Source organism: Balaenoptera physalus (genome assembly GCF_965194825.1).
Source record: "Balaenoptera physalus genome assembly, chromosome: 9".
Taxonomy (NCBI): Eukaryota; Metazoa; Chordata; class Mammalia; order Artiodactyla; family Balaenopteridae; genus Balaenoptera; species Balaenoptera physalus.
The window spans coordinates 4,183,189-4,327,367 of NC_138888.1; the positions used below are offsets into that span (position 1 = coordinate 4,183,189).

Genomic DNA, 144,179 nt, shown 5'->3' on the forward strand with positions numbered 1-144,179 from the left:
TGATTCCAGGAATCAATTTAAAATAGAGTTCACTCTTTATTCTGTTATATTGTGGTTTCTTAACCTATAGATTTTGTATTTGAATTCATTTCTGAAGAAAATTCCAGTCCAGGATATTACAAATCAAAGGATCTTGATATGTAATATACAAAATTGGTGCAGATTTGAGGTTGCAAAAAAACAAAAGGACACTTTTGACATTTTTCTTGAAGTGATAAGGACAAAAGTAAATAGAGTTCTACAAGTTTAAATGAAAATAGATGGCAGTTCTCTCTCTCTAGTGCTCTCTCATTCTCTCTCTTCTCCCTCTCCTCCTTTTCTTCTTTTTTTTTTTAATTAATTTTTATTGGAGTAGATTTGCTTTACAATGTTGTGTTAGTTTCTACTGTACAGCAAAATGAATCAGTTATACATATATATATATATATCCCCTCTTTTTTGGCTTTCCTTCCCATTTAGGTCACCACAGTGCATTAAGTAGAGTTCCCTGTGCTATACAGTATGTTCTCATTAGTTACCTATTTTATACATAGTCTTCTTTTCTTCTCTTTTAAGTGTGTTTAGAGGCTGAGAAGTTAAGCAGGAATGGCTATCACAAATATATTGCCAGATACACGCAAAGGAACGAGAAGCTCCTGCTGATTCAAAAAGAAAGATGGAAGAAGAGACAAGTGGATACTTCCTTTGGATGAGATGAAGGTCTCAACAGATAGACACAATTTCTTAGTGATGAGAGACAGGGACCCAAACAACTGTGCCCAGGATGGAGGCTACAGGCATTAAGATAACATTATGATTGAGTCATAAAATCTACTGAAGAATTTAGTGGGAAAAATGTATGTAGATTTTGGACTTTCCTGGTGGTGCAGTAGTTAAGAATCCGCCTGCCAATTCAGGGGACACGGTTCAATCCCTGGTCCTGGAAGATCCCACATGCCACCGATCAACTAACCCCTTGCACCACAACTACTGAGCCTGTGCTCTACAGCCCGCGAGCCACAACTACTGAAGCCCGCGTGCCTAGAACCTGTCTCCACAACGAGAAGCCACCTCAATGAGAAGCCCGCGCACCGCAACGAAGCGTAGCCACTGCTCGCCGCAACTAGAGAAAGCCTGCATGCAGCAACGAAGTCCCAACACAGCCAAAAATAAATAAATAAATATTAAAAAAAAATAATACTGGTTTACATCTATTATTATGTAGTACTTACTATCTAGAAGGCTTTGTGCTAAGTACCTTACAAGCATGGTCTCACTTAATCCTTTTAAAAAAAAATGTATGTAGATTTACTAGGATTTCCCTCAAATCTGAGAAGTCAAACTCAGGAAGTACCAAGTAGTAAAAAGGAAATTGAAATAGGTTTCAGGTTAATTAAAAGAAAAACTTCGAAACAATCAAAACTGTTCTAAAAATGTAATATACTGCCCCAGCAATTACACACTTTTCATGAATTGAGATGTTCAAATACACTTTATCATCATTTGCTGGTTTCATTTCAGATCAGACTGAGACATTAGCTATGTGATTACACCAAATTACCTAACAGTTCTATTTTAATAATTCATCAATGGTTCTAAGCTTTCTTCTTTTTTTGTTTACTTTTTAGCTGTTAAGGTAAACAGATACTATCTTTGCAAGTTTTATAAGAAACATGAAAGAATGGTGCCTGATTTCACTTCAGTGAAGCTCTTTGTAGCTTGCAACATGACAGATTTGGTGATGCTCGTCTGACTCAATAAAAAAGTAAAGGGACCTCTTCTGAAACTTGCATTTAGACCCATAAGTATTGAAAGTGCAGATATGACAAATTTGTCAACATTTAATTTCCAAACTTGAGTAGATAATATTAGCATATTTGTAATAGCTACAGTGAGTATATTCTGGTATGCTGGTAAAAATAGGGGAAAGGGGGCCTAAAATCAAGACAGGATCAAAATAGGCATAAAAAGTAACTGAGGCAATTAAATGAGAGAGGTACATAAAATCCTGGTGCAATGACTAATATCTCGTTATTATTTTTACATTAATTTGACTGTGACCTCTCAAGTGGACAATCTCAAACTTCCTAATGTAAAGAAAAAGGAAAAATTCCAATTCACATACTGTTGTATTTTCATTTCTATTCAGTTGTGCATACTGTTTTATTTTTTTCCCTGAGGCTTTCCCTTTGACCCAATGGCTTATTTAGAAGTGTGTGTTTAATTTCCAAGTGTCTGGAGATTTTCAGGTTGTCTTTTTATTATTGATTTCTAGTTTGAGTACGTTGTGGTAGGAGAGCATACTCTATGTGCCTTAATTGCTTTGAAATGTGTTGATGTTTGTTTTATAAACCAGAATATGATCTATCTTGGTAAATGTTCCAGGGGTGCTTGAAAAGAATGTGTTTTCTGCTGTTGTTGGGTGCAGTATGTTAGAAAGGTCAATTAAAACCTACTGATTGATGGTCATTCATAGACTATTGAAAACGTCCTCTTTAGACCTTTTATTATGCTTTGTATCTTAGGCAGATATTTTAAATACACATTATTTAACTTTCCTTTAAAAATGCAAGATACATTGCATTCTATATATACGTTTAATATAGTCTTAATTACAGTGTAGATTCTCACACAGGTCTCCCTCGGGTTTTTTCAAAGGATTTTAATAGTTGCTTAAATGATTCCATTGCTGTGAACAAAGGATTTCATTATAAAATGGTAAAATAAATGTAGAATTAGGAGATGCTAACACATTTCTTTATAACTTTTCCAACCCATTAACATGCTAATATTCACATTAATATGAAGAGGTCCACCAAGGCTGTGTGTGTCCTTTTGTGGTGGTCACTGTAGGGTCAGTAACCTAGATCTCAGTTTGGAGGGGATATTCCCTATGTCCAGTCCAATAGGTACCTAGAAATGGCCTTAATGGTCAGGCTCCTTGTTTTTTATGGGGGGAGATGGGGAGAGATCTGGAAGAGCAAACAGATGATGGTGTGTCCATGCCAGGTGAAGGATGCGGTCAACTTATGCCTAGTACTGCTCCTTGATAAGAAAAGCTACTGTAGTAAACTGGTGTGGATGCCACCTCGTGTCGGGTCACCTCTAGGAGCCATGGTGCCACCCAGGGTCTCTGGAATATGTCTTGTTCTTATCAGCCTATAACCTCCAGATGACCTTCTCCTGTCTTTGCATCCAGAGGGCTTTCCTTCCTTTGTCAATTGCAGTAGGCCAAGAGCCAAACAGAAAGTTATAAGTTCTTTTTCCTTTCTTTTCTTTTCTGCTTCAGGTGTGAGAAATGGGACATTAGAAAAACATCACTGAGGTCTCTCATTTAGGACTGTGAGAGTGCCTGCTGCCTTCCATAGACCTGTACTGTGTAAATCTTTTGACATTTTGAATGCTTTTGATGCGTTTCACAATGTAAATGCCAGCAATTACCACAGAAGTACCTCATAACACAGCAGTCTCCACACTCAATGACGTATAAATTAATCACTAATTCTCATGTTCATGAATATGCAGGTCGTTTGGCTGATCTCGGAAGTGCTCGCCCAGCTACGCCCTACTTCAGGTTATTGGTTTCCTACACTTGGTTCCAGCATTAACTAGCTCAGGTATGTTATCCAGGTGTTTGTTACTGGGCCTACATTAAAAATGCATCAGCTGGGGCTTTCCTGGTGGCGCAGTGGTTGAGAATCTGCCTGCGAATGCAGGGAACACGGGTTCGAGCCCTGGTCTGGGAAGATCCCACATGCCGCGAAGCGACTGGGCCCGTGGGCCACAGTTGCTGAGCCTGCGCGTCTGGAGCCTGTGCTCCGCAATGGGAGAGGCCGCGATAGTGAGAGGCCCGCGCACCGCGATGAAGAGTGGCCCCCACTTGCCGCAACTGGAGAAAGCCCTCGCACAGAAACGAAGACCCAACACAGCCATAAATAAATTAATTAATAAAATTAAAAAAAAAAAAAAAAAAGCATCAGCTCCCTGGGATATATTTTCTCATCTTAAATCACTGTAGTACAAGAGCAAAGCCACACTGCATGGCATCTTAAGGCCTCTGCTCACATCACATCCACTAACATTTCAATGACCAAAGCAAGTGACATGGCCAAGGACCATGTCACATGATTAAGAAGCATGATAGGTGGGGGAGAAGGGAGTGACCATCTGCTGAGCAATAATCCAAATTATTACATAAATTCAGAAGCCCCCTCTCTTTTCAATATATTTCTAAGATCTAACTTTTCTTATCAGATACAAACAATTTATTTAAGGGGGACCAAAGGGAAGGAGATCTTACACTTAAATACAGAGAGAAAAGGAGTAACATAAGGTTTCCTTATGATGGATATTGATTTAAAGGAGAGACGATGAATTCAAGATAAATGATAGATGAAATAAGAACAATAGTTGGGTAGAGAATTAGGACAAAGATAATGTTATGCAAAAATAAGTAAACAAGAGAGAGCGGTTAATCTGTTTTTCCTTTGGTTTAACTTGTCTTTTGACTAGATTAGCTTAGTTGACAATAGGGAAGCATAATGACATAGCAGTAAAAACACCTCTTATGTAAAACTCATGTATGCCTATCTTGGTCTCCTCTGGAGTGTAATTTGATTTATTTTTTTAAAGTGCCTTTAGTTTATTTCTTAAACTGAAATTTGTTCCTTGTGTGTTCAATATTTGATTGGATTTACTGCCTGAGGAAAAATAGATTATAAAAGGAACGTCTAGGTTGTAACATTTTTAAATTGTGGAAAGCAGTTAATTTCTTCCGTAAGAAGTAATATATGGATTGATCAGACGGATGACTGAGCCCCTGAATCTACAAGTCTCTCCCAGATATAATTTCTAGTGGGGGTGGAGGGATATTTTTAGAAAGAAATAACAGGGAAAATAAACTGACGTTAGTAGGCCCCAAATTATAAGTAATTTGTGAAAGATAAGAGGGAGGTATAGAGGGTTGGAGGAGAAAGCTGGCACAGAGTAGGGACATTCATGATCTGTGAGGCTGCTAGGTGGAGTTGCAGGAAACAGCAGTGCTCCCCTAGGTGGGAACCAGGTAATGGACCAAAGGAAAGTAAAGATGTGTGTGCATAAAACAATAGCTAATAAACACATTAATGATATATGTGATTTTTGGTTTCATAACTTTACATATACACTCAGATGAACGTGTCTAAGAAATTACGTGGAGACATGCAACTCAAATTTTAGAACCATAAATGTAGTAGGAACGCCTTTAGTTTTTTTTTTTTTTAACATGGGATTAAACACTTTCATTTGAATATAAAATTGAAGATAGATACATGGAGAAAATGTCTGGAACAAAACGTTCTGTGAATGAGTGGACACAGACTTGAGACGTCTAGATTCAGGTAATAATTTCAGTTTATCTATATCTTATGACTTGTTAACAATGAGATTGTCCTTGTATATATTTCATGTTATTAAGTACACATATAAAAGAGTGAAAACTAATACAAATACAAATCAATAGAAACATATTTAGCAAATATAGAAAAAAGAAAATGAGCTTCTAAATATCTCTACTGCTGGAAAAGGATACCATAAATATTTTGGTATGATTCTTTGATTATTTGCAGATTTTACACTGTTTGGTTTGATATAAAGCAGAGGGTTGGTTTTTCTTCGTTCTTTTTTTCTTTTTTTCCAATTTCCTCAACCTACCATGCTCATTACTATTTTTTGCACCTATCTGTTATTTACTCAACACTTTCTGTTTGGCATGCCATTTCCTGAAATTTATGCCTAATTCTAAATTTTACCTATTAAAATTTTTCATTTAAAACTTAATCCAGTCTTTCTTGCAAACCAACCTATAATATATGAATTTGTATGTAATACAAATATATGGCTTGTCAAAAATTAATTCATGTACCAATTAACTTGTCATTTAATTCCATTCCCCTTGTTAAGTTTTGTGTATGTGGAGTGTGTGTGTGTGTGTGTGTGTGTGCGTGTATGTGCACTCTCTTCACATGGAGGGCGGGTACTCTTCTCAGGACTATTTTTAAAGTTGTAGTACCCAGGAAGTACAGAGTAGACCATTCTTGATGAAAACATGGAAGGAAGGGAGCAGTAAATAAAGGAAAGAGAAATGGAGGGAGAGAGGTTATTTTAATTAAAAAAAAAGTAGGTCCACATGGCTGTTCATGAAGGTCTGAGGACAGTGGGATCAAAATTACCTGCAGGATATTTTCAAGATGAGCCCTCCACACCTATTAACTGGGGAATCAAGGCCAAGGTAAACTTGCACATTTGAAAAAAGCTCCAGAGGTTATTCCCACAGACACTCTCACTCCTCTTTCCACCTTCCCTACACTGATGACCACTAATATAGAGAGGTAGTCAAGCAAAGGTAGGCCAGACATAAAGGAGCTGAAAGGGCACTCTCAAGAGACAGGGTTGCCTTATTCCTTTCCTTTTCCTCTAGGACAAAAACCAAACACCTCCCCAGCGAGCTAATTGCCTGCAGGAATATTATCAACCAACTTAATATTCTAAGAATGTATAAAGTATGATTTTTCTGCCCAACATGAAATTACATGAAAAATCAATAATAAAAAGATAGCTAGATAATCTCTAAATACTTGGAAACTGTACTACTCAATTCTAAGTAGCTAAGAGGTCAAATGAAACATTACAAAGAAAAAATTTTAAATATTTTGAATGAAAGTGAAAACATCACCTATCAAAAACATTAGGAAAGAGGGGATAAGATGGCAGATATTACAGAAATTAAAAGGATGACATGGGGAATTTGTAAACAACCTTATGTAAATTAATTGAACACATACTTTAAAGGGACAAATTCTTTGAAAGACACACACTTCTAGACTTTAAGTAATTTATATATGGAGAGATAACCAGAACACCCCATACCTATTACAAATTAAAACTGTAATTAAAAACCTTCAATAGGGCAAACTCAAGGCCCAGATGACTGACTGGTAAATTTTGCTAAACATTTAAGAAAGAAATAACAAAAATTATAAACAAAGTCTTTAAGAAAATATAAGAGAAAGAAACACATTGCAACTCATCTTTTAGGCCAATATTACAGCAAGAGCAAATGAAGGACACTATAAGAAAGAAAACAAACAAACAAACTACAGACCAAGTTTTAGAACGTTTTATTTATGAACCTGGTAAAATACCACAATAAGATTAATCAAGAATTAATTTCATGCTTTTAACTTCTGTACTTAGATTTCTAATAAATTTTTGTGAATGGTGAAAGTAAGGCTTGAATTTTTATTTTTTTCATATAGATATCCAGTTGTTTCAGAATCATTTCTTGAAAAACTACCTTTTCTATTTAAGATTGATTTGATGCCTTCTCAATATCAAAGGACTGTATAAATGTTGGTCTGTTTTTGGACTCACTATCCTATTCCTTTCACCAGATTGTTTTGATTAATTTAGCTTTAGAGGAAGTCTTAAGGACAGGTATGCAAGTCTTCTGAGTTTATTCTTTTTTAAGATTGTTTTGGAAGTTCTGAGTCTCTGGAATTTCAGTAGAAATTTTAGAATCAGCCTGTATATTTAAAGAAAAAGCCTGGTGGGATTATTGTTGGGTTTATGTTGAATCTATAGGTCAATCTGAAGTAAAACGGTATCTTAAAAATATTGAGTTTTCCAATCCATGAACATGGTTCTTCTGGTCATTAATTTTTCTTAGTTTATATTTTATAATTTTCAAGACTTGAATGTCTTTAAAAATTTTATTCATAAGTATTGAATGTTTTTGATAATATTGTAATAAAATATTTTGAAAATATTATTTTTAGTTGTGTGCTATTTGTATACAGAGTGCAATTGATTTCTGAGTTTTAATCTTATGCTTTGTAATGCAATTAAATTTAGTTACTGATTTTTGTTACTATTTTATTGATTCCTCAGGAAGTTTTATGTAAAATTATATATATATATTAATTACATTTTAGTGGGAGAACATACTCTGTATAACAGACATCTATAAAATTTATTGAGACATACTTTATGGCCAAGAATATGATCTGTCTTCGTGAAAATACCACATGCATTTGAAAATAATATGTATTCTGTAGTTGTTGGGCATTGGTGTTCTAACAATTAGGTCATGTGTTTGACAGTATTGCTACAATAATATATGCCTTTCTTTTTATTTTGTCTAGTTTTCTATTAATATCTGAGAGAAGGAAAAGATTAACTTTTCACTGAAGAACGTCTGCAATCTGTGACTATGTAACTATACTTACATCTTATTACATATTTTATCTCTCTCTCTAAATATATATATACATATAAACACATATGTATATATTTAAGAGACTATATATATATAAAACAATATATATAACACACACTTTATATATTTATTTAGTATATGTAATTTAGGTAATGTTAATGACAGAATTATTAAAAATACTTGTGCTTATTTTTTTCTTTCTCAGTTACATATTCTTCTGGAAAATATAGCTGGTTAGTCATGTGACCAGGGATCCCAGCTAACTAGGTGGTAATCTCCTAAATTCCAGCCTCTCTCTACTAAGAACTGATCAACTTATGTAAGATCAACAGAGCAAAACCAAATCCAAGCAATGCTAACAAAAGGCATTCTTTATTAAATTTTCTCTCAAATAGATAAGTTTACATGCTTTTTAACAAACAACTATCCCATACTGAAGGTCTCCATTGTGGCTCAAATGTAATTGTCGATATGTGTATTACTCAGGAACTTTTTAAAATTGGTTTTAACAACTCAAGTCAGAACACTCTGGATATACTTTATGTGAGCTGATAGTTGCTATGCAGTTTAAAATGTTATATTTTATTATTAACACATGCTAGAAAATAAATTTAATGTTCTTATGACAACATAACATGACATGTCATCTCCTTTCAGATATTTATTTATATCGATTAAATAAATAATTTATAAAAATGATAATTTAGGAGATCATTCTAATGCACTTGTTTCTTTCTCTTTTACTTTTGATGCTGGAGGTAAAAGGATAGCTTTGAAATTCTGCCTGAAATCTGCTTTTGTTTTAGCCTTATTACAACATTGTTATATATTAGGTGTGCTTGTTTTGTGTCTCTCTGGCAGTGAAGTAGCTCGGCAGTGCTTGGCCTCTGGGTAAAAAGAGACTATTGAGTTAGCTTTGGCTATAAATTGGTACCACTGGGATGGACAACTACTTGTATTATTGTATTATTTTTCACAAGATGCCATATTCTGAAATACTTCCCATTCATCAACCTAATAGCTCAGCAAGTATCTTCTGTAGACTTTATTGTCCGGGTCAGTTAGCTCTGGAGGTTAGAGTGGTGATTATGAGGCCAGGGTTGTGTTTTTAATCCCTATTAGGTTCTCAGTTAGAAAAAAACCTCTGTACACAGCTACCACCTGCACTTCTCACCTTGCTGGCTTGTAGTTGCACATTAAGGGTTATAAAAGTGATATATCACAGGAATGTAGATGACACAGTGCAATTCATCATTACTATTAGGAAAAAAAATTCAAGGTAAATATTCCCTTGACTAGGATTTTACTTCATTCTTAAACAGAGAAGCACATAAATTGAATTGAAGCTATATATACTTGCATTTAAGTAAATTTTCTTGTGTGAAACTAAATATAAAGTCAATAACTTTTTTGTAATTTGGAATATTGAAGGATAAAGCAGATTAATGCTCGAACTTTGGAATCTTTTTAAAGCTCACCATATGCCATGTGTAAAGCACCCATAAATGCATGAGCCCAGAGGCTCAGAAATTCCTTTAGACTAATTTGAAACTATTATTTTTCCAGTCTTCCACAATTATATTTGGCCTTTTTCACCTAGGTGCATTTATTATCTTTTTTTTTTTTCTCTATCTAGGTGACTGAGACCTGGTGTATCCTAGTGTTAATCTTCCATCTTTCTAGTAATTGCACTTTTGCTATGATGCTCCATGCTTTTAGAACACTGCCTTTGCCAGCGCTACCTTCTGACTCCATTAATAAGGGAAACAGATTAAGCTCTTAACAACATCTTTCTCCATCTTTTCAGTCAAAAATATTTGCTGACCATCTGCTTTCTTCTGGATGCCTTTTATTTCTTTTCTTGTCTGCTTCTTCTGGCTAGAACCTACAGTGCAATGTGGAATAGGAGTGATGACAGTAAGCATCTCTGTCTTGTTCCTGATGTGAGGAAAGGTTTTCAGACTTTTATCATTAAGTATGATGTCAGCTGTGGGCTTGTAGTATATGGCCTTTATTACGTTGAGAGGACTGAAGTTAGGAATGACCTCTGTCATTATCTTGATGGCATCACGCCCCATAATTTGTTTTTATCATTTGCTGAAGTCCTCTGATATTTTTCTCCATGCATAAAAAATCTATTTTTTCTTTCTTTTTGTTAAAAATAATAAGATGGAATCTGTTTTCCTTTCATCTTATTTTCCTGCTACAATAATATATTTCAATTTATTTTAAAAATACATATTTCCAAGTATATTTGTGGTGTAAGCAGTTAAAAGTTTTAAAGAATAGCTGTTTGTTTTGACAGTTTTCCTCAAGACATTTTGAACAGTTAAATTTGGGTCATAAAGATAATTTAAAATGCCATTTTAGGAAGACAATCATGTGGCAGATGCAGTGTTTTCACTTTATTTATCCAACACATTAACGTGCATAAAAGAGCATCAGATTACTGCACAATGTGGAGGGATTGAGGAAGAGCGATCTCATCATACTCAATGTGAGCTGTGCCTCTCCATCCCTGTGTGCTTTTCTGAATACCACTCAGGACTATTTGGTTCCTTTAAGAGGGAAAAATCTATCCATTTTGTTCACTTTTCTCTTCCTCTTCTATGTCATTTTGATTTATGCTGAGACCCACCTGCATGTTTACTCTCTGTCACAGTCACTATACTTGGTTTTGTAACTGTTAAGGGCACAGCTTTGGACATTTTTCTATGAAAAAGGAGTGTATATTAATTCACTCAGAGAAAGAAAATAAAACTATCTGTGATCCTGTGGGGTGTAATATAGTTTTTATTGCCTGGAATTGGGAATAATCACATTACTCTTCTGTGTCGCAGATATGAGTCAGCTATCAAATAGCTGTGAAAGTTATCCCACCCCATCTCAATTTTTATTTATGACAATTGTTAACTCCAGTTTGTTTTGGATTTCCTTTTTATTCTTCCCTTTTTAAAGTTGGTGAATATTAGAATACATATGCCTTCTCTTGATAATGTGATAAGAGTATATAATTAATTTGGAAGCCCAATACTTTGAGGTTGTTTCCTATGGTAAGAGCTTGCATAATATGATGGGAAATATGGGGGAGAAGTAGGAATCTTTAAGGCGACAAGGATTGCCTGAATAATGGTCTTTTTATGATGATTAAGACATACCTGAAAGCACTGTAAATCCAACTAAATTTCCAAATTCAGTACTATCGATTAGCATCCTATGGAGAGTGTGTGTTTTTGTTGGGTTAAAAAGGGTATGAGGTCAGAAATGAATTCTTGACAGGATGATTCTGAATCCTCAGGAAAGATGTGTAGGCAATAGAGAATTTTTTAAAAAAAATAAAGATTAATGGAAAATAATGCTCTGATTCTACCAGATAGAGAAAATATGACAAAGTTAAAATGATTAAGAGAAGAATGCCATAAATTTTACTTCAGGTCATGACACAGTATCAGGGATTGGATTTAGACTCCTGTCTTAAACAAGTAAGATATCAAAAAATATATATATTAAAATTGTTTTCAGATATTGGAAATAGACCTCATAAGACAGTGATTGCTAAATGAAGGGAAATGAATGGGGTCAGCCCTAGAGTTGATTCAGCTCACTCTCTGCAGAGAACTTCCAGGCTGTAATACAGGGAAAGGGAATCCATGCATGACCTAGTTGTCTCTGTGACTTGAGGAACCAGAATTTATAATTCAGGGAGGTCAGGCAGCTACAAATCATGAAGCAAAGTACTACAGAAGGGGTAGCCATATAGAGAGATCTGGAGGTTTGAGGACGTGTTTTCTTGAGACTACCTAGGTACTGAAGAGTACTCAGGGTTGGGAAAACACAACTAGAAATGAGCAGGAAGAACTATCCCCAGATCTCACACTGGGGTAAGAATAGTGTGTTTTCTCATCAGGCAGAGTAAGAAGATGTATGCTAATGAATGGTACATTGAATAGAGTGCTCATAGGGTATTGCTTTAGTACTCTGGCCAAATTAGCTCTAGATTAGACACTGCTTTGCTCACAACTAAGAATGTTTAAAAACAAGCCTAGAAAGGATCAGCCTATTTCAAGAAAGTTAACTGAATCCTAGAACACAGCTCAAATATAGCAAAATATATTTGGGGGGAATGTACTACCCAACAAAGTAAAATTCACAATGTACGTTGGACATCTAATAAAAAATCAGGCATGCAATGAAGCAAGAAAAATGAGCCATAATGAGGAGAATAATCAATCAATAGAAGCAGACTGTGAAATGGCACAGAAAATGCAATTTGTAGGCAAAGACATTGAAGAAGTTATTTTGAATATATTCTACATATTGAAGAAAGTAGAGGAAATTATGAGCATGGTGAAGATAGATACGCATGCCAAAAATACTCAAATCAAAATTCTGGAGATTAAATACATAATGTATCATATAAAATATATATTGAGTGGGATTAACAGCATATTAAACATTGAAGACAAAAAAGACAAATGAACTTAGGATGTAGCAGAAAAAAAAATCAAAAAAAAAAAAGTGAGAAAAAAATGTATAGAGAATCAGTAAGATATGAGGCATCAAGAGGCCAAATACATGTATAATTGGAATCTTAGTAAAGGGCGATGCAGAGAAATACATGGAGAAATAAAGCCAATTTTCCCCAAAATTTAATAAAAGCTATAAATACACAGATCCAAAAAGTTCAATGAACCATAAGCAGCTGAAATATGAAGAAAAATACAAGGCTGATCATAATAAAATTGTTTAAAGCCTGGGAAAAATTATTTTTAAAAAATCGTCCAAAAAGACCTATGTACAGAAGAAAAAGGAAAGTACTACAGGAGAATTCTCATCAAAAACAATCTTTGTTAGAAAACTGTGGATGAGCACGTTCATAGTAAAATAAGAAGAAAACCAGAATTCTATACCCAGTTAATTTTTTTAATCAGGGTGAAATTATTTTTTTGATATACAAAGGATGAACAAATTCATCACCAGCCATCAAAGAAATATTAAAGGAAGTCATTCAGTAAAAAGAAAGTTACACCAGATAGAAATGTGGATCTATACAAAGCATTGAAGAGCACTAGAATTGGTAAGTGTGGGCAATAAAAAAGACATATCTTCTTATTTTAAAATTCATTTAAAAGACAATGGAAATGCTTCAAATTAATAATCTCAGCTTTCACTTCAAGAAACCAGAAAGTGGATAACAAAATAAACCTAAAACAAATAGAAGAAAGGAAATAATTAAGATAGAGCAGAAATCAATGAACTTAAAAACAAAAATAATAGAAAAATCAATCATACCAAAAGCTGCATTTTTGCAAATATCAATAAAATGGTAAACTTGTATCAAAACTGACAAGAAAAAAAAGAGGAGACACAAATGGCTAATATCAGGAGTCATGTAGAAGGGTTATCACAAGAGACCCCAGAGACTTTAGAAGAATCACAGAGGAATACTGCAAATACCTATCAGCACATGAATTTGACAACTTGGATAAAATGGATCAATTCCTTGACAACTACACATCACCAAACTCCCTCAAGAAGGTTTAATCCTACCAAACATAAAAGAGGTTATAACAATTCTTTTACACAGTCTGTAGCAGAGATAGAATAGGAATGAACATTTCTCAATGATAGAATAGGAATGAACATTTCTCAACTAATTTTATGACACCGGCTTTGCCCTGATTTAAAAATAGACAAAGAAAGTACAAAAAAGAAAACTACAGAATATTATCCTGCAAGAGCTTAGACATAAAAATCCTCAGCAAAACATTAGCAAATCAAATCCAGTTATATATGTATAGATAGACTGATACAGATTTATATTGGTATAAATTTAGATAGATAGATGGATAGATAGATAGATACCTAGAGAATAATATGCCACTAAAAAGTCAGGTTTCTTTCCAAAGTGCTAAACTTTTCAACATTCAAAAATCAATTATATAACACATTATATTACCAGTCTAAGGAATAAAAACCCACATGATTGTATCAATAAATATAGAGAAAACATTTGACAAATTATGCCCATTCTTAAAACTTTTCCATGGCTCCTGACTGCTCTTAGACTAAAGAATGAATTCTCCCAAGTGTCCTGCAACTCTGCGTCTGAATTGGCCTCTGTGATCTCTCTGGTGCTACCCTCCCCAGCTCATTTTACCAGCCCTGCTCACCATCTCAGGTACATGCAGTATGCTTAGCTCTTTTGTTCTCAACCAAAATTGTCTTGGCTTTGAAAGGTCTTCCCTATGTATAAAGGTAGACTCTAGATTTAAGTCTGTGTATAGTTTAATCAGGCAGACTTTCCTGGAAAGGCCAATTTAAATGAATTCTCACTCTGTTACAAATTTTTATCCCGAATTACATTTAGGATTGTATTCATATAATGTAAAGTTCATATACACATTTGTGTGTGCCTACCACTTTATTTCGTTCCTCTAACTCATGCTAGGTGTTAGTAAATATTTATCGACTGAGTGAAAGACTCACTTCATAATGATTTCAGCATTAAAAATATTTCATTAATGGGTATATTGTCACTTCTTATCAGGCAGAGTAAACATTTGGAAGAAAATACATGCTAAAAGTAAGTATAATTTAATCTGTTTATTTCACATTTAAATAGACCTGTTATTTTAACTTCAATGTCATATTAAATATACTTATTCATTTTTGTTGTTTATTTATGAAGTGAACAATTATTGAGTTCCTAATATATACCAGGCACAAAGGACAGTGAATAAGACAGACAGAACCTTCCAAATCTATGAAGCAAACAGGCTTGTTGGTCTTATTGTTTATTTGTTTTAAGAAAGAGAATACAATGAATGAATAGAAGTCCATAGATAACACTAGTTAACATAAAAGAGTACTACTCATATACAGTTAAAATATTTAAACCACTTACAAAGGAATGAAATTCAATGTGAAAGAAATAACCTTACCCCAACTCCCAGTTTATTTCCCTAAAGATGATCACTGTTTTCATTTTCTTATGACTTTTCCCGGAAAAAAATGAAAAAGAAAGAAGCCCTTATATTTTCTTGCTTACTTAGGGAAGAGGGATGATAGTTATTTATCTCTGCTTTTTCTGAAATCATGGCATGGAAATTTTCCATATTAGCACATGGATATTTACCTCATTTTTAGGGCAATGCAATATTATGGATACAATATAATTAGTATAACGGGTCTCCTATTGAGTAGTTCCAATTTTTTAATTTTTTCTATTATAAAAAGCATTTTGATAACTATGTAATATGCTGTAATAAATAACTGGTCAGTGAAAAATGTCATAGAATATTTAATTTATTCCAAAAATTTTAATATTAAATATCATTCTGATCCTGTGATACCATGAAGCAGAGTCTAGTAGTTCAGTAAATATTACTTCTCTCTGTATTGAAGGACCAGAAAGTCAGTCAAAACAGGGAGTGAGGTAAGTATTCACAAAATCACACTTGGAAAGTAGTCAGTTTTTACTTATGTTCTCCTTTTTTTGGAGCAGACATAAGACCTCTTCTGTAACAATGCACCTGTAAAAAAAGAGACAATATTCCAAGAAATATGTGTGTAGGGAAAAAGTCCTTCTGCCTGTTTTGCTAAACTGGCATAGGAGCAATGGAAATTTCTTTTGACCATCAGTTTAGGCTAAAACCCAGAATTTTCCATTGTCACATCTCTGATGATCACATTTCCTATGGAAGGCAGCTGATATAAACCAGAGCAGTGGCTTTGCTAAAGGTACCATCCCCTGTTTCCCCTGTTTCTCACAGGAGCTGTGAGAAACCAAGACAGTCCACGAAATGCATCACACATAGGAACATTGACAAGGAAATGAGAGCGCTCATCTGAAACAACCCACCAGATGCTTCCATGATATCCTGTCAATGTGGGTCACTTAATTCCGTCAAAGTCTTTCTGACAGCGGGGCTGTTTTGTCTTGTAGCTGTCAAAGATGCTTTTGCATTGGCAGGCTCAGCAGGTATCTCTTTTGAGTCTCTTTTTTTTTTTTTCCTTAAAATTCACATGATCACACAGATGCAGTGAAGGACTAATCAATCAATCAGCATAAAGTTCTAATGAGGAAAATGCATGTGTGAGCTGACCAATTTCTTTGTTTTAAAATATATCCTGGGGGGACAATACACAAGAAATGCTCTATTGCGGAAACCCTGTTGCTCAGGCCACTTAATCTCTCCTTTTTTTATGGGGTTAAGAGTAGGAGTTACATATTTTCCTTTTTATTAATTTACTTTAAACTAAAGATTGTGTGACTAAATATGTTGCATTCTTTCCTTAAACCTGCAGGATTTCTGACTGAATATTTCTCTAAATGTTGAAAGCAATGTTCTCTGAAGCTGAAAACTTTAAAGCTCAAACAGATCAACGTGTGGACAGAACTGAACCAACCACAAGACTTAAGTTGTGAAAGAAAAGAACAGACTGAAATATCAGTAATATAATTGTTCAACTGGATTTTGATTTAAAACAATTTTGGCACAGAATACGTCTGAAAGTTTCTTTCTCAAAAATAAGATTCTCTTTCTTAAAGACTTAGCTTTTTAGAAACTTTAAAATTTGAAATAGTTTACATTCAAGAGAAGTTGTAAAAAGAGTAGCATTCCCATATACCTTTGACCAAGCTTCCTTGAATGATAACATTGTACAAAACCACTGTCCATTATCAAAAACAGCAATTTGACATTGGTACAACACTAATATATTGTCTCTCCTCCCAATCCTACACCCTGGCAACTATGGAATTTTCTCCATCATTATGATTTTTTCATTTACAGAATGTTATAAAAATTAAATGATAAAGTATATAAAGTGTTTTAAATGGCTTTACAGAGATAGAATTGACATGTCTTCAAGTTCGTCTGGAGTATATCATTCAGTGTATTTTAGAATATTCACAGAATTGTGTAACCATCACCACAATCTAATTTTAAAACATTTTCACCCCAAAAAGAAATCCCATACCCATCATAGTTATTCCCCATTTCCCCACCCAAAAAGCTCACACAGAATCAGACAATCAAGAATCTACTTCCTACATTCTGTCTCTCTAGATTTTTCTCTTCTATATATTTCATATAAATGGAATCACACGATATATGATCTTCTGGTGCTGGTTTCTTTCACTTAAAAAATAATGGCATCAAAGTTCATATTTTAGCATCCCACAGAATTTCATTCCTTTTTTATTTCTGAATAATATTCTGTTATATTTATATACCATATTTTATTTATTTGTTCATCATTCAGTGGAAATTCGGGTTTAGTTTTTGACTGTTATGAATAATACTACCTTGAACAATTGTTTTCACATTTGTGTGTCCATAACCTACTTGTTGAGTCAGATTGTAACTGTATATTATATAGGAAGATCACACCTTGCTCAGCTTTGTGCTGCAAGTGTTAAGTAGAGATATTTTCATTTTTCTATTATAAATTCCCAGGAATGTAATTGCTGGATCATATAGTACCTATTTAACTCAGTAGGAAGTTGCCAAACTGTTTCCAGAGGAGGTGCAATGATTTCACATTCTCCCAAGCAACGCATTGAGATCTAGTTACTCCACAGCCTCATCAGAACTTTGTATTGTGTGGTACCTCGTCATGGTTTTAATTTGCATTTCCCTGATGCACAATGATGTCAGCAACTTTCATGTGAACATTTGCTATCCGTATCCTCTTCCCTGATGTCTTTCAGGTGTTTTGCTCATGTTCTAACTGAATTGTTTTCTTACCGTATCATTTAGAAAATACTTTATAATTACGGAAACAAGTCTTTTGTCAGTTATGCGATTTGCTGATATTTTTCTCCCAGTCTGTGGCTTGCCTTTTCATCCTCTTAACAAGGTCTTTCACAAAACAAATGATTTTAATTTTGGTGAAAGTACAACTTTTGATTATGTTTTTTTTTTTTTTTAAAGATTTATTTATTGATTGATTGCTGTGTTGGGTCTTCGTTTCTGTGCGAGGGCTTTCCCTAGTTGTGGCAAGCAGGGACCACTCTTCATCGCGGTGCGCGGGCCTCTCACCATCACGGTCTCTCTTGCTGTGGAGCACAGGCTCCAGACGCGCAGGCTCAGTAGTTGTGGCTCACGGGCCTAGTTGCTCCGCGGCATGTGGGATCTTCCCAGACCAGGGCTCGAACCCATGTCCCCTGCATTGGCAGGCAGATTCTCAACCACTGCGCCCCCAGGGAAGCCCTATTGATTATGTTTTTAATGGACTGTGCTCTTTGGTGTTCATATCTAAGAACCCTGCTGAATCTTAGGTCACAATGGTCTTCTCCAATGTTTTCCAAAATTATAATTATGCCTTTTACATTTGGATCTATGGGTCAATGTTTTAAATAAAGTGTAATATTTAATTAAGATTGTTGTTTATTTTGCCTACGGATGTCCATTTTCCCCAGTATGATTTGTTTAAGAGACTATAGTTCTCCTTTAAATTGCTTCTGCCACTTGGTTTAAAAATCACTTGGGTGTATTGTGCTCAACTATTTCTAACTCTTGACAATGTTGAATTTTACCTGAGCCTTGTGATCCTGGAAAAGAGAAAAGGTTAAGAAATTCCCTCAACTTCTGTGTTCTGGGAAGATGGATGTTTTACTGAGGTCAGCCTATTTTCCTGGAGGACACCTCAGGAGGGGTATTATGCTGGCTTGGGCTGAGTCAGCCAAAGTTCAAGGAAATCTTAATGAAAGTTTGTTCAAAGCTTTTTGTGCCCATTGATCAGTGGGGACAGACAGTTCGGCTAATCATTTCTAAGGAAAAGAATGGAAATTTGGAGTGTGTTTCTGGCCTTGTCAAAGGTAAACAGGGTGGCGTCCCTGAGGTTTACCTAAGTCATAGGGCAGAGGATGTTACCTTTAGCAAAGCCACTGCTATGCTTTATATCAACTGCTTTCCATAAGAAAAGCAGATATCATCAGAGATGTGAGAATGGAAAATTCTGAGTTTTAGCCCAAATTATTGATTAAAAGAAATTGTCATTGTTCCTATACCAGTTTAAAAAAACACATAGAAGGAATTTTCCCCTATACACATGTATATTATTGGAATATTACCTCTGTTTTTGAAGGGGCATTCTTATGGGAAAGCTCCAAAGAAGGAGGAAATACCTCCTCTCCAAAAAAAGAGAACATAGTTAAAAACTGACTGCTTTCCAAGTGTGATTCAGTAATGATTCACTCCCTTTTTATGACTTCAGGTCCTTTAATACATAGGGAAGTAAGTTATTGAACTACTGAACTCTGCTTATGGAATAGTCTTAGGATCAAAATAATATTAATAATAGAATATCTATGATTTTTCTTTTGTAATGAACTCAATATCCTTCCATGATATTACTCACTGATAAAATATTTATTGCTGCATAGTACATGTTTATCAAAATGCTGTTAAAATAGAAAAAATAGAAAATTGGAGCTACTCAATAGGAGGCTAGTCGTATTTATTATGGTGTTTTTGTTGAGTCATCATACCTTACCCTTTCAGCCTACAGATAACACCAACAAAATTGTCCCTAACAGCAAATGCCATATATGCACAAAGGAGAAGTCCTTGTCTTCTCTGGTCTACAGCTTTTCCTGACACTAGTATGGAGAAATAATTGTGCCCTTATTTGAGCTTCCATATACTTTATAAATCCCACTATTATAAAATTTTCATAATGTACAATAGTTATTAATTTACATTGTTTATTACCTAGAAGATGAAGCAAAGAAAGGAATATTGCATAATTAATTTTTGTAATTCTAGCTCTAAGCACAATTACTGATATAAAATAGGCACATAATAGAATATCAAACTGAATATAAAGCAGTGTTTGCACATTTGAGCTGTAACTTGATCTGAATAGAATCTCTGAAGTTATGACAATGGAAAACACATGAAAGCTGTCATATTGGCAACATCTGTGTAGCTTTGGTCAAGTTATTGTCTATCTTTGACTCGGTTTTTATACCTGTAAGAGGAAGGTAATAGTAGTACCTACCTTGTGTGGTCATTTTGAATATTATAGAAAACATTGCATATAAAACTCTTAGCACAGTGTCTAACATAGTTTGCCTTCAGAAAAAGTTAGCCAAAATCATAATCATCCTGCAAAATCATAATCTAATAGCTAATGAATGTTGATATTATTCTACATGATTTTCTCAAATGAAATACTAAAGAACAAAGTAAGCGGTATTACCTATCACTTTTTATATGAGATATTTGATTGAAGGCAACAAATGAAGCATGAATAATTTAACCTGAAGAGGAATGTATTAAAAGGATATTAAGTGATTCACAAATCCTCTTGGAAATCTAATGAACAGAATTTGGAGGCTACAAAGGGAGAAATAATACTCAAAACCAAGTGAGTGAAATACTGGCTGCAGACATAACTTTCTTCTAAATGCACCCCACCAACAGTGGACAACACAATATAGATCTATCCTCTCGTTACTTCTAGTATCTGGAGGAAACTGCTGCTGCCGTTACCACCCATAGCAAGAATGGGTTCTGCTTAGTTTACGTTGCTTATGATTGAAAGTATGGGGTCAGCATGTCCAGTTGAGGAATTCCAGGTCATGTGCCCTGCTTGCCTGCAAGAGAGCCTGAGAAATGAAACCTGGCATTTGTGGTTTTTATGGGGGGAGATGAAGTTCTGTTTCCTACAGTGTAATTCCCCAGTCATTGAAAGGCATATCCTAAGCTGAACAGCAAAAGTAAATGTAAAAGTCCTCTATCTCTTAGCAGGTGTTAACATGTAGAATTCATGGTATTTCAAAGAAAGGACAATTACATTTAAAAATATACTATCGTGAGTTTAGTCATATATCAGATATAACACCTTTCAAGATCTTTTCATCAGTAGACTAGCCCTCACCTTCCTGAAAAACCAAAGTGGTTTTTCCCCCCTTTCTCCATGTTCCAAATGTTTAGAGTCCTGTTTTTCCCCTGCTCATGGGATGGACGTGTGACGTGGCATCGTGAGTGATGGCTGAGACAAGTGTTTGGTGACTGCCACGCTGCTGTGGCGGGTGAGTGGCTTAGACACGCACTTCAACTCAGACGGATTCTAAAATCCCAGAAGGAAATCTTAAAACCAATTCTGCATTTGGATTGTGGTTATTATATTCTCTCCTTTGTTCTATACTCAAATTATCCGCAGATTTCACTCAGAACGGAAACAAATCCTACCTGAGCCTCCTACAGAAAATGCATGGAGCCTCCAGAAACTCTCGGCAATTGAACAAAGCCCTCACTTGTACAACTTTTTAAAGCAATTCGTTAAAATTTATCACTTGCCATTTGTATTTCCCAGGGGCATCTTCTCGAATGTTGTTCCAAAGAAATAATGTTTCTGGGTTGAACGTGGTGAATGTGTAACTAGAATGGATGTCAAATTCTTGACAAAAAGGTTTTCTCATGAGTGTTTCGCAAGTAATATAATGAATTCTCACTATAGTCTCCATAAAGAGTCAAGTTCCTTATTATGGTAAGGTATTCTAATTCACTCAGAGTCAGAATAATCAGAGGAAGCACCACATTTAAATATGTATGATTATGTGTGTATATAAATATTCATATTATACAGATTATTAGTTACACCCTATGTCACTAAGCCCAGGGGGAGAGTAACATAATTTAAAATACACATTCCACATTTCAATGTTTAAAACATTCTAAGTCATTATGAAATATATGTTAACTAGTAATGTTAATATAACTTTCTCTTGCAATAGTCGTGTGTGGGTACATACATATATAATATAAAAATTATCTTGTTAAATAAATTAAATATATTCTTATATGAGATAAAACTGCTTTCTAGTCCATAAATATCAAGAACATATTAGCTGTCAATGAATGGTAGATTAAATTCATTTCTAATGAGTTAAAATTTGAAGCAAAGATTTAAAGATTCTTGCATATAATATTCTGGTCAGAAAAAAAAAATGTCATGAATCTACAGAGCAAAAATCCCTGGAGTCAACATTTCTCCAAGAGTATATGGTAATTTCTGATGGCTTAAAACACAAATTTAAGGAGCCATTGCAGGAGGCAGATCCAAGTCCCTGAGTAGGGAGAGAAATTGCATTGAAGGAAATCTTGTCCACGTAAGGGCCTCTGACAGGTAGCTCATTCAGAAGATAAAACAGGAAAAATCTAGAATTCGCATGAGAACTACACATTAAGTATATGTCAATTTTGGATGTAGTAGTGCCTCCTAGCTCCCTGAAGAAGGAAAAAAAAAGGTGAAAGAGATTGTGTGCACATACAGTGCAAGGAGAGAGAAACACACACACATTCAGAAGAAACACATTTTACATCCAGGGCTCAAAGTTTCTTACTGGTAAGAATAAAATGCTCTCAAACCAAATCTTTTAGATACAAAATGAAAGAAGCCACAATTATTTTGATTTATCAGGAAAAATCACAGATATAGACATAATGACTATCAATATTAGAACTAGCATATTTAGTATATAAAATAAACCGATTTGATATACTTAAAGAAACAAAATTGACTAAAAATATAATGAAGGAAAAGAGAATATAATACAACAATAAATTTAAATATGAAATAAACAAAAACTCTAGAATGGAAATTATAATAGAAATTAAGTGGCTATGCACCAAAATAAACATAACTTAAGACAGAATTAGAGATAGATCTGAAAAAATTATATAGATAGTTTGAAGAAATTATACAGGAAATGCTCTGTAGAAGAGAGGGGCTACATTTTTTTTCTTTTGACCATGCCACGAGGCTTGCAAGATCTTCGTTCTCCCACCAGGGATCAAACCCGGGCCCATGGCAATGAAAGCTCCAAGCCCTAACCACTGGACAGCCAGGGAATTCCCTACCTTTTAAAGAGTTAAAAAGATACATAGGATAGTGTGAGACCTACTAGCACCATATCAGAACTCCAGTTAGAATAAAAGAGAGAAGGGAGGAGGACAAATAGGAAGTTGTGATTCCCACCTTTCCAGATTTGTTTAAATATACCAATTTACATATTTAGGAAATTCAGTGAGACCCAGCCAGAATAACTGTATATATATACATATATTATATACACACACATACATATATATATATACACACAAATTATGCATTATATATATACATACATATGTATTATACACTATGCATTTTATTTATTTATATATATATATATATATATATATATATATATATATATACACACACACACACACACACATAATTAAAAAACAAACTTGGCTCACATGATTATGAGGGCTAGCAAGTCTGTAACCTGCAGGGGGGCCCACGGGCTGGAAGTTTAGGCAGAAGTTGGTGCTTCAGTCTTGAGGCAGAATTTCTTCTCAGGGAAACCTCAGCTGTTGTTCTTAGGGCCTCCAACTGATTGGATGAGGCCTACCCACCTTATTGAGGATAATCTCCTTTATTTAAGGCCAACTCATTGTAGATATAAACCATATCTACAAAATAGTAAAAACAATACAGAAAATTAAGAAAACTAAAATTTTAAAATACCAAAAAAATTGATGTCTTTAGCAAGAGTGACCAAGAGAAAAAGATGGAAGATTCAAATTATTAAAATCAGGAATGAAAAAGGGAAAATTACAACTGGCTTTACAGATATAAAGATCATAAGGAGCTACTCTGAACAAATGTATATCAACAAATTATATAACACAGATGAAGTGGGTAAATTCCTAAAAAGATACCAAAACTGACTCAGAAGACAGAGAAAAACTGAGTAGATCCATAACAAGTATACAGATTGAGTATTCAAGACAATTTTCCCACAAAGAAAAATCCAAATCCACATGACTTTGCTGGTGAAGTATAATGATTATTTAAAGAATTAACACTAATCCAAGAGGAAAAAAACACTTTCTAACTCATTTTATGAGACCAGTTTTATTGGACAGCAAAATATTACAAGAATATTGATGCAAAATACCTCAACAGATTTCTAGAGAAGTGAATCTAGCATATGAAAAGGATTATGCATCATGACCAAATGGAATTTACCACAGGATTCTAAGGATGGCTTAATATGAAAGACTTAATCAATATAATATACCATATTAGTAAAAAAGAAACATAACACACAATCATAACAGACACAGAAAAGTCATTTGACAAAATCCAACACTTTTATTAAAAAAGTGCTAAAAAAGCTAGGAGTAGAAGCAAACATCCTCAACTCAATGAAAGGATCTACCAAAACAAAACAAAACAAAGCAAAACAAAAATTAATTAGCATTATACTTAAGGATGAAACTCTGAAAGCTTTTCTTCTATGACCAGAAATCAGAGAAGGATGCTGTCTTGGTCCATCCAGGACATTATAATAAACTACCATAGACTGAGTGGCTTATAAACAATAGAAATTTGTTTATCACAGTTCTAGGGTCAGCGGAAGTCTGAGATGAATATGCTGGCAGATTCAGTGTCTGGTGAGAGCCGGCTTCCTGGTCGAGACAGCTGTCTTCTTGCTGTGTCTTCACAAAGCAGAAGAGTGAGGGATCTCCCTGGGGTCTCTTTTATAAGGGCACTAATCCCACTCATGAGGGCTCTGCCAGCATGACTTAAACACCTCTCAAGGGCCACACGTCCAAAACCCACCACATTAGGGGTTAGAATTTCAAAATATGAGGTTTGAAGGGACACAGATATTCAGTCTATAGCAAGTTCGAGAGAATTCCTGTCTTTAAAGTAGGTAAAAAATAAAAATAAGAAAAATGTTGATTGAATCTATAAGGATTTTACATTACTTCTCCCACAAAGGGAAAGGAGAGAGAAGATCTGGTTTACTGGTGAAGGGCTTAGAACTTGGAATTTAAGAGATTTTGGTTTGAAGCCTGGTTCTTCCACAAAGTCCCACCCCTACCATTTCTGAGGCTCCAAAAGTCCATGTGTAATATATCTAAGTATTGCAGATAAAGCTATCAGGATGTTAAATAAAATATATTCTCTCCTCCTACCTTGACAAATATATTTTTATAACAATCTGGAAGGCTAGAACCACATTGAGACTCAGAGTTCTCCCCAAGTTTCTGACCTAACACTCCCTCCTCTTGCTTCCAACTCTAGGCAGCATCATGAGGAGTCTGATCTACATCGACACGGACACACCACCTGCACAACCAAGCTGAGTCCTTTTGAACCTGGGGTAAAAATCCTGAGTGGTATGGCTTACCCTTGGGAGGAGAAAACATCCATACTGGCGATGGATGTAAGCTGGGGCCATTTGGGTAGGGATTCAGGAGTCCAGGTTCCTTGAGCATGGTCTACAGAGGGGCGTAATAGCTCTCGTGGGCATGTCCCTTTGCTGCTCAGGACTCCCTGCCTGTGCACAGAGATGTGGTCAGAGAAGGACCACAGTGGAGCCTTCTGAGGCACTGGTTCCTCTTTGTCTCCAAGGACAGTACTGTTTCCACCAATTACTTGTGTGGTGTTTGGCAAGTCTTGTTATCCTCAGGTGGAGAATGGAGGTAATACCTCATTGGATTATGAGAGTTAAAGAAAATCAAAATTAAAGAAAAAATATTCTACATTGCCTAATACATGGAATAATGAGTGAGTTATCTTTCTCTCTTCCTCCTTTCATTGTTGCTTTAATTTCTCCCAGATTACTCATTTATATAATAAAGCTAATATTAGTGCTTAATTCTCAGGATTGACATCATGAATACATCACATAATATGTGTCAATGAAAAAATAAGAGGTCAATAAGTGGCATATGTGATCGTCTATAGATAAGGCACTGAATTGAAGAAGAAAATCTCCACTTGGGAAAACATAAGTGGAATACATAACTATGTGGGAGTTTCTGGTAGGACCATCTTGATACGTTTTCATACGAATTTTTTTCTGTTAGTTGACCTAGAAACTAATTCTTGCTTTAGTTTTAGCCAAATCTGATAATATACAAACCCAATTTGGGAAACACACCAAAGACTTATCACATAATCTCCAATAATATGTGTCACGGAGATTTCTGTTGGTGCCAGTCTTCAGATGTTCTGCTTTCCCCTTGGCCAGCATCAGCAGATGGCATCTTTCAGAGAAGTTGGCCTGGAGATGTAATTGGGGAAGAAACTCTACGTGCATGTAATCTGAAAACTGTCTAGATCCTGATAAAACAGGAGTCATGGTGGGATTTTGAAAGTTAGCAGGAATCATCAACAGAGTAAAATATTCTCCTTACATGAGTCCTGAATCGTCTTTCTTACCCAGTCAGGTTCTCTATCTACATGCATGTAAAACATTATGAAACCCTCTGATTTTTTCTTTTCTTACAGCAGCTTTATTCAACCACCACTTCTGCTGCTGTACTCACCACACACTCCCGACAGCCTCAATGCAGGTACAAATTTATCAATAAGCAGTGTATCCTCTAGAATAGTCTAGAAAGTTTAATGAACTCTGATTCATGGAAACCTCTCAGATACTGATGTTTTAACTGACATTTGGCATGAAGTAAAATAGAGTTACAGGATTTTGCATTGTTAATTTAAGGCATCATATTAGCTTTTGGAAAAGTCAGTGAATCTCATATAAAACTCATTTAGTTGAATCAATAAATTTTAATGAAGATCTTTCTGGATACAAATAGGAAGGGAATAAACTCAACAAAATTTTTAATCTGTCACCAGCCCAGCTTTCTCCAATCAATACACTTTTTGTCCTGATTCCTTTTTAATGAGAAAAGTTGATTTTCCACTGCCCCCGAGTTCCTTTATCGTGAGAATATATTCTAAAATAGTAAGAATATATGGCCATAGCCTACTTATTTTAAAAGGAATATGTTTAACATGTAATCCATTATTTTGTCTATGTGAGAAATTCCACTGAGAGATAATTCAGTGTGTAATATTTTTTAATATTTCAAAAGAATAATCGCTTAAATTGTAATGTAATGTTAAATTTAATAGACAAATGTACAGAGGTCTGTGTGAAAAAGTTATTTTACTTTCTCCATATAATATTCTTAAAACACATTAAAATTCAATTAATTCAGGAGAATCAATCAAAGCCCTCTGTTTTACAATGCATTGTGCCATATGCATGTGTATGTACATGTTTGTGTATGTGTAGAGAAATAGGGCTAGAGAGAGGGCTAGAGAGAGAGAGAGGGCTAGAGAGAGAGAGAGAGAGAGACAGACAGACATACAAATAGAAGGAAACATAAAAATAGAAGTGAAAAGAAAACGTTTTTTCTATAGTTTCAAACTTCAGGAAAGTTACTTAAGTCTTTCTTTTTCCACAAGGCAAAGGAAAGATACATATTAAGAATCCAACAGTACTCTTCTTCTTTTCAATCAATAAAGCAAAGTAGGTAAGTATAGTCAGAGATGAATGCAGAAACTAGAGCCAAGGAATGATAAATTAGAAATGGAGGTTACCTGATAATATTTTACACAAAATACCTGAGAAATTGACACATGTTTTTCTCCTTCTATTTTAAATGATCCTCACCCTTTCTATGTCAAGAATTCCCAGTTAGGGTTTAGGAAGAGAAGGAACTGAGGAAGCCAATAGTTGGTTGCATTTGCTTTTCTATTTCAAGCTGTCGCAGCTGCAAAATCTCTCAATGTAACTCCACAGGGAGTGCTACCCAGCTATGCAAATGAATTCCAAATGTGACAAGTGCCAGCATGGGCGGTGGTGACTGTGGAGGCTGAGTGACTGCCACCAGTCTGTCTGATGGATTGACTCAGACCACCAAGGAGCCAGCGTCATTGATTTCTGCTCATCCATCTCATCTCTGTGACCTCTCCCTGGAAGGAAGGAAAGGAAGAGAGAAAGAGAGGTACAAAGAAAAAATAAAATTAAAATGTTTCTTTATCTACTTGTCCCTGCTACTCCTAATTACTTTCATCATCATGGCATTTCCCTTCACCACATACTTTACTCATACCAGAGCCAGATTAATAACTAGCTTTTATTTCTCCTCTATTCTAATTATGTGATTTGGTTTAGTGTTGCTTAATTGATATTTGTGTCATATTCTTTAGAATTTACTAATTGAAGCATAGAGATAATGTAGAGTTGTTCTGGTATGATATAAACTCTAAACTATGTAGGCAGAAAATATAAAATATTGTTAGTACTCTTTCACAAAGAAGCTCCAGTGTTATGTTATTTTCCATTTCGGCAGGAGTCCCTGGCTTTGGTGAAATAATCCCTTGTTCCTGCATTGAAACATTTTGGTGGATGAGAGGTTACAGGAGAGAGGAGAGATGTAGAGTGAGAACGTCAAAAAAGAAGATAGAATTAAGAAACCAAAATGTCCCAAAGAGGTTCATGGAACCTCTAGAATGCAGTCTAGAATGTATTTATTTCAAAGTGTTTTTGTTCTCTTAATCTTCTTCATCTGAACTGTTGTAAGTCATTCTCTTTTATGAAAGCAGATTTTTCACGGAGAAGAATTGTACCTTCTGTTTAAGAGTTTAAGAGCTATCCCTCTTGTTTAAAGAGTTACAGCGAAGGCAACAATGGGATGGTAAAAGCAGGGCAGATGTACAGACAAGTTTCTGCTTATTTTTTCCTTGGGGATTCACACTTCAATTCCCATGACCTCTCTGAAATTCCTAACTGTGTTTGTTTTAAAAATTCCTTTATTCACTTGTGTTCAGTTTGTAAGCAGAATTTAGTGGCAATATAAAAGACAGGGTATATGGTTGAAGAATTATTATTTTTTTAATGGGGTTTCATCCTTAAGAGAGTCTTTAAGCAATAAAAGACATCAGAGGATAGATGACATCAAGATGTGGCTATAAGATCCACTTTCAAGGATTCAGAGACATTTAAGGAAGTGGATAATAGGATCAGCTAAGATTGACAAAGTGCTTCTAAGAATCATCAGTGCTCTGTGCTACAACTGTCTCACACAAGGACCAACATATAAAAGGACGTGACTCAAAAAGATTTATGGATGGTCCTTTTGGAGCATGGTATAAGTCCCTATTACATTCATAGGAAACCCAGAAAGGATTTAAGAAGCTGGTATGAAAGAAAACTCCACAAGTAGCTTGGACTAAAAGGACCAGAAAGTTTGTAATAAAAGGAAGGGTCTGAGCTTCTTAATTTCTAGGATAAGGAAGCAGAATAATAGCTATTCAACAGCAAAGTTAAATTATATTTTTCATTCTTATTTTTAATCAACTTTATATAAAACCTATATATGTATAGTGATTATATAGTTCATTGAATTTTGAAAAATACGTGTACCTATGTAACTGCCACCATGATCAAGATACAAAACATTTCCATTTTCCTAAAAAGTTTATTTTGCCAGTTAATCTCCATCCACTCCTGTGCTCCGTGCAACTACTGTCTCTTTTATATCACTATTGATATAAAAACATAAGCTATCCAATAGCCTATTAAAGTCTGATATCTATTAATATGTAGCCCTATTTCTATTAAAATTGTATAAGTAATTTTTTTTCCTACAAAATAAATTTCAGCCTAAGATGTCAGTGCTGGTGAATTATATCAAACACTTAGGGAGAAAAAATTGTCAGTCTATACAATCATTTTTTCAGAAAATGGAAGCAGAAGGGACACTTCTCAATACATTTTATAAGACAAGTATAACCTTGCTTCCAAAACCAGATAAAGGTATTGCAAAAAAAATTTAAACCAACATCACTAATTATATAAAAGCAAAACTCCTTAACAAAATGTTAGAAAATAAAAACCGGTGATATATAAAATGGACAATATGTTATAATTAAGGAAGTTTATCATAGGAATGCAAGGTTTGTTCAATATATTTTTAAAAAAACTCAATAAAGACAATTCACCAAATTAAGAGCATATAGGAGAAAAAAATAATGAGTGAATAGATTAAAAAAACACATCTGACAAAATTTTAAATGAATTCATCATAAAAATTCTGAAAAAAAGTCATAATATAAAGAAACACCCTTAAACTGATAAAAGCTATCTACCAAAATCCTATAACAACATTATACTTATGAGTGAAAGAATGTTTTTGTCTATATTAAGACAAGACATCTCTCTTCACTACTTCTATTCATATTGTATTGAATTGTATTGTATTGAACTTGAGTTCTCAGTGCAATATGAGAAGAAAAATACCTCAAACATTACCAAATACAAAGAAAGAAATCAGTTTCTTTATTCACTGGTGATACATACATATGTGTAGAATATCCTAACAAATCCAGAAAACAGCTACCAGAACTAAAAATGTATATCTAGCAGAATCAGATGTTACAAGTTCATTATATAAAAATCAATGTATTTTAGTATACTAACAATAAACAGTGGGAAATATATCTCCCTTTATACTTCTAAGAATAATTCCATGCCAATTTTTCTCTCCTCTTTTTCTGTTCCTTTAATTATATGTATTATCAATAATCTGACATTTTTATATACTTCTGTACTCTGATTATGTTTTTTAAATGTTACCTATGGGTTTCAATTTTGATAATTTCCATTTACTTGTCTTCAGATTTACTAATCCTATCTTCTGTTGCATTAATTAAATCTATTTCATGATCATTTACTTTCTGATATTGTATTAATTATGGAATATCTGCTTTTTGTTTAAGAGATTGTAATTATCTGTTAACATTCTGCACTTTTTAAGATCCATGACTTCACTGTCCTCTTCTTATTAAAAAATATGTATTTGAAGTAAAGATATCATCTATTAATTTCAGCAGTTAGACTGTCTGTGTATCTACTTCTATTTTACTCTTTTCCTCTTGACTATAGGTTTTATTTTCTTGCTGTTTTCTTTGTCTCAAAAGTTCTTCTTTTGTCTCATAATATCTAGTAATTGACATTGTCATTATTCTTCCCCAGATAGTGTGTATTTATTTTCTGTTAGGCAGATAGGATGAGGAGCTGAATCTGTGAACAATTAGTAATATATCTTGTCTGCAATTAGGGTGAAGCTTTGCTTAAACTTGGTCTACCTCTAGTTTCAAGTGTCCTACAGGAAAGAACTGTAGAATGTTTATGGCAAACCACTTCACATAATGGAGTTTTTGTCTTCTAAGCACCCAAAGCGTATGAGAGATTAGCTTGCTTTTCACCTCTGCCTTATTCACAGGCATGGGACACTCTGGTTTTTAGCAAAGAGCCTAGCAGGGCTCTGACTTTTCTATCCTGAAAGTTCTTTCCTTCAGAGTTTTTGAAGTTTGCTTTTTCTTCCTGCACCACACAAGTTCAAAATTTTAGGATTGTGTTAAAAGGGAGAATTTTTATGTCTATAATATGGGAGTCTTCTAGTTTGTCTCTGACTCCTCAGTTTCAGTAGGAAGTAGAATATGTTGCTCTGAGTTTCTGGTCCAGCTTCCAGATTCTTTATAGCCCCATCCTTCATCTACCCATCCTTCAGATAAAGTTCCTTTGAGATAAATGATGATGGCTTTGGGGATTCTCTAGATTTGAATCTGTCATTCCACTCATCCAGCCATCAAATACTATTATTGTTAATATAATATGAATGCTATTGTTTTGTTTAATTACTGTTTTTAATAATTGCATATATTGTTTTGGCATAAAACAATACATAATACAGTGGAAAAGGAAAAAGTGGAATTCAGACATGGATTATTTGAAGGATGACTTAGCCAGGATTCTAAATTTTGCTAAATTTTGTATTCCATAAAAGCTCCCACATTTATTAAAAGGATACAGTCATCAATCTTGCCTATTCAAAATGCAGCGTTCATTGGAACCATGACCACTGAGCCACAAAATAAATTTCACAGTGTCCATTCCCTGGAAGATTTGCTTGTATTTTTCTTCAGGTTTTTTCACAGAATTCTACTGGGTTTGCACATCTGTTTGAAAGCTCAGAGTACAACTGAAGTAATAATTTAAATGTAGCTAATGCCCATAGCAAGAATTGTAATAAGAACTACTAAATATTGTGCACCTACTGTGTACTAAGCTCACTACTTGTATTACTATCATCTAATTCTCTCCTGGAGTTTATGAAGTAGGAATATTGGAAAATGCAAAACTGAAACCTAGATGAGAAATAACTTGCCCAAGGATACATAATGATAGCTCTATGATCCTGACAGTAAAAGAAGGAACTGTGATCACGGGCACAAAGCAAAGTGCCTTCAATAATAAATAGAGCAGCAACTTAAGGTCATTTGTTGTGACATAATAACTCCCTCCAACTCTGTTGGGGTCCTGAATATCATAGCACAATAATTGTTGTTCATAACAATGCTCCTTACAATATCAAATGAAAAGATAAAATAATAGTTATTGTTTAATAAATCAGGGAACAATGAAATGCACTTTAGAAATATGTAGCTATTTTCAGAGTAGTCAGTTATCATTATGTAGTAGTTAATAACTATTTTAACTTATATGTGAAAAATGAAAATAAAAAGCAAATTCTATAAGAAAACATACCAAAATATGTAGACATCAATAGGATGAATATGGCTTTTTTTTTACATTTGTGTATTTTTTTCAAATTTTCTATTTGAAGGCAGGAAATAAAACCCATAAAATAATGTTTTTTTCAGTTAAAAAATAAATGATGCATTTATGGACATTGTGGACATCTCAGTCTATCACTAGGACACTTCTGGTAATACCCTCATGCTTTTCAAAACCTGTTATTTTGTCACAGGTAATTACAGCATGACTTTTCAAACACATAATTATTTCGTCATTATGGATTGTAAATAAAAGTAATGAGATTCCTAATTGTGTTTTCAGACTCTGTAAGGATAGGCCAGGTTAAGCTACAGTAACAACACCTATATAATCTCAGTTAACTAAGAGAAAATGTACTTCTCACCACCACAGTCTGTGCAAGTTGGCTACTCTCCATCCATTTGTTAGCTCAGCCTTGCAGACTGCTTTGATGTTATGGTACCTCAGGACCAATACCTGCTCCCACATACAAAGGTAAGAATGTTCCGGAGAGTCCAGAACTAGCAGTTCAGTGACATGTCAGTTCTGCCCACTTTTCCTTGACCAGTGAAGTCACTTGGCCATGCCTAATCTTGAAATGGTGGTGAATTTCCACAACCTTGTGCTTGAAAGGAGAGGAACAGGAAATGCTGTTGAGCAACCTTAACATCTACCACCAAAACACATACATGAAAAACAAAATACAATATCTTGATGCTTAGTCAGCAATTATTTTAATCTGATGAAATGGATTATGCTATGCCAAGAACAACTAAATTTTCCTCCAAAAAATAAGATGTTACAAAGACCCTCAGAAATTTGTTATAGAGCTAAAGGTCTGAAAATTAAGAAATTAAATGTCAAATTTAATTTAGTATAGATGATATATTAGCATAATATTTAAAATTTTTTTATTGAAGTATAATTGATTTATAATATCATGTTAGTTTTAGGTGTACAGCATGGCAATTCAGTTATATATATATATTCTTTTTCATATTGTTTTTCCCTATAAGTTATTGTATTAATATAATATTAATCACTAAAATTAAAATAATGACTAATTTGATTCTTAATAGACTAAAATTTGTATAACTTTTTTGGATTAGGTTAGAATTAAGAGACATTTTCTCTCATCTGAATATTATAAAATATTCAGTAGCAAAGAATCTTTTAATAACATGCTGACTGCTAATGTGATGGAGAGAAATAGTTATAGAACCCATTTCTATAACTAGAGAAATAGTTATATAAACTATTTCTATAACTAGAGAAATAGTTATAGTTTAGCAAGGCAATTTGTCCCCATTTTTACGTGCATGCAATATTGGGAAATATTGCTCTAGTCATTTAAAGACATAATAAGAATGGCAATGTAATAATAATAAGCAGCAGTATGCACTACTTTAGGTAATAGTTCATTTCTTTTAACTATAGTAACATAATTGATATGTTTCAAAATACTGTAAGAACCATAGATTACACAAGCATACTAAAATTTTGGAAATCTTTATTTAACTTCAGATAAACATTCCCTGAAATGTAGAATAAATTTCAATTTGATGATATTTTAAATTCATTAAAATATTCATTTCAATGAATTTAATGAAAGGTCATTACTAAATTAAATGAGAGGTTATTCTCCATTTTTAGCTTATCAGAGAATTTTTAAAAGCAAAGCTTGCTGCAGAGGTTGGGGAAAAAATGTTTACAATACATATATCTTTTAAAGAACTTACATTTAGAATACATAAACAACCCTCACTGCTCAATAACAGAAATAAAAATTTAATCAAAAATGGCAACAAATAGAAACTTCACAAAGATGATATAGGAATAACCAATGAGCATATCAAAAGCTGCTCAATATCACTGGTCATCGGGAAAGAGAAAATAAAACTATCATGAGATGCAATTTTCCAATCCAAAAGAATGTCAAAATTAAAATTAATGACTAAACAAAACGTTGGCAACAATGTGGAGCAACTACAACCTGTATACATTACCGATGGGAGTGCAAAATGATGCAGCAATCTGAAAAATTCTTACCAAGCTAAATATACACTGAGGTTATGACTCAACAATTTTAATTTTAAGTACTATCTGTCCAAGAGAATGAAAAATGCTTACCTAAAGACTCATGTAAAATTTTTCATAACAACGCTATTTTAACAACCCCGAACTGGAAAAAAAAACAAATTTTCATCAACAAGAAAATGATTTTTAAAAAGTCAAACATACAATGGAATGCCTACTCAGTAATTTTATTTTAAATGAGCTATTGGCATATGCAATAACATGGAGGAATCTAAAAAAATGTTAAATAAAAAAGTTAAATATTTACATAAAGTTGTAGAACAAACAAGATTAATTTATAGTAATAAAAATCTGAACAATGAGTAGAAAAGTACTGAAGAGGAGCACAAAGAAAACTTCTAAGGGGATGGACATATTCTCTATCTTGATTTGGTGATGCTAATATGTATTTGTCAAAATTAATTAAATTGTACACTTAAGGTGTGTGCATTGCACTATTTATAAACTTTACCTCAATTAAAAAATTTGAAAAAGTCCAGAATTACTGTTTACTTATATTTATTTTTCTGTCTTTATATCTCTGGTAGTTATTGGTTTATCTAATGTGTTCTCCATTTCTGCAATTTAACATTACAGTGATAACAAAATGTTGAGGCCTGAGCATTTCAGCTATCAGAAACAGCAAGTCAGAAACTCAAGGGACTGGCAAAGGCCATATCCAGAACATTAGAGAACACTGGGGTGAGTGGACCATGATGAGTAAGGGGAAGAGGAGAGGATGAGGATGTGGGGCGGGCAGGCAGAGCCAGATATGCAAGGACCTTTAGGTTTAACAGCACATGTAAACATGTCCCGATGAGATCCATTATTTTGCTTTGCCTTGCCTTAACTTTAAACAAAAGGCTGCATAAAATGAGTTGGAAATTATAATTACTATTTTGACACAGCTGGAAAAAGTCCCTGAAAGTAAAGGCTTGCTTCTAATATTCCCTGGCACAAGCCAACATAAACAGTACATTACCTTGTGTTCGAAACCCCAATGCCACATTAAAGGAGAGTCCTTTGAGGGATGCCATATGGTTTGTAAAAGTTTGATTACAGCAGCTATTTCTGAAGATTAAAGTAAGATCTTCCTTTTTCAAAAGTTCATGCGTGAACACATACAACCCCCCACCAAATAGACACACTTATATACCACACTAAATCCTTGGTAGACATCCAACTATCACAAGTTAAATAATGTTGTCAGCTTTGCTTGGAGAGTGGAGGAGAAATTAAGGATGTATGTTTGTGTGTTTTAAATAATACATTTTATATTTATATAAAGGTAAATATATTTCTTTGCATGTGTGTGCCTCTCTGAGTCTATCTATGTAATGACAGTTAGCATTTACATTAGTGATTTCTTTGTGCCGGGAACTCTTCTATGCATTAACTAAAGCACACCACGGCCTTATGAAGTAAATATACTATAATGATTTCCAGTTTATCGTTGCAGGATGTCTGGTTTTAATGTTTTTTTGATCTTAGTAGTGTTGCTCCTTAATTTCTATATCCTCAATTTATTGGGGATTGCAAAATAATTATTATTTATAAATTTATTATACTTTTTGTTAAGTAATTTTCTAATGAGACTCTTTCCTTCATCTTTCTGGTTGCCCATTGGTACACTTCATATAGGAAAGTCAAGATAAATGCCCAATTTTAATGCAAATGAACTGTTCCTCTAGCATCTTCAGAAGGTAATGAATTCATTTTACTATATAATTTATTTAAATATATTTAATGAGATAAAATCCTTTACACATATAATCATTATTACATTTATGATAGTCCCATATTTTTGGCAGTAAGTGCTTTTTTCAAGCTGGCTCCTTTCTCCTTTTGACATAAACCCAATAATCTTTGATAATTTCCTTGTTTCATGTTCTTGCACATTTCTTTCTCAAGATTTAAGTTAATCTGTTTCTTCAAGAAGCTCTGGTTTCTTTAAACAGAAAATTGTATTTAAAGACTCAAATCTAAAATCTCTGGGCATGAGATATGCCTGTGTCTTTGGACTTTCATTAGTTTTAGGCTCTTGGACTGAGCTTCAGGGCAAAGCTTAGCTGGGTCTTCTATATAGGGTCTTACAAGGTGCAGTTGAGGGTCACCTGGGCTGCATTCTCATCTGGAGGCTCAAATGTGAGAGCATCTGCTTCCAAGAGCTCCAGGTTGTCAGCACCATTCAGTTCCTTGAGTTGTAGGACTGACATCCTTGACCTCTTGCTGGCTCTTGGATGAAGACTGCCCTCAGGTACAAGATATGCTCAAAGTCCCCTGCCCTTGAGCTTCCTTATCTTGGCTGCTTACTTGAAGACACCAAGGACAGTTCTTAGAGCAAATCTACTGGCAAGAAGGAGTCTTACACAGTGCAATTTGAATTCTGGATGTGACCTCCAATCTCATTTGTCATACTCTGATGGTCAAGAGCGTAACATAGCTTCAATCCAAAATCAAATAGTGGAAATTATACTAGGATGTGAACTCCAGGAGGTGGGGATCATCAGGAGTATTCTAGAGTCTGATCATCACATATTTTAATTCATTTATACACACAAAAATTTATTTGCTTAATACCTATTCCATATCTTGTCTGTTTATGCTTATACATCTAATTCCCAGGACAACACAGTTTCTATTTTATTCCTTCTACATCTGTGTCTCCTTTCATTTACACAGAGATTTCTAGTTGTCAGTGTCACAGATGATAGAACTGGAATATCTCATCATTGCACATACAAATGTCTCAGAATAATGATACCAATACTAATAACTGAAGTAGGTTATTTTTTATACTCTATCTTCATTCTCTCCCCAGTTTTATATTTGTACTCTATACTTTCAGATCAGAGAGTTTTACATACTATGATCTCCCACTTTTTCCTCCATTTAATCTTAGTTCTGTAAGTAATTCTCTATTTAATGCTATCCACAAGTCCTTATGTAGGTGACTCTTCAGCCACTTTACTTTCCTGATGCTCATTCTTCAGTAGACTGATTCCTCATGCAGAGTCTGATGTTGTATCTTTCACAGGAAACATGAAATTTATCTGGAAAATTGGCATATTTTTTTAACCAGGATGAGCCTAAGTGTGCATTTTTCTTATCAATTCAGTTTAGATTTAGGTGGGTACTTTAAATTTAAGGATGTAGATATTTCCTCAACTCATGGGCATTTTCCTCTGTTCTTTGTATAATTCTTGTTTGTCTTCCACATATGTATTTTTATCTTCCTGGAACCTCAACTACTTACAATCCTTTACATCTCTAAGAATCTTACGATTTTCATCACTTTATATTTTCACTCTGTACAATGAAATATTAATTTCATGTGATTATTCTAGAGGCTACTAACACAGGTATAAACAATGACCATCCCTGTCTATATTTCTTCTGTTGAATTTTAACTGATAAGTCATGTTTGTTTTTATCTCCATTTTTTATGATCCTCCTGAATCTCCTTTTTCTTTTTTCATCTGCTGAATGCATTGTTTCTGTTTTCGTTTATTTTATATGTCAACTCAGCTGAACCATGGTGCCCAGATATGTAGTCAAACATTATTCTGAATGTTTCTGTGAGGATATTTTGGATGAGATTAACATTTTAATTGGTGGACTTTTAGTAAGGCAGATTGTTCTTTATAACATGTGTGGTCTCATCCAATAGCTTGAAGCCTTGGCTACAAAAAAAGACTGATGTCCCCCAAGCAAGAGGGAATTCTGCCAGCCTAATGGCCTCCAGACTAGAACCACAATATCAGCTCTCCCCTGTGTCTCCAGCTATGGATTCTGTTTCTCTGGAGAACCCTAACTTATATATACACTTTCCTCTAACAGCCATACTTTGCTGACTGTTGTGTTTGTTCCAATCTTTTTCTCTCTTGCTGCTATTGTATGCTCTTGGATGTATTGTCATTTTTCCTGGATGGTTCACTGGGGCTCACATCTGTTTGCTGGACTAATCGACTCACCTTAAGAGTGGAAGTCTCACAAGTGGTGAAAGACAAAGAGAAAGACCATTTTAGCTTGAAAGGGTGAAACGGGCAGGATGACAAACACTGCCGAGGCGTTTGGAGAAAGTTTCACTCATTCCCCTCTTCTTTTCTTCTCTTGGTCTTACAATGTCCAGCCCAGTTGATCTGGAACTTCTTGGCTTTCCAAGGGCAATGTTTGGTCAGATTCAGGTGGTACCAATATAGACTCTGCACAGGGATTTTCACATTTCAGTCACTGGTTTTGCACACCACATCTCAAGTCTGCCTTTGGTGTTATCCAAGTTCTGTAGATCCTAACATTCCTCAGAATCAGGATAAGTATACAGTTCAAATTTGACAGAAGACAGGGAGGAAGCTTGTTCAAAATTTAACTTCGAAAGTATTTCTTACATTCTTTGAGGACATCCTTTGTTTTTTCCCCTCAAATTTTCTATTATAATAAAAGTATGTTCTAAAAATAGGATACATTTTAGCATTATTCATTCATCTTTCATTCCACTATTAAGCAGCCATATGGGAATACTATGATTAACTAGATACTGCAGGAACACACAGCACAGAGTAAGAAACAAGTAAGTTAACTAAGAATTTTAAAACAGTGTCATAAATCCTCTCAGAGCTGCAAGCTCACATTTCTAAGGAGAACCAAATGATCTTTCTAAAACTGATTTTTTTAAAAAAAATTAATTAATTAATTAATTAACTAATTAATTAATTTATGGCTGTGTTGGGTCTTCGTTTCTGTGCGAGGACTTTCTCCAGTTGTGGCAAGCAGGGGCCACTCTCTTCATCGCGGTGCGCGGGCCTCTCACTATCGCGGCCTCTCTTGTTGCAGAGCACAGGCTCCAGACGCGCAGGCTCAGTAGTTGTGGCTCACGGGCCCAGTTGCTCCGCGGCATGTGGGATCTTCCCAGACCAGGGCTTGAACCCGTGTCCCCTGCATTAGCAGGCAGATTCTCAACCACTGCGCCACCAGGGAAGCCCCTAAAACTGATTTTTTTAATCTTTCAATTTTGTATTTGTATCTTAGTTTGATTTATAAAAATTGCTTTAAGTCATTTTGTTATTAAAGACAGCAATATTTTTTTTATTTGGAAAATAGGAACAGAATATTTTTTAAGAGAAGCTACACAAAACACTGAAATTTAGACTAAATGTTAGTTTTGTTTTCTGGAAATGTCTGAAAAATAACATTAAGGAATGATAAGGGTCTTTTTAGCAGATCAGCACATGTCTAATATATTAACCATGAAATATCCCTTTCAGGTGAGGGTAAAATATGGAGCTATAATCCAGAGTGTTGGCTGAGAGAGTTGTGTTTGCTAAATTTCCTAAGGAAGTAGAGTAGAAATAATTGGAACTATATGGGAATTGATCTGGAATACATTAAATCCAGGAGGAGGAGATGGGAGCAAGAAAGACTTAATACCTCACTGGAGAGAAGCTTTCTAATTACGTAAAATGTTTCTGTGGAAAATTTATCCCTTAAGGAAGTAGCATGAGTTCTGAAACTGTGTTCCTGACACAGGCAAGTAAGTTTCTATCAAAAATTCTATAACTAAAAGGGAACTAGTTTCTCAGGAGAACGTATTTACTAAACTAGGAAGCTGTACTACAATAAACAATATATTTAAGTAGATATTCTTTAGTTGGTTTTTTCAGATAGAAATTACGAAGAGGTATCTTTATCTATAAGGATGGCACAGAGACTCAAGGAGAAACCTGGATTTCTGTCTGCTGTAGTTCTGAACCAAACCATTTTCAATACATTAATATATTACTTATAATATAATAAAAATAGAGTTGTCAGAAGCTAAACATGATTGTTAAAAGTATATTTATAAGAAAACTAAATTTATATGAGGGCTTCTTATCAGTAATCAAGATGTTTGATGAGGTGGAAAATTGGAAAACTACTTTTCAGAACAAAATAGATTTTTCTCAAAATAATTTCATGAAAGGATACAGAATTCAAAGATATTTTAAAAATTCTTAAGATTTTGTAAGCGATAAAACATTGTTTATGATAAATGAGAAATAATACATAGACAAACATTTAAAACATGTTTCTAGCACTTTTGAAGGAAAATGTAGTGTATAGTTGAGTTTTTGGTCTCCATTTAATTCAGTCCTCATCTGATCCGTCACATCCTGATTTTCTGACTCCAGTGACTATAATAATCTCTGCTGGTAAAGGGCTGTGAAAACCCAATAATGACACAGAGCAGGACCTCAATAGATTAAAATACTCTCTCTCATGCTCTGAGTCTTTTGAGAAAGAGACTTAATGAAAATAGAGTTTTCTCCCTTTCTTTTCTCCACTATGGTAAAAATATCACAATTATTTTTTCTCATTTCACCAATATATTTAAATATGAACCACAAAACCGCTTTTTTCTAGCTTTGTCTTGGTTAAGTCATCTGCCCAGTGATTTTCCTCAATATCACAGGTATAAAAATCGCAAAAATGTTTCCTGATTTTGCTACTGATTATGTAGATAGAGAACTAATAGACTGAAAATAAGGCAAAATGCATGTTGTGTGTGGTGTGTGAAGTGGCCTGCATGACACAGTCTGTTATTCAATTAAACCTCTGGACAGCCTAGTGAAGATGGAAAATGTGTTTAATCTGAAAATGCCTATAATCCAGGAACAAAAGCAGAGTCCAGAGGGAAATGTGTTCAACTTTTCAGTAGAGAGCAATCATAATCATTTCTTCTGTAAGAGATCAAGATTGACCAGCTTGGAAAAGTTGAAGTACTTCCATTTATAAAAGACTGCTTTTTATTTTTATTATAGACCACGAGAAAATGCACACATAGTATATTTAAAGGTTTACATTTGTTCGATAATTTTGTTAATTTAAGTTTCTAGTTCTAAATTCTATGCTCTATCATATGAAAAAAAGTAATGGATTCTTTTTTAAAATGTAAAAGCAAACAGTCATTTTGAGAAACTTTTCCTGTAACATTGCTATATGAGGTCTACTCTTTTAATTTCCATATTTTCAAGAAACATGAGAATGTCTCTCCTTACCTGAACTGGCCTGTGAGCCTTTTATTATAAATAGGGACATTAGCCTATATATCTGAGGAAGCAGGTTACACAGGATCACCTTAATCATGAACTATATCAGGACTTGTTTGTAAGGACATTTTTAGGTGCCAGATGATCAGAAAATTGAACTACTTTTACTAATCCTTCCTTCCAGATTAGTAAATGTCAGTTAAAATGTGGAAATACCTTTAACGTACTGGATGACTCATTTCAGCTGCACGGTTACTGTCGATGTTCTAGAATTTCATTGGCTTCTAAAGTACTGCTGAGGAGGAAGTGAAAATCTGGGGGACTTCTTTTTAATTTATAGCTGGGGATTTTCTTAACTCAAGGGGAAACATTGGGAGGCCATGTTTGTGCTCAGTTTGGTGCACACACACACACATGCACACACACACACGCAGCTTTGATTGCCTTGCACACTGAGCTGGGATCTTTCATTTCATTCTCATGCATCATTTACAAATTGCTGCCATGATTCCACCAAGTCAGCATATCTCACCGAGTTAACACAAAGTGAATTCGAAGGGACGAAATATGTTCTGTGGTATCTACGCATGTTTGCTTCCGTCCATTGATTGCGTTTAAAACACAAGTCAATCAGGAAGAAAGATGAATACCCTGGTTAGGTGTTGGAAAGTGCGCAGGTCTACACTCAGAGGGGATATTCACCGAGATCAGGTTACAGCAACAATGAAGCAGGAGGTGCTTTGTATTCTAAACTTGGAACATCAGGAAGCAGATTTTACAATCTTTACGTAAACACCTGTGAGTAAGAGCGTACCTATGAAACAATTAGGTATAAAGAACTTTCATGAGTAAATATTAAGGGGAAAAAAGGGAAAAGAAAGACATTAAAATTGTCAAAGAATTTGAACAAACACTTCATGAAGGAAAGAAACAAATGGCAAAGTAGTGCATGAAGTATATATCATTAGTGATTAAAGAAATACAAATTTAAAATTACATTTATCATAATATTTAAAAAAATCTGACAATACCAGTTACTGGAGAGGATGTGGAACAACTAGGACTGGTCTACATTTTGTATGGGATGCAAAACGATACAATCTTATTGGAAAACAATCTGGCAGGTTTTTATAAAGTTAAGCATGACATTAACCCATGACTCACTCCTAGGTATTTATCCAAGATAAATATAAGCATATATCCACACAAAGATCTGTGTGCAAATCTTTATAAAATCTTTATTCATGGTCGACAGAAACCATAAACAACCCAAATTTTCATGGTGAATCAGTGACTAGGTAAGCCAACTGCAAAGGATTCATACAATGGAACACTACTCAGCAATAAAACAGAAGAAATTGCTCATACATATGACCATATAAATGAATCAGATTCATTTGTATAGGGCTAAGTGAAAAAGCCTTATACAAAGCTGTACACAAAGCCCTATAGAAAAATGTCATTTATGTATGACATTTAGGAAAAGCAAAAGGAACAAAACCAGATTTGCTGGTTGCCAGGGCCTGGGGATGGGAGGAGATTAACTACAGAGGAGCATGGGAAAACTTTGCAAGGTAAAGGAAATATTCTGTTTCTCTAATATATTGGTGTTTACTTGACTGTGTCACGTTTGTCATCTCACAGAACTGTAAACCTAATAAGAGTAAATTTTATTGTGTGTGAAATGTGCCTCAATGAACCTAATGTAAATACACACACACACTAAGTCAGTGTTTCTCAAATGTGCATACAAATCTCCAAGGTTCTTATCAGAAATGCAGATTCTGAAGCAGTAGTTCTGGAATGTGGCCTGAGAGTCACATTTCTAACAAGTCCCTTGGTGATACACATGGTGCTGGTCCAAGGACTACTCAGATAACAAGAGATTGGGCTACACCCTGGTACAAACCAGATTGGACCATATCTACGGAGTTCAAGAAAATTAAAAGATAATTGTCATAAATTGTAGCCCATGATTTGGAAAATACCTTGACATTTTTGGAGGTTGAAAATCTTCTTCATGGGCCCTATTTAGATTAAACCTTTTAATGAAATATAGTCTGTGAGGGAAGACTTCTAGGCTCAGCCAGACAAAGGCTCAGGGAATTTGAACCATCTGATCATGATTTATATACGCTTTCTCAACGTCGACAGGATCTGAATTTCCAAGATTTCATTCACAAAATTCTTGTGAAATTTTGGGCATGAGTCTATTCTCATTACATGATATAATAGATGCAGGATTTATTTTTTTAGTACCTGAACTTTTGGAAGCTATGTGATATGTTTAGTAAGAGTTGAATTTGGAATTGGCGAAGAATGTCACTAAGCTGGTTAGTGATTACAATTCAGCCCTTGCTCTATAGTAATACTCCAAGGAAAGTTTATATATAGTGCTTCCTTCTAAATTAGGCTACAGGATGTTTCTTTTTATCCATTAATGGAGCAAAGCTTTTACAGTGCAAAATCATATCCCAGTATAAAGTTTCCTTGTTTACTTGATTGCAAAATGATCCCTTTGCAAATTAACATACTAGACAACAGGATGTGCATGGCTTAGCATAATTTGTACCATAATTTTAATTTTACCTAATTTTTAAAAAATGTACAAGGTTGTACTTTATTCAGTTAGGCACAATGTTCTATATATTTCCCAGTTTATGAAATTTGTTAATCCTGTGGTTCAATTCTTTGATGTCATTTTAAATTTTGTGTCTGCTTGATTTTTCAGTTTTGACAGAGGTGTTTTAAAGTTCCAGCTTTGTAGGCATATCCATTTCTCCTTCCAATTCTGAAAGTTTTTACTTACTTACTTACGTTATTTATTTATTTTTTGGAAGCGCCACACAGCTTGAGGGATATTACTTCCCCCAACAGGGATGGAACCCAGGCTCCCTGCAGCGGAAGTGTGGAGTCCTAACAACTGGACCACCAGGAAATTCCCAATTTTACCTAATATTTAAAAAAAACTAATAAAGATATAGTCAAAGTGTTTGCATAATTTTGGAAAGATATTTTCTTTCTAGAAGGATAGTTATGAATGCATCATATCTTAAATACTTTATTTTCATGGTTGTGATACTGCGGTGCACAGGCTTCTCATTGTTGTGGTTTCTCTTGTTGGGGAGCACGGGCTCTAGGTGTGCGGGCTTCAGTAGTTGTGGCATGGGGGCTCAGTAGTTGTGGCGCACGGGCTTAGTTGCTCCACGGCATGCAGGATCTTCCTGGACCAGGGATTGAACCCGTGTCCCCTGCACTGGCAGGCAGGTTCTTAACCACTGTGCCACCAGGGAAGTACCAAGAGATATTTTTAAATACTCCTTATTTTGTCCTTTTATCAATGGTAAAGATGGAAGTGAGGAATCCATATAAACAAAAACGCCACCAAAATAGTTTCCTAATACCTTGATGGCATTTACACTTAACACACACTAAAAGTTACCTTAATCATTTCTGTTTATTCTTTAATCTTATCTCAGAATTTATTTTTTCCCAGTATCCAATTTTTTTTCTCAGATCATCTTCCCACAATATAATATATAAACCTAGGTTTTAAAATCCAAAACCATATGTGGAGGAGGTGAGTGTCCACACTAATGACCTTGACCAGCTGGAGGGATGTTGTCAGACTTTGCCATTCAGGCCAGATCATTTTTAGTAAATTTTTTAAACACAAAAATCTATTAAAACCAATCAATGCTTTACATCGTTAAATGGAAAAAAAAATATTATCCTTCTCAAATAGTGTCTTTGTAACTGTTCTGTGCTCAATTGATTAAAATATTGAAATGCTCTAATGGATATTTTATAGAATATCTCATTGGAGAAAATTAGATTGGCACTTAATTTTTGTTCAACAGTAAATGAGCAACTATATTACATATTGTAGAAGAAGTACCGTATATTGACTTTGCTTTCTGTCTACAGTATAATTGTTAACTGAATCTTTATTGGGTTTGTGTTTGTATTTGTTTTATTTACGTGAGTCACTGACAATCCCACAAAAATTTAAAAATCCATCTTAAATGGTCTTTGGCCCTCAGCATCTTAGCTGGTTACTACAAATGCCTAGACAAGGCAGATCTGATATCTCTGCAAGATGCACAACTGAAATAGAGTTTTATAATAGATACTTATGGCCTGGCTAGCCAGTGGAGATACTTAGACCAGAGGCCAGGCTGCTCAGCAGGAAGCCACAGCACTGAGCTTAACTGCTGTCGGTCTCATCCGTGAAACAGGGTGTTTGTCTCTAAAGAAAATCAGAAGAACAACTGTTGGTGGAACCGTGGATGGCACTATTTCCTCTGAGATCTTTTTAACTAACACCATTTACGGTGGGTAACCACTTCTAGAATATGGAACATAGAAGCCACCAGGTGGAATAATCAACGCTGCCTCATTTCATTAGATTTTTCCAATTGAGTGAAGGTCTCAGAGTTGCATCCTTTTCACCACTTAGGAAAAATACAAGAAAGCTCTCTCATAATACCCCTCCCTTCAAAAACAAAACAAAAAGAAGCATCAAACACACACACACACACACACACACACACACACACACACACACACCCAGACGCATCTACTAACCAGGGCCTGGTAGAGAAGCACATAGCCTTGAGAATTTAGCTGCAGGGAGTGGTCTTTTCACCTCTTTTCCTTACTGACTTTTTCTTTAATAGATGTGTTTCATTAATAATTCCATGGAGTGAGTGCTGGAATATTAAAAAAACACATCTTTTTATCATGAATCATAGATCCACAGAATTATTAGGTTGGAAATAATCCTAAAACTACACTTGTTCAGCTTGGATTTCTTCCACCATGAGTGTCTCATCTACATTTAATACCAGGAGTACTGGAAACAACACATTTTCTCATGAAATTCAGTCAGAGTGCATCTTCCTATATGTAAATCCTAACCTGCAGTTAACGGCCCTACCTATTAGGACAATGCAAAAGACTAATTCCCTTTTATGTGACAGTCTTTCATATTTCATATTCCCCCAAAGTGATCTTTTTTACAAACAAAACTTATTTCAACAGCTTCCTGTAGGACGAATGTGTTGCTTCATCATTCTGGTATTGGTATTTAAAATATGTTCCAATTTTCCTATCTTCATCTTCAAGTGTGTCTGTAACAACAGTCATTGGGGATGCCAGAATTTCTAGGAAAATATTCACAAGTTCTGTTTTAAATCTCCTCAATGATCTGATAATTGGTGATTCATCTCCTAAGCTGCATTCCTGTATAGAAAAAACAGAACTGAGATAAAGATTTTATTTTACAGAATAAGACATTGCATTCCTTTGGTGTATGTAACATTCTTGTGACTCCTTCACTCCTTTATAAGTTTATTTACTCATCAATGTATTCATTCATTATAAATGTACAGGACTATATGCTAGGTTTATAAGCTATATAAGAAAGAATCAGTCATCGATCCTGGTACCAAGAGATCACATCATTAAAAAACATAAAATGCATTATGGAAATAAGAAATATGGTATAGAATGTAATTTGTGTAACCTTATTCCCTTAAGGTTGAGTGTCATGATGATTCAGATATTGGGAGATTATTTTTAGGTGGGAGTCAATTTTATTATTTTATGTTAAGATTGTTGTCCAATTTAATATTTGAACCATTATATATATGTATGTATGTGGATATATATGTTTTTTTAAGTATTTAGCTGTCTTTGCTTTGGTAGTAAATTACTAAAGCTAGAAATTTTGTTGTAAAGGGGAAAACATATTTTAAAGTGTATTGTAGTGTACTGTGTATTGGCATTTTTATAATCATGATCTCCAAATATATATAAATCTAAATATAGAAAATTTATGAAACGAAATATTAAATTATACTCTGTATAATACTTTCACTTCATCATTAATGAGATGTTATCAATGCTGGTATTTGTACTGGTCCTAACAAACCCTTGAAATTTATGCTCTACAATCCAAGCAAACAAAACCAAATTGTATCGAGGAGTTATCTGTGTATCCAGGCATCAAGATAGGTAGATTTACATTTATTCTTCTCAAAAAACTTGCAAAGTAGATGTTATTAGTTCCAATATTCCAGAAAAAGTAGTCAAATTTTAGATGTGTTGAATCATTGACATTGACATACAGCTAGTAAATTTCAGGTCCTTTTCTGATGTGACTTCATACGGACATGGGTTAAATGTTTTACATTTTTCAGATAGTATTTTCATTTTCATGCTTACCAGAATTGCTCATTTTGCCAAAATTACTAGAGAATTGTAGGATATGTGATCAGAGAAGGGACCATTTACAGGTGCTTCTCTATCACAGTGATTATGATATCAGCATCTGTAATTATAGCTAAGAAGCTTAGAGAAGGCACAAGGAATGGGCATTCCTCATTCTCTGGAGTTTCTGTTGAGGGCATCATCAAAATTAGGCCTTTTTTTTAAAGACATAAATCTGAAATTCACATATCCATCAAAGTACATTGGATCAAAGTAAATTGGGGGACTTGATTCAGATTCTATCCTAAAGCAGTTCCAATGAAAAATTACTGTAAAACATCTAACATCCAGATTTTTTTTAATGTTAGTTGTGAAAATAGAAGTATGAGTTTGATATAGCATCAGTCGCTGCTTTCTTTAATGTATCAGGATAACGAGGTTAGTGTCTATGTCTCTGGGAAGTGGATGACGACAGTCCGTATTGATCTCTGGATAGCTTGAGAACAATATTATAATAATCCATACCAGTCAGCTTGACCTTTTACTGATTTGACCTTTACCTTGAGTGGGAGGAAAAGGAAGGATAAAATAAAGGTGTCTCCATGAGTGAAGTATAACATAGGACTTGTCACATCCCTGGACTTTATTCTTATTTATCATTAAAGCACAGTGATCCATCAAGCCATTAATCTCATTAGAGACCTGTAAATCCGGAGGACAGACCGTGATGAAGTTTCAGAGGATCTGCTCAGCAATAAACTATAAACATTTTTCAAGGTCTTTATAAGAAAATGAACCTTAAAAGCAATAAAGGAGCTGCAAGTATCTGTCACAGCTCAAATATCACCACTGTAAAGTTTTCTGGGATCTTCCCACTTACCATCGAATTCTCCTTCCTACATATTGTGCCTCTATTATAGGTCATAGATTATAATCAGAGAATATTAGCCCTGTGAAGGCTCTTAGACTTAAGTGTGGCTAATGACACAAAGCTCATTAGAGGGACAGGGACCTTTTTTAGAACATCTGTCTCCCCCAGTAGAATATAGCTACTGGGCATTAAACCTTGTCCTCCCAACTATGTCTGTAACCTGCACTTCACATCACAGAATATTAGTGAATAAGATGGTCCAGGCAAGAAAAGCAGATCAGGGAAAGAACAGAGTAGTGCACAATTGTGAGCAACATTTCGGGTTCTGAAATGGGTAAAGAGGCTATTGAAGCAGGAGGAAAGAGTCTATGGACACACAGGTGAGGCAGCATAGAAATGAGAGAACTGGCAATCAGAGAAGGAGTGTTCATTTCGCATAAAAGCAGCTGTAAATCTTCAACACAGGCTCAGGATTATTTCATTAAAAAATTTTAAATTAGCTTTATTTCCAAATTCATGAAAAGCATGGTTGTTCATTCTGCCGATCCCTAAACTGCACATCTTCATGATTACTGTCACTTTTGAGTCTCAAAGATGTCATAAGCATGCATACAGCAGATCTATAATAAGCATTAAGCAGCATTAAGCAGCATTGTGCAGTGTTTAACAGTGTAGAAGCTTGTGCCAGCAGGCGAGTTTCAAATCCTGGCTCCAACGACTCACTGTGTGATTTGGGGCTGTCACATTATACCTTAGAGCAAAAATTTCTATACAAAAAATTTCAAGATTGTGCATTGGTCAAGAATTAGATATAACACCAAAAGCATGATCCATAAAAGAAAAACAAAGGCAAACTGGATTTCATGAATATTTAAAACTTTAGCACTTCAAAAGACACTATTGAGAAAATGAAAAGACAAGTCACATACAGGAAGAAAACATTTACAAGACATTTCTCTGATAAATAACTTGTATCCACACTATATAATGCACTTAAACAAGTCCACAATAAAACAAGAAAAATATTTCAATTAAAATGGGAAACAGATTTGAATGGATATTTCACTAGAGAAGATATAGTATCGGCTAATAATGCATGAGAATGTGTTCAAATGTGTTTGCAGGGAAATGCAAATCAAACGAAATACCACTTCATGTCTGTCCACTAGAAGGACCGCAATAAAAAAGACAGAAAATGCCTACTGCTGCTGAGGATGAAAAGTGGAAACCCTTACATATTTCAGGTAGAAATATAAAATGTTACAGCAGCTTTGGAAACGGTGTGGCTGTTTCTTAAATAGTTAAATATAAATCACCAAAAGACCAAGCCATTCTATTCCTAGGAATCTACCCAAGAGAAATGAAAATATTTGTCTACACACAGAAATGTAGCAGCGTTATTCATAATAACCCCAAACTGGAATAATCTAAATGTCCATCAACTAGTGAACAGACAAACAGAATACAGTAAGTTCATAAAATGGCATGTTATTCAGCCGCAGAAAGGAAAGAACTATCAATAAATGCTACAACATGGATCAACCTCAAAACTATTATGATAAATGAAAGTGATAGAAACCAGAAGTAAAACATATATATGGGAATGGATTATATGAATCAATTTATATGAAGTATATGGAAAATATAAATTTATAGAGACAGAAAGCTGATGAATGGTTTCCTTGGGCTTAGATTGATAGCAGATAACTGAAAACAGATTCAAGGGAGCTTTGGAAATGTTCTAAAACTATTGTGGTAATGTTTGCACCCTTTATAGTTTTACTAAAATCATTTAATTCTACATATAAAATGGGTGAATTTTATACTATGTAATTGACCCCTCAATAAAGCTCTAAAGTATACATTAAAGAAAATAAAGTAAACAATACTGAAAAAACCATTACTTACTCTTAAATGTCTACTCAAGTTCCTAAAAATAGTAATATACACATGGTATAACCTATAACAATAACAACAAAATACTACCGACTTCATGGAGATTTTACATTAACTAAGAGGTTTCATGTAAACTGCACAGCACCATTGCATGTTACATGGAAGATATTTAATAAACATTTGCTTGTAACTAATTATTTTAAAAATATGTTAATAATCATTTGATATGCATATATGTACAAGCATGTTTATATCTATTTTATACATTTAAATATATTCCATTTGATTGAATTCTTTCTCTTAGATCAAAACTAGATTTTTTATGTCACTCAAATGTAGTTCACAGAATTTCACACTTATTCATTTAAATGATCACACTATTTTATTTTTACATAAATTATTTTCTAATAAATCTCATTCTTCCTGAATTTTCTTTCCATTTTTTATTATGAAACATATGATTGAAATAGAACAGGGTAAAAATGTTTAAGAATGGTTTAAATAGTAGAAAAGTAATGAAATAATAAAATTAGAATATTATCAGTAACTTACTAGCTCCTGCTTGCCACTTGCAAATCCCAACTGATAAAGTTCTCCCCAGAAGTAAGTGCTATTCTGATTCCTGTGTTAATTATCCCCTTGCAGTTCTCTACAGCTTTAATAGCTGAGTGTGTGTGTGTGCATGTGTGTGCGTGATTAAAAGACACGTTGTTTAGTTTTGATTTTGAACTACATATAAATGGAACTGCACTATATGTATTGTTTTGACTTTTCACTCAGCACTGCATGTTTGAGATTAGTACATGTTTTAGGTACTCAATCTAATTTTATTTTCACTGATGAGAGAATTCTACTGAATGGATACTTTGCAATCATTTATTCATTTGATAGACAATGTCAGATGCCCCAGGTTTTGTTCTTATAGATAATGCAGCTATGAACATTACTACATGCCTTGTTGGTACATATGTGAGATCATCTCTCTCTAGTTTACTGCCCAGTTGTAGCATATACACAAGTTCATATTTACAAGTTAATGCCAAATAGTTTCCACTTCTCTTGTACCATTGACCCTCCAATTAGCAATGTCTGTGGGTTCTTATTGTTCCACAAGTCTCACTAACATTTGATATGTTTAATACAGCTTAAACGTTTTTCCAATCTGGAGGATGTGGAATGGAAATCCATTATGTTGTAGATTTGCACTCTTCTGAGTATTAATGAATTTGAACATATTTTCCAATGTTGATTAACCATTGTGTTTCCTCTTCTGTTGAAGATTTATGTCAGGTAATTAATAAAGTGGCTACTAAAATATTTTACTTAAATATTTTCTTGTTTATTGATACTTAGAAATATTCTTTTGAATCTTGATCTTACATCCAGAAATTGTGTTAATTTCCCTTACTAATTCTATTAACTTATTTGCAGATTCTTCAGGATGTTTTGTACAGACAAGCATATTGTCTTTAAAAGGAAAGGGTTGTATCAGTACTGATGTTTCCTTTCTATTCTTACAGTTTTCCTTCCCCTTGACTTACTGTACTAACTAGAACATACAGGTTAATAAAAACAGAAGTGGTGGTACAGGCACTCAGTGTTGTCACAGACTTAAAGAAAATGTTCTTTTATAAGTTTTTAATGGATATCATTCCAAATGTTTCTATAAAAGTGCCAAATTGCCTCCTTCCTTCATTCTTTGGATTTAGTTTGCCTTTCTATAACTATCTCCCTATGTCTGATGCTTAGCTTATTACATTTTACCATTTTCTCATTGAAGGCTTAAGAGTGTAATTTTGCCAGTAGATAACACTATAAGTACATGCTGGAAGTTTTTCTATGTAGTGTTTTTGCTAATGTCCTGTTTTTGATATTTCTGATTTTCATTATTATTTCTCCTTTAATTTGTGAGCTATTTAGAAGTATTTTCCTTAGTTTTACAACATATATGAATTTTGGATATGGAAATTGAGATAAAAGATCAGATCTACATGATACTTATCCTATGAAGTTAGTTGAGATTTACTAAATTTACTAAATAATCCAAAATGCGGCAAATTGTATATAATGCACCATTTATGGTTGATAAAAATGTTCATAATATAGTTTTAGGGTTCAGTTATATATGTACATATGATTATTTCCTACAATATTTAAACATTTTATACCATTTCTGATTTTTATTTTCTTGATCTATTAGTTACTGAAAGAGGTCTCAATCTGTCAGATTTTGTCTTCTATATCTCTAGGCTGTGTTAGTAAATGCACACTACAACTATAATTGTGCATTAATTGTATTCATATATTATAATTACATATATAATTGTATTCATATATTATAATTATTCATATATTATAATTACATGTATAATTACATATATTATAATTACATATATCTTAATTACAATATCTTCCAGTTATATTAAAATTTGTCATGATGAAATATGTAACAATTTTTACCCTTAAAATCTGTTTTTGTCCTGTAATAAAGAGTGATACCAGCTTTCTTTTGCTTGTTATTTTCTTGGTAAATTTTTTCCTAGCCATTTTATTTCAACATTTTGGTACCATTATATTTTAGATGTGTTTTGTAAACAACATAGATGATATTTTTTCAGTTCTTTATATCAAATTTTGCCTTTTAACTGCATTATTAAGTCCATTTACAGATGTCATAACTACCATCTTCTTTGTGCTATTTTTCCTATTGTCTAATTTTTTTAACCATCTTTCTTCCTTTTGAATTTAGAATTTTAGTTACTGCCATTTTTTTAATCCACTAATTTTCAAACTACACTTTGCATTCCTATTCCTGTGCTGGTCACTCTACAAGGTCTAATACTAGTCAGTGTCAACATCCTTTCCACCAAGTACCAAATTGGGACGTATTGTCCCAGGCATGCCCTCCGGGATCATGTGCTATGTTTTCATGTATTTTAAAACATTATTTAATTTTTAGCATCATGAAATATTTTCTTACAGAAGCTTTTTGTATTTACGTAGGATATATTATAAATTTTCTTCACATTTGATCTGTGATTTATCTTTGTCCTCCAGCTACTCTAAAGTTTGTTACCTGTCCTGTATTTTCAATGTAATATATTTTGTTATGTGTTGCATTGTATACATCCTAATTGGAATTATTTTCGCATTTTAAGTCTGAACTGGAGTATTTCATCAGTTCTGGAATATTCTGAGCTATTATCATTTCAAACTCTTCCTTGACTCATTTTCTATCTCCAAGCTTTCTGTTATTCCAATTAGACGAATATTTAAGTGTACCTTGACGTTTTGATAGCATCCACTTGAGAAACTGAATATACCTGGCTGTTGTTTGACACCTGGTAAATGTCTTAAATGGTAGTTATTACTTTAGACTACTTTAAGCAGTCACATTTGTTAGGCTATGTATCTCTAGAAAATTGTCCATTTGACCCAGCTTTTTAAATACATTTGGAGAAAACTGATGAAACTACTTAATATCTATATTTTAATCTCCCCTAATTCTATGATTATTAGTCCATTCTCAGTTACAAATTTATGAAATTATTTTTGATTAAAATAGCTGGTGCCTACTCTATCTCAGTATTATTTTTCCACAGAGAATGCATTTATTTCTTTTCAGTTATTACATCCAATATCTAATTAATTTGCCTCTGCTCTGCTCTTATCATTATTCTTTATCATTTCATTCATTTCTTAAAGTTTTTCCAACTTTTTAAATTGAATGTCTAATCCCTTTTGAAATATCTATAATATTTTAAGTATTTAAATATTTATGGTTATGAAACTTTCTATGAGTTTTACAGTACTGATTTTAAAAAGTATTTTGGAACATGGGTTTTGAATAAAAATTCTTTCCAACATGATCAATTTTCCTTTTAAAAGACATTTTTACACTGTTTATTATTTTTGTTTTTGATTTTTTTTTTACAGAAATAAATATATCTATATTTATTTTTTGGAATTTATTGATTATTTTCTTGTAGGTTTTTGTATTTTCATCTTTTTAATATGGTCTATACTTTTTGTGTTGTGTTACTCCCATGAAATATTAGAATATCATAGTTGAATTTTTGTTTTATGTTAATCTTTATATATTATATATCATTGTACTTATATTTCTTCAAAAATATGCATTCATTTCCTACTTCGAAAAATGAAGAAAATCATCCAACTATTTTTCCTCATTTCTGCTGCTTGATTTTGGTTGTTTACATTATCATTCAAGGGTTATTTTCAAAGTATGGCTCATATCTTAACATGTGCTGTGTTCCTCTTAGCCAACATCCATTAAAGAATAGTGTCGGGGGAGGGCAGAGTTGGAGCACATACAGGTGAAACTGTCAGACAGTCAGTGTGGATTTTGGTCAGTTTTCTCTGAACATTTTCCCGTTATTTATCTGCCCAGGGCTCTGCCTCTGTTCAGTCCATAGAGAGTCTTCCTGACTTACCCTGAGCGCTATACCTCACTTTTTAGGGGTGATTAAATGGAAACTTTATTTAAGGTGGTAAGGATCAGTGGCTGCCTAATCTGATTTTGCTCAATTTCTTTCTTCTCAGTCACCCCGTCATACTAACAGCAAGGATAGTGTATTGGACCCTTACATCTTCATGCCCCTTCCTCCTACAAGGAGTTAAGCATTCTCCAATACAACTGGACCGCTCCTTCCCAAGTAAGGAATTGTCTGATGCACCCTACAGGTTATTTATTTATTTTTTTTTGGAAGAACAGTCACATTCAACATAACTTCATAGAAATGACTCTGATGTTTGTTTACTCCCTTATATATCATGGTTTGGGATTATAGCTGTATTCTAATTTAATTGCAGCTAAAATTCTTTTTCATCCTTCCCATTTTCTGTTGGTTTTAGAAGAGAATAGGAGAAAGAACTTTATGATTTTTAACTGGAATCTCAAATATGAATTTGAAATATTTTGTCAATATGAAGTATGGTAAATGTCATAGTGAAAATAATTAATATCCTTAATTTTTATGTGAAAAAAATTAAAATTCCATAAATGCATATTGACCCTTGACCTGTGACAGGGTGTGTCCCGTAGGTGGGTATGTCCAGCTTTCTCCTCCTCTCTGTCCTGTGCCCTGAGATTCTGAGTTTTATGTGAACTATATCAAGCAGACTCTCTTACCTCCAGCTTCACTTTTTTTTCCCAATGAGAAGCAGAGGCAGGAAATTAGAGTGCAGGAAGATAGAGAAGCTAAAGGCTCGGGTATTCATATCCCAAGTTGACTCTCTGCCAGGCCACAATCAAGAGCAGCTGTGTTCCTCACCACAGCTGCTGTTGGGTATCCCTCCCCCCTCATCCCTTCAGAGTTTTAGGTAATAATAATGTCTCCCTATCGCTTGTTCCAGGTGTTTCTCCATCCCTCCTTTGCTATCTCTTAACTTGACAAACATTTATAAGTAGTCACTGAAATTAACTTTATGTTCCATCCCAATGTATAACATACATGCAGTAAATTGTGTGTAGTGAATAAATTTTAAGTGTATACAATAACTTGTTTTATAAGTGAATATTCATGTAATAACAAACCAGATAAAGGTACATCTAGCATCTCATGAAGTTATATAGTGCCATTCTCAGTCTACCATCCCTATCTCCCTTGTTACCTGTGAGTACCCTGGCTAATAAATATAGGGGGGAAAGACTTTTCACTAAATGAAGTGAGATAAACAGTCATCTGTAAGAAACGGGTCCCCTTCTTCACACCATACATGAAAATCAACTTCAGGTGAATTAAAAAAGGGCATGTGCTAGCCATTAATATACAACTGTTAGGATATAATAAAACAGGATAAGTTTATGTAACGAAATGATTTCTTAAATTGACAAAAATGTACTAAACACGAAAGGAAATACTGCTACACTTTACCTTCATATCAAGGACCTCTATTGATTAGGTACACATTTTACGGAGAGCAATATAAATCACAGAATAGAATAAAATATTTTCAATACACATTATTGACTAGAATTATATCCAGAATATAAAAATAACACCTATATATTAGAAATGAGCTAAGGGAAACGGGAAAAATAATTGAATAGTCACTTCACTCCAAAGAGAATCCAAAAAGGGCAGTAAAATCTGGAAATTTGCGCCACAGCCCACTGCTTTCTGTGTTCAACCCTGCTGCTCCCAGTTTTGCACAGGAGTGATCCCGAATGTATTCCCTGATTGGCCCTGGGAACCCTCATTTCAACCTCAGACTCTGCTTCTCAGGGAACCCAACCGGTGAAGGATGAGATTCCTGCTGAAAACCAACACTCGGCAAATGTTCTAATGAAAGGAAAACAATGAATATCTGAAACCTACACATTAATATTGTTCAAAAATGCAAAAATACTTGATTTCACACACTATTACATTTTAGAAGTTTTAGTTAAAGAAATAAGAGATTTAGAAATTTGGGGCCAGATCTATTAAACTACATAAAGAAAAACAAATGTTTGCATATATGACTCATAGATTTTACTATCTCAATTATGAAAATAGTGCATATATACAAAAAACAAAAACTACAATATAAGAGTAAATACAAGTGGATATGAAAAATCCATTAACAAAATCCATAAAAATATGAGAAAAAAGGGTACTTCACCATTATCAAAAGAATGCAAATTAAAATTAGTTTATTTTCTATCAAATTAGGAAAAATAAAATAAAGCAAAAACATATAAAATGTTGTAAAAGAACCAAGAACAATTAAAACATTATAAAATAACAGAACAGTGTTTTTAAGGGGCAAAAAAAGTCAAATTGCGAAAAATAATACCCAAGCCAAAAGATCATTCTCATAAACTGATAGTAAGCATATAAATTAATTTGTACAACTAATCTTGAGGACAATTTGACATATTAACCTAATTTACTAAATAAATAAATTGATAGGTAGATGATAGAAGAGATAGTTGGAAAAGTCAGTAGGTAGTTGGACATAAACACGCAGATAGTTGTATATATTTTTGATGCCATAATTCTACCTCTTGCAGTTTATAATAGACAAAACACTAAGGTATGGATATTCATATATTGAGTTAAAAAAGTGTTCATTATTAGTGTTTCTTCAAAAGAACAAAGGAATAAAAATATCCCACAAGAGGAAATAGTAATTTTGTAAGACCTAGGTCATCAATGTTATGCAATTATTGATATTAATATTATAGAATATTATGTCTTTGTATGAAAATGTTAGCATATTTTAGTGTTTAATCATTTATTTTGGAAAAAAAGTGTGTCCACATGTATAAGTTTAGAAACATAAAACAAAGCACTCACAGTAGATGTCTCCATGTGAGTACTATTGTGAAATTTGTTTTCTTTTTTGTGTTGGTTTGTTTGGGGGATTGTATTCATAATAAGGAAAATGCAGTGTAAAATATCACTGAGGGGAAAAAACTAGAACACAGCAAAGTAAACTGGCCAAAGTCCATGAAGGAACTGAAAATAATTGTGTAAAATAATTTTCATCCCCACCATTAGCCAAATAAAGCATTATTAAAACAATTAAACAACCTATTTAATTCAGCAATTCTGCTCTCACTTTTAGATATTTAATTTAAAGAACTAACCAAAAATGATCACAAAGATGAATGAACAATGATGCCCATTTATAAAACAGCCAGTCAGACTGATTTGGCCCAGGCCTAGTATGTTACAGGTTATTTAATACAGTGGGAAAATATTCACAGAATATTGTTAAATGGAAAAGAGAATGTGTAGTTTGATCCCAATTGATATTTGTATATGTAAATCTATTTAACTTTATTTTTTTACCTGTATATGCAATAAAAGTAGGGGTAATATCCATCAACATTTTATATATTTACTTCATGATGGTAGAATTATAATTTGGTTCTATTTTCTACTTTCTGTTTTGTAGTATTTTCTAACTATTTTTAAATTAATATTTTAAGTACCCTAAAAATAGTATGTAAAAAAAAAGATTACAAAATTAAGCAAATGAACAAAGAACAAAATCATATATGATCTGAGTCAATAACAAGAAGAGCTATTTATTGATAAGCATAAAGAATTCATCAACTAGAAAAGGTAATAATCAAATTAAAAATATAATAATAAAGTACTCATGAGAGGAAAGAGTATGTTTTGCATCTCTTGCTGTTCGAATTATTTCCTTTTCAAAAGGTAAAAAAGTTCTGTGAGGTTAGTGAGCCTGCTGTCTAAGAAATTATATGCAATTTAATTACTTCGGGGAATGATAGTAAAAATTTCAATATATAAATAGCAACATAAATTATCAGTTAATCACTTTTGGGTATAGTTATTGTATAGAAAATCAGTGGAAATATGCTACAGCATGACCAATAATGTCAGTCAGAATACATCTGAGAATCTTGGTGTTAACTTGAAAGAAAGTTTGGGAAAGAAAAGGGACATTTCTCTCCTAGAACTGTTTATTAATTTTGACCAATTTATTTCTGCCCATTTAAGGTTACCACCCTAATGCTGTTTGGGGTTAACACAGTATTGATTGAGTAGATGGCATCCTTCCTTGAGTTAACTTTAAACCAATACCCTAGATATCAGTTAGAACAAACTATAATATTAAAACTGACATGGCAGTAAAGCTAGGTACTTTTTACAAACATGTGTTCATTACATATTTACATCAGTGTTCAGTAATCATTAATGTATGCTGTCTCCAGATCATTCTTTTCTAAAAGGTTAAACTTTATTCTGAATTCTTATTAGATTTTTATTCTTCTTCCTGGTCTTGGGACATAAAGCTAAGTTTTCAGCCAGTTAATTTAATTAGATCATGCCCATCAGTACTGGTTATCAAACAATTATTGACAGAATCAGATTTCTTTAGCATTTTTATTCAGTATGTTATATTGTTATCTAACATAAAAATTTGAATTAAATAGTTTAAACCGGAAATCTGGATGAATTTTAACGGTGTTAGATTTACTATATTACCATTCTTAATTTTCTGGTAACATGGTGTCCAATCTTAGATAATTCATGCTCCAATAATTTTTGTCAATTGATATATGGAAGCATTGTGATTTAACAATATTGTGGTATTGTTGAAAAATCACTAGATGTGAAGTCAGTAAATATGAGCTCTAGTGCAAGTTGACCAGCTAATAGCCAGCAGATCCTATACTCAACTTGTTTTTCTCCAAAGCCCACGCTTTTATCGACAATGCAATCAATACTGCATCTCAATTTAGAAAATATTCTCAATTTATACTCATTGTTTAATTTTATCTGTAATCAGTTGACTTAATAGTCTTCCTTTTGAAAGCCTGCCCACACCCAGTCAGTAATCTATATTTTTAATTAAACTTTTTATTTTGAGGTCATTGTAAATTTGCATACAATCATAAGAAATAATGCGGCGATATCCTGAGTATCCTTCACCCCGTTTCTTCCTCTGGTAACATCTTACAAAACTATTGTACAATATCACATCTAGGATACTGACATTGGTGTGATAAAGGTACAGAACATTCCGTCACTACAAGGATCCTTCATGTCACCACTTTGTAGCTACATCCACTTTCCTCCCTTCATTTCCATCCCTTCCTTAACACTTGGCAACCACTAATCTTTTCTGTTTGGAAAATGCTGTCATTTTTAAGGAATGTTATAATAAATGGAATCATACAATATGTCAGCTTTGGGAATTTGCTTTTTCAATCAGCATAAGTCTCAGGAGATTCATCCATATTGTATGTGTGTCAATAGATCTTTTTTTTTCTTTTCATTGCTGAGAATTTTTAAAAATATGAATGAACCACAGTTCTTTTTAACCCTTTATCCATTGAAGGATAGCTGGGTTATTTCCAGCTTTTGACTATTTCCAAGTAAAGCTGCTATAAACGTTCACACTTAGGTTTTTGAGTAACCCTAAATCTTCATTTCTCTGAGATAAATACCCAGGAATCCAATTGCTGGGTTTTATGGTAGTTGCATGTTAATTTTTAAAGAAGTTGCCATACTGTTCTCTAGATGGTTGCAGAATATTACATTTCTACCAGGAATGTATCAGTGATCCAGGTCCTCTTCATTTTCACTAGTATCTGATGTTGTTACTATTTTTTTTTTTTAATTTAAGCTACCCTGATAGTTAAGTAGTGAGTAGTTAAGTATTTCCGCCATCTTATATTCTCTTCGGTAAAATGTGTCTTCATGTATTTTGCCTATTGGATCTTTTTTTTTTTTTAATTTTGTGTTTTGAGAGTTCTTTATATATTCTAGGTACTAGTCCTTTGTTAGATTTGTGGTTTGCAAATATTTGCTCTCACTCTATAATTTGTTTTTTCATCCTCTTAACAGGTTATTTCATGGAGCAAAAGTTTTAAATTTTGATGAAGTCAAATTTATCATTTTTTCCTTTTATGGATTGTGCTTTTGGTGAAAAGTCTAGAAATCTTCTTAGCTCTATATCTGGAAAATTTCTCCTATGATTTTTTTCTAAAAGTTTTATGTTATGTTTTAAGTCTATGATCCATTTTGTGTCATTTTTTGTATAATGTGTGACCAGATTTTTCAGGTAAAGTTTCATTTATTTTGACTATTGTTGTACAATTGCTCCACAATCATTTGTTGAGAAAGCTATTTTCCTTCCATTGAGTTGCTTTCACCCTTGTCAGAATCAGCTGGGCATTTCTAAGTCCTCTGATCTGTTTCACTGGTCTATGTGTCTATGCCTTCTCCAGTACCAGAGTCTTGATTAATATAGCTATATAAGAAGCCTTGAAGTTTGGTAGACTGATTTCTCACAGTTTTTCTTCCTTTTCAAAATTATTTTTACTATCATATTTCTTTGACTTTCCATATAAATTATAAAAATATTGCCTATACCTATAAAAGATTTGTTGGTACTTTGATAAGAATTGTTTTAAAACGATATATCATTTTTGGTATAATTTACATCTTTATGTTGTTGAGTCTTTCCATCCATGAGCATGGTATGTTTCTCTCTGTATTTAGATCTTCTTTTATTTCTTTCCTCAGCATCGTGTAGCTTTCAGCATACAAGTTGTGCATATGTTTTGTTAGATTTACATATAAGTTTTACATTCTTGAGTGATAGTAAATGGTATTTTATTTTTAATTTCAGTGTCCATGTTTTATTTGCTACTTTATAGAAAAATGAAACAACTTTTAAGTGTTTTTCTTGTATCTTGCAACCTTGCTGAACTTACTTCATCATTCTGGAACTTGCTCTTTGTAGATTCCTTGATATTTTTTACATAGTCAATCATGCTATGTACAAGTAAGACAGTTATATTTTTTCTTTCCAATCTGTATGCTTTTAATTTCCTTCATTAGCTATATTGCATTGATTAGCTCTCCCAGCACTATGTTGAATTAAGAGTAATTTGCAATAAACATCCTTGACTTGTTCACTATTTTCGGATAAAAACATTCAGACTTTCACCTTTAAGTATGATCTTAACTGTTGGATTTTTGTAGATATTTTTCAGATAAAAAAGTTCCCTTTCATTCCTATCTTTCTGACTTTTTTTTTTTTTTTTACCATGAATGAATGCTGAATTCTGTCAAATGCTTCTTCTGCATCAATTGTTATGATTGTTTTATTTTTCTTGTGTAGTCTCTTAATATGGTGAAATATATTAATTGATTTTTGAATATTGAACCAATCTTGAATTCCTGAAATAAATCCCACTGGGTCATGTTGTATAATTTATTTCAGATGTTGTGGAATTTAGTTTGCCAATATTTTGTTAAGAAATTTTAAATCTATATTCGCAAGGTTTGTTGAGGTAGTTTTCTTTTTGTACTTTCTTTGTCTGGTTTTGGTACTAGGATAATATTAGGTTTGTAAAATGAATTGTGAAGTGTTCTTTCTTCTTCTAATTTCTGGAAGAGATTGTATAGAACTGTGTTAATTCTTTAAACATTTGGTAGAATTCTTCAGTGAATCAATCTGATCCTGAAGATCTCTTTTTTGGGGGGAGTTTTAAGATTACAAATTCAATTCCCTTGATAGCTATAGGGATATTAAAGGCACCTTTTTTATATTGAGTGATTTGTATTAGTTTCTGCTTTTCAAGTACTTGGTCCACTTTGTCTAAGTTGTTAAATTTGTGTGTATAGAGTTTTTCATAGTATTCCCTTATTATCTTTTTGATGTCTACAGGGTCTGTAGTGGTCACCACTCTTTCAATCCTGATCACAGCCTTGCAAGACTAACAGTCTTGCAAGTGGCCAGTAAAAGTCACTTGGCCTTTACTGGCATGGGTGGGGGTGTGGTCACATTATTTTCTGTGGTGTCTGGCTGGGGTAGAGAGGTTATTGTCTAAGTTTTCTGCCTTGCTCAGCTGTCTCTCTCCTAACCCTTTGGCTAAAGACAGCAGGTTTTGAGGAAAGCTGGTTTTTGTCTGTGTGCATTGATGATTCTGTTTCTAACTTCTTCAGCTCCAGGTCCATGATGTATGAGGCAAAAAGAAAATCCAGGGAACTAAGCACTCTGTCAGGAGTTCAAAGGTCTCTGGCAAGTCTACCTTCTCTCTGCCTTTTGGAAACTGATGTTTATCTTGTGTATAGACTTAGAAGGAAGAATAGAGAAAAGTACAGTTACTCTATCTTCCCAGAAGTCAAATTTCCTATCTGTTGTTTTTTTTAAATAAGTGATGGTTTAAGTATCACTTATTTAATCATTTATACCCAGTGTTTATATTGTCTCTGAAACATTCTCCTGACTGACTTCTGATTGACTATCATTATTTACAAAAGATCTGTTATATCTTTGAGTAACCCTTTACTAGAATGTTCTTCCGTATGTTATTAGAAATTTTTACCAAGAGGGTTTTTCTTCATATTTAAAAAAAAGAAAAACATGTCATAGCTAGTCACATCATTTATCATTTATCAAATTTAAAATTAGAAAATTTTCTAGAGTCAAATTCTACTGTACAAAACTGCTTAACATAAAGTGTATTCTTAAGTGGTTGAGGCTAGTTTCTCACTGTGTTTCTCAGAGTGAAGTATTCTTATGTAATCTTTAATCATGGAAGATACCTCTGCCTGAAAGCTTGTTCTCAGGAAAGTGTTGGGTCCAAAGTATCCACAGTCCAGTAATTCCCCACACTGACCTGGTTACAGGGTCCTCATGTGGAGGAGGAAAGCCATGCCCTGCTTCCCTTAACATCCCTCTGGATTTTTTACTATCTTGGAGCACTCTTAATAGCTGCCGATAAAGATTGTCTACACCAAAAAACCCTAAATACAAACATTCTAAGAGGCCTCCTTTTTATTGGGGTGGGGTATGCCTGGATGATAGATCAGCCATATAATCTGGGCAGAAGTAAAGTCAGGTGACAAATTATTTTATTCATGATTTCGTAAATCAAGTGGGAAAGAATGTATGTTGCTTGCTGTAATAGCTTATTATAAAATGTTATTAATTCCCTGTAAACTATGTTGGGTCTTCCAATACATCTTCTCTGTTGGTAGTATACTCTGCAGTTTTATACAAGGCTACATGTGTGTATATTTATTATCTACTTTTCAACCACTCAGAAATTAAAATCACAATTTTCAGTAGCCTGGCACTAGTGTTTATTGCAAATGCAGAATCCTGAGCTAAAAGCTATCATTGTTTATCTATTTTTATTCTATTTTGTCTTTCCTAATAGTGACTAATTCTATCAGTGTTGGTTTTATTTTGTAAACAAGAGAACAAACAAAAATACCTTCTACATACTTGAATAGGTAGAGAACAATGTATTTCATAGTAGGAAATGTGTAGCTTTTCTGACTTCTGACAATAAAGCTTTGACACTAGTTTACATAAGTCACACAGAAATCTAGAACAGAAGATGTCACATTAAAATGGCACTTTATTTTATGTAGATTTTAAATTCAATATCTATCCCAAGGGCAATAAAAATTAATATGGTTCCAAGTAGGGAAAAGAAAAGGTAATTATGAAGTTGCAAAGAACAGGTGGTTCTTTTATATTGGTAATCTCAAAATGGATGGAAAGTAGTTGAATCAAGGGAAGAAAACTGTTCTAGATGACATGGAGTGCTAAAGAGAGGATTTTTTAAAACCCAGCTCTAATGGCTAGTGTTAGGTAAGCTAACGGGATCATGAAAAGTATGGAGATATAAAGCATTGAAGGGCTTATAAGATGGGAAAGCCATCAAAAATTCTTTAGTTAAAAAGAAACAGAAATAAGTAAATGTTTCCCCCCCTCTTTCCTGCCACTAATTTGAGATTTCACACACAGTTTGATTTCTAGCAGTAAACATGGAGTTCCATTCATCTGCTTCCAACTGGACAATCATGTAGCCACTTGAACCAGGTGCCTTGCAGTTACACAGAAGTTACTGAGTAATCTGAGTACACTTTCATCCTCACTTTCCATGTAGAAGGCCATCCACTATTTCTATTTCCTCCAGAACTGGGCTGGAATTTTGCCATCCAAACCAGTAATACAGGAGTTTGGCATGAATGACAGCAGGGAATGGTCTTAACCAAGAGAGTTGAGGATGAAGTATGGAGTGTTTCTACTTTCTTCAGATTTCTGCACAGATATTTTAGGAGTGGTGGCATCATCCCCAGAATAAAATGTGACTGTGTGTAGGATATTTTGTGGAGGGGCAGAGAAGGAAAGGACTATAGAACAGAAGATATGGTTCGAATCAAAATAGGATAGAAGGGGGACAAAAATGAGATGTTTCACCGGCTCCACTTTGAGAAGAGGCGCCTCCAATCTTATGTTTCAGACCCTGAAGCCTGGTGCAAAATCTTTTGTCAAAGAGGCTCTGGTTATTTTTGTTTCAATACAGAAATAAGTTTGTAATCAAGAAAAATCTTAATAGAACCTAGAGAAAGACCAATACATTATATTTTCACAAACAAGGCCACCTACCCATGGCTAACTGCTCCCCTAGCGCCCCCCTTATCTGCATCACACCCCATGGCTTGGAAGAAGACAAGATGGAAAAAAGCCATGTCCTACCTCTGAGAGATTCCCTCCCACAGCTTCTGGTATGAGTCCGTCAGTCTTGCATCAAGCTTTATTTTTCACTCTTGCATGGGAATGGTGACACAAATAATAAACAATCTATAATAGGAATAGAAAAGAGTTTCATTCAAGCCAGCTGAGGACTACAGCCCAGCGGCACAGATTTGAGAAGCACTTGAATTGTGTTTCACTGGACTACAAAATGGGGGAGGTTTATATGGGCAAAGACCATAAAGCTACAAAAGATTTTGTCAAGAATTAGGATTGGAGGTGGCAAGAAGTAAGGGCGCTCTTTAAGAAAGTATTGGTTGGGGTCTGAATGGTTGCAAAGTTACAAGGAGAGATTTTGAGACCTTAAGGTTGCAGCTGGCAGCTGCTAGTAGATATTATTTTGAAAACGGCTGGTGGCATCCTGGAATCTGAGTTCCAAAAATTCAGGTCCTCAGTGATGCAGGAACATGTCTGAAACCACATCCACAAAGGCCACCCAGCTCCATTTTGATTGTCTGAACCACAGTCAAACCACATTTTGATTCTTGAATGCATTCTTTTCTTTAATGGTTAAAGTAGATGTACAATGCATGTTTGACAGGCCATTATAGGCTTTTCTAGTTAGTATAAAGTTCAAGCCAAGTCAGGTAGAAGCCAGGATGACTTCCCTATACGTCAATATGTGAACATTTCTTCCATCAAGAAATATTATATAACCCTCTTGAAAATGAAAGCAATGTTCCTATTCAGGCCACTTTCGCATCCTGAAAGCCAAAACACGGGTGATTCAGTGGCTGTACACTCAGACAGAGCAGGTGCAGCTCTGCGGGGATTCTCTGTGGAAGCGCTCGTGTGGTTTGGACAAGGGGTGGTCGATCATCTTTGCTCATGCTTCTCCATCGAGAGAGAAGAGGGCGTGATGCTGTGGGAACCTCTGCTTGAGATGTCTGCTGTGCCCACTTCCCTGACCGGGCCTATCCCACTTTCTTCATTCTTTGATGATAGATGATGCCTGAGTCTTAAAACTCTCTGACCACAAAAAATAACCCCACCTATGCTGGCCTAATTCTCGGCCTCTGGGATCACGGCATGACTGTGGACCTCTTCTTCCACCCTGAAGTATGCTGACCCTCCCAATAGCCAGGGGCCTTCTGGACCTTCAGGGGACATGGGGCCACTGTGGGAAGATGCCCTGGCAGAAGTGACACTTCTCGGGATGGGAAGGAGCTTGCGGTCCCCTGCGTGATGAACTAGAGCGCCGCAGCCAGGGCTCCTGTCTGCTTTTTGATGTGTGGATCTGCGTGTTCCTTTTGGTACCTCTCACCAAACACCAAACTGTACCAAACACCCTATTAGGCTTTCCTGCCCTGGGAGACTTTGTAAAAGTCAAACCCACCTTCTCACCCTCCTTTAGGCCATGGGAGTCCCGCATAAGCATCTTGCTCTCGTGCACAAAGATGTCCACTTGGGGGCTGACTGTGTCACATGCAAAATTATTTTTAGCTAAACAAATGAGTTAGGCTTACACTACTTTGTTTCAAGACATAATATAAGGCCATGATCATTAAGACAGTGTGGTCTTGGTATAAAGATACACATACCGGGCTTCCCTGGTGGCGCAGTGGTTGAGAATCTGCCTGCCAGTGTAGGGGACACGGGTTCGAGCCCTGGTCTGGGAAGATCCCACATGCCGCGGAGCAACTAGGCCCGTGAGCCACAATTGCTGAGCCTGCGCGTCTGGAGCCTGTGCTCCGCAACAAGAGAGGCCGCGATAGTGAGAGGCCCGCGCACCGCGATGAAGAGTGGCCCCCGCTTGCCGCAACTAGAGAAAGCCCTCGCACAGACACGAAGACCCAACACAGCAATAAAAAAAAAAAAAAAAAAAAAAAAAAAAAGATACACATACCAATTCACAGAATAGCTTGTTAAATACAGAAATAGTCCCACACATGTTCTGGATAATAAATTTTTGCCAAAATGTATTAAGCCAATTCAATAAGGAAAGATAGTGGGTTTTTAAGGTTTTGTTTATTTGTTTTTAAACAAATGCTGTTGGAACAATTAGATATTCATATGAGGAAAAAAGAAATGGACTTTAACCCTTACCTCATGCCATATGTTTGCCTTGAAATGGATCACAGACCTAAAAAATAAAAATAGCTAAAATTATACAACTTCTAGAAAAAAACCCAGATGAAAATCTCAGCCCCTCTGGAGCAATTTGACTATGATGTGACTTGTGTTATTTTTGTTTATCTTGCTTGGATTTGTCAGCCTTTTTGCATCTATGGTTCTATAGTTTTCATCAAATTGGAAATTTTTCAGTCATTGTTCCTTCAAATACTTTTTCTGCTCCTTCCTTTCTCCTCTCCTCTAAAGAACACATTATGTTCCTTGATATTGTACTGCTTGTCTCTAAGGATCTGGTTATTTCAGTCTTTTTTCCCAGTGTCCTTTATTTTGGATAAGTTGGATTGCTATGTTTTCAAATCTACTATTTTTGTTTCCTCTGCAGATTCTAATATTCTATTGTCAATTCACTGAAATTTTCATTTCAGCTATTATATTTTTCCTCCCTAAGAGTTCCACTTGTTTCTTTTTATATCATTTATTTCTCTCCTTTAAATACTTGAATATAGCTATAATTGCTCTTTTAAAGTACTTGTCTCTCATTATATTATCTCTGAAATTTCTGGGTCTCTTCTCACCTGATATTTTCTGTTTATGGGTCACATTTTTATAGATTCTGGATTTTTATAGATTCTGGATATTATGAATGTTACAATTCATATTATGAATGTTAAACATATTATGAATGTTACCATTTTGAATGTTTGCATTTTTGTTGTCTTTCTTCAAATTGCGCTGCAGTTTGAGTTGGCAAGCAATTGAGTTACTTGTAGGTTAGCTTGATTCATTTATTGAAGGCTTATTTTTAAAGTTTGTTAGATTGAGTCTTGTGTAGGTTTTATTCTAGCGATGTTTAGCTCTGCGACTGAATCCTGAACTTTGGGGGGTCTGCTGAATGCTCTGTCTTGTGAGCAAAACCCTCTGCTCTGGTTGGTAGGACCTTGAACATCTCTGAACCCTAGATGAGTTCTAGGACTTACTCAGCTTATAAATTCCTGACAGTCATTCTTTGCCTGCAGATTTTTAGAGTTTTGCCCTAGACGTGCGTAATTTAATAATCTGTCTTGGATCTGCAGAGATGCTTGTTGCAGACTCCTGGAGCCCTTTCTCAGTGCAACATCCTCCTTTCACCCGGTCAGACCGGGCCTTCCAGCTGCTTTGGTCCCCCAGCTCCTGTCTCCCTGCAAGTGGGAATCCACCTCGGTTCTCTCCTTCGTCTCATGACTCAGTTCGGTGCTGCCTGCTGTCCGCAGTCGGTTCAGAGGATCTGCTCATTTCAGTTTATCATCCCGTGTGAAGCTACAGTAATGGGAGAGACAAGTCCAGGACCAGATACTCTTTGGTTTTTTTTTTATAAATGTATTTACTTTATTTTATTTATTTTTGGCTGCGTTGGGTCTTCGTTGCTGCACGCAGGCCTTCTCTAGTTGTGGCGAGCGGGGGCGGCTCTTCGTTGCGGTGCGCGGGCTTCTCATCCCAGTGGCTTCTCTTCTCGCAGAGCACGGGCTCTAGGCACGCGGGCTCAGTAGTTGTGGCTCGCGGGGTCGAGAGTGCAGGCTCAGTAGTTGTGGTGCATGGACTTAGTTGCTCCGCGGCACATGGGATCTTCCCAGACCAGGGCTCGAACCCGTGTCCCCTGCATTGGCAGGTGGATTCTTAACCACTGCGCCACCAGGGGAGCCCCAGGACCAGATACTCTTTATTGTAGGAAGCAGAAGTTGAAGTTAAAATTTTTCAAGCTTCTTTTCGTGTTCTGATAAGGCAGTTCTGGACTGGCCATTATGTTAGGGCTGGTTGAGTCTGATGCTAAGCCATGACCCTCCTGGGGTCTCCACAGAATGTTGAGGTGGTCCAGGAGGTCTCCCACCCTGGTTGAGGGGAACTCAGACATCTCGGATCCCCATATGATTGCCTGATCTCTTTCAGCCTATGCTCATGGTAGTTGTTCCTTGCTGTTCTCATGAGTTCCACTCTACAAGTGCACATCTTAGTATTCAGCCAAGGATTCATGGGGCCATCGTGCAGCTCTCCGGGTTCTTCCTTTGCACTGCATCCTCCTCTCTAGATCTCTGCCCCACAAATTCCAGCCATCGAAACTTCCCTGAACACCTTTCTCTGTCTCCTCAAGTCAGCGAAAGCTCCAGTCTGTGCTTTGGTAACCGCTCCCTGAAGCTCTGTCTTAAAGCATGTCTAGCAGAAAACTGGGGTGATGGTAGGGCACACCTCAGTGGTTTCTCTTTTCTCAGGGTTGAATCCTTTCCTATCTGTGGTCCAATATCTGAAAGAGTTGTTTCATATATTTTGTCCAGTTTTCTAGCTGTTGATGACGATTCAGGCACCGGTGATCCTGTCATAACATAACCAAATTTGAGATACTTACATTGATACTTTTCCTTTCCCATGGGCTTTGCAATTATAGTTAACATTTACTGAACATTTACTCCTGGCTTGATGCACTTTGCATAGAAAATAGGTATTAGTAGTTTGATTTTATTGATAAAGAACTGAGGCAAAAATAGTTTGGATAATATGTCTCAGGTCATACAGCTAAAAAGCCTTTGATCCAGGATTCAAATGTGTGAGAGTCTAACTCCAAAATAAGCTTGTTCTTAACGTCTGTGATATAATAACCTAAAATGGAGTAGTGACTTATGCAAATGGCTTAAAAGGCAAAGTTCAAAAAAATATAATTTCACGATGAAAACTTTGCAAACTGAAAAGTATTATGGAAATATAAAGAATGGTAATGCTCTCAAGGATAATGATGACTTGTGATGAAAGAGGCTTTTTAATGGATTATGCACTCATATTTATTATACAGTCTGAGATACATTTACATAGAAAGAAGCATTTTCTAATCTGGAGTATTGTCCAGTGAACTGATTTATTTGCCATTGTTCATTTTGTACTTACTATGGTAGGCTCAAGAGAGAAAGAGAAAATCAAACACAGTTCCTACTCTGGAAGGGGGTGACAACTCACAGCATGTTACCTAGTTCCTCTTTAAATTTATCACCGTGATTCCCAAGTGGGTCCTTCTTATCGCCTGGCAATTCTATAAATTTATATAAATTACACTCCTACTCTCTGACACATCTGTTTTACATCTTCTCTTTCCCCCTCAAAATTCCACCACTCCTGCTTCCACTTCACCGTTAGCTCATGACATCTCATCTAATTTTACTTAGAAATTATGAGCCACAGGAAAATAGTCCGTCTCCCTTGGTGCCAACGTGCTCTGCTTTCCTTCTTGTTAAAATGGATGAACTACTCAGGTACATTTCAAACTATCTTATTTTCGCTCTGGATTCGGTCCCTTCTTGCTTTCCCTCGCCCTGTATTCCTGCAATTCTCCCTTCTCCCTTTTGCATCGTTATTTTGTCCCTCTCTACTAGATCTCATTTAGCAAACAAACATGTCCTTCTTAAAAAAAACAAATGTATCAATACGCAGACCTTTTTTGGTCTCATAATGTGCTTTAACTCGTATACCTGTTCTTCACAGCACAACTCGTTAGTAGGCTTTCCTCTAATGCCTGCTTCCCCTTCCTCAGCCCTCTTTACCTACCTCTCAAGCTTCCAGCTGTCCCACTCCATAAACTGCTCATGTCAAAGGCACCAATACCCTGCAACCTTCCACACCCAGCCAGCAATTTGTACCATTTCTTCACTATTCACTGTTCCTTGAAACACTTTATCCGCAGACACGGTTCCAGAGCGCCACAATCATGGTTTTTCTTTTCTTTTCTCTATTCTTGATCTTCTTCACTGGATCATCCTTTTCCTGGCCTCTAAATGTTAAGTTCCTTGGCATTTCTCTATTCTGTATACACATTTACTACCTGGGATAACTGTCAAGTTTACATTTCCAGCTCAAAATCTACGTGTCAAGTTCTCCAACCCAAGGCTCTCCTCTCTGAGTCTTGTAAGCCTATCCAAGTTAACCTGTCCACAGAAGAATTCTTCATTGCACCATCCCTTCCTCCATCTCGGAAATGTCACTAACATCTATCTAATTGCCGAGGCCTAAATCCTAGAAGTCATACCTCATTTGCTATCAATCCAGTGTTATCAGCTCTTCCTTCAGACTATTTCCTGGATCTGCTCATGTTCAGTCATCCTCATTACTGTAACTTTGCTGCACGTGACCAAGACTCTCAACGCGGTCATTTCTCTCTTTGCTTCCAGTTCTGATTTTCTAAAAAATCTCTTCTCCATGCAGGACACACTGTCATCTTTCCAAAAATTAAACCAAGCCATGTTTCATCACAGCTGAAAACACTCAAAATACATCTATCACACATAAAATTAAATCCAAACTCCTCTGAGTCCTGGCCCTTGTCTCTGCTCTGATTTCATCTCTCATCACATTTGTCAGGGTGAGTTTCTCCAACCTGCAGCATCAACCAACCTTGTTTGGAAATTGCCAAGCCTGTCCCTGCATTAGGGTTTTAGCATCGGCCCTTCTTCCCCCTGCCTGGAAGGTCCTGTCCAAGATATTTTCATGGCTTCTGCTTTGCTCCTTTAGCAATCTGCCCCAGCGTGATACCCCAGCTTGGTGATTTCTGATCATGTAGTTAAAACATTCCCATGTCCACACTTGCCATCCCCTCTCACGGTGCCCTGTTTTATATTTTCTTAGCATTTCTCACTACATGAAGTTATACTGTATATTTATTTGTTTAGTTTTTTACTGTTTCCATTCCGTGAGGAAAAGAACATGGTTTTCTTGACTGCTGTTTAGAATCCGCTGCCACTAGCCCCGAGGACCGGACCCTAAGGCTTATCTTGACAATCCTCTTAGCACTGGAACTGCTACTTTCATCCCTGCCAGCACTGCCTTCTGCAGAAGTTTTTATGGCCCCACTAGCATCAGCAGAATGGTCCTCATCACTCCCGCTTCTTTCAGTCACATAGCCAAGGAGAGAATCCTGAACTTGAGTAACAATTAACTTAGAGATGGAGGAAGAGGAATTAAGGCCAAAAAGGCCAAGGAAGACAAGAGAGAAGAGAGATTCTTAAAAATTATAAGAAGCAATTCATTTCAAGCCCTATAGACAGAATGAGTAATATAAGAACCAAACAAAATGTTCACTGAATTAAGTGATGTGACCACTTACAATCTGGATAACAACAGTTGCCACAGAGCGGGCAGACCAGACACCAGATTGCAATGTGATAAAGGGGAAATACAAGAAATAAGTATTGACTTTTATTTACAAAGCTTCGCTGAAGAGAGAGATTAAAAGGACAATAGCTAGAGGAAGAGGAGGAGAGTCAGTGGAAGATTTTTATTTTATGACAGGAGAGATAAGACTGTTTATTACTGTGGGGAATGGGGTAAGAGCCAAAAGAGGTAGACTGTAGGTCCTGGGGAGGAACTATTATAGTATCTAATGTTTTAATAAGCCCCCAGAGGAATGTCGAGGGACTTCTTTTAAACACATGGAAAGATCAGTGCATGAGTAGAAGAAATTGCATCTTGCACTGAAACTAGAAGAAAGAGAATAAAGATCGATTTCTATAGGATCTGGAGAGACTCTGGTTTTTGAAGTGACTGGGGAGAAAAATGGAGTGCGATTTTTCCACTTCCTCCAGCTCTGGGCTCTGTTCTGTTTCCAGTAGGAGACATTCCCTCCTGAGAGCTTTAGGAGAGAGAGGAGTAAGCGACCAGGAACATATAAAAGAAGACCATTCAGTTTTAAGAAATCATCAGAGACTGAAGACTATGAGTTCATAATGGTTCCATTCTGTGATTTTTCACTGTTAAGCAGCCTTGTTATAGGAGAGGAAAGATGGGTTTTTGTTTTTGTTTCTTTTTAAGATTCAGGGCTGGGATGTTGAGAGGCGTTGGTAACACATGATAAGAGGATATCAGAAATAAAAATATTGATAATATGGTTGAAGTGCTTGACCCTGAGGTCTAAATTGATTAGGGATCGTGGTGAAGCCAGAATAGAACTAAGGGGCTGAGTTGAAATAGAGAAAGGAAGATGTTGTGAATCTTCATGATGGAGAAGAATAGGGATCCCAGCAGAAGTGGAGCGAGATGACTGTTAGCAGGGGGTAGCACACACCTGACCTGAGACATTAACTCCTGCAGTTTAAGACTTCAGGGAAGCAGTAATTCTGGGTTAAGAGATGGTCAAGAATATGGTCACACCATCAGGTGACTGAAGTCGAATGATGTTTGACAGTTTAGAAAGTTAGGTGTTCTTTTGTTTGTTTAAGTACAGAATGGTGTCCAGTGGGCAGAGTTCAAAGGCCTGGAGGAAGTAAGAGGTGAGAAGTTGAAACATGAAGGAAAAGCCCAGAGAAATTTAGAAATGGAAAGAAATGGAACAGGGAAGATGAGAGTTGACAAGGGATTGTTTTGAACTGATCCCCAAGATGACAGAGGAAGAAGAACAGTAAGATTCGCTAGCTTCTAGTTTCCAAGTGGAGATTTGGTGGAAATAATTTTAATGTTAGTATTAACTGTCTCTTGTAGTCATTGGGACTATAAGGTTATTTCTTATTTTCCAGAAGAAAATTTGGATGAGCATCAGAGAAACTTTCAACAGCATCAAAAGCAAAAAAATAGGGGTTTTCCAAGGTGTATTCCATTGTTTTAGAGACAGAATCTACCACAGTGGGTGAGAACATTTCTCAAGGAACCGGCCATGATCTGGATTGGCCATGTCAGCTCTGGTCTGGGAAACACAGCAGCTTTGTGAGGTTTTCATTTTGAGAGGTGTGTATGGGGGCAAGAACGGCTGTTCCTCGTCTTCCTTATGGAACCCAGCATCCTGCCCAGATACAGCACTGAATTCTACACTACCTAACTGTGTGTACTTGTACTTACCTTGCTTGTCATTGCTACTTGAGAACCTGACAGATTTTTGCAGATCAGTTATCAATTAAGATCAGATGACTTTGGTTCTGAAATAAAAGTTCTACAACTTTTAAAATTTCCTTAGGAAATAAAGATTGATATTCACAGATTTACTACCTACTCATCTAATATTCAAAAAATCAGATGTCAAAATATATTTGTTTAAAATCAGAAATATTGTTCATGCATGGAAATATGTCACTGAAATATAACTGAACACTAGTTTCCAGAGGAATTATTTATAATCTGTTATTTCTTTATAAACTTAAATACACTTAACATTGTTTAAAAATTTTAAGGACAGAGTATAGTTGAGTGTATAATAATATACTAGCCCAGTACAGGTATTTGCAGTGAAATAATACTTCAATAAATCTGTGCCCAGAAAAGGAATCTGCCATATGAATAAGCAGAGGAGAGGGATAGTATTACATTACCCAAGGGGGCTATTTTCCTTCCAACATGCAAGTTATTTAAACATTCAGAGTTTGAGAAATGGAATTGCATTGGAATTGTGTTATTACAGAGGTAAGTATAAATGACTTGGAGAACATTATCCAGAAAGATCACAAAAGGCACCGCTTAAGGATCTGTGGGTATGTTTGAATATTTTCACTGCCCAGGAAAATACAAGTTGTCTTAATCCATTCGGGCTGCTGTAACAGAATGCTATGGACAGGGTTGCTTATAAATAACAGAAATTTATTTCTCACAATTAAGGAGGCTGGAAGACCAAGATCAGGGTGCCAGCATGGTGGGGTGAGGGCTTTCTTTTTTTTTTTTAACATCTTTATTAGAGTCTAATTGCTTTACAATGTTGTGTTACTTTCTGCTGTATAACAAAATGAATCAGTTATATGTATATATATATCCCCGTATCCCCTCCCTCTTGCGTCTCCCTTCAACCCTCCCTATCTCACCCCTCTAGGTGGTCAAAAAGCACCGAACTGATCTCCCTGTGCTATGCAGCTGCTTCCCACTAGCTATCTATTTTACGTTTGGTGGTGTATATATGTCAATGCTACTCTTTCACTTTGTCCCAGCTTACCTTTGCCCCTCCCTGTGTCCTCAAGTCCTTTCTCTATGTCTGCATCTTTATTCCTGTCTGGCCACTAGGTTCTTCAGAGCCTTTTTTATTTTTAGATTCCATATATATGTGCTAGCATACGGTATTTGTTTTTCTCTTTCTGACTTACTTCACTCTGTATGACAGACTCTTGGTCCAACCGCCTCATTACAAATAACTCAATTTCATTTCTTTTTATGGCCAAGTAACATTCAATTGTATATATGTGCCACAGCTTCTTTATCCATTCATCTGTCGATGGACACTTAGGTTGCTTCCATGTCCTGCCTATTGTAAATAGTGCTGCAATGAACATTGGGGTACGTGATACTTTACGAATCATGGTTTTCTCAGGGTATATGACCAGTAGTGGGATTGCTGGGTCATATGGTAGTTCTATTTTTAGTTTTTTAAGGAACCTCTAAAATGTTCTCCATAGTGGTTGTATCCATTTACATTCCCACCAACAGTGCAAGAGGGTTCCCATTTCTCCAACCCTCTCCAGCATTTATTGTTTGTAGATTTCTTAATGATGGCCATTCTGACCAGTGTGAGGCGATACCTCATTGCAGTTTTGATTTTCATTTCTCTAATGATTAGTGATGTTGAGCATCCTTTCATGTGTTTGTTGGCAATCTGTATATCTTCTTTGGAGAAATGTCTGTTTAGGTCTTCTGCCCATTTTTGGATTGGGTTGTTTGTTTTTTTTGATATTGAGCTGCATGAGCTGCTAGTATATTTTGGAGATTCATCTTTTGTCAGTTGCTTTGTTTGCAAATATTTTCTCCCATTCTGAGGGTTGTCTTTTCGTCTTGTTTATGGTTTCCTTTGCTGTGCAAAAGATTTTAAGTTTCATTAGGTCCCATTTGTTTATTTTTGTTTCTATTACCATTTCTCTAGGAGGAGGGTCAAAAAGGATCCTGCTGCGATTGATGTCATAGAGTGTTTTTCCTATGTTTTCCTCTAAGAGTTTTACAGTATCTGGCCTTACTTTTAGGTCTTTAATCCATTTTGAGTTTATTTTTGTGTATGGTGTTAGGAAGTGTTCTACTTTCATTCTTTTACATGTAGCTGTCCAGTTTTCTGAGCACCACTTATTGAAGAGGCTGTCTTTTCTCCATTGTATATTCTTGCCTCCTTTTGTCAAATATAAGGTGACCATATGTGCGTGAGTTTATCTCTGGGATTTCTATCCTGTTCCATTGATCTATATTTCTGTTTCTGTGCCAGTACCATACTGTCTTGATTACTGCAGCTTTGTAGTATAGTCTGAAGTCAGGGAGCCTTATTCCTCTAGCTCTGTTTTTCTTTCTCAAGATTGTTTTGGCTATTCGGGGTCTTTTGTGTTTCCATACAAATTGTAAAATTTTTTGTTCTATTTCTGTGAAAAATGTCATTGGTAGCTTGAAAGGGATTGCACTGAATCTGTATATTGCTTTGGGTAGTATAGTCATTTTTACAATGTTGATTCTTCCAATCCAACAGCATGGTATATCTCTCCATCTGTTTGTATCATCTTCAATTTCTTTCATCAGTGTCTTATAGTTTTCTGCATACAGGTCTTTTGTCTCCTTAGGTAGATTTATTCCTAGGTATTTTATGCTTTTTGTTGCAATGGTAAACGGGAGTGTTTCCTTAATTTTTCTTTCAGATTTTTCATCATTAGTGTATAGGAATGCAAGAGATTTCTGTCCATTAATTTTGTATCCTGCTACTTTACCAAAATCATTGTTTAGCTCTAGTAGTTTTTTGGTAGTGTCTTTAGGATTCTCTATGTATAGTATCATGTCATCTGCAAACAGTGACAGTTTCACTTCTTCTTTAATGATCTGGAGTCCTTTTATTTCTTTTTCTTCTCTGACTGCTGTGGGTAAAACTTCCAAAATTGTGTTGAATAATAACAGTGAGAATGGGCAACCTTGTCTTGTTCCTGATCTTAGAGGAAATGGTTTCAGTTTTTCACCATTGAGAATGATATTGGCTGTGGGTTTTTCATATATGGCCTTTATTATGTTGAGGTGGGTTCCATCTATGCCCACTTTTGGGAGGTTTTTTTTTCATAAATGGGTGTTGAATTTTGTCGAGAGCTTTTTCTGCATCTATTGAAATTATCATATGATTTTTGTCCTTCAGTTTGCTAATATGGTGTATCACATTGATTGATTTGTGTATATTGAAGAATCCTTGCATTCCTGGGATAAACCGCACTTGATCATGGTGTATGATCCTTTTAATGTGCTGTTGGATTCTGTTTGCTAGTATTTTGATGAGGATTTTTGCATCTATGTTCATCAGTGATATTGACCTGTAATTTTCTTTTTTTGTGACATATTTGTCTGGTTTTGTATCAGGGTGCTGGTGACCTCGTAGAATGAGTTTGGGAGTGTTCTTCCCTCTGCTATATTTTGGAAGAGTGTGAGAAGGATAGGTGTTAGCTCTTCTCTAATGTTTGATAGGATTCACCTGTGAAGCCATGAAGCCATTTGGTCCTGGGCTTTTGTTTGTTGGAACATTTTTAATCACAATTTCAATTTTAGTGCTTGTAATTGGTCTGTTCATATTTTCTATTTCTTCCTGGTTTAATCTTGGAAGGTTGTATTTTTCTAAGAATTTGTCCACTTCTTCCAGGTTGTCCATTTTATTGGCATATAGTTGCTTGTAGCAATCTCTCATGATCCTTTGTATGTCTGCAGTGTCAGTTGTTACTTCTCCTTTTTCATTTCTAGTTCTATTGATTTGAGTCTTCTCCATTTTTTTCTCGATGAGTCTGGCTAATGGTTTATCAACTTTGTTTATCTTCTCAAAAAACCAGCTTTTAGTTGTATTGATCTTTGCCATTGTTTCCCTCATTTCTTTTTCATTTATTTCTGATCCGACCTTTATGATTTCTTTCCTTCTGCTAACTTTTGGGGGTTTTTTTGTTCTTTCTCTAATTGCTTTAGGTGTAAGTTTAGGTTGTTTATTTGAGATGTTTCTTGTTTCTTGAGGTAGGATTGTATTGCTATAAACACCCTTCTTAGAACTGCTTTTGCTGAACCCCATAGGTTTTGGGTCATTGTGTTTTCATTTTCATTTGTTTCTAGGTACTTTTTAATTTCCTCTTTGATTTCTTCAGTGATCTTTTGGTTATTCAGTAGCATATTTTTTAGCCACCATGTGTTTGTATATTTTACAATTTTTTTCCTGTAGTTGATATCTAGTCTCATAGCATTGTGGTCAGAAAAGATACTTGATATGATTTCAGTTTTCTCAAATTTACCAAGGCTTAATTAGTGACCCAAGATATGATCTATCCTGGAGAATATTCCATGAGCACTTGAGAAGAAAGTGTATTCTGTTTTTTTTGATGGAATGTCCTATAAATATCAATTTAGTCTATCTGGTCTAATGTGTAATTTAAAGTTTGTGTTTCCTTATTTATTTTCATTTTGGATAATCTGTCCACTGGTGTAAGTGGGGTGTTAAAGTCCCCTACTGTGTTAATGCCGATTTCCCCTTTTATGGCTGTTAGCATTTGCTTTATGTATTGAGGTGCTCCTATGTTGGGTGCATAAATATTTACAATTGTTTTATCTTCTTTTTGGATTGATCCCTTGATCATTATCTAGTGTCCTTCTTTGTCTCTCATAATAGTCTTTACTTTAAAGTCTATTTTGCCTGATATGAGTATTGCTATTCCAGTTTTCTTTTTATTTCCATTTGCATGGAATATATTTTTCCATCCCCTCACTTTCAGTCTGTATGAGTCCCTAGGTCTGAAGTGGGTCTCTTGTAAACAGCATATATTTACGTCTTGTTTTGGTATCCATTCAGCCAGTCTATGTCTTTTGGTTGGAGCATTTAATCCATTTACATTTAAGGTAATTATCGATATATATGTTCTTATTACCATTTTCTTAATTGTTTTAGGTTTGTTATTGTAGGTCTTTTCCTTCTCTTGTGTCTCCTGCCTAGAGAAGTTCCTTTAGCATTTGTTGTAAAGCTGGTTTGGTGGTGCTGAATTCTGTTAACTTTTGCCTATCTGTAAAGTTTTTAATTTCTCTGTCGAATCTGAATGAGATCCTTGCTGTGTAGAGTAATCTTGGTTGTAGCTTTTTCCTTTTCATCACTTTAAATATGTCCTGCCACTCCCTTCTGGCTTACAGAGTTTCTGCTGAAAGGTCAGCTGTTAACCTTATGGGGTTTTCCTTTTATGTTATTTGTTGCTTTCCCCTTGCTCCTTTTAATATTTTTTCTTTGAATTTAATTTTTGATAGTTTGATTAATATGTATCTTGGCATGTTTCTCCTTGGATTTATCCTGTATGGGAATCTCTGCATTTCCTGGACTTGATTGACTATTTCCTTTCACATGTTAGGGAAGTTTTCAACTATAATCTCTTCCAATATTTTCCCAGACCCCTTTTTTTCTCTTCTTATTCTGGGACCTCTATAATTCGAATGTTGGTGCATTTAATGTTGTCCCAGAGGTCTCTGAGACTGTCTTCAATTCTTTTCTTTCTTTTTTCTTTATTCTGGTCTGTGGCAGTTATTTCCACTATTTTATCTTCCAAGTCACTTATCCGTTCTTCTGCCTCAGTTATTCTGCTATTGATTCCTTATAGAGTATTTTTAATTTCATCATTGTGTTGTTCGTCATTGTTTGTTTGCTCTTTAGTTCTTCTAGGTCTTTTTAAAAGTTTCTTGTATTTTCTCCATTCTATTTCTGAGATTTTGGATCATCTTTACTAACATTACTCTGAATTCTTTTTCAGGTAGACTGCTTATTTCCTCTTCATTTGTTTTGGTCTTGTGGTTTTTTACCTTGCCACTTCATCTGCTGCAGATTTCTCTGTTTTCTCATTTTGTTTAACTTGCTGTGTTTGGGGTCTCCTTTTCGCAGGCTGCAAGTTGGCATGTCACGTTATTTTTGGTGTTTGCCCCCAGTGGGTGAGGTTGGTTCACTGGGTTGTGTAGGCTTCTTGGTGGAGGGGACTGGTGCCTGTGTTCTGGTGGGTGGGGCTGTATCTTGTCCTTCTGGTGGGCAGGGCCACATCTGGTGGTGTGTTTTCGAGTGTCTGTGAGGTTAGTATGATTTTAGGCAGCCTCTCTGCTAATGGGCTGGGTTGTGTTCCTGTCTTGCTAGTAGTTTGGCATGCGGCATCCAGCACTGGAGCTTGCTGGAGGTTGGGTGGAGCTGGGTCTTAGTGTTGAGATTAAGATCTCTGGGAGAGCGCTCACCGAATGATATCATGTGGGGCTGGGAGGTTTCTGGTGGTCCAATGTCCTGGACTTGGCCCTCCCACCCAGGAATCTCAGGCCTGACACCTGGCTGGAGCACCAAGACCCTGCCAGCCACACAGCTCAAAAGAAAAGGAAGGGAGAAAAAAAAACAAAAAACAAAAAAACGATCAGACAGAACCCTAGGACAAATGGTAAAGCAAACCTATACAGACAAATCACACAAAGAAGCATACACATACACACTCACAATAAGAGAAAGGAAAAATATATATATATATATATACATATATATAAAAAGAAAAAGGAAGAGAGCAACCAAGCCAATAAACAAATCCTCCAATGATAATAAGCACTAAATACTATACTGAGATAAACATAAAACCAGAAACAAATTAGACACAGAAAGCAAACCCCAAGTCTACAGTTGCTCCCAAAGTCCACCACCTCAATTTTGGGGACATTCGTTGTCTACTCAGGTATTCTTCAGATGCAGGGTTTATCAAGTTGATTATGGGGCTTTAATTGGCTGCTCCTGAAGTGTGCAGAGAGATTTCCTTTTCTCTTCTTTGTTCACACAGCTCCTGGGGTTCAGCTTTGGTTTCGATCCCACCTCTGTGTGTCGGTCGCCCTCGGGCATCTGTTCCCTGCCCAGACAGGAAGGGGTTAAAGTAGCAGCCGATTAGGGCTCTTTTGCTCACTCAGACCTGGGTGGAGGGAGGGGTACTGTAGTCATAACTGGAACGTGGGGCAAGCCTGAAGTGGCAGAGATCGGCATGACATTGCACCAGCCTGAGGCAAGATGTGTGTTCTCCCGGGGAAGTTGTCCCTGGATCTCAGGACCCTGGCACTGGGGGGCTGCATAGGCTCCCATGGGGGGTGTGGGTAGTGACCTGCACTTTCACACAGGATTCTTGGTAGCAGTCGCGGCAGCTTTAGTGGCTCATACCTGTCTCTGGGGTCCTAGCTGATAGCCGTATCTCGCACCTGTCTCTGGGGCTCACTTAGGCGGTGCTCTGCCTTCTGTGGGCACACAGAGCAGGAATGCCCTCTTCTCATGCACTCTGAAACAAAGGTCTCTTGCCAGTCTGGCAGGTCCAGACTTTTTTCCAGACTATGTCCCGGCTAGCTGAGGCACACTAGCCCCCTTTAGGCTGTCTTCACCGAGGGCCTTTTTTGGATCACGAGCTTCTCATTGTATTTCACATGGTGGAAGGGGCTGGGAGCTCCTTGCATTCTTTTTTTAAGGCACTAATCCCATTCATGAGAGCCACACCCTCATGATTTAAGTACCTCCTAAAGGCCCCACCTCCTAATACCATCACACTGGGATTAAAGTTTCAACATGTGAATTTTGGGGGAGACACAAACATTCAGACCACAGTTCAAGGTAAAGAATGGTCACACAATTTCCTTGGATAAGTAAATCTCTTAGACATAATTTGACTAGACTGAGAATAAACTGGTAATAGGCCACAGAAATTTTAATTTGCATGTTTTCTATAAAGAATGGCCCAACAACTGTTTCTACAGGCCTTCTCAACCAGACCGTAAACACTTTGAGGGGAGGGCCTTGGTCTTATTTATATTTATTCTCTCAACAGGAATGAACACAGGAATAAACAGTGAGGGTGGCACAGGTATTCCTGTTGCTTCTTGGTGCAACCTGAGTTAAATTCTGGTAAGAGAGGAAGATGGAAGTTGTCAAAGGTTGCACTCACGATTGGAAGTATCAAGCTAGAAAAGTCACCTATGTGGTATCTATTCCTCCCCCATCCAAATGATATAAACTTCATTTCTCACAAGCAGCATGGCCTTGGCATGTTAGCAACTTCTCAGTTTCCCCATCCGTAAAATGGGGTAAAGTAGTACTACTCTACAGAAATATCTTGAGAATTAACTTGAAAGCTAAGAGCTTTGCACAGCAGTAAACTGTAAGCCATGGAGACATATGTGGGGGGCTTGACAGTGAAGTAAGTGACCTTGGTTATGACTCTTCGGGTATAATCCACTTAGCACTCGGCATCCTGAAGATCTCCTCCCTTCCTGTTCTGTCCTCTAAATGGTCTGCACCCTTTCTCCCAGGTAGTAGGGATGCTTCTGACAAGTATCTCCTCTCTACTCTTGACAGGTTACTTCATCTTTCATTTATTGTCTCTGTGGCAGTCCAGGTCTCAGGAGATAGAAACCACACAGTAGGCTAATCAGTAGGGGTTTAATGTAAGAAGATTAATTATGATAAAGGATAACCATATGATGTAAGGGAGAGAAAGCATTCGATGTGGGAGGAAGACTCACTGAAAGAATATCCACTAAACTGAAATACTTGTAGTTTGTTGCTGATGTATGAGTTTTCAGGTTCTTGAATTAATAGTTATTTGAGGTCTAGGGCCACAGGCCAGTGATGAGAGGACTTGGGGAGGTTTGGAAATAAAACCAACCTCAAACCGTACCCCGTTCTCCATTGTGTTTTACTTCCTTTTTTAACATAGCTTTTCTAGAGATAGGTTATTCCTCTAAAGGTTGTTGCTATTAGATATTTCAAATAAAGTCTTGTAAAGTTGTCAAAAATGTACCTCAATTTACAGGCAGGACATGGGGGTAGTCTAGTGTAGATGTTAGTGCTTGATAAGTAGTGCAAAGGTTTTATTAGTGCAACTTCAATAGAATTATTCATATGAAATCTGGCCAACTGGCCTCTTGCAGATTCTATAGTATTTATTATACTGTATTTGTGCTACATCATTAACCTAAGAAGTAAGGTTTCCTTTTTTTAGGGGATAAAGTATTCTCTTTTAATTTTTGGAATTTCAAATATCAAATAAGGAAGTGACAGTAAAATCATAAATATGAATGCAAATGAAGAAGTGGCTGCAAACATAATGTGAGTATGACTGTTTGTGTTTGTGTGTGTGTGTGTATGTGTCTATGTGTGTACACTAAAACAAATAGACTATTGCTTCACATTTTGGAATATGCCCACAAAGGATTTTGTGCCCTTAAATTCTTCACATTTAAACCTGACTTGTTCCAATGGGTCCTTTACAGGAGCTCCCAGGCATGCTGTGTCCACTTCGCCGGTCCTGCTCTCACCAAACACAGTGCAAGACCAGGGTAAGTGATGGAAGAGCCTGGATCAGAACTGAGGAGGCACCTCCACTCCTGGTTCTGCTGTAACCTTGTGATAACTTGTGCTATGACTTAGCTTTTCTGGACTATTGTTTACTCATCTGAAAAGCAAAGTGTTAGAATTTGATAATCCCCCATGTCCTTTTCAGTACTGATACTACACAAACTACTTTTTAGTATAAGAGGAGAAAAGAAAAGCTGTTGTGTTTATCTCATAACCTCTAAATTTTACCCAACATATCATTAGATTTTCCTCTTCCTTGAGAGAGGAAAACAGAAGATTATATACAGTTCAAGCATAGTTTCAAATCATTTAAAGTGCTGTGTAGACGTATTAAAGATATCGAAAGTGGGCAGGAGTTATAACAGTGTATGGTCAATTTTTTTCAGCCTGCATTTTCCCTTCTTGGACTAATACATGTCTCCTGGCATGAGTGGTGGAGAAGCAGACACATATCCAGATGTTTCCATATTAAAGGAGTTTCATTTTTGGTATGAATTAATAGAAAATATAAAAGAGAGAAAAAGTATACTCGAATCCATACAAAATTTTATGGCAAAACATGCTACCAGATCTGAAATATCATCAGCGCAGGGCAAAAAAAGTTAATAAGAATGAGGTTATCATTAATCTCTAGCATATAATTTATGTATTTCCTGGCATTTGGCTGCATTCTATAATATTACTACATTTTACCACTGTGACATGTTCAACCCCATTCATTCTCATTTTCTCCTGGTTGTAACATTAAATTATAGCTGATCTTTCCCAATCTTATCTCTACTTCCGTGGAGAGATGGTGTCATTCTACACAGCCCTTGGATTCTGAGAATTCCAAAGCAGAGTTATTATGTCCAGAATTAAAAGCTGCTCGTTTCCGTTAGAAAACGCAATGGGTAATGCTGTTTGAGTTGCTTTTTTTCCTTTTGTGAGTATGACAGCTGGGAGTTGAGAGGTACAGAGCCTAGAAACTCTATTTATATTATATTTGACCAATTTAAAACAATTAAACACTTTTGCTCTTATTATCTTATAAAACAGAGAAATGATGATAATGATTCTTACTTATAGTGTCTTCTCAGTGACAGAAACTGTGACAGAAAAGTTGTTATATGATATTAAACCATTCTCAGATGCTTCAACACTATGAGATGAATATTCGTACTCACATTTTAGAGATGAGATTTGAAGATACTAAAAATTGCCCAAAGTCTCATAATTACTTAGCATCAAGGTTAGGATTGAATTCAGTTTGAATGGAACTGAAATATCTGTGCTTTTAAGCACTTGCAAACTTTTCACATCAGAACAGAGAACCAAGGTAAATAAGAACATACAGGAACTATTTAAAAAAAGAAATGATTCTTAAGATGGCTGCATTGTAATGTTTCTCCAACTGCAATATATCAGAATTTGCATTCAGTGAACAAATATTTGCATGTCCGCAGTTTAATTTAGTTAAGCAAACCTGTATTGGACACCTGCTGTGTTCAAGGGATAGGCCGCCAGAGATTAAACAACAAAGTCAGTAAGACAGTTTCCAACCTCGAGGAAATATGGTTCTGTTCACTATGATCTGACAGTCAAGAGTGGTATAAAAGAGAGACAAATAAAACACTTTATAGGCAAAAAGAAAGTGTTATATTCTTACTAAAAGAAGGGAAGGTTTTATAAGGGAAGCAACATTTGAGCTGAGCCTTGAAGGTTATATTCAAAGATCCTCTGTCCTGGTTAATTTCTAATTTGATTTTTTTTCAAGCCTAAAGAAACAGTGAAATATAGAAGAGACACTATATCGTGGTGGTTCCCTGGATCCACATCCTACCTAAGCCCCTAACGATTGTACAGCCCTTGACCAGTTGGATAACCTTTCTCCCTTTGTTTATCTAATCTGCCAGGTGGGAATAATAAATCTGCCCACCTTACAGTGAAGCACTGTACAGGTTCCACAAGTGCTTGTTCTTCATAGTGTTTGTAAAGCAGCCTTTCTGCAAGTTGAATTACTCTGAGCATTCAGTTCCTAATCTGAAAACAGAGATTAAGTTCAATGATTTTAAAATATTGAGTTTCAAACCTTGACAATAATGAATATTTGTGGGATAAATTGATACAAGAGTTTACCTTCTTCCAGTAGATTTTTCCAGATGAGGGTTCTAGGACACAGCTGTGATCACAAACCTGATGGCTCGGATCCACAGAGTTCTGTGATTCATACAGGTGACTGGAATATGCAAAGTCTGGAATGACTCATTTATTTGCAACACAAATAATTAATAAATTCTAACCAAAATCTTGGTGCATATAGAATTGCAAGGTATGAAATCAGTAAAACTTGTAGACAGCTCAATTTGAAAAAGACTTGAAGACGGATTCTTAGCTATTAATGAAGAATACATCTTATACCCTTATAATTACTCCCTTATAATAAAGGGTGTAATGTTTTAAAGGGACCCAGAGATGTTGTGTGTTAACTGGAATGACAAATTTAAGAGAGAAATCATTGTATAGAGCAAAATAAATCTACCTTCTGATAGAATTACAAAAGTAGTTGATTAAAAGAATGCCTCAATGATATACAAATGGGCAATAAGCACATGAAAAGATGCTCAACACCATTGAGTTCTCAGGGAAATGTAAATCCAAACCACAATGAGATACGACTTCACAACCATTAGGATAACTATAATCTAAAAGACAGTAAGAGGTGTTGGCCAGGATGTGGAAAACTGGAACACTTATACAATTTTTTTGTCCATCAGTTCATAAATGGATAGATGAAATATGGTCTATCTCCTCAACTGAATGTGGGGCAACAAGAAGGAATGGATCACTGGTACATGATACAATATACATGAACCTTGAAAACATGTTAAGAGCAATAAGCCAGTCATAAACTACCACATATTGTACGTTCCTGTTAATATGGAACATCCAGAATAAGCCAACTTATAGAGACAGAAAGTAGATTAGTGGTTTTGTAGGACTGGGTGGGTTGGAGGGAAATGAAGAATGACTGCTAATAGGTATGGGGTTTCATTTTGGGGTGATGAAGATATTCTAAAATTTGTGGAGGAGATGGGTGCACAAATCTGTGAATTTACTAAAAAAAAAAAAAATACACACTGAATTGCACACTTCAAATGGGTGACTTAGAAACGTTATGATGACATTATAAATGTGAAGATATAAAGGTAACCAAAGAAGAAAGCATCTTTTAGTTGTGTATTATATATGAGTACTGGATGGAGGGTATTAGGTAAAAAAGAAGAAAATGAAAGAGAAAGAGAGAAAGGAAGGAAGAAAGGAAGGAAGGAAGGAAGGAAACTCAACAACAAAAAAAACAAACAACCCAATCGAAAAATGGGCAGAAGACCTTAATAGACACTTCTCCAAAGAAGACATACAGATGGCCAGTAGGCACATGAAAAGATGCTCAACATCACTGATTATTAGAGAAATGCAAATCAAAACTGCAATGAGGTACCACCTCACAGTGGTCAGAAAGGCCATCATTAAAAAGTCCACAAATAACAAATGCTAGAGAGGGTGTGGAGAATAGGAAACCCTCTTACACTGTTGGTGGGAATGTAAGTTGGTGCAGCCACTATGGAAAATAGTATGGAGGTTCCTCAGAAAACTAAAAATAGAATTACCATATGATCCAGCAATCCCACTCCTGGGAATATACCCAGAAAAAACTATAATTTGAGAAGATACATGCATCCCTATGTTCATAGCAGCACTGTTTACAATAGCCAAAACATGGAAACAACCTAAGTGTCCATTGACAGATGAATGGATAAAGAAGATGTGGTACATATATACAATGGAATACTACTCAGCCATAAAAAATGAGCAAAATAATGCCATTTGCAGCAAGATGGCTGCGACTAGAGATTATCATACTAAGTGAAGTAAGTCAGAAAGAGAAAGACAAGTATCATATGATATCACTTATATGTGGAATCTAAAATATGGCATAAATGAGCCTATCTACAAAACAGAAACAGACTCACAGACATAGAGAATGGACTTGTGGTTGCCAAGGGGGAGGGAGGGTGGGGGAGGGATGGACTGGGGGTTTGAGGTCAGCAGATGCAAACTATTACATTTAGAATGGATAAACAGCAAGGTCCTAATATACAGCATGGGGAACAATATTCAATACCCTGTGATAAACCATAATGGAAAAGAAGAGACAAAAAGAATGTATATATGTGTATAACTGAGTCACTTTGCTGCTGTACAGCAGAAATTAACACAAGATTGTAAATCAACTAGACTTCAATTTTAAAAAAAAGCAGAGAGAGAGAGAGAGAGAGAGAGAGAAAGAAAGAAAGAAAGAAAGAAAGAAAGAAAGAAAGAAAGAAAGAAAGAAAGAAAGAAAGAAAGGGAAAGAAAGAAAGAAAGAAAGAAAGAAAGAAAGAAAGAAAGAAAGAAAGAAAGAAAGAAAGAAAGAAAGAAAGAAAAAGAAAAAGAAAGAAAGAAAGAAAGAAGGAAAATTCCAGTGGAAACAAGGAAAAACATCAGAAAAGTCTGACTGAAAGTCTCCTGCAGGGTTTTATCTCAATGTTCAACAGGAAAAGGACACTGCACTGTCACTCTTTCTGAAGAGTTTTCAGATTTTTTTCACCAAAACTCTTTAGCTATAGAGAAGAAAGTTTTCATAGCTGTGCCTCTAAGATGGTATTTTGAACTAAGAAAGAAGCAGCCGTGGGTCAGAGATAAACGTCCTGAACTGTGATGGAAAGAGCAGCGTGGAAATCATGTTCCCACTCCCTTTCCTTTGTTTCTAGGACCAGGGTGACTCAGACCAGGGCTGGGTCAGAACTGTCAAGCAAGAACCCTATCATTGCCCTTTTCCAAACTGAATTGTTCCCTCTCCTAAATCCACGAGAGACAGTCAGAAACACAGCCACAAATGAAGGAGCCAAAATAGCCTGTAATTGCTACTCCTGAAACAATGCAGTCTCTGAAAGAAAAATCCTGGGAGTTAATTAAAAATTGTGGCAATGTCTTTATGGTGCTGGTGCCTCTGTGCTTCAGTGATGACTGCATTTCCAAAAGGGCTCAGGCACCAGAGATAATTGCTGGGTGGGCTATGAAAAGTCGTTGGCTTTCTTTGGAAAAAAACTTGCAGGAGTAAAATTCACAAGTTTCATAGTGTCCACATCAAGCCTAAAGAGATTTTGATCAACTGTGTTGATGCTATATTTCCCATTTGTTAGCATTTTATTTTGATACTTAAAACTTTATAAAACAACATAAAGTTAAAAACAGAATTGCTATATACCTAGTGGGAAAAAAGCTTTGTAAAGTTTTGAATACAATAAAATGTATTTATTGAAACTGTCTTGAATTCAGATAAACTTGGAGAAACTTAATGTGCTTGAATTGGGCAATGATGGCTTAACAAAACTTTGCTAACATTCAACCATAGAGTCAGGACTAATAATATTTAAAATTAGTTCCATGATTCTCTTCCCTGGGCTACACACGGATTTGTACAGTTTGGTGAAAGGGCTCTAAATAAAGGGCATGAGATCTGAGTCTGTGACCTTGAGGAAGGACACAGACCCTCAGGGCTCCAGTTTCCCCCTCATGAAACTAGGGCTTTGGATCCACACGTTTCAGGCTGCCTTCAGTCCTAGTAGTCTCTGATTCCAGATTAGTGTTAAAAAACTAGTCAGAGGAGACAAGTAACATTTTCTCATTTGGGAAATAATAAAGACTCAGTCATGTTTAGAACTAAAGATACCATTTAGCAAAAGACGATTTGTGACTTTGAAACTTTTTTCAGTATTTCATTTCTGATGTCTGGTCGGTGCAGAAGTTTGGGTTCTGTCACTGTACTTGATCTTCAACAGATACATCTATAATGCCCTGAGTTTACTGGTACATAGAAGAAGGGGAGAAATTCCAGGCCTAGAATGTAGTACATGCATGTTTGTACTTTTTTTTTTAGCTCTTTGAGATGCTTGCTGCATTTTTCTCTTTTACTTAGTTTTAGAAGATCCATCCACCACCCACCACTCTCAGACATCAGGGCTTAGACTGTACTTGAGCAGACAGACCCCCAGGCCAATAATTACCTTCATCACTAAGACTGCCTTATAAAAACTTTACACACACAAAGAAGAATTTATTCAATACTGCTGCAATAAGGAGGGAGAGTAAACTCAACTCTGTTGAAATAAAAAGCAGGAGGGTTCCTAATCTGGGGTAAGCTAGTGGAAGAGTAAGTACTGGAGGACATTAGGGGAGATTGAACGCCAAGAGAAGTTTTACATCTCCAGGTGGCAGAGAAGTAACTTACAATTGCAAGTTTTCTAAAGTAAGTGCTTGAAGAAAAGGGAAGCAAGGGGGCCTATAGTCAAGCTGAGGGGAACTTCAAGGCACCTTAGTCAAGATAAAAAGTGCTTTGAGAATACTCAGAAAGGAAAGAGTTCATTTACTTAGATGAAAATCATGTCTTTAGAGAAAGACATAGATTTCAACTGTCTGTCCCCCATCGCTGACCTCCGTCTCCCATTAAATCATAATCGAAGTTTTAATGGGCAGTTTCTTATGAACAAGAGGAAAAGAAATTGTTGTGACTTGTGAAGGACTTGATTCATGATTGTGTAAGGTGGTGGCCTGACTACAACTAAATGTGTTTTCTAGTTCTCTCTCTCTCTGCATAGTCTGCTTAATGATTTTCATGACTGTGAACTCCACGTAAATGGTCCGGTTGAGTAACAGAAAAGGAGGCAGATGATGGCAAGGAAAGGAAAAATGGGAACTGAGAGGAGAGAGACTCTTGACTGGTTGAAACCTCCACCTCGTGGTCCAGCCTTACTGGGTGTTACATCTGCGTAGACTCTAAGCAGAGCCATTGCATCAGGGGCGCCCGGGTACCTGGCTCAGGAGAGGGGGCAATGAACCCTGAGGGGTGCTCTTGAAGACAAGATTGTCCACGTGGTTGGAAAAAAGAGGAGAACACGGCAACCTATGAAATAGGGATCGCTGTGAACCAGGGAAGCTGTTTTCTTTGTGCCTCTTTGGGTTTTTTTACAGCCTGAGTGAAGGCTCAATGAATAAAGTATAAAGGCTTGGCTAAGAATGCCATATTACTCTTAATTGCTAAAAGGCAGCTGCCATTACAAAGACCACAAACCCACACATAAACATTTCCACACTCATATACCTGAGACTAATATTTAAACAAAATAATATTTATATTTTCTGTCCATTTCTCTCTCTTTTTTAAAGCACTTAACCTATGTACTACTAACATTGTAACACAAAATGAAAGGAAGATCCTGCTAGCAAAGCTATATTTAATTCTGTCAGGAAGATTGCACCAGAACATTCAACAAGTCAAATTCATTTCCCCTTAAAAAATAGTATATTTTGACCAACTCTTCATGTGGGTAGTAGCAAAGCTTTCATTTAAGGTTCAAAACTAAGTTTCAGAAAGGCTTCCTTATGAATTTAAACCTTTCTGTGAACTTTGAAAACATAAAAGTTTTAAGTATGACATACCTGTCATACTTGTGAGGGTTGTGTGTGTGTGTGTGTGTGTGTGTGTGTGTGACTTAAGAAGATGGGTACAAAGATTATGTACCAGTTAATGAATTTAAAGCATATCAGTAACAGAAAAATAAAACAGTGTAAAAGAAGATTAAAAATATGCTGTGAAAGTGAGTTAGAAGTTGAAATGAGGCAGGGGGAAGAGAGGGAGAGAGAAATAAATTAGGAAGAATTAGGTAAGAGATAGTTAAAAATTTAGGAAAGAATTTCCTAGAAGTAGGAAAAATGGGAAAAGGAATATGAGAAGGCTTGGTGTCTCTGCACCCACCCTAACTATCCTTGACAGTGTTCCCAGGGCCACATTTCACTGAAGCAGGACACTTCACACTTGTTAAACTACATTGTACACAAGGTAAGGGAGGAGAAGAGTAAAACCAGAACAAAAAGTAAAGAAAGTAGATACAATGATGGAAACGTACTTGAATTAGTGGCAATTGGGTTAAGGAATGTGATAAGCCAGTGAGCTAAGGGACTTTTACATATTTAGAATTGAGAGCTTAAAAATGACCAAACAGAATGTCAAAGTTGCCCAACAAGTGACATTGCTATCAGCATAAGAATGGCTGATTAGATTTCCAATTGAATGTCAAAAAACATTCAAATTAAATTTCTCTTATTACTGTGCCACCAAAATTTAAAAACCCACCGAATACATTGGAAATGGCCAATTTACCATGGACTTGCACATGTTTTTGAACATTCCAGAATACTAAAGCAACATAGGTGTCCATCAACTATTCTCCTCAGTTAGCCAAGACTTCATCAGTTCTTCAACAGTTCAGAGACTCCACAATACAATGCTGTTGAGACAGCCTACATTTACCAATTTATTAGTATATTTATTTAAACAATGTGCATCAGAAAAACATCGGGGTATTGCTTTGTTTACCACGGACAAGGAACAGTGAGAGGGTCTCTTCATTATTGCGTTCTTGTCAACCAGGGTGCAGGATTAATGCTACTTTCTAATGTGAATGCCAGGATCCTAAGAGGAAAGTAACCTAAAAGTTGACCTGACATTCAATTGGATGTTCAACTATTTTGACTCCTAATATGTGACATCCACCTGGGGAATAATTTCACAGGTGTTTATTTTAATACTTACAAGAAAACTGTGGATAAGGTATTCTTGTTCAAGTTTTATATGTGAGTCAACCGTACCTCAGATAGGTTACGAAGACCACTCATATTCACACTTGACAAGAAGAAAACCTAACATTTGAATCCAAGTCTTCAGAGACCCAGTTTTTGTGTCATATCAGTGTTTTCTCACAAATCTAGAGAAGTAACTCTTAGCAGAGGGAAAAAGAATAAGCACGTCCTAGATGCCTGTAGCCTTATGGCCAAAATTGGCCTACCCTGATTTTTGTGTTTATTTGAAGTCATGTCTTTCAAACAAACAACTTTTAGAATGTGCATTTTACTATATTATACAGCTGTTTTAATCTTTAATGTGAAGGATAATGTGGATTTTTCCAACTTTTACAGGAAAATAGATAATGCAAGAAGATACACAGCAGGTACCCTGTGTTCAAAGACTCTCTTCATCTCGTCATATACGAGGGATAGGGAGGTCCATGCACCTCATGTGAGACATTTCACCTGGTAATAATATCTTTGGTTTTAAATTTAAGAAGTTGATGTTTGGAGAAGAGAATCTTATCTAATATAACATATATTTTAATATGTACAGTTTCTGCAAAATAAAGTACATTATCAAGTAAATATCCATTCAGGAAGAGAAGGTAATAAAACCTGTCCTTAGCAAGTATCCTTACCTTCCAGATTAATGTCCCCAATGATATTAATAATTAAAGAAAATGTCTTCACTTTAAGACTTCATAGGGCGCTCATAGAAATCAAAGATTTTTGCCTCAACCATTTGCCATTCATACATTAATTCATTTATTTAGTAAACATTTCTTGAACATTAAGTAGGTGCTAGTTATAATGTTAAGCACTTAAAATATGGTAAATAAAGCCCCAACTTTCAAGAAGTTTACAGCAGGATAGTTAAAACATGTTGAACTTCCTAATTGGCAGAAAAAACTCTGCTCGTTATAACAATATCCAAATAAGGAGCCGCAGGCCAGCGAATTCAATATGCCAACTATTACTTGCCTATTACTTGAATTTATACTTGGTTTTCTTTATCTAGCATATTTAAGGCCCAGCAATGAAAATACGATAATATACAACACAGTAGTACTATGCAATAGTTATAGAGTAATGAACAATATTAAAAATTCAGACCATTTATTCTAAGGAAGAAATAAGAATTAATCTCTAACACAGTTCTCCAGAATCACATTAATTCTGTTCTCCAGTGAATATATTTACTTGAATATATTTTTTAAAAGGCCACACATCTTCCAAGGAAAATTACAAGTAAACCTCCTGCTTTGCTTGATTTCTCCATTATGATGTACTTAACACAGTTACCTCACTGGAGAAAAGGGATTTAATTGATAAAAATAATAATTGCAAAAGGTAAATTTTCTTGGGGGAATAGGTCCTCAGCTGATCAGTAAACAAAAACCCTCAACAACCAGAAACGCTCAGCTGATATAAGATTCAAATTGCCTTGTGGTATTAGTTAATCTTCTTAGAAATGTGTCATTCTGGTAAATATTTCCCCAAATGGCTCAACCTTACTATTTCGTCTGGTGGAACAGAGGAAATATCAAAATGTAGATTCTATATCCCATTTCACATTAAATAAATCTCGAGGTATGTCAGGATGAAAGAACTCTGAGTGCATTTCATATTTAATGGCAGCTGTGCTGCTTTCCAGTGAGCTGACCCGGCAGGGCAACTACAGAACAAAATTTACCCAGTATCCAGTACTCTGCAAAGAGAAGTACGTGCTATCTTCCAAGCTGAGGCTTCAAGAAAATCTTATTATCTGATTATGCAACTAAGCAAAGCTAAACTACAAGATAAGCATCATATCAGAAATATGAAACAGAACTGTGCCAGAGCTTAGCCCTGAAAAATACCGAGTAAGAGAAACCCAGTATTTTTTTTTTTCAAGAATACAAATTTCACCAGAGAATGTGCCAGATTTCTTTAATCTGAAGAGGGAGGTTGTGTTATTTATATCATTTTGACGAACCATTAAAATATCCTTTGACAATGGGATGGCATGTGCCTTTAAAAGCCGACTGAGACAGTCCCTAAAAATAGTTTACAAAGCAACAGAGTCAAATTGCTGGGGAATTGCTCTTTAATGCATTAGAGAGTCTATTCCTATGGCACTTAAACTAGCCAAAGTAATAAATATAAAATGGTAATTTTTCTCCAGGAGCTGTTTTTGCTGCTCCCACATGATTTCACTCCCGCTCAGGAGTAATATAACACTGCCTGCTAGCAGGCTTCTGGATTCATGGAAGAAGGCAATGTGCTTCTGCTACTTGGTTAAATGTGCTCAAAAGAAGTCAGCAATTACAATGAATCCCTCTGTTGCCTGGGCACTGCCTGTCTCTATTTCCAGACAGTGAGTACCCATGGGGTGTTTCCAGTGCATCGAAATTTTAGACTCCAACAATAGAGTGCTTGAATACCCTTTTATAACCACCCCAGGACCTCCCTTTCCTTCCTTCACTTCTCAATCAAGGCAGGGAAAACGCTGACCAAAGGAGAATTTCTGTGTCAATCCTGCCTATTTAAATAACACAACCACTATTAAAAAGAAACACACATTTCCAAAAATGAGTCATACGTGGGAAGGAACTGAATTGAGGTAAAAGATGCATCCCAATGAATGAAACTATTAAAAGATGTTTAAAAAATTAAGATATAAGGGACATCATAAAATTGGAGCCATTGTCACCTCTTTGCAGATAAATCATTTTCTGGAAACTCTCCAGAGTTGTTACTTAATGCAAACATGTACCATTGGCTGCTTTGTTTTTGTAATAGTGAAAAGTGGGTGGAAATAAGGTGTTGGCATTTTGTGTTATTGAACTTATAATAGACCCAGAGTTTGAAAATATGAATCTTTCTATCGTCATCACTATTTTTTTTTCTAGCAGTTTTAACTTGTCCCTTGTTAACCTCCTATGTGCATGTTGCTTTCTTACCGGTAGTAAGAAATATAATCGGATGCTGATATTATATTAAAGGTGAAAAGATTATCCAAACACCTATTTATTGATTTAAATACAATTAACATGTAAATAAACATAAATCTCTATTTTTGTTCTCCAATATTTGTCCTGATTACTCTTAAAGAAAGGGATTCTGCTTCTGGATAGGATTAGTAAGGCTGGAAAGAATGTTCACCTAACTGGAAAAAACGATCCAGGAAAAATACAAAATCATAACATTTCCTGAACCCAAAAGAGACCTGTGGTAGCAGAGCTTCCAAGGAAATCCAATGAAAGACAGGCCCCTCCAAGGAGATGGGATGGGATAACAATCCCATTGGATACTTACCTGGGCTAAAGCATGAGAGGAATTGATGCCAGATGCCCTGTAAGTGATTGACAAGAATTCAGCTGAAATTTTTAAGGAGTCGCTAAATGCCAGGATTGGGTGACTTAGTTTGGGCTGCTACAACTAAATACCATAGACTGAAAGGCTTACAAAGAATAACAATTTATCACAGATCTGGAGGCTGGAATTCTGAGATCAGGGTGCCAACATGGCTGGGTTCTGGTGAGAGCCGGATGCTGGATTGCAGACTGCTATCTTTTCATTGTATCCTTATATGGAGGAAGGGGAGCGGGGGGGCTTTTTGTGGTCTCATTTATAAGTGCATTAATCACATTCATGAGGTCTCTACCCCCACGACCTAATTACCTCCCCAAGGCCCTACCTCCTAAACCCATCACATCAAGGGTTAGGATTTCAACCTATGAATTTTGAGGGACACAAACATTCAGTCTATTGGTCATTGCAGTGGGCTAGTGTGAGAATGTAGAAACCTTGGGAGCTTCAGACATAGTGGATCTGCTCTCAGAATCTCCATGGATCTCTACTAGACAGGCTGGTGGCAGTGATGGGATCCTAGGCAAACCTCCACTGGTATTCAGAGACAAGAAGAATCACGTGTGGCACTTGAGAACTTCATTTTGAGTTCAAGGTCTTTCTCGACATTTCCGAGGGCTGTTGGTAAGTTCCTCTCAGTTGAGTTTCACTCTCTTTGTGTTCGACCTCTTGCTGTCATTTTCTTTTCATACCACAATTCCCAGGTTTTTGAATGGAAAACCCCAGCTCTTGATTCCCAGATTCCCTGTTGGGCATTGCTGTAATTCCCCATTTTTTTGGAATCCTTCCCCAGATTCCACGTTGGGATCTGTTGGTGGCATCTTCAGTTCTCCATTTGTTTGGAATCAGTCTGCAGTCCCCATTCTTTGAGGGTTGCTGGTTCAATCCTTTTCCCCAGTCCAAAGTTTCATGGGAATTGGTGGTGGTTATGGACCAGCATTGGACTGGGTCCAACCTAAGAACTGGAGTGGGTCCAAGATCAGATTGGATCCAATTTGAAATCTGAACTGGGTTTAGGATCAGATCAGAATGGGTCCAATTTGAGCCGGATTGAGTCTCCTGTGAGGTAGATATTAAATTAAGGGCAGTTGCTATTGGGAATCTCTGAAGAAAAATAAGTGGCAAACATTGGTGGACAGGAGTCAAGCATTTAAAGGCTATTAGAGTGATTTTGCTATATTCCAACCCCAAGGCACATCCCATTTCTGTATTAGTTTGGCTCTGAGACAACTGAAAGCCTAGCTAAAAGAAACAGGATTCTTTATATCCACAGAGCTGTGTGAACCACCTTCCAGCACACCTGTTTATTTTATATTTAACAACTATAGTCCCAGCAATTGCGCATATCTAAGAAGATGGCAAGATTTTACTAAAAATAACTTAGAATTATAATGGCCATTATGAGGAGCATTCCAAATATTTAAGCTCATTTAAAAAGTGTACTTAAAAGCATGGACTGCCAAGTCAAGGGAATGGAATATCTATTTTAATTAGTTTACAGAAGCCTCCAAAAGTTTTCAAAATTCCACAGTAGCCTCATTGAAAGATGTGTTGCAAAAGGCTAATGAAAATTACAGAGGTAAAAGGTCCCTAAAACAAAAGCAAGAACCCAGTTCTTTGGAGAATTGGAAACAACTGTTTTTGTCTTGCAAATCTCTGCAGGGCCAAAGGTGTGGATCTAGAATTTTAAAGTTCAACTGCTTTTGTATTTTTCCCAGTCCTCCAAACCTCATCTACTTCCCTCAAAATGCTTGAAAAGTTCAGAATTGGAAACAGAATTGTCTTCCACTTAATCAGTGCCTTTGTGATGTGGATTTCCTACCCCCATATTCTCTGGGACCTAAGAGGCATTCTTTGAAATGCAAACTTTAGGGAGAAGTTTCTCATCAGAAGAGGGAAAAAAAGAGAGAGAAGAGGTTTTTAAAAAATTTGGACTAATGGTACATATTACAAATCTTCTCCACCAATATTAATAACTATAAGGTCTCTGTGTGTGTCCGTCTATATGTATGTGTGTGTGTGTCTGTACATGTATGGTGTAGATCCATGATGTTTTTCTAGATACTTCTGGATAGGATTGCTAAACTTAATTTATAAAAGAGCTCTATTTAGTTGATTTGAAGGCAAGAGCTTTGTAAGGAATGGGCCTTAACAGAAACTAACCCAAATGCTTCTCAAGTTCCTGAGATCTGGGGTGATCTTTGGTAAATAAAAGCCGGTATAAGTTGATTGGTTTAAATAAAACAGATATGTCTTATAGTTATCAACGTTGAATGTATCGCAGTTAAAGGAATTTTATTCTGAGTTTATTAGTCAAATAAGTTTATGCTATCTCTGTCACAAAATTTGTCAGCAAAAATAACTCAGAATGACAGCTGATATTATCAAATGTCTCTTGAAGTTTGGGGGAGGGGCAATTTAAACATAATTGTTACAAGCAAGTGATAGATGTAAAGAGAATAAGCATTTTTAGGTGAACGTTTTAGCTAATTATCTTCTATGTTATGTAGACTTAAAGATAGCCTCCAAAATCTTTTTGGTAACTGGAAATGTCAGAGTTTTGTTAAGCTAAATTAAATGATAGAAATTTGTTAAATATCTAGATCATTTCCAAATAAAGATAAAATACAGAAACATTAACTACTGAGCATAGAGGCTCTCTACTTTTGACTTCTTATTACAGAGGAACTGGATATTTGGGCCTGTGAGTACACATATTTGGTGCCATGCTGAGGAATTTTCTGTGAAAGAGCACATATTTCTAAAAATTATAACAAGTATTTATAAACTTGGCAGACCTCAGAATGCTAACAGAAAAGATAGTTTATAACTGTTTACTTCTTTATTTTTGACTGGAAATTAAGGATTTTAGGTTAAAAATTCTAATATAGGTACTTAAAGCTACTAGAATAATAAGACAAACAACTCTGCATGCAGGAAAGGTAGGATGTGTTCTTGCTTATGAAAAGATATGAGCAATAAAGATGCGTTTTTTGTTAAGGTAAATGAGAGTCATTTTGTCTAAACTAGAACTTCTGGTTATTTCAAAATGAGAAGGAAGAAAATTAAGGACAAACGAAATGTATATAGAAAGAAAGAGAGAGAGGAAAAGAGAGAATTTTATCTTGTGTAATCAGGATGGCTAGAAGTGAATATATATTATAGGAATGTTAAAAATAACCTTTAATATCCAGAATGTACTTATGTAAAACTAAAACTTGATTTTCTTTTGTTTGCTAAACGGACGGTTTTCTTGGATTGTTGGTCTGTTCTTAATAAGAAACTGTAAACAAAGTTTTTCTTTACCCTTTCAGTGGTTTGCCTAGAAAACAAAGGTTCTATGTTTTATGAAAATAATTTTCTCTGTTTGCTGTCTTCATCAGGTCTTTGATTACTTAGGAAAACTGAGTCCTTTTAATGTTAAAAGAGTTGAGTTTTGTTAATAGGTAGTCAAGTATTAAGTTTTATAATGATTTGTGATCTTATTTAGGCAAGTGTTTTAAAACTTTAAAAAAAAAAACATTTTTGACAAGCTTCCCAAAATTCTAAATGAAGTCTTTTTGACCACCAGCTAATGCTGAAATTTTTCAGAGGTCCCTAAAATATTTCAAAAGATTTGTTCTCTGTACTTATAAAAAGAAAACTATTAAACTAATTAGGCTTATTTGGTGTGTTGAATTACATGGGAAGCATTGTCAAATATGTGATGCCAAATCTTCTTTGATTATATTTATGTAGATACGTGTTACTAATACAAATATTCTAGAAATTGTGCAAAATTTCTAGAAATCTAATATGACCTGGTATAATGTTCTCACTTGTAATTTTAGTTACTATCTTAAAACGTTGGGTGATGTCTTCTGCCACACCAGTCAAAAAATGGACAAAAAGAAAATGATCTTCTTATTACTCTTACCTTTTGAAACTGCCGTTATCAAAACTGAGGCTTACACTAAAAGGAATGAACTTGAGTATCAGGGAAATGCCTTAGCCAACCTTCATGCAATGGCAGCAGCAGCAGAGTGTATAAGGCTGGTTGGTACATGTGGGTGAAGTCTATTCTGCTTCTGCAAAAATAATTACCCTTCATTGCCAATTTTTTACCATTCTGATGTCCTTGTAACATGGCGACACTCTGTTCCTGAATCAGAGAAATTAAGATGGGTAAACAATGGCTGTAAATGTACCAAATAGTCAGGGAATGTATGGAAAATCCAAGATGGCCTCTGGTTCTTCCCTACTCCCCGTCAAATCCCCTTTATCAGACCTTACATTCCTTTACCCACCATAGTGCATTTAACAAATAAACTATTTTTGTTCCCAGCTGCCTCAGACCTCCTTCCTCTGGACCCTTCTAACACCTGCAGCTGGACTTCATTCAATTGCCACTTGGTATAAATTACCAATATATTCTTGTTATTGTATGTATGTTTTCCAGACAGGTTGAAGACTCCCCCTGCTGCAAAGCCAACATCCTTGCAGTGGAAAAGAAACTTAGAAAATAGGCTTCCCATTTGGGGCATACTTTCCAAAATCTCCAGTGAACAAGGCACGCACTTCACTGGGAAAATCATAGGAGCCTTAACAAAAACCTTGCCAATTTCTTGGAATTACCACTGCTCCTATCACCCTCAATCATCAGGCAAAGTTGAGAGAACTAATGGATAAACTGAATTCAAGGAGAACAAGAATTAATAACATGGGACTGAATAAACTGATGAGGATGATTATAATTGTTATGACTTTGTGTTTAGAATATTTCTGGTTCTTTAATGTTTTTTCCAAATTTAAAGATATCTTTTCTCTTAGGCTACCAACAATTTGGTAAGCTATAATCTTGTGAACAAATATGAAACATTTACTTTGTCTCCCTACCTGGTTCTTCCAGAATTCAAATATTCTCAGTGAGTATTATTTTCATGTTCTTTGTAACAGGACACAATTGGAAACAGTGGCTATAGTACCAAGGCTTTGATTGAAATGGTATTGAGGATAAGGTCTGAGAGTACTTATGAAAAGTTTCAACAAAGCAATCTTAAAAAGAACTTATATGGTCATTTACTGTTCTTGCCACATTTATATACATAATTAGGCCAAGTTTAATACAAACAAATTAGTTTTACTGTGATTATCTTTGTTAAAAATTGGGGGTAATAGTAGAGAGAAATATTATGTTTGCACTTGTGTAAATATTAAGATTCTAGTCCTATTAATTGTCTTTGAGGTTTTGTTATTTACCTGTAAACTGGACTGGAGCCTGAATTCTTCTAGTTTCCTCAAACATCTGTCTATGACTATGCCATCAAACATTTCCCGTTTTCTCCCACCCTTCTGATTTGGAATCACTGAGAACAAAGACTGCCCTTAAATCTCCTTAGAAGAGACTATCAGGTCCTCCTCACTATCGAGATGGTAGCCACACTTCAGGGGCTTAAACCTTGGATGCGCATCTCACAGCAGGGAAAGGCCACACCTGAACCTGGTCCTCTACAAATGCTGGAGTCCTCCAAATCAAACTGATGAGGAAGAGAGTATCTAACATGGGTGTAGACTGCTTCCACCCCAGACACTAGATTGAGACTTCCAACTTCAGCTAAATGTAAAACCCTTTCTTCTTTTTCTTCTTCCTTTATTCTGGCATTAGCCTGGAGAGATAACACATTTGTCTGTATCTCCCAGGCCATTGCAAAGGGGAATAGTCTTTGGAATTTGGAGTGACTTTATTTCAGGCTAGGGGATTCTCTTCCCACACGTGCTAAAACCCTGCCTGGCCCCTGGCTTGAACTAATGAATCCATTCACAGTACGTCCTTAACAGGAATGAATGGTACCCTGACAGGTCTTGTCTTTGTTTGTAGCGGTTGTCATTCTCCTTGGGCCTATGAATGCCAAGACGGCTGACACACGCCTCTTAAGTTAACTAACTCTGCCCTTAACTGTTCTAGCAAGGACCTATCAGGTGTCCTTTTATGATTCAGGTGTGATTCTTTTGGCAGGGCCCTACTTCCCTGGTTAGGAGTAAATGTAACTGAGGCTATGATCAGAAACCTCTCCACAACTCATGAAGACATTGCAGATTTTGTTGCTAAGACATTAGCAACACTATTTTGCCCAACAGTTTTTTGCCCAGCAAAAATATTTAAACTCTCTGGCCAAGATTCTTCTTGAAAATGACATAGCCCTTGATTTTCTTTCTGCTGAGCAAGGAGGTATCTGTGCAGTGGCCAACACCACCTCACGTACCTGGATTGACACTTCTGGGGAAGTTGAAACTCAGTTACATAAGATCACTGAGAAAACACTTGACTTAAAAGGGTGACTCCAACAGGATCTTTCTTTGACTGATTTGGGTCTTGAGGATTATGGTTACAAAGTGTACTCTAAACATTGGGAATTATCCTGCTTATCGAGGTGATACTAATCTCCCTGACATAGCATCCTCTCAAAAAGCTTTAAATGCATGTTGACAAATGCTGACCAGCAGGGAAATTATCTTCCTAAGACTGGAACTTCGGAAAAGAAGAGAAGAAAGTAATCAAGTCAAGGATGATGAACCTGGAACTGCGACTGTCACAGTAATTAAGCAAAAACATCACGACCCACGGATACCACGCCAAAGACCAACAAAGCCGAAGGGCGGCAGCTGAGAGTGGTGCTAACGCCTTAAATTTGATCACATCTCTCAGTTAGGGTGAGAGTCTGATCAAAAGGGGGGATTGTTAAAGAGAAAAACCGCTGGCCTAAAATGATGTCAGCTGTCCTAAAGACCATGATACCAGACCTAGATTTAATACCGAACCTAATTGTGGTTTTGACCTTACCCAGGAATGTCACCTTAATCAACCAGTTTGGTATTTTCTGGTCAACACTGATGAGGTCATCTTCATGATAAAGACCCCTGATTTTCCATTCCTGCCATTTTCCATTTCTCCAAAAAGAAGAGGCCTTGGCCCCAAATAACCATTTTTTGTCTTTTACTAATGGCTCCTTTGCCTCACCAGCCTTCCTAAAATCTTCCATTTTGTACAGCTCCTTGAAGTACCCTTCTAGTTCATGGGATGCTGCTCGATTCATGAATCATTGAATAAAGCCAATAATGTCTTCAGATTTACCTAATTGAATTTTGTTTTTTATTTAACATTAATGAAATACCACTATACTACACGCCTTTAGAACTCAGATCACAAAGAATGGTAAAACTGAGTGTTGGCAATAATAATGTGGAACAATTCACATACACTGCTGGTGGGAATGCCAAATATTACAGACAGTTTGGAAAAGAGTTTGGTAGTTTCTTGTAAAGATAAATGTAGTCTTTCCACACCACCAGCAATTCCCCACTTCTAGATAGTTACACAAGAGACATAAGAATATATATTCATACACAAACGTGTATATGAATGTTTTATAGTGGCTTTATTCATTTACCAAAAATGGGAAACAACACAAATGTCCCTTTACTGATGAAAGGATAATCAATCACCCAGGCAGAGAAACATCACTCAACAATAAAAAGAAGCAAACTATTGATACACACAACACAGCTGGATATCAAATGTATTATGTTATGCAAAGTCAGACTCAAAACATTTTATACTGTGCGAATCTATGTATATGACATATCTGAAAGAGGCAAAACTATAGAGAAAGATGTGTCAACAACAAAGTAGTGGTTGTTTGGGACTTGCGGTGGAGGAGGTATTGACTCCAAAGGAGCACAATGGAACATTTTAGGTGATGGAAAGCTCTATACAGCTGGCCCTTCATATTCTCAGGTTCTGTATCCAGGAATTCAACCATCCACCGATCATGTACTATATTGGTTAAATCCATGGATAAAGAGGGCATACTATGAGACTTGAGCATCCACAGGTTTTGGTACCCAAGGAGAGTCCTGGAACCAATCATCCGCAGATAACGGCAATAAATGTATCTTGATGGTGGTGGTGGTTACATGGTTATGTATGTTTTCCAAAGTTCATAGAACTATACACAGAAGGACTTCCCTGGTGGCGCAGCAGTTGAGAATCCACCTGCCAATGCAGGGGACACAGGTTTGAGCCCTGGTCCAGGAAGATCCCACATGCCATGGAGCAACTAAGCCTGTGCGCCACAACTACTGAGCCTGCGCTCTAGAGCCTGTGAGCCACAACTACTGAGCCTGATGCCACAACTACTGAAGCCCGCGCACCTAGAGCCCGAGCTCTGCAACAAGAGAAGCCACTGCAACGAGAAGCCCATGCACCGCAACAAAGAGTGGCCCCCGCTCGCTGCAACTGGAGAAAGCCTGCGCGCAACAACAAAGACTCAATGATGAAGACCCAACGCAGCCAAAAATAAATAAATGTATATAAAAAAAAGAACTATACACTGAAAAAGATAAAATTTTACTGTTTGCAAAATTTGCCTCAATAAACCTGACTTTAAAAAGGAGTAAGGCTCCCGTGTTTTCTTAGAGAAAATAAAAGACAAGCCCAGAGTTCAGGGAGTAGACATAGCATTTCTGGCCTAAGGGGTACAAGCAAGCTCTCCTGTAGCCTTTGCAATGGCCCATGAAGGGAATGTGAGATTTGGACAGTTGTCATTGGAAGAGGAGGGTTGGAAAACTAGGGGCCAGGGCATCAGCATAATCAAAGGAACCTCCTCAAAAAATTGCAGCTATGCTCACAGAATAATTACTATTTGAAATTAATGGTACATTAAGTGAGATAGGAAGATCTATGTTAAAATCCTGGTTCTCCATGGAACTTGTTACATAGTCCTCAGAAACTCTAATTTTCTCATATAAAATATTGAAACTCTAAATTTCTCATATACTGCAATAACAGTATCTGTTATGAACTGAATTACCTCCCTCTAAAACCCATAGGTTGAAGCCTTGACCTCCACTGGGACTGTATTTAGAGACAGGGCGTGTAAAGCAGTAACTAAGGTTAAATGACGTCACAAGGGTAGGCTCTAATTTGACAGGATTGGTATTCTTAGAAAAGGAAGAACCCAAACAATGCATGTGCACAGAAAAAAGAAAAAAATGTGACAACGTGCTGACAAGGGAGTTATCTGCAGGTCAGAGAGAGAGGCTTCAGGAGAAACCAACCCTGCCAACACCTTGATCTTGGACCCCAGCCTCCAGAACTGTGATAAATGAATTTCTGTTGATTCAGCCACCCATTCTGTGGGTATTTTATTATGGTAACCCTAGCAGACTAATACGTTATCTCTGCAATGGTATTCTGAGTATTCTGGTTCTATCTGTAAGGCCTGAAACCCAGTAAGTGCTATAATTTATTACCCAATATTAGTAGGATCAATATTATTGGGTTAGCTACTGATACCGAAGTTTAGGAATATAGGCTTGATCAGGTTATCGAAGACCTTGAATATCACCTTTGAATTTATTATTATATTTAGGGGTAAATACAGAATCATTGAAGACCCATGAGCCAGGAAAATGATGTAATCAGAGTTGTACTTCAGAAAAATTAGTAATATCTAAGAGTTATATTATAAAAAGTCTTGCACCTGGGAAACCAGTTTGATGGCGTAAGTGAGAAATGACAGAGAATGAGTGGGGATGAAAGGGAGGCTATGGTTCAGGTAGCCTAGCTTGGCTTGACACCTGGATGTTGACTGTAAAGGAAATGGAAGAGTTATAACCAGTGCTGAGTTATCAAGACTGGTTTACAGGGATTGCAATGGGAATGAAGCCTATAAAGAAGTCGTAGTCACACGAGGAGTAGACTAGGGTGATGTAAAAGCATATGTTCTAATTTACGGACTTAGTAAATTGCAGCTTGTTGCTGATATTGATTAATTGATTGATTATGAGTAAAATGGAAATTATAATACATTGCCTCCTTATGCCACAGAGTTGTTTTGATAGTTAAATGGGATTACCTAAGAAACTTCTTTTCGTAAAGAATTACACAAACACTGTTAAAATTTCAAATATTAAAATATTAAAGCAGGATCCTTATTATTTTAAAAGGCACGGAAATCCTAAAGGGAGAGGTAGTTTCGTGATGTTGTGCACCTCTTTTAATAGTTATAAGATAAATATGACAAATATGATTAATTCTGTGCTGGGGGCCCCAAATAGAAAGGAAATCTCAGGCTTCGTGACCTGACAATGTCAGGAGCTTTGAGGACGAACAAGGTGCATCTGACACTTAACTGTGCAGAGCTGAAGTGAAGAACTCAGAGAACAGAGCTGCTGGAGCCAATAGCGAATACGTGAGGGTGGTAACCGTGGCGGGGAGCAGAGCAGGGGTCTGTGCAGAGGAGCCTGGCCACACGGAAGGAACCTCTGTGCTCGCCCTGCTCTGAAGATCAGTTCTGCGGGAGGCGGGAGGGAGATCCTCCGTGGCGGAGAGAGACGGCAGTAACCGGGCGCCGGGTGCCCAGAGAGGCGGGCTGCTTGTACCCAGCGCTGAGGCCTCAGTCCTCCCCCCCCAAGAAGCAGCAGCTGCGGCACTCACTCCCAGAAAGGCCCTTCTGCCATCACCGTGAAGGAAATGGCAATTTTCGTCACCATTCTGGAGGAAGAGATGTTTGAAAGGGCCCTTAGGGTCCAGCTGTCTCTTCCACCTCATCGTGATAGGGCTCTGACGCTTTGTGTCTATTTCTGTGCTCTTTTGTCACGAGTGCCTTCCTGGTGTGACTAGAAGGGCTAAAGGGCCTCAGACCTGGGGGCCTGGGGCTGCAAGCAGGCTGGGAGAGGACGGCCTTGCCTCCTGCTCCCATCTGGTGGGTGATCCAGCATCCACAGCGCAAGACTGTGAGGACGGACGCAGGGCTACCACGTTCCACGCAGTGGACCCCTAGGTGCTTTCCAACCCCAAACATCCACCAGGCTACTTACAGGAAGTTTCCACAAAATGCAAAATATACCACTTATCATCTCTCTCTCCCACTATGGAAGGTGCTATCAGAGTGATGTCAAGATCCAGGCTCCCGGAAGAAAATGAAGGGACCTAATGGTGTAAAGAGTAGATAATTAATTAGACCCTTAAAGATAGAGAATTGGCTGCTATTTGCGACATGCCCTGAGGCATTGGAATTAGAATACACGTATTATCTAAAACATTTGCGTTTTCCAGATTGGTCTGGAAGGAATTCAGCCTCCTCTGGTATGCTCTTAGCGTTCTTTCTTACCTTAGCATAGAAAAAAGAAAAAAACATTGAGGAAAAGACTTCCTAATTACTCATTTTTATCATAGTGCTTTATTATCTTCTCTAGTACTCTGGACTTGATTTGACTAGTTCATTTTGCCTTCCTTTGCATGAGACAGGTTAGGAGAGGGCATCAGAAGAATGGTAAAGATTCAATAATATAACATTTTTAATATAACATTATGCAAATAAATGACAATAAAATAAAATCTACTGATGACTTCCCCTGCTTAAACTTCACTAATCTCTGCTTCTTCTTCTGCTTTCTACTTACCTGACTTCCCTTGACTTCCTTGGGCAGGAATGGACAGGCATGCTTTATCCCACCCACTACCACTCTGGGATTTAATTTATAAACATCATTCAACAATCTCTATGCTTGGGAAATTCTTTCTTGCTTCAATCACCAAATTTCGACCAGAGCACTCATTCACCTTCATCCATACCTTATCTCTCCATCCACTCTATGCCCTCTCTCGTATTTGATGCTATTGAAAGCCTCAACACTCACCTATAACAGGTGCTTGACAGCAGGTGCTTGACAAGCTATTTAAATGCTGGAGTCTCACTTTACTCATCCCTAAAATGGGAAATGAGTGTCATGCTTCTTACTTTCCAATATGACTATGACGTAATGAATATCATTACTATCATCATGACTATTACTATTAATCTTTTTCCATTATCATCAACACTATCATCGTTTTCCTCCCTAGTCAATTTACATTTGTAATTCTAATCTTTCAAATATTATGGTCTAAAATGTTCTTTGTCTCCTTACTTTAATCATAAATCTGCTTCAACGAATCATTTATCTTAAAATGGGGATAGTAAAAACAGTTATGTACATCTTACGAAGTTGTTTAGAAACTAAGAGGAGATAAATCATTTAAATTTGCCTGGTGTATTCTTAGATAATAGAGATTACCACAATTATTATTACTATAACTAAGTATTATAAATACCTCTGTTTATCCAGGCCACTGTAGTCTTTTTTTTAATTGAAACATAATTGGCATATTAGTTTCAGGTGTACACATAATGACTTGATACTTGCATGCTTTGCAAAACGATCACCACAATAAGTCGTTACTATTCATCACATTACAAAGTTACAAAGCTTTTATTTTTGCCTATGATGAGGACCTTACAGATCTGCTCTTTTAGCAACTTTCAAGCATGCAATACAGTATTTTTGACTGTAGTCATCACGCTGTACATTACATCCCCATGACATTCATTTAATAACTAGAAGTTTGTACTTTTGATCCCCTTCACCCATTTTGCCCACCTCCTAGTTCCCCTTCCTTTATGCTAAGTGAAATAAGCCAGACAAAGACAAATAGTGTATGAATTTGCTTATATATGGAATCTAAAAAAACGAATCTAATGAACAAAGAAAAAGCAAAACAAAATTCACTGCAGTCTTAATAGAAACCATTATGATTTCATACTCCTAAAGGCTCATTTTATGGAGCGCCAAACGTTCATTCTTATCAGCATGTGTTACTATAAAAAAGAGAGAAAAACATGGATTTTATGGGCAACTAGCAGTCTCTACCTCCTAAAAAATCTAGGGCAGTGAGAGCAGCAAAGATCCTCAGCCAGCATCCTTTCCACTTGACCACTGACCAGGTGAAAAAGAAGGTGCTTAACTGCTTAACATGAAACTACAAACCTACAACAGTCAAAATGCATCCTCTGTTAGCATGTCTTTCTTCCTCATGCCAGATAAGAGATTAGAATACATGAAGTCATTTAGAAAGGCAGATGTGGGTAATATTTTTGGATAAGATAGTCTTGCATTTTTTGAAAAAATGTTTCTTAATTTTTAACTGAAAATATTGATATAACAAAAAACCGTTTAAAATAACAGATTTGTGGAAGAAAATATGTGCAGCCTAACAATATAAATACACGCAGCTTATGAATAATTAAAATGTGCTTTTCCTTCTTGACTTTCAGAAATTTGAATGTTCTGTTCTCTAAAATAGTAATACCATTATCACTATTAACATTCAAACGATTATAAAAAGGTGCCTTTGGATTTCATTTACAATTCAAATAACTTTCTTTCTTCACTGTTTAGGAAAAAAATACTGTCAGGAATTACTCAACATTTCCAAATTTGATTGCTGTTGTATTGTGAACTGCCTCTATTCAGGGCGTGGCTGCTTTTTGGAGTTAATAGCTGTGTATTACATATGCACAGTGCTTGTTTTGGGAAAACATGTGTGGACATTCCCTACACTGTATAAGTAATATATAACGAATTTTGTATTTTCATAAAGTCAAAGGAAAAGAATAGATCTGTATCTCCCTTTTCACTCTTTATTTAATTAAAGTTTGTCTGTGTTGCCTATTTACTCTGCAATCTGAATGTCAATTCTGCCCCTAGAGGTAAAGATGAAATTCATATATGCCCATACTCTACACCTGGGAGCAAACCAATGGTATTCCTATAACTGTTTACACTTCCAGGTGCTTGACCTCTCCTGGTCACCTCTGGCTCCTGGCTCTAGTTTCCAGAGTGCAGTTTGTGGATTTCCTCAAGTGCTTTGGGCATTGGCCCTGTTCTTATGTTAAAACAGATAGAAATCATCACTTTCCTTCATTCCCATATAAATAAACACAAATAAACAAACAAAACTTTCCTGTGTATGTGAAGAGAGCAGATTTATCTAAAAATTGGTGGGGGGGGGGTGGCGGAGAGGGGTCAGAGATCTTATACCACAGTCTACAAACAAATGAATAAATAAAAACTTCAATTAACTAGGGTTGGGAGACCAGAAGGAGGAGCTCTCACTCCCTGTGATGGTTGACGGCAGAGCCCAACAGGAAGAGAAAGAGGCCTCTTCTTTCCCGCAAGGACTCAGCCAGTGAAAAGACAGGGACTCTTTGTTTACTCTAGCTCCCCCCTCCCACTTCCTTTTCCCTCTGTAAAAGTGTTCTCCTTCCTCTGCTGTGCAGGGATTGCATGTGGCTCACACCATGGTTGCAGACCCCGAACATCAGTTCTCTGCTGGTCCCAAATAAACCCATCTTTGCTAGAGAAACATCTGGTCAACCACTTATAATTGCATATAAAATTTTTGGTTTTAGCTTTTTTTTTGTTTTTGCTTTTTTTGCTTTTTTGTGCTAACGCTTTGCAGCCCTCTGTCAAGGGTTTTGACTCCTCATCTCCTTCCCTTTGGCCTCTCCCTCTCCTCTTTTTCTGGACCCACCATCAAGTCCTCATTCATTATTAAGATGGAACACTTTCATTTCCTTTTTAAATTCTCAACCTTACCTCTCCTTAAACTTGCAAATTGAGTTCCCTAAAAATTGAGTCCATTAATTATATCTAAACAACAAATGGTTCCTCCTCTACCCAAACAAGAGCTAAAGTGAAAATAACTGTAAATCCTTGATTAACCTCCTACAAGAGGAAGTAGCCTCTCTCGTCTCCCTAGTGGGCTGGGGGTGTGAACGTGGTGGCAGGCATTCTCACTACCACAAAGCTGGTGGGATAATTGTGGAATGAAGACCTCACTTGTTGTGACAGCCTTTTTAAAAAAAGGATGTGAAAAGGTCTTTCCCTTAAAAAATATCGATGGATCACAGGTGATTGGTCAGACACTCTTCCAGGACAGGTATGTATCTGGAGGGAAAGTTTTCAGAAAGGGAGGACGGCAAATAGTCAAGAGACAGGAGTGTGCCTGGTAAGCTGAGGCCCATAGAAGTGTGGATGGAGCTGCATGAGGGCAGAACAAAATAAGAATTAGGTCAGAGTACTAATCGTCTTGGGCTTTCGTGGCAATATTAAACTTGGGGACTTAAACAACAGAAATTCATTTTCTCCAGTCCTGGAGTCTGGAAATCCAACTGGGTACCTTCAGGGTTGGTTTCTGAGGAGAGCTCTCTTCCTGGTACAGATGGCCACGTTTTCTCTGTGTCCTCACAGGACCTCTCCTCTGTGAAGCAAGAAAGTGAAAGCCCTGGTGTATCTTCCTCTTTTTTTTTTTTTTAATTTTTATTTATTTATTTATTTATGGCTGTGTTGGGTCTTCGTTTCCGCGCGAGGGCTTTCTCTATTTGCAGCAAGAGGGGGCCACTCTTCATCGCGGTGCGCGGGCCTCTCACTATCGCGGCCTCTCTTGTTGCGGAGCACAAGCTCCAGATGCGCAGGCTCAGTAATTATGGCACATGGGCCCAGTTGCTCTGCGGCATGTGGGATCTTCCCAGACCAGAGCTCGAACCCGTGTCCCCTGCATTGGCAGGCAGACTCTCAACCACTGCGCCACCAGGGAAGCCCCTCTCTTCCTCTTTTTATAAGGACACCACTCATATAGGATTAAGACCTCACCCTTGGGACCTCACTTATTTATTACCTTCTTTTAGGCCGTATCTCCAAGTACGGTCACATGAGGTATTAGGGCTTCGACAGATGAATTTTGGGGGAACACAATTCAGTCCATATCAAGCAGACATATAGTGGGACCAAATAATGCATGTCCCATGACTTTTAATCCTAGGGAGATAGGAAGTCACTGAAGGGTTCTGAGCAGAGGATAAACACAAACTGATACCAGCATTATGGACCACTCTGGTTTTTCTGTGTAAAAAATAAACTGTGTGTAAAGTGAAGGAAGCTGAGTTTCCACAGGCAACTATTGTAACAGTTCGGGAGGAAGATGACTGACTCAGGGTGGTGACAGTAATCTGATTCAAAGAAGAAGCTGAGAAGATTTGCTGATGGGTTGGATGTGGGATATGAAGCAAGAGAGGAGTCAAGGACGACTCTGAGTTTGGGATCTGGGCACCTCAAATAAGGAATTTCTACTTGCTGATATGGGGAGTTTTTTAAGAGGATCAGGTCTGAAGGGGGAAGAACTTCTGGAGTTTCATTTTGAACATGCAAAGTAGTGTCATCTTCTCTAGATCTAAGTGGAAATGAAATATTCATAATTGGATATGCAGGCCTGGAGCTCTGGGGAGATACTGAGAATAAAAATATAAATTTTAGGGTTGTCGGTTTACAGATAATATTGAAACCATGGGATAAGATGAGATCATCAAGAGCTGAGGGTAAAGAGATGGATTAGGAAGTCCTCCCTTCAAGATCTGGTACATTTTGGCCACAAGGAAGACAGGGCTCTTCTCAACAAGACCTGTTTCAGTGGAGCAGTGGGGAGAAAGTCTGATTGGAGAGAATGACAAAAAAGATAATGGTGACTTACAGCAGGAGCACTCCACCTACTGATAAATGAGGCAGTAGGTGGGAAAGAACCTGAGATGAAGCAAGGGATTGTTTCTGTTTGTTTCTATAAGATGAGCAGAACTGCATAACCATCGATGGTGAAGGACAGGGAGGGAGTGATTACCACGTTGAGGAATCCCTCACAAAGCAGAAGAATCACAGGAGGAAGGTTTGCTGTGGCTTCAGTTCATCCCAGTAACAGGAGTCAGAACCATGGACATGGGCAGGATGCTGATTGGTTGGAGATAAGGTGATGTGAGTTTATGGAAATTCTCTCCTAATCTCTCAGTGAAAAAGAAAAAGGTCATAAACTGAGAAGAGAATGAGGTTGTGTTGAAGGACTGAGGAGAAGGGAAAGGTATGAAGTAGTCAACTAGAAAAGTGGGGGAGTGACTGGAAAATTAGCAGACTTGACTGAGCTAAAAATGTTAGCTTCTCAAAGAATTCAAGAATCAAGTAACCCACATGCTACATAAACAGTTCAAGGGGAAGTAATTTAAATTTCTTGTATGATGTTAGTTTAAACCTGATGCAAAAGCCACCAAATATTTGTTAGTTTATTTATTTTTTGCAAACTAAGCATATGAAGATAATAAAAGTAAAATCCTAAATAAGATAGAAGCAAACTGAATCCTGTATTATAAAGAGAAATATGCACTGTGGTCAGGCAGGCTTTATCTTATGAACACTATAATGCTAAAATGCTAGAAAATCTACTTCCATAAGTCAAAAGATCAATGACTGTTTGTCAAAAGATAGATGTCAAAAGTTAGAAGGAAAAATTGACATACTGGTAAAACTCTTATTTCCTAAGTATACTAGGATTTTTCGGCTATCTTTTTCTTATTGAATTTTAACTCAATTACCTAGAGATAAGAGAACGGATTCTGCATGTCATTAATATATTCATAGTAGAGTCCTTTGAGCCTGCCAGTTGGCAAATTCCCTATCTATTTTTGAAAAAAAGTGCAAACTCTCTAATCATTGGGTAAAGGATGGAAAATATCAATTACAAAAGGCTTGCTTATCATCTTATTGCACTCTTTAAAAATTTTTATGTTTTGCCAGCTTGATGGATCCCTTTAACATTAATATGGTACCTTCTTTAATTATGATCCAAATTTGTCAATTTTACTTAAAATTTTAATTTCTACTTTTGTTTTGCTAGTCTGAAACAAGTGTAAAATTTTTATATCTTCCCAATGAATTGCTCCTTTTATTAAGGGATGATTATACTTAACAACGTTTTTGGCTTAAAACTATTCAGATTTTAATACTACTGCACTAACTTTCTTTTGGTTACTACTTTTCTAGATTTTTTTTCATTTACATACTTTCAAACATTTAAATCATTTGGTCTTTTTAAAAAATAACCAAATTATGCTTAAATATATTTCTTGCTAAAAATATAATAATAGGGTATTTTAGTTTTTGAATTTATTACATGATACCATTTTTTCCCAAAGTGTTTATACCAATTTCTATCCCCAGTATCAGTTTATAAATGTGCCTCTTGCTTTGAGACCTCATCAACATTTGAGATTTCCAATTTTTAAGTTTTTATCTACTATGTAGACAGAAAATACTGTCTCCATAATTGAAATTGAATTTTTTTTTTTTTAACCAATGAAGTTGGCCTTGTTTTCACATGTATATTTGCCAATGTTATATATTTCTTTGTGACATGCTTCTTCATTTTTTTGGCCCATTTTCCTATGGCTACTTTGTTATTATCTGTTTATTAAATTAATAATATGTTTTTATGTATTCTGGATACAAATCAATCGTTATTAATTTTGTCTGTGGCAAATACATTCTCCCTGTTTTTGAACGTTTCTTCACCTTTTTAAGTTGTCTTTTAATAAAGAAAAGTTCTAAATTTCAAGGCAATCAAGTTATTAATCTTCTCTGTTTTGGTTTCTGCTCGTTCTGTATTATTCAGCAAATTTCCCCTCACCCATAAGTAAAAGAGATATTCATTATTATTTTTAACAGGATTGTTTGCTTTCTATATTTAAATTTTAACTTACCTAGAAATATTTGTGCATGATATGGTAGGGATCTAATTTAACTTTTCTCCCAATACAGATAACCACTGATTCAAGCACCTCTTATTAAATAGTTTCTCCTTTCTTCACTGACACCTGATGTGTAAATATGATCTTTGTCAAACATCAGATATGTATATTTACACATATGTAACATTTGTACAATATCTTCTGCATTTTTATGTTTGTGCTGGCAGAGGTTGGAGGTGAGACATTAGTTAACATTAGCTTAAATTGGACATGTTTCTGAAACTCTCAATAAAGTACATAATAACCTGGAGAGAGAAGCACATTTTCAAAATTTGACGAATATTCTTCTGAAATCAACTGCCCTCATTATTTATAATAGTAGCTTTACCATTGAAGTAAAAAACAAGATAGGGAATTCCTTGGTGGTCCAGTGGTTAGGACTCCACTCTCTCACTGCCAAGGGCCTGGGTTCAGTCCCTGATTCGGAAGCTAAGATCCTCCAAGCCACGCAGAGCGGCCAAAAAAAAAAAAAAGATAAAAAAAAAGAGAAATGTGCCTACTCACTACTATTATTGGTTTTGCTGCATTTCTTTAACTCTTCGAAGGTAATTACAGTTGACTTACTGTGTTTTAAAGAAGTCCCCAAACTTGAAGGACAGAGATTCCGGGTTGCTAGGTGCTCTACTATTTGTTCTGCAATTTCCCAAGCTCCAGTTTAGGTACTTTTTGTAGCTTTTGGAGGAATTATAAATTTAAGTAGTTACAGTAAAAATTTGTGGGGTCAGGAGAGAGGAGCGGTAGTTGGTGCTGCTCTCAGACTATCAAAGGTAATTAATTCCATGGCTTGAAATGCCTGTGGGCACTCATCCGGGCCCCCTGAGATTTCCACAGACGTCTCCAAACTAGTGTTACCACGGGGCAGCCCTCGTGGTTCTTATTATGACTGCAAGCCGTCTTTCAGCAATCACCATCAGGACACTTTGAAAAAGTAGTTTTATTACTTATAGGACCTGGAAATTACACAGCACACCAGGGGCCACACAAAGAGGTTGTAGGGAGAGAGAGAGAGAGAGAGAGAGAGAGGAGAGAGAGAGAGAGAGAGAGAGAGGAGAAAGAGAGAGGAAACACAGACCTGGGGTTCTGCTTTTATTGGGGGTCAAGGGTGAGGGTCTGGGGTTTGGTGGGCTCACTCTTTATTGGTGACTTTAAAACAAAAAAAGTGAGACTTTGAAGCCCAAGAACAGAAAAAACAAGTGGCCCAAATAGTCAGTTATCAAAATCAACCTAGATCTCTAAAACAAAGAATTCTCAGTAGTAAGGTGGTGTGGCTGGTAAGGTATTTATTTGAGATTGTTTTCTTCGAAGAGAATGCCTCTTTGAAGTGGATTCCTCATCAATCAAAGCTTAAGTCAGGCACTTGCATTACAGAAAGAAAAGCCAATTGTCAGGGCTCTCACTACAAGCTTGTTTGCTCTTATTTTTAAAGAATAGATGGTGGTTTAAATGTCTGAACCCGGGGACCAGATTTGGGACCAGTATTCCCAGAGCTCACAGCCAGTGGAGACATTTCCTCTTGTGTGTAATTCTGGGTCTATTGGCAAAGAGCAGGAATTCTCTGGGCCCAGGAGTTTAGGGCGTGCAAACAGTTTGGTAGGTTTCCTCCTCGGGACGCTCTGTATGGCAGGAACTTGGCCAGGGATGGGGAGCCCTGGGCTTCCTTTCCGCCTCTGCGTGCATCCTTTTCACCCGTGACTGGTCCCTAGGGCATGCTGTCCAGCAATTCTAGATCTTGCTTTTTGTTCTTCCCATGGGTCCACGTTTCCACCTGGTGTCCTGTCTCTTCAGCAGAAGGGCAGGCTCCAGCATTTGATTGTGTGCGTACCTCCTAGCAAAGAAACCACTCAGCTTTCACTTATCTGAAACTGTTTTCTCACCCTCCTTTTGAAGGGTATATTTGGACATAGAATTCTGGGATGGTAGTTTTTGTTGTTGTTTCTAGCACTTTAAAATGATATCGCTGTTTCTCTAGATGCAGGGCTTCTTTTTTCTCTCGCTAGTTTCAAATTTCCACTTTGTTTTGGTTTTCAGCAGTTGGAGTAGGAAGGACCCAGGTGGTTTTCTCTTTCTCTCCCTGCTTGGGGTTCTGAGGTTTTGGAACTCTAGGAAAATTTTTTTTTTTTTAATCAGTTTTTGGAAATGTTCATCCTTTATACGTTTAAATACTTTTTCTGCTCCACTCTCACCATCTTCTTCTGGACCTTGAATGGCATCTACGCTAGAATGTTTGAGATTCCCCACAAGCCTCTGAGGCTCTCTTCATTTTTCCTCGATCCTTTTTCTCTCATTTCTTTAGCTTAGAAAATGTCTATAGATCAGTCTTCAAAGTACATGACTAATTCTTCAGCCATCTTCAGCCTAGTATTAAGCCCATTCAGTGATTTTTCACTATACTTATTGACCTCTTAATTTTTAGATTTGGCATTTGATTCTTTGAAAATTTTTCATGTATCTGATGACATTTCTCATTTACTCCTTAAGACTATATCTTTCTTTAATTCTCTGAGTATATTTATAGTAGTTGCTTTATAATCTTTGCCTAACTCATCTCATGGTTGCTTTTGCTTTTGTCCTCTGCTTTCATTCTTCACTTGGAATATATCTATATTATAAACAAACACACATATATGATATCTAGTAGTATCTTGTTTGCTGGACATTGTGGATGATATTTTAAAGACCCTGGAGTTTGTTATCTTCCTCTGAAGAGTGCTGCTTTTTTGCCTTAGTGGGTAGTTCAGTTACTAACTGCTCTCCTTGAACTTGTGTGGGATTCCTTTTATACTTTGTGAGGGAGCGTCCATGGAAGACACAGAATACTGCTAACCCATTTAGTGTGGTAAGATTTCACCCCCTACTTCCCTCTTCCCTCTAGATCTTTACATTTTTGAGGTGGGTCCAGAATAGGCCTTACTTCAGGTGAGGTTCTTGCTCCTAAGACATGGCCTGAGTGGTATTTCAGCTGGCATTTCACTCTGGTACCATTGAGGGGTTAGTTACTTCTGTCCACTCTGATGAGGCCTGAAGGCCAACATTCTTTTATTTATTTATTTATTTATGGCTGCGCTGGGTCTCTGTTGCTGCACATGGGCTTTCTCTAGTTGCGGCGAGTGGGGGCTACTCTTCGTTGCGGTGCGAGGGCTTCTCATTGCGGTGGCTTCTCTTGTTGTGGAGCACAGGCTCTAGGCGCGCGGGCTTTAGTAGTTGTGGCACGTGGCATGTGGGCTCAGTAGTTGTGGCGCACGGACTCAGTTGCTCCGTGGCATGTGGGATCTTCCCGGACCAGGGCTTGAACCCGTGTCCCCTGCATTGGCAGGTGGATTCTTAACCACTGCGCCGCCAGGGAAGCCCCAGAAGACCAACATTCTTTAGTGCTGTCTGAACTCTGGTGTTTCTGTTCTATATCTGCCTGCAGCAGCCACGCTCTGGTAAGCCTCTGCTATTTTGCCCTGTACACGTGTAAGAAAAGATTTCGGAAGGACTCACACACAGCAAGAACTTGTTGAGTCCCCAGTCTTTCCACTTCCCTCTTCTCAGACTCTGATCTGCCTCCTCAAGCCCTGTGGCTTTGCCTGGACTCCAGCTCATTGCATTATGTATGGGAAAGTGTCCTCAGGCAGAGAGATGGGCTAATGGGGAGGCTCGCCACAAGAGTTTCCCTTTATTTCATGGAATTTGACTCATATATTGCCTATGTCCAGTGATGGAAACGGTTGCCTCATGTGTTTTGTACAGCTACAGTCTAATTTTTGGTGGGAGGGCTAGACCAATCTCTGTCCCATCCTCATTATTATTTTTGTATCCCATAAACCCATTATTTCAACAGGATAGTAGGTAGAAGTAAAAGGAATGATGATAAGAAGAAATTAATACAATTACTATTAATTTGGAATAGTGAGATTGTTTTGTCCATAAATCAAAAAAGTCTACTAAAATGCTAATAGAATATTTTTAATTGACTGATTACAAAATAAGTATACAAAATTAATAGGCTTCCCATATGCAAGCAAAGAACATCTGGAAATATAGTGTTAATTAAGATGAGCCATTCACAGTCACAATGGGAAGTCTAAATTAAATACCATCCAATCCCAGCCACTGTGGAGTATTTGTTTACAAAAATAATATAAGCTTTTCTAGAGAAAATAGGAAAATAGTTGAGAAAATTGAATAAAGAAATCAATATTTTAGTCAGTCACCTTCTTTTTTGCAGCCGCCTTCTTTGGATATTTCCAAAGCCTCATGTATTTCTACTTATAAGTTCAATTAAATGAGAACAAAGCTCATATACAAACTAACAGTGCTTCATTCCTCCAACAGTATTTACTTTTATGTCAGTAAATTTTGATCACCTCACAAATGGTGAGTAGGATTCCAATGTGTGGATATACAATAACTTATTTAACCAACCCTCGTTGATAGTTGTTTTGAAAGTTGTCAGATTTTAACCGAACAAGACAACTCAGGGATGCAGTGATGGTAATCAGTGATATTGTTCACCAAAATTATCTGAGTCTTCCTCATTCTAAGCACAGGGTAGAATGTCATTGCCTGGCTCCACTGGTAGGGTCGACGGGTGAGTCGTTAGTGGAAATGCTGTCACTTTTAGGCTACAGCATTTTAGGTTTTTATATTTACAGCCAGTTTGCATTCCTCAAGAGTAGCCTTTTCTTCTGCTATGGAGACAAGGACATTTGAGATTAGGGTCTTGGAGTGTGAACATATGAAGAAGAGTCCCCATCTACCAGCAATGCTCATACAAAATGGGCAAAGTGTAAACTTTGTCATTTTTAAGACACTAAGATGTTTGCTGTCTGTTACTGCACCACAGTCTCTTCAACCAGGTCCGTTCCAACTCATACAAACATCAATCCGTATATTTGTTCACTAGGACAAATATCTCTTTAGAGTAAACGCTTGTAATTGAATCCTGGATCAGAGGCTATATTCCTTTTATATTTTGATACATGTTGTCAAATTATCTCTTTAAATGTATGCATGATAAAAGGTTATTTATATATAGGCATCAATACGGGGAAGTCCCCAGGAAAAGAGATTTTTAAAAAAATGACTCATTCTTAAAAGAGATTTAAAAAAAATGACTCATTCTTAAAAAAAAGTTCCTCATGAAGGAACTTTTTTTCCAGTATATGATATGTGGCGATGATGTAATCTAGCAAGCTAAGACTGCTCTTGTTGGTAATTTCATGAAACAGACAGAGGGCTACAGGTACCAATGGATGGGTGGAAAATGGCTCACTTGAGGGTTATTTCATGTTGAGAAAATCACCTAAATTACATGGAACAAAGATCATTTACTATTGATGGGGAGATACTCCAGAGCTATTGACTGAAACAAAAATGTGAACAAATGGCATCTCAACAGCAAGTGGATGACACCAAGAGGTCTTTTCAGGCATCACCACCATTTCTTTCTTTGTCTGCAGGTATTCTTAAAGGAAATCTTGCTGGGAAATAATTTTTGCCACACTATTACCTGAGTATAATTAAAGACTTTCATGTAAATAAAAATATCTGTATTTATTACTATTATATGATATCTTTTTAAGTAAATGCATAAAGTTTATGTTCTAAGATTGGGACAAATATTATGGAAATGTATTCATTATATTTACATCATTAAATATGTAATATTTACTGTTGTTCTCACTGGTAGGTCTATATGTATATTTTACTGTTTCAAATTTTAATACATTCTTCAATTAAACAATATGTCTGTAATGGAAAATTGTGTTCTGAAACATAAATGCTTATAAATTTATTTTTTTCCCATTCCGAAAGTTTCATATTATTTATTATACCATAGGTACTAAGATATTGTTTTCCATCATTATTTTCGATTTTAGATATCTAAATTCGAGAAACATTGTTAATCAGGAGAAGATCGTGCCTGTTGGGGGCAATCATAATCTACTGAGTACACGTGATCGACATCCACTTCCAGAAGGTTCTCAGGACACTTTGGCCTCCTGGAAGGCTCTGGCTCCTACTATAGAGGCTGAATATGTGCAATACTAGACTTCTGGACTCTCTAGAAGCCAAGACATCAGCGTGTGACCTATTTCTGATCATTTAGACCTTTAAGAGAGTTTTCTGGGGGCCTCTAGGAAAGTTGTCCCCGCCCCGCAAAAAAAAAAAAAGTGTATTACTTTGGCTGGATATTTTGTTCCCACTGATGCCTGGAACTTAAAGAACAAGCACAAGCATGAATATAGTAAATTAAGGACAACACTGCAGAAATACACCAAGAGACTGAGTCTTTGATACCATAATGTAACATTTGTACCAACTTTGAATCTACTGATCTCAGGGCTTTGTACTGTTTGAAATAATAAAAGGCCTTTATTGTCTAAACTCCTCTTAGTCAGGTAACTGTCATTTGATAGCTGAAGTATCTTAACCGAGATAAGTCTGCGTAGTGTCTGTGTGTTTCATCTTTGGCAATCTGATAATCAAACAAATTTACCTAGTTTTTGCTTTTATTTGTAATTTTAAAATTACTAGTGGAGTACTTATATATATTTTTAATGGAGTACATTATATACATGTGTAAATATAAATGGATTATATTTATTTTATATACATCCAAATTTATTTAAATATATTTAAACATATAATTACTTCAGTAAATACCCAAATGATTTCTTTCTTCCTTCTTGCTTGTTTCTTTCTTTATCATCTTCTATTTTTACATTTAAATCTTTAATCTAGCAGGAATTGAGCTTGGTAAAAATAAATGAATAAGATACATTCCTAGTTCTCTAATGTCTCCGGATAGCTTGCTAAGTGCCATGACAACACTTATCTAATATCCATGATTTCCAAAATTATTAGGAATTTCTTTCTTATCACCTTCCAAGATTTCTATATATGTGTGGGTGAATTTCTGTTTTTCTACTCTGATTCACAAATCTATCTTTCCACTCAAGTACCTTTAATATATAGTTTTAATTATTGTGTTTTATACTAAGATCTGATATGTTGGCAGATAGAATATATATATAAAGGACTAGTAGATATATATTGTTCTATGATTATTTTAAACATATACTTAATATATAGTAACATATGTTATATTATATGGGTATAATTATAATATATATTATTATATATAATCACATACATACATATATATTTTTATAAAATTTTAAATTAATCCTTATGAAAAATAAAAAAGTAAGGGGTGGGGGAGAATAAATAAGTTCATAAAAAAATTGAAAAACCACACAAAAAAAGGAGTCATCAGATATAGTGGACCAAATGGTGTCTCCCAAAGATGTCAGATCCTAATCCCTGCACCCTGTGACAGTTCCCTTATATGGTAAAAACCATATATATGTAATTAAATTAAGGATTTTGAGATGATATTATTATGGGTTACCAGGGTGGGCCCTAACTACAATCTTAATTGTCCTTTTTTCTCCCAGCTATATTGAAATATGATTGACAAGTAAAAATTGTATATATTTCAATTGTACAACATGATGTGTGTTTTTAAAGATGTATATGTATATATCATGAAATAATTATCACAATCAAGTTAACTGACACATCCATCACCTCACATAGTTAACTTCTTTTTTGTGTGTATAGTGAGAACATTTAAATTTCTTCCTTGAGAAAATTTCAAGTACACAGTACAGTATAATTAACTATATTCACCATGCTGTACATTAGAGCCCCAGAATTTCTTCATCTTATTATATCTTTTGACCAACAGCTCTGCCTTATTCCTCACCTCCCAACCCAACCCCACCCCTGGCAACCACCATTCTACTCTCTGGTTCTATTAGTTCAGCTTTTTAAAGGCTCTACATATAGACTAGATAATGCAGTGTTTGTGTTTCTGTATCTGGCTTGTTTTACTTAGCATATTTATCCATGTTGTCACAAATGGCAGATTTGTTTTATGGATGAATAATATCCCAGTGACCTTATAAGTGATGAGTGAAGGTAGATTAGACAGACACAAAAGAGGAGAAGGACACATGAAGATGGAGGGGATGTGGAGATGGGAGGCATGTGGCCGGGACCCAAGGAACCCCTCATACCCAGATGCTACAGGAGGTAAAGGAGGCTTCTCCCCTGGAACCTCCTGACCGAGGGAATGTGGCCCTGGGGAAACCTCAGTTTTGACTTGGTGAAGCTGATTTCAGAATTCTGGTCTCCAGAAGTGTGAGATTATTAATTTCTGTTGTTTTAAGCTACCGAGTTCATGATAATTTCTTACTGCATTCCCAGGAAGCTAACACAGCAGGGAAATAGAAACAAAAATTCCTCTGATGCAAGTGCCTAAGTATGTATTGATAGAAAAACAAGAGCCCCATACTCAGACAGTGAGTAGGTCTGCGATGCTCTAGTTCAGAAAACTACATGCACAGTCAGGCTGAGAAACTGAGATACTCAACCCCTGCCCCTTTCTCTTAACCCCTTCACCCAGGTTGGGCCAAGCAATAGAAACAAAAGCAAATGAGGCGACGGGTTGTGGGTCTGTGTAGTGAGTGTGGGCATTTGAGCAGGAAATCCACAGAAGATGGGGGGCTCATCCCCATGTCCAGAAAACTAGCCACTAATGCCCCATCTGGCCACCTGTTCCCAGATCATAATCACGGGAGCCAGGCTATACTATAGGACATAGAAACACTCACCAAGAATTGAAGAGAGGGTCCTGTAGCCAAGATGAACACACAGCCAGAAATCCATAAATATTTGAAGATGAGAAACATAGAAAAAGCGAATCTTAAAAACTAGCTGACAAAGAAAAAAATATTAGAAGATAAAGGTTTAAAAAATGTGAAATTTATATCCTCTGATATCAAGAAGTGTAGAGGTAGTCTAGACTGATATTAACTAAAACAGAGCTATTATAGCATTAAAATACACTTTAATAATTGTAGGGAAAATTTATCCATACTTCTCTTTTTTTTTTTTTTACAATTCCCTTATTTTACTGTTTAAATATACACTGCAAAATTAATTTATTAAGTTACCAAACATCTCCATTGAATTATCATCTGTTGTCATATCTATTTTTTTTCTTAAAATATTTTCAAGTTGCCATTTTCCACTACAATCTCTATTCTGCCCATCTCAAGTCTGCCCATATTGCTCTATTTCCTCTAGTATTACTTGGTCCTTTGCTGTTCCTCTCCCCAACATGTCCCAAAATGCAATGTATTCATTTACATGGTATCACTCAAACTTGTACGGTAACACTGCATGCAAGTTGATATAGAAACAGGTGACCAAAACTGCAGTAATTTACTGTCAGTTATTCAACATGAATATCCTGAAAACATGTGTAAACTAAAAGGCTGATATCAATATCATCCATACTTGATAACGTATTAAATATATTTTATAAAAAGGAAATATTAATTAGTCTCTAGAGCCAATAATAGAAGCTGGCTCAGACTTAGAAGAAGGAAGAGAAGGGTGAAGAGGAAGGAGAAAGAGAAAGAGAAGGAGGAGAGAAGGCTTGGGAGGAGTGTCAATATGACAAAATTGATGTATTGTCACCAGGTCGCTGCATTCGAAAAGAAAGAAGTAGGGGGGCCTTCACCCTTTAAAAAGGCTAGCTAAACTGGCACTGTTCTTTGCCAAAGGAACTTGTGACATTGAAGATAGCAAAAGCTAATCTAAGACAAATGGGACTTGGTAAAAACGTTTTAAAAACTTAATGGTAGTCAGATATTTTTGGACAAATTTATATCTGCAAACTTTGATGTAGGGAAAGCTTGATTTGATGAAGTAATAGTTTTCAAAAACACATTGGCAGAAGCCATAATTGGTAAAAATTTAATAAGGTCAAAATTGGCAGGAGGGAAGACTAGTGAAGGCAATTGAAATTGGTCCAGAGAAAGATAATGGTAAAGGAAGGTGTTGTTAGTAAGAGATAGAAAACAGTAAAAAGAATTGAAAGATTTCTTTAAGGTAGAAACTCCAGGATTTCATGATGGAATAGATGCTGAAGATAAGGAAGGGAGAACCCCTTGGGTAGATGGTTGGTAGAAGATGGTGCCACGGAAGAAACATCGGCATTAATGGTGTATAGTTTGCTATTTTGTTTTTATATTTGTTCCTTTTGTTTGGTGTCAGAGAAAAGGGTTCTAAAAACCTGTAACTACACTGTCAAGTGACTAGAAAGAGGTGTATGATCTGATAAGTATTTCTGAGACAATTGCCTGATTATTTCATGATGGATAAAATAAGAACTCTACCATATATTTTACATAAAAATAAAGTTTTTAAATTGAAGAGTTAAATGTAAAAGGTGAAAATATAAAAGAGTGAAAATGCATTTTGTTACATAAATATGTAAAGGAGAAATTGAAAAAATAAACTTCATGAACATTAATGTTCTATACATTTAAAAAGAATAGAAATGTAAAGCAAACATAAATTGTCAAAAATTATTATAATATGTATGTGTGTGCATATATACAATTTTTAACAGGGAAATATCAGGGCACAAACACATAATATAAAAGAAATATCACAATGGTTGAAAATATGTAAAAACATTTAACCAGATGGATAATTTTCAAAATCAGAGAATAAAATTCCGCTTTAGCATTTATCAGAATGTTTTCAGTGATAATACCAAGCATATGGAAGGCATATAGAAAAGACATATTTTTATAGTTTCTGGGGCAGATGGTGTGCGGTATAAATTGGTACAATTCCTTTGGAACAATTAATATTTACTGAAAACTTTAAAATTATTAATATAAATTTCTATATCTTGAAATTTACCCTATGGGAATATTAAGGATCTGTGCAAATATTTTGCTACTCATAAGTTAACCATAATTTTATTCAAAATTTTTATAAAATGGAATCAAACATTCCAATAATGTTTAGTTACTCAATTTTATCTCTATGGTGGACTAGAAACTAGTCATTTAAAAATGTATTTGAGGGATAAATAACAAAATTGGGAAAGATTTTATAGGTTATAAGTTGTTTGTCGGCAAAAAACAAATCCATTTTCTGAAAAATAGTGTACATATTATATGTGTTATACAAAGATACTAGAAGAGTCTGCCTCAAATTTTAAGATGAGATGAATATAAAACAAATAGTAACATGAAAAAAAGAAAAGGGTGTTGTTTTTCCACGTGTAACTAAACCATGACTTGTAAATTTCTTCTTAACACTATGGTGGCCAAAATAATGTCATAATTTTCTTTTAGTTTCTTCTGAACTTGAGTGATGCCTAATACTCATTAGGTCCAGCCATTGTTTGAAAAAATCCCTAAACATTACCTCAATTAATGCTTATAACAATTCTGTGATGTAATTACTATTATTTTACCCAATTTTACTGATGAAGAAAATGAGAATGAGAAAATAAGAAAGATAGGTGATGTGTCCACAGTCACACACCAAGGAAGAATCCTTGTTTCTGTGACATAAAATACACAGTAATCCGCCCTACAGGGTTTGAAAGGCATTTAGGAAAGGTTTCACCAAGAAATCATCCTTCACTTGAGAATCAAAAGTGGAGGATATCGGTTTCCCTGGTGGTCCAGTTGTTAAGAATCCGCCTGCCAATGCAGGGGACGTGGGTTCGAACCCTGGTCTGAGAAGATCCCACATGCCACGGAGCAACTAAGCCCGTGCGCCACAACTACTGAGCCTGCGTGCCACAACTACAGAAGCCCACGTGCCTAGAGCCCATGCTCCGTGACAAGAGAAGCCACCACAATGAAAGCCTGCGCACCGCAAAGAAGAGTAGCCCCCACTCGCCGCAACTAGAGAAAGCCAGCAAGCAGCAACAAAGACCCAATGCAGCCAAAAATAAATAAATAAATAAATAAATTATTTTAAAAAGTGGAAGATATAGTTCCCCAGGTAGAGAGGTGGTCTGAGACAAATTAGTCACGTGGAATAGAATTATCATTAGGGAAAGACACCCTTCTCTTTTTTCATACTACATTCTTTGTTCTATCTTATCTGTTTCATGAACAAGTATGAATGTATATATAATTTATTTCCAATTATATCCATTTTCATATCTCAGAAGCACTTTAAATGCAGGATGTTGAAAATTACAATCATTATGAGGACCAGTGACCTTCGTCCAAATCAGTCTCTTCCTGGGTTTCACTTCTCAGTGAAGGGCACTACCATCTACTGGCCTCCCCAAGCTGGAAAGTGTGGCATCATCCCCAACTTTTCTCCATCCTTCACCCTCTACATCCAATCAGTCACCAGGGTCTTGTTGATTCTACCTCCTAAATGCGTCTCAAGTCCATCCACTTTGATCAAGTTTGAGAGCGCCTGCCTTGTCTAATTGTTATAGATAGTGTTGCGGAGTGGCTTAGGCTCTTGCTGACTGACCTCGACATCCTGCAATGAGCCAGCCTCTCACCTTGGAGGAAATGCTCTCTGTGCTGTTCCTAAGGCACAGATACTCCAATCACAGGCCCTGCTGAAATGTCTGTCTTGCTAGAAATAGAATGGTTCTAATTATTTCAAATGTTCATTTTTCACCTAAAAGATATGAGATGGTCATTTCATTGCCTAAGCAGTTATACTTTTTATGCATTATGATGTCATAGGGTTTCCTTTAGCTTTGGTCTCCTTAGATTGTACTGAATATTTCTTGAATAGTAGTTTATTTATAGCCAATTACTTCAAGAACAGCACAGGCCAACTTCTGTCTTTCTTGATCAACTTTGTTTCTAAGGAAGTTGGAGAGAAAAGTGCTTTCCACTTTGCTCAAAGCATCTTTGCTTAGAATACCCTGGCCTTACCTTGAAGATTACTGAGTAGTGTACTGTATTGAGCCTCAGAGGGCAGCAAATCAATTTTTCAAGGCTTCTACTAGTCTGACTTGTTGGGGATAGGCATGATGGTTCTTGTTTTCCTGAATCTTACCTGACAGCTCCGACCACCCAGTGATCCAAAAGGGAAGCATACTAGGAGGAAGTGCGAGCCGGGCTACCCACAGTTCTGCATAAGGCACAGCTGCAGTTACAGGGCAGCCATCTGACTATGCTTTCCACCTCCTATACCCTGGCCACGGAGCATCCCCCGGATCTATAATCAGGCAAATTAGCTCTGGATCCAAGTATTCTGTTGTCCTGAATTGACAGCTGCGGTTTTTGTGATAACAAGAAACCTGGGCTTAACGACATGAATTCTGAAAAGAAAACCACTAGCCTACGCTTCTCTGACAATCAGACTGAACCTCCACCACTCCCAGGTACTGCTGTGCAGGGTTCTTCCGTATCAGTGAATAACCCGAGATGACCTACTACAAATTCTGCGGCGCATTTATCTTAATGTTTTCCTTCTCCCACTGCTGCAGCTGGCCTTCATTTGCATCCCAAATTTACTTTCCGTTCTCTTTCTTGAGTCTAGCCCTGCTTCTCTTTAAGGACTTGGTTGTTAAAAATTGAAATTGTCGGACAGGTCGTATTTTAAATTTATATGAGAGCGCCTTAGGAAAATGCTTTCTGCTTGCCTGAGCACTAGGAGGGCAGAGCTCTCCCGTGGCACCTTGTTTAGACCTTCTCCTTTGCTCCTGAGCTTTATGACAAGATCCCTGGTTTCTGTGGGAGCTGAGAAAATTCTGGTATAAATGCCATTACCCAGGAGAAGGTCTTCCTTAGTTATAAACCAGTCATATGAAGGTGGAAACCCTCCGTGGCCAGTGCTGTGGCTACATGATAGATGGGCCCACACCCCTTTAACCTTCCATTCCTGGGCTATTATTCCCTGCAAGAATAGTAGCAGGTAAGGGCAGGAGTCTCAGCCTCACCTGGCTTGTGCCCCTAAACAGTGGTCCTCCAAGGGAGGCATCAGATAGTAAGGTACCAAAAGGGGTGAGTGGGAACTGCAGTAGGGAAAGGGGTCACTCAGGATATTCAACGAAGAGCTGTGTGTCTTTTCAGCAGCACCTTTTCCATTGTGTCAATTTATAATAAGTCTTTCATTAACAAACAGAACAAAGCAAAACAAAAACCTAAATCACAATTAAAGATTATCTTCTCCTGTGCAGGTAGCCAGAAAATGAAATAGCTGGGCACTTCAGCTTCTCGATGAGAAGTATTTCCAATTGGAAACTGCCTTATTTAGTTACTGTTTACAGTGACCTCTCATTCCTCAACATTAATCTGAGTTAGTTCCACGTATGAGTCATTGGCAAGTTCAGGATACCACACGGGTGCACGTGGTTTGTGGAATATCTACAAAGAAGCTCATGCATGTTGCACAGTCTTAAAGACAGGCTGCTTTCCCCAACGAGCACAGAGTCTTTAAAGCAGGCTGTAAAATTATCACAGTTTATAAATCAGTGAAATTAGTGTTGGAGCTCATTGAAACTATATGAAAGCAGCATCTGTAATTGACACACATATATTCTAGAAGGGACAATATAGAGTTATTTGTATGACCAAATGCTGTGCTGCAGCTTGATTCCAGCAACAATTCACTGTGTAAAGACCACTCAATTTTACATGAGTGCTTTAGCCAGAGAGCCAACGTTTTCAGAATTTAAATTAGAATTTACCCAGATGTGGAGCTGCAGGTACCTAAATGTATTAACTCTAATACAAAGAGATATAACCAAATTTAACATATTAAAAAGTAGATATAGTTTCTTTTTTTTCTTATTTGATTCTAAAGTTTCCTGATATTTTTTGTGACTTCGCCTTTTATTTGCTTCTCACTTATATCTGGTTTGATCAGTATGTCATATGGGGGGCCCTATACTCTTAAATTCTACCTATATTTAAAATCCAACTCAGATACTTAGACTCTTAAAAATGACAGTGTCTGGAGCAATAATGCAAGAAATCTTAATAGAATCAAACTGTTGACAAAGAGGAATCACAGATGTTTAATTGGTTGCATATAATTGACTAAACCACAATAATGTCTAATATGTGCCTGCTTCTCTATACAGGACTGATTTAAGCTTAAAAATGTTATGTGTCTCTAAATTTTACAGTGAATACTTCGTTTTTTAGACTCACACAATATTAGAAATAGTCTTACCATAATTATTTTGTCTCCATAAAAGTCAAAATGCTTAAAAACAATGCTTCATAAAATATTTATTTTAAGAAAGTAGATGTTGTTATTTAAAAACCCTATTGATAATTAAAACACAGCATAAATTTAAATGTTGAGATGATCATTGTGTAAGGTGATAGAATAACAAGACATGAATCAATGTCTTATTGTTTTCAGCATAATTGTCAAGGAAGATGCAGGTGTGGGTAACAGGAGATATATATTTATGCACTTCTATTGCCTTCAAGTGTATCAACAAGTACTCTCTCTCTCTCTCCTTTTAAAGACATCTTTTCTAATTATCGTTCACCTTGTTTTGGTAAAATGTGCCTTAGCGTATCATTGTTTATATACCTTATTACTGGTAAGTCGCTTATATGCTTTTTCTATAATTTTAAATCAGTATATTATAAAAATCCAGAAAATGAATCTGCTTCTTCACTCTGCCTGCTATTCAGTTTTTTCTCCTATCATTGATCCATCACCCCAGGTATAGCCCATCATATCTGTGCAGACCCTTCCTATGATATTGAGTTCTAAAAATTAACAAGGGTTTTATGAAAATGTTTCAAGGTATTCTAGAATCCGCTTTTCTATATTTTTAATGGTCTTGACTTTTTTTTCCCCTAAACTACCTCTGGATTGTGACAAATATAAGTTGGGGGATTGTATACTTTATTAGGCAGAAGGAAATGTGCAAAGACCCAGAGTGAAAGTGTACATTGTACTCTCTCGACAAACCCCAACCCACTTAAATGCAACTGCCCTCCTGTGCCTGTACATGTGGAGATGATTGGTTTGGGGAACACCTTACAGCCCTGAGAACTTGCGCCATTTTAAGTTAAGAAACAGTGGAGAAAAGACAGCCTCTTCAATAAGTGGTGCTCAGAAACCTGGACAGCTACATGTAGAAGTATGAAATTAGAACAGTCCCTAACAGCATACACAAAAATAAACTCAAAATGGATTAAAGACCTACATGTAAGGCCAGCCACTATAAAACTCTTAGAGGAAAACATAGGCAGAACACTCTATGACATAAATCACAGCAAGATCCTTTTTGATCCACCTCCTAGAGAAATGGAAATAAAAACAAAAATAAACAAATGGGACCTAATGAAACTTAAAAGCCTTTGCACAGCAAAGGAAACCATAAACAAGACGAAAAGACAACCCTCAGAATGGGAGAAAATATTTGCAAATGAAGCAACTGACAAAGGATAGCAACTGACTATTCCAAAATATACAAGCAGTTCATGCAGCTCAATATTAAAAAACCAAACAACCCAATCCAAAAATGGACAGAAGACCTAAATAAACATTTATCCAAAGAAGATATACAGATTGCCAACAAACACATGAAAGGATGCTCAACATCACTAATCATTAGAGAAATGCAAATCAAAACTACAATGAGGTATCACCTCACACTGGTCAGAATGGCAATCATCAAAAAATCTACAAACAATAAATGCTGGAGAGGGTGTGGAGAAATGGGAACCCTCTTGCACTGTTGGTGGGAATGTAAACTGATACAGCCACTGTGGAGAACAGTATGGAGGTTCCTTAAAAAACTGAAAATAGAACTACCATACGACCCAGCAATCTCACTACTGGGCATATACCCTGAGAAAACCATAATTCAAAAAGATTCATGTACCACAATGTTCATTGCAGCTCTATTTACAATAGACAGGACATGAAGCAACCTAAGTGTCCATTGACAGATGAATAGATAAAGAAGATGTGGCACATATATACAATGGAATATTACTCAGCCATAAAAAGAAACGAAATTGAGTTATTTGTAGTGAGGTAGATGGACCTAGAGACTATCATACAGAGTGAAGTTAAGTCTGAAAGAGAAAAACAAATACCATATACTAACACATATATGGAATCTAAAAAAAAAAAAAAAAAAAAGGTTCTGAAGAACCTAGGGGCAGGACAGGAATAAAGATGCAGACGTAGAGAATGGACTTGAGGACACAGGGAGGGGGAAAGGTAAGCTGGGATGAAGTAAGAGAGTGGCATGGACATATATACACTACCAAACGTAAAATAGATAGCTAGTGGGAAGCAGCCGCATAGCACAGGGAGATCAGCTCAGTGCTTTGTGACCACCTAGAGGGGTGGGATAGGGAGGGTTGGAGGGAGATGCAAGAGAGAGGAGATATGGGGATATATGTATACATGTAGCTGATTCACTTTGTTATACAGCAGAAACTAACACTCCATTACACAATTGTAAAGCAATTATACTCCAATAAAGATGTTAAAAAAGTAGAAAAATAATAAAAAAAGAAACAATGATCTAACAGCATCCTTAATCTAGACTATTACTTACACATATTTTAGTTCATTCACTCTTCCCTTCTCTCCAGTCAATATTCCATATCTTCTCTTCAAAGTCAACAGTGTCACCCTCTCATCCTCAGCTAATGACTTTACTTTCTGATTCACTGAAAAAAAAAAAAAAAAGAAAGAAGATAACTTCCACAGCCTTTGCCCATCTATCCCGCCTTCTCTCCTCTTGCTGTGATTGAACTATCCCTGCTCCAAGCTACAGTCAAATTCTCGGATTGTGCACTTGAGGGCATTCCCTCTCACTTACTCAAGGCCATTACTTCAGCTAATATTCTCATCTTCTCCTGCATGGTCAGTTTTCCTAGGTTCATTGGATGTTTCCCATAGCATTCAAACATTATTTCCCTCAAGTTAAAAACAAATAAACAGAGTCCTTACTTAACTCCATTACCTTAGCAATTATTTCATTTCTTCCTTTTGCTTTACAGTTAAGCTCCTCTAAAGGGGTGCATATATGTGCTACCCTCTGATTCTACACCTCTCTTCATCCATGAACCTACTCTGATACAATTTTTGCCAAAGTACTCCATCAATTGATGCCTTGTATATTTGTTAATCTTTTTTTTTTTTACAGCAATAACATAGCCCTACCTATATTTAATATCTATCTTTAGAAGCCACATTTACATATATGTATATATAATATTGATCTTTTAATATTTTAATATTTGACATTTTAATGTTCCAAATAGTATTTGACATTATTTGAATCTAGTGTTCAATCTTCATCTTCTTTAACTCCTTCTGCATTTGACTTTCATGACACCAAATTCTCCCGGTTTTATCCTTACCTCAATGGCTATTCTCTTTCAGCTAGTTTGCAGGTTTTGCCTCATCTTTCTAACTATGTCATTGGAGTTATCCAGGGCTTGCTTGGTATAACAATCTCTTCTCTACCAAAATGTGATGATTTAATCTAATCTCATATCTGTGAATACCACCCAAATTTCTGTTTCCAATCTGGATCTCTCTATTGAAATCCAAACTCCAGCTACCTTTTCAAAATTTCTACTTGAAATATGAATATGATTTTCAAATTTAGCAAATCAAAAACTGAACTATTAATATATCCTATATCAAAACATATTTCTCCCTCAGGCTTCTGCATATTCTGCCAGTATTTTTGGACTATACACCTTAGTAATAATTTACTGATGTCTTTCTCTTACCACCACCAATATTAGCACACTGGTCTGAACTGCCATCATTTCTCAGTTAGATTACAGAAATAATCTCCTAGCTGGCTGTCGGGCTTTCCCACTTGCTCCTTTATAGTTTATTTTCATGACATCATCCAGATTATCATTTTAAAACATAAGTTTGTACAGACCCTATGGATGTTGAAGGGATAATAAAGGAATACTATAAACTATTTTATGCCCCCAAATTTGAGAACCAAATGACAAATTCTTTGAAAGACACACGCACTAAATAATCTAAATATGCTTATAATTATTAAGGAATTTGAATCAATAATTAATAAGTTTTTAAAAAAGCAACATACCCAAATGGATTCACTAGTAAATTCTACCAAATACTTAAGGAAGTAATTATACCAATTTTCTTCAATCTCTTTCGGAGGACAGAAGGAGAGGAAATACTCCCCAACTCACTTATGAGGCCAGCATTAGGCAAATACCAAAACCAGACAAAGACATTACAAGAAAGAAGACTACAGTCCAATATCTCTCATGAACATAAATGCAAAAATCCCCAAAATAGGAAGAAATTGAATCCAACAATGGTACAAAGAATTATACACAATAAACAAGTAAGATTTATCCCAGATAGTCAAACCTAGTTCAACATTTGACCATCAAATAATGTAATTCATCACATCAACAGAAAAAAAATGACCATATCAATGGATGCAGAAAAAGCATTTGAAAAAATCCAACACTCATTTATGGTAAAAACTCTCAGTAAACTAGGAAGAGAGGAGTATTTCCTCAATTTGATAAAGACTATCCACAAAATATCTAGAGCTAACTCATTCTTAGTGGTGAGAAACTCAAAGCTTTCCCACTAAGATCAGGTAAAAGGCAAAAATTCCCTTGTCACCATTCCTTTTCAACATCGTACTGGAATTTCTAGCTAATAGGATAAGAAAAGTTAAGGAAATAAAATGTATGCAGTTTGGGAAGGAAGAAATTAAACTATCTTCACATAGAGATGACATGATCATCTACGCAGAAAATCTGTAAGAACTGACAAAAAAACCCTCCTAGATCTAATAAGCGATTATAACAAGGTTGCATGAAGCAAGATTAATCTACAAGAGTCAATTGTTTCCTTATAGTACAAGCAAGGAACAAGTGGAATTGAAATGAAAAATCCAATACCATTTACATTAGCGCCACCAAAAGTGAAATACTTAGGAATAAACCTAAAAACCATGTATGAGATCTTTTACAGGAAAACTGTAAAACTCAAACAAAATCAAAGAACTAAAGAAATAGAGAGCGCTTCCATTTTCATAGCTAGGAAGACTCAATATTGTCAAGATGTCAGTTCTTCCCAACCTGATCTACAGCTTAACTGCAGTTCTCATAAAAATCCCAGCAAGTTATTTTTTGGATATTGACAAATTAATTTTAAAGTTTATGGCAAGGCAATGGCCCAGAATAGTCAACACAGTATTGAAGGAGAAGAATAATGTTGGAGGACTGACATTCTCTGACTTCAAGACTTACTACTGTAAAGCAATAGTAAACAGGGCAGTGTGGTGTTGGTGAAAGAATGGACAAATAGGCCAATGGAACAGAATAGAGCCCCATAAATAGACCCACATATATATAGTCAGCTGATCTTTGACTAAGGAGCAAAGACAATACAATAAAGCAAAGAGTCTTTTCAACAAATGGTGCTGGAACAGCCAGGTATCTACATGCAAAAAATAAAATAAAATAAACCTGGACACAGACCTTACATCCTTTACAAAAATTAACTCACAATGGATCACAGATTTAAAATGTAAAAGGCAAAACTATGGAACTCCTAGGATATACCATAAGACAAAACCTATATGACTTTGGGTAAGGCAATGACGCTTTAGATATAATGCCAAAGGCATGATCCATAAAAGAAATAATTGATAAGTTGAACTTCATTAAAATTAAAAGCTTTTGCTCTGTGAAAGACAATGTCAAGAGAATGAGAAGAAAAGTCATAGACTGGGAGAAAATATTTTTAAAAGACACATCTGATAACTACTCTCATTCAAAATGTGCAAAGAACACTTAAAATGCAATAGGAAAAAAAACAAACAACTTTCTTTAAAAAGGGGCCAAAGACCTTAACAGACACCTCACCAAATAATATAGACAGATGGCAAATAAGCATATGAAAAGATGCTTCACATCCTATGTCATCAGGGAAATGCAAATAAAACAACAATGGGATACCACTAATACCTATTAGGATGGATTACATCTGGAACATTGACACCACCAAATGATGGTGAGGATGTGTAGTAACGGGGACTCTCGTTCATTGCTGGTGAGAATGCAAAATGGCACAGCCTCCCTGGAAGACAGTTTGGTGGCTTCTTACAAAACTAAACATACCCTCATTGTACAACCTGACAATCATCCTCCTTGGTATTTATTTAAAGGAGTTGAATACTCATGTCCATACAAAAATCTGCACATAGATGCTTATAACTGCCCAAACTTGAAGCAACTAAGATATCCTTCCACATGTGAATGGATAAACAAGCTGTGGTACATCCAGACAATGGAATATTATTCAGCATTAAAAAGAAATGGGTCATCAAGCCATGAATAGACATGGAGAAAACTTAAATGTATATTCTTAAGTAAAAGAAGCCAATCTGTAAAGGCTACATACTCTGTGATTCCAACTATATGACATTCTGGAAAAGGCAAAACTATATAGACAGTAAAAAGATCACTGGTCACCAGGAGCTGGAGGGTTGGGAGAAATGATGAATAGACAGAACACAGAAGATTTTAGGACACTGAAAATAGTTTTTATGACATCATAATGATGGATGCCTATCATTATACATTTGTCCAAACCCATATAGTGTAAAACACCTAGAGTGAACCTTAATGTAAACTGTAGACTTTCAGTAATGATGATATGTCAACGCAGATTCATCAGTTGTAACAAATGTACCACTCTGGTGAGTGGTGTTGATCGTGGAGGAGTCTATGGATATATGCGAAATCTCTCCACTTTTCTCTTAATTTTGCTGTGAGCTTTAAACTGCTCTAAAAAATTAATTAAAAACAGAAACCATACACTTAAGCATGGCATTTGATGACTACTTAAAATCTACTACAGTTGTCCCATCTTATTTTACTTTATTTGAATTAAATAAAGATAAATCAGTTGCCCTAAAGATGCCTATTTCCTACTTGCTGAAATTTGTGAATATGTTCCTGTACATGGCAAACGGACTTTGCAGATATAATCAAGTTAAACATTTAGAAATGGGGAGGTTATCCCAGATGGCCTAGATGGTCCTAACTTAATCACAAGGACCCTTCAGGAGGGAGGCAGCTGGAATCCGAGGAGGCTGTGTGACTACGGAAGCAGATATCAGAGAGAGGTTTGAAGATGCTGTTATTGGCCTTGAAGACGGAAGAAGCGGCCTAGTGCCAAGGAATGCAGGCAGCCTCTGGACTCTGGAAAATGCAAGGAAATGGATTCTTCCTTGGAGCTTCCAGAAGGGACCCAGCCTGCTGAGGCCTTGAGATTTTATCCTAGTGAAACTGATTTTGGACTGCTGACTTTAGGATTGTGAGATAATCAATTTTGTGAGATAATCAATTTGTGTTCTTTTAGGCTAAAAGTTTGTCTTAACTTCTTCCAGCAGCAATAGGAAACTAACACAAATTATTTGTTGAAAAGACATAAACCTCAGTCAGATTTTGTGACTATTCCATTTAAAATTACAAGTGTTCCTTCCTACCTTCTGCGCCTTATTCTCATGCCTTATTTTTTTCTTATCACTCTATGACATTTTGTTTATTCTCTTATTCCCTCATCCCACTAAAATTTATGTATATCCATGAGAGCAGAAATGCTATTTAGTTATTGCTATTTTGTCAGCACCTAGGACAGTACCAGACTCACACTTGCTCAGGCCATGCTTATTGTATGAATGATGAATATGGAAGGAGAAAGAAATCGTGGACCATAAGTTCATCAAGTGGAGAGACATTCTTCTATTCTGCTCCCTCTCTTTATCACCACTGTTACCCTTCTGGGCTCTGCAACTTTCTATCTATACCTTTATAATGGCCCTTGGCACATCATTTTATATTTAGCTTTGTATTCTCTTTTCACATTAATTCTGGAAGATTAGGGCCATGCTCACTTTTTAGTGCACAGCCAAGCACAATGCCAGGTACACAGTAGGGTCTCCAGGTGTGGCTAACTGGTATAAAAGTCAAGATTGTTAGCACTCTTACAGAAAAGGCAATGCAGTTTATTGGGAAGAGTCCTTCACCCTAGAAATCAACTATAGGTTCTACAAATTCCTAGTCATAATATCCTAGACAACTCACTAAATCCTTCTGGAACAACCTTGCATTTAACTATAACATGAACCCTACCTCACAAGGTTATTACAAGTCTCAATTGTAATAATTGTGAATATATATATATATATATATATATATATATATATATTACTATTTCTCTGTGAATTATAAAGCATTATAACTTTATAAGCTTGTAATATAATACCCCCAAATCAAGTAGGAAATAATTTGGTGTCTGGTGGTGAATGTCTCCTTTTAATCGAAATACTTCTAGATCCTTAACCAAACACACTCACTACCATGGCCTTACCTTCCACCTTTAAACTGATGACAGTCAAATCCAGATCTCCATCCCTGAGTTTTCCCTTAAGTTCAGGAATAGATATGTACTTTCATTACTAAATGAAGTTGTGAAAGTTGGCATGGTTGAAATCTATTTACATCAATCAGTTCAACACACTATTGTACAGATCTTTACTCTGTGACTGCAGTGTGTCAGGTAATCTGTTGTGGGCAATAAAATGTCCTAACAATGGAGTGCCACGGCCACTTGTGCTTATGAAAGATCAGTCAATACCTTTGTGGAGGTTGAATTTAAGGGCCAAGCCAAAGGTGTGACAATCCATTAAATGGCACACATAGCTATACAAGGAAGGCGTGATGGTCCAGCTGAGTAATGGCATCCTTAATATGGATTTAGTGGAGTTAACTGCATTTGGGAAAGAGAAAATAAAATATACAGATTTATTGTTTAGTAATGTAGGTGAGGCAAAGGGAGAAATTAAAAGTCGCTCCGGGAAGGTCAGGAAGATGGCGGAAGAGTAAGACGCGGAGATCACATTCCTTCCCACAGATACAGTAGAAATACATCTACACGTGGAACTGCTCCTACAGAACACCCACTGAGCGCTGACAGAAGACGTCAGACCTCCCAAAAAGCAAGAAAATCCCCATGTACCTGGGTAGGGCAAAAGAAAAAAGAAATAACAGAGACGAAAGAATAGGGACGGTACCTGCACCAGTGGGAGGGAGCCGTGAAGGAGGAAAGGTCTCCACACACTAGGAGACCCTTCGCGAGCAGAGACTGCGGGTGGCGGAGGGGGGAAGCTTCGGAGCCACGGAGGAGAGCGCAGCCACAGGGGTGCGGAGGGCACAGCGGAGAGATTCCCGCACGGAGGCTCGGCGCCGAGCAGCACTCACCAGCCCGAGAGGCTTGTCTGCTCCCCCGCCGGGGCGGGCGGGGGCTGGGAGCTGAGGCTCGGGCTGCGGTCAGATCACAGGGAGAGGACTGGGGTTGGCGGCGTGAACACAGCCTGAAGGGGTTAGTGCACCACGGCTAGCCGGGAGGGAGTCCGGGAAAAAGTCTGCAGCTGCCGAAGAGGCAAGAGACTTTTTCTTGCCTCTTTGTTTCCTGGTGCGCGAGGAGAGGGGATTCAGAGCGCCGCCTAAACGAGCTCCAGAGACTGGCGCGAGCCGCGGCCATCAGCGCGGACCCCAGAGACGGGCAGGAGACGCTAAGGCTGCTGCTGCCGCCACCAGGAAGCCTGTGTGCGAGCGCAGGTCACTCTCCACACCGCCCCTCCCGGGAGCCTGTGCAGCCCGCCATGGCCAGGCTCCCGTGATCCAGGAACAACTTCCCCGGGAGAACACACGGTGCGCCTCGGGCTGCTGCAACGTCACGACGCCTCTGACGCCGCAGACTCGCCCCGCCTCCTCCGTACTGCTCCCTCCCCCCGCCTGAGTGAGCCAGAGCCCCCGAAGCAGCTGCTCCTTTAACCCCGTCCTGTGTGAGCGAAGAACAGACGCCCTCAGGCGACCTACACGCAGAGGCGGGTCCAGATCCAAAGCTGAACCCCGGGAGCTGTGCGAACAAAGAAGAGAAAGGGAAATCTCTCCCAGCAGCCTCAGGAGCAGCAGATTAAAGCTCCACAAACAACTTGATGTGCCTGCATCTGTTGAATAACTGAATAGACAACGAATCATCCCAAATTCAAGAAGTGGACTTTGGGAGCAGGATATATTAATTTTTCCCCTTTTCCTTTTTTTGTGAGTGTATATGTGTATGCTTCTGGGTGAGATTTTGTCTGTATAGCTTTGCTTTCACCACTAGTCCTAATGTTAGGTCTGTCAGTTTTATGTTTTTTTTTTTTTTACTTAAAAAAACTTTTTTCCTAATAAATGTTTTCTTAATAATTTTTTCCTTATTTTCTATTTTTAGAAATTAAAAAAAATTTTAAATAAGTTTTTTCATATTTTTTATTTTAAAAAATTAAAAAAAAATTTTCTTAATAATTTTTTTCTTAATAATTTTTTTCTTATTTTTTATTATAAAAAATTAATAAATCTATTTTTCAAAATTAAAAAAAAATTTTTCTGAATACATTTATTCTTAATAATTTTTTTCTTATTTTTTATTATAATAGCTTTATTTTATTTTATTTTATCCTCTTTCTTTCTTTCTTTCTATTTTTTTCTCCCTTATATTCTGAGCCGTGTGGATGAAAGGCTCTTGGTGCTCCAGCCAGGCATCAGGGCTGTGCCTCTGAGGTGGGAGAGCCAACTTCAGGACACTGGTCCACAAGAGACCTCCCAGCTCCACGTAATACCAAACGGTGAAAATCTCTCAGAGATCTCCATCTCAACATCAAGACCCAGCTTCACTCAACGACCAGCAAGCTACAGTGCTGGACACCCTATGCCAAACAACTAGCAAGACAGGAACACAGCCCCATCCATTAGCAGAGAGGCGGCCTAAAATCATAATAAGGCCACAGACACCCCAAAACACACCACCAGATGTGGACGTGCCCACCAGAAAGACAAGATCCAACCTCATCCACCAGCACACAGGCACTAGTCCCCTCCACCAGGAATCCTACACAACCCACTGAACCAACCTTAGCCACTGGGGACAGATACCAAAAACAACAGGAACTACGAACCTGCAGCCTGTGAAAAGGAGACCTCAAACACAGTAAGATAAGCAAAATGAGAAGACAAAAAAACACACAGCAGGTGAAGGAGCAGGGTCAAAACACACCAGACCTAACAAATGAAGAGGAAATAGGCAGTCTACCTGAAAAAGAATTCAGAATAATGATAATAAAGATGATCCAAAATCTTGGAAATAGAATAGACAAAATGCAAGAAACATTTAACAAGGACATAGAAGGACTAAAGAGGAACCAAGCAACAATGAAAAACACAATAAATGAAATTAAAAATACTCTAGACGGGATCAATAGCAGAATAACTGAGGCAGAAGAAAGGATAAGTGACCTGGAAGATAAAATAGTGGAAATAACTACTGCAGAGCAGAATAAAGAAAAAAGAATGAAAAGAACTGAGGACAGTCTCAGAGACCTCTGGGACAACATTAAATGCACCAACATTCGAATTATAGGGGCCCCAGAAGAAGAAGAGAAACAGAAAGGGACTGAGAAAATATTTCAAGAGATTATAGTTGAAAACTTCCCTAATATGGGAAAGGAAATAGTTAATCAAGTCCTGGAAGCACAGAGAGTCCCATACAGGATAAATCCAAGGAGAAACAGGCCAAGACACATATTAATCAAACTGTCAAAAATTAAATATAAAGAAAACATATTAAAAGCAGCAAGGGAAAAACAACAAATAACACACAAGGGAATCCCCATAAGGTTAACAGCTGATCTTTCAACAGAAACCCTGCAACCCAGAAGGGAGTGGCAGGATATACTTAAAGTCATGAAGGAGAAAAACCTACAACCAAGTTTACTCTACCAAGCAAGGATCTCATTCAGACTTGATGGAGAAATTAAAACCTTTACAGACAAGCAAAAGCTGAGAGAGTTCAGCACCACCAAACCAGCTTTACAACAAATGCTAAAGGAACTTCTCAAGGCAAGAAACACAAGAGAAGGAAAACACCTACAATAACAAACACAAAATATTTAAGAAAATGGGAATAGGAACATACATATCAATAATTACCTTAAATGTAAATGGATTAAATGCTCCCACCAAAAAACACAGACTGGCTGAATGGATACAAAAACGAGACCCATATATATGCTGTCTACAAGAGACCCACTTCAGACCTAGAGACACATACAGACTGAAAGTGAGGGGATGGAAAAAGATATTCCATGCAAATGGAAATCAAAAGAAAGCTGGAGTAGCAATTCTCATATCAGACAAAATAGACTTTAAAATAAAGACTATTACAAGAGACAAAGAAGGACACTATATAATGATCAAGGGATCGATACAAGAGGAAGGTATAACAATTGTAAATATTTATGCACCCAACATAGGAGCACCACAATATACAAGGCAAATACTAACAGCCATAAAAGGGGAAATCGACAGTAACACAGTCATAGTAGGGGACTTTAACACCCCACTTTCACCAATGGACAGATCATCCAAAATGAAAATAAATAAGGAAACACAAGCTTTAAATGATACATTAAACAAGATGGACTTCATTGATATTTATAGGACATTCCACCCAAAAGCAACAGAATACACATTTTTCTCAAGTGCTCATGGAACATTCTCCAGGACAGATCATATCTTGAGTCACAAATCAAGCCTTGGTAAATTTAAGAAAATTGAAATCATATCAAGTATCTTTTCCAACCACAACGCTATGAGACTAGATATCAATTACAGGAAAAGATCTGTAAAAAATACAAACACATGGAGGCTACACAATACACTACTTAATAACGAAGTGATCACTGAAGAAATCAAAGGGGTAATCAAAAAATACCTAGAAACAAATGACAGTGGAGATACGATGACCCAAAACTTATGGGATGCAGCAAAAGCAGTGCTAAGAGGGAAGTTTATAGCAATACAAGCCTACCTCAAGAAACAGGAAACATCTTGAATAAACAACCTAACCTTGCACCTAAAGCAATTAGAGAAAGAAGAGCAAAAAAACCCCAAAGCTAGAAGAAGGAAAGAAATCATAAAGATCAGATCAGAAATAAATGAAAAAGAAATGAAGGAAACAATAGCAAAAATCAATGAAACTAAAAGCTGGTTCTTTGAGAAGGTAAACAAAATTGATAAACCATTAGCCAGACTCATCAAGAGAAAAAGGGAGAAGACTGAAATCAATAGAATTAGAAATGAAAAAGGAGAAGTAACCACTGACACTGCAGAAATACAAACGATCATGATAGATTACTACAAGCAACTCTATGCCAATAAAATGGACAACTTGGAAGAAATGGACAGATTCCTAGAAATGCACAACCTGCCGAGACTGAACCAGGAAGAAATAGAAAATATGAACAGACCAATCACAAGCACTGAAATTGAAACTGTGATTAAAAATCTTCCAACAAACAAAAGCCCAGGACCAGATGGCTTCACTGGCGAACTCTATCAAACATTTAGAGAAGAGTTAACAACTATCCTTCTCAAACTCTTCCAAAATATTGCAGAGGGAGGAACACTCCCCAACTCATTCTACGAGGCCACCGTCACCCTGATACCAAAACCAGACAAAGATGTCACAAAGAAAGAAAACTACAGGCCAATATCACTGATGAACATAGATGCAAAAATCCTCAACAAAATACTAGCAAACAGAATCCAACAGCACATTAAAAGGATCATACACCATGATCAAGTGGGGTTTATTACAGGAATGCAAGGATTCTTCAATATACGCAAATCAATCAACGTGATACACCATATTAACAAATTGAAGGAGAAAAACCATATGATCATCTCAATAGATGCAGAGAAAGGTTTTGACAAAATTCAACACCAATTTATGATAAAAGCCCTGCAGAAAGTAGGCATAGAGGGAACTTTCCTCAACATAATAAAGGTCATATATGACAAACCCACAGCCAACATTGTCCTCAGTGGTGAAAAACTGAAGCCATTTCCACTAAGATCAGGAACAAGACAAGGTTGCCCACTCTCACCACTATTATTCAACATAGTTTTGGAAGTGTTAGCCACAGCAATCAGAGAAGACAAAGAAATAAAAGGAATCCAAATCGGAAAAGAAGAAGTAAAGCTGTCACTGTTTGCAGATGACATGATACTATACATAGAGAATGCTAAAACTGCCACCAGAAAACTACTAGAGCTAATCAATGAATTTGGTAAAGTAGCAGGATACAAAATTAATGCACAGAAATCTCTTGCATTCCTATATACTAATGATGAAAAATCTGAAAGTGAAATTAAGAAAACACTCCCGTTTACCATTGCAACAAAAAGAATAAAATATCTAGGAATAAACCTACCTAAGGAGACAAAAGACCTGTATGCAGAAAATTATAGGACACTGATGAAAGAAATTAAAGATGATACAAATAGATGGAGAGATAAACCATGTTCTTGGATTGGAAGAATCAACATTGTGAAAATGACTCTACTACCCAAAGCAATCTACAGATTCAATGCAATCCCTATCAAACTACCACTGGCATTTTTCACAGAACTAGAACAAAAAATTTCACAATTTATATGGAGACACAAAAGACCCCGAATAGCCAAAGCAACCTTGAGAACGAAAAATGGAGCT

General features: G+C 36.3%; 1 long non-coding RNA gene across 1 annotated transcript; it reads left to right on the forward strand.

Moving 5' to 3' along the window:
* Positions 1 to 22,044: 22,044 nt before the first annotated feature.
* Positions 22,045 to 84,503, forward strand: LOC309667330. The gene is made up of 2 exons (XR_014267713.1): positions 22,045 to 28,059; positions 84,084 to 84,503. It is a non-coding gene; the product is annotated as an uncharacterized lncRNA (long non-coding RNA).
* The last annotated feature ends 59,676 nt before the right edge of the window (positions 84,504 to 144,179 follow it).